Raw genomic sequence first — 141,134 nt, 5'->3', positions numbered from 1 at the left:
GCCTCTCTACTATAGCTGGGACTGGGAGCACTGAACAGCCTCTCTACTATAGCTGGGACTGGGAGCACTGAACAGCCTCTCTACTATAGCTGGGACTGGGAGCACTGAACAGCCCTCTCTACTATAGCTGGGACTGGGAGCACTGAACAGCCTCTCTATAGCTGGGACTGGGAGCACTGGGAGCTGGGACTGGGAGCACTGAACAGCCTCTCTACTATAGCTGGGACTGGGAGCACTGAACAGCCTCTCTACTATAGCTGGGACTGGGAGCACTGAACAGCCTCTCTACTATAGCTGGGACTGGGACTGGGAGCACTGAACAGCCTCTCTACTATAGCTGGGACTGGGAGCACTGAACAGCCTCTGGGAGCACTGAACACTATAGCTGGGACTGGGAGCACTGAACAGCCTCTCTACTATAGCTGGGACTGGGAGCACTGAACAGCCTCTCTACTATAGCTGGGACTGGGAGCACTGAACAGCCTCTCTACTATAGCTGGGACTGGGAGCACTGAACAGCTCTCTACTATAGCTGGGACTGGGAGCACTGAACAGCCCTCTACTATAGCTGGGACTGGGAGCACTGAACAGCCTCTCTACTATAGCTGGGACTGGGAGCACTGAACAGCCTCTCTACTATAGCTGGGACTGGGAGCACTGAACAGCCTCTCTACTATAGCTGGGACTGGGAGCACTGAACAGCCTCTCTACTATAGCTGGGACTGGGAGCACTGAACAGCCTCTCTACTATAGCTGGGACTGGGAGCACTGAACAGCCTCTCTACTATAGCTGGGACTGGGAGCACTGAACAGCCTCTACTATAGCTGGGACTGGGAGCACTGAACAGCCTCTACTATAGCTGGGACTGGGAGCACTGAACAGCCTCTCTACTATAGCTGGGACTGGGAGCACTGAACAGCCTCTCTACTATAGCTGGGACTGGGAGCACTGAACAGCCTCTCTACTATAGCTGGGACTGGGAGCACTGAACAGCCTCTCTACTATAGCTGGGACTGGGAGCACTGAACAGCCTCTCTACTATAGCTGGGACTGGGAGCACTGAACAGCCTCTCTACTATAGCTGGGACTGGGAGCACTGAACAGCCTCTCTACTATAGCTGGGACTGGGAGCACTGAACAGCCTCTCTACTATAGCTGGGACTGGGAGCACTGAACAGCCCTCTACTATAGCTGGGACTGGGAGCACTGAACAGCCTCTACTATAGCTGGGACTGGGAGCACTGAACAGCCTCTCTACTATAGCTGGGACTGGGAGCACTGAACAGCCTCTCTACTATAGCTGGGACTGGGAGCACTGAACAGCCTCTACTATAGCTGGGACTGGGAGCACTGAACAGCCTCTCTACTATAGCTGGGACTGGGAGCACTGAACAGCCTCTCTACTATAGCTGGGACTGGGAGCACTGAACAGCCTCTCTACTATAGCTGGGACTGGGAGCACTGAACAGCCTCTACTATAGCTGGGACTGGGAGCACTGAACAGCCTCTCTACTATAGCTGGGACTGGGAGCACTGAACAGCCTCTCTACTATAGCTGGGACTGGGAGCACTGAACAGCCCTCTGCTATAGCTGGGACTGGGAGCACTGAACAGCCTCTCTACTATAGCTGGGACTGGGAGCACTGAACAGCCTCTACTATAGCTGGGACTGGGAGCACTGAACAGCCTCTCTACTATAGCTGGGACTGGGAGCACTGAACAGCCTCTCTACTATAGCTGGGACTGGGAGCACTGAACAGCCTCTACTATAGCTGGGACTGGGAGCACTGAACAGCCTCTCTACTATAGCTGGGACTGGGAGCACTGAACAGCCTCTCTACTATAGCTGGGACTGGGAGCACTGAACAGCCTCTCTACTATAGCTGGGACTGGGAGCACTGAACAGCCTCTCTACTATAGCTGGGACTGGGAGCACTGAACAGCCCTCTACTATAGCTGGGACTGGGAGCACTGAACAGCCTCTCTACTATAGCTGGGACTGGGAGCACTGAACAGCCTCTCTACTATAGCTGGGACTGGGAGCACTGAACAGCCTCTCTACTATAGCTGGGACTGGGAGCACTGAACAGCCTCTCTACTATAGCTGGGACTGGGAGCACTGAACAGCCTCTCTACTATAGCTGGGACTGGGAGCACTGAACAGCCTCTCTACTATAGCTGGGACTGGGAGCACTGAACAGCCTCTCTACTATAGCTGGGACTGGGAGCACTGAACAGCCTCTCTACTATAGCTGGGACTGGGAGCACTGAACAGCCTCTCTACTATAGCTGGGACTGGGAGCACTGAACAGCCTCTCTACTATAGCTGGGACTGGGAGCACTGAACAGCCTCTCTACTATAGCTGGGACTGGGAGCACTGAACAGCCTCTCTACTATAGCTGGGACTGGGAGCACTGAACAGCCTCTCTACTATAGCTGGGACTGGGAGCACTGAACAGCCTCTGCTACTATAGCTGGGACTGGGAGCACTGAACAGCCTCTCTGCTATAGCTGGGACTGGGAGCACTGAACAGCCTCTCTACTATAGCTGGGACTGGGAGCACTGAACAGCCTCTCTACTATAGCTGGGACTGGGAGCACTGAACAGCCTCTACTATAGCTGGGACTGGGAGCACTGAACAGCCTCTCTACTATAGCTGGGACTGGGAGCACTGAACAGCCTCTCTACTATAGCTGGGACTGGGAGCACTGAACAGCCTCTACTATAGCTGGGACTGGGAGCACTGAACAGCCTCTCTACTATAGCTGGGACTGGGAGCACTGAACAGCCCTCTACTATAGCTGGGACTGGGAGCACTGAACAGCCTCTCTACTATAGCTGGGACTGGGAGCACTGAACAGCCTCTCTAGCTGGGACTGGGAGCAGCTGCTGGGACTGGGAGCACTGAACAGCCTCTCTACTATAGCTGGGACTGGGAGCACTGAACAGCCTCTCTACTATAGCTGGGACTGGGAGCACTGAACAGCCTCTCTACTATAGCTGGGACTGGGAGCACTGAACAGCCTCTACTATAGCTGGGACTGGGAGCACTGAACAGCCTCTCTGCTATAGCTGGGACTGGGAGCACTGAACAGCCTCTCTACTATAGCTGGGACTGGGAGCACTGAACAGCCTCTCTACTATAGCTGGGACTGGGAGCACTGAACAGCCTCTCTACTATAGCTGGGACTGGGAGCACTGAACAGCCTCTCTACTATAGCTGGGACTGGGAGCACTGAACAGCCTCTCTACTATAGCTGGGACTGGGAGCACTGAACAGCCTCTCTACTATAGCTGGGACTGGGAGCACTGAACAGCCTCTCTACTATAGCTGGGACTGGGAGCACTGAACAGCCTCTCTACTATAGCTGGGACTGGGAGCACTGAACAGCCTCTCTACTATAGCTGGGACTGGGAGCACTGAACAGCCTCTCTACTATAGCTGGGACTGGGAGCACTGAACAGCCTCTCTACTATAGCTGGGACTGGGAGCACTGAACAGCCTCTCTGCTATAGCTGGGACTGGGAGCACTGAACAGCTCTCTACTATAGCTGGGACTGGGAGCACTGAACAGCCTCTCTACTATAGCTGGGACTGGGAGCACTGAACAGCCCTCTACTATAGCTGGGACTGGGAGCACTGAACAGCCTCTCTACTATAGCTGGGACTGGGAGCACTGAACAGCCTCTCTACTATAGCTGGGACTGGGAGCACTGAACAGCCTCTCTACTATAGCTGGGACTGGGAGCACTGAACAGCCTCTCTACTATAGCTGGGACTGGGAGCACTGAACAGCTCTCTACTATAGCTGGGACTGGGAGCACTGAACAGCCTCTCTACTATAGCTGGGACTGGGAGCACTGAACAGCCTCTCTACTATAGCTGGGACTGGGAGCACTGAACAGCCTCTCTACTATAGCTGGGACTGGGAGCACTGAACAGCCTCTCTACTATAGCTGGGACTGGGAGCACTGAACAGCCTCTCTACTATAGATGGGACTGGGACTGGGAGCACTGAACAGCCTCTCTACTATAGCTGGGACTGGGAGCACTGAACAGCCTCTCTACTATAGCTGGGACTGGGAGCACTGAACAGCCTCTCTACTATAGCTGGGACTGGGAGCACTGAACAGCCTCTCTACTATAGCTGGGACTGGGAGCACTGAACAGCCTCTCTACTATAGCTGGGACTGGGAGCACTGAACAGCCTCTCTGCTATAGCTGGGACTGGGAGCACTGAACAGCCTCTCTACTATAGCTGGGACTGGGACTGGGAGCACTGAACAGCCTCTCTGCTATAGCTGGGACTGGGAGCACTGAACAGCCTCTCTACTATAGCTGGGACTGGGAGCACTGAACAGCCTCTCTGCTATAGCTGGGACTGGGAGCACTGAACAGCCTCTCTACTATAGCTGGGACTGGGAGCACTGAACAGCCTCTCTACTATAGCTGGGACTGGGAGCACTGAACAGCCTCTCTACTATAGCTGGGACTGGGAGCACTGAACAGCCTCTCTGCTATAGCTGGGACTGGGAGCACTGAACAGCTCTCTACTATAGCTGGGACTGGGAGCACTGAACAGCCTCTCTACTATAGCTGGGACTGGGAGCACTGAACAGCCTCTCTACTATAGCTGGGACTGGGAGCACTGAACAGCCTCTCTACTATAGCTGGGACTGGGAGCACTGAACAGCCTCTCTACTATAGCTGGGACTGGGAGCACTGAACAGCCTCTCTACTATAGCTGGGACTGGGAGCACTGAACAGCCTCTCTACTATAGCTGGGACTGGGAGCACTGAACAGCCTCTCTACTATAGCTGGGACTGGGAGCACTGAACAGCCTCTCTACTATGGGCTGGGAGCACTGAACAGCCTCTCTACTATAGCTGGGACTGGGAGCACTGAACAGCCTCTCTACTATAGCTGGGACTGGGAGCACTGAACAGCCTCTCTACTATAGCTGGGACTGGGAGCACTGAACAGCACTATAGCTGGGACTGGGAGCACTGAACAGCCTCTCTACTATAGCTGGGACTGGGAGCACTGAACAGCCTCTCTACTATAGCTGGGACTGGGAGCACTGAACAGCCTCTCTACTATAGCTGGGACTGGGAGCACTGAACAGCCTCTCTACTATAGCTGGGACTGGGAGCACTGAACAGCCTCTCTACTATAGCTGGGACTGGGAGCACTGAACAGCCTCTCTATAGCTGGGATAGCTGGGACTGGGAGCACTGAACAGCCTCTCTACTATAGCTGGGACTGGGAGCACTGAACAGCCTCTCTACTATAGCTGGGACTGGGAGCACTGAACAGCCTCTCTACTATAGCTGGGACTGGGAGCACTGAACAGCCTCTCTACTATAGCTGGGACTGGGAGCACTGAACAGCCTCTCTACTATAGCTGGGACTGGGAGCACTGAACAGCCTCTCTACTATAGCTGGGACTGGGAGCACTGAACAGCCTCTCTACTATAGCTGGGACTGGGAGCACTGAACAGCCTCTACTACTATAGCTGAACAGGAGCTGGGACTGGGAGCACTGAACAGCCTCTCTACTATAGCTGGGACTGGGAGCACTGAACAGCCTCTCTACTATAGCTGGGACTGGGAGCACTGAACAGCCTCTCTACTATAGCTGGGACTGGGAGCACTGAACAGCCTCTCTACTATAGCTGGGACTGGGAGCACTGAACAGCCTCTCTACTATAGCTGGGACTGGGAGCACTGAACAGCCTCTCTACTATAGCTGGGACTGGGAGCACTGAACAGCCTCTCTACTATAGCTGGGACTGGGAGCACTGAACAGCCTCTCTACTATAGCTGGGACTGGGAGCACTGAACAGCCTCTCTACTATAGCTGGGACTGGGACTGGGAGCACTGAACAGCCTCTCTACTATAGCTGGGACTGGGAGCACTGAACAGCCTCTCTACTATAGCTGGGACTGGGAGCACTGAACAGCCCTCTACTATAGCTGGGACTGGGAGCACTGAACAGCCTCTCTACTATAGCTGGGACTGGGAGCACTGAACAGCCTCTCTACTATAGCTGGGACTGGGAGCACTGAACAGCCTCTCTACTATAGCTGGGACTGGGAGCACTGAACAGCCTCTCTACTATAGCTGGGACTGGGAGCACTGAACAGCCTCTCTACTATAGCTGGGACTGGGAGCACTGAACAGCCTCTCTACTATAGCTGGGACTGGGAGCACTGAACAGCCTCTCTACTATAGCTGGGACTGGGAGCACTGGAACAGCCTCTCTACTATAGCTGGGACTGGGAGCACTGAACAGCCTCTCTAGCTGGGACTATAGCTGGGACTGGGAGCACTGAACAGCCTCTCTACTATAGCTGGGACTGGGAGCACTGAACAGCCTCTCTACTATAGCTGGGACTGGGAGCACTGAACAGCCTCTCTACTATAGCTGGGACTGGGAGCACTGAACAGCCTCTCTACTATAGCTGGGACTGGGAGCACTGAACAGCCTCTCTACTATAGCTGGGACTGGGAGCACTGAACAGCCCTCTACTATAGCTGGGACTGGGAGCACTGAACAGCCTCTCTACTATAGCTGGGACTGGGAGCACTGAACAGCCTCTCTACTATAGCTGGGACTGGGAGCACTGAACAGCCTCTCCTATAGCTGGGACTGGGAGCACTGAACAGCCTCTCTACTATAGCTGGGACTGGGAGCACTGAACAGCCTCTCTACTATAGCTGGGACTGGGAGCACTGAACAGCCTCTCTACTATAGCTGGGACTGGGAGCACTGAACAGCCTCTCTACTATAGCTGGGACTGGGAGCACTGAACAGCCTCTACTATAGCTGGGACTGGGAGCACTGAACAGCCTCTCTACTATAGCTGGGACTGGGAGCACTGAACAGCCTCTCTACTATAGCTGGGACTGGGAGCACTGAACAGCCTCTACTATAGCTGGGACTGGGAGCACTGAACAGCCTCTCTACTATAGCTGGGACTGGGAGCACTGAACAGCCTCTCTACTATAGCTGGGACTGGGAGCACTGAACAGCCTCTACTATAGCTGGGACTGGGAGCACTGAACAGCCTCTCTACTATAGCTGGGACTGGGAGCACTGAACAGCCTCTCTACTGGGATAGCTGGGACTGGGAGCACTGAACAGCCTCTCTACTATAGCTGGGACTGGGGGAACAGCCTCTCTACTATAGCTGGGACTGGGAGCACTGAACAGCCTCTCTACTATAGCTGGGACTGGGAGCACTGAACAGCCTCTCTACTATAGCTGGGACTGGGAGCACTGAACAGCCTCTCTACTATAGCTGGGACTGGGAGCACTGAACAGCCTCTCTACTATAGCTGGGACTGGGAGCACTGAACAGCCTCTCTACTATAGCTGGGACTGGGAGCACTGAACAGCCTCTCTACTATAGCTGGGACTGGGAGCACTGAACAGCCTCTCTACTATAGCTGGGACTGGGAGCACTGAACAGCCTCTCTACTATAGCTGGGACTGGGAGCACTGAACAGCCTCTCTACTATAGCTGGGACTGGGAGCACTGAACAGCCTCTCTACTATAGCTGGGACTGGGAGCACTGAACAGCCTCTCTACTATAGCTGGGACTGGGAGCACTGAACAGCCTCTCTAGCTGGGACTGGGACTGGGAGCACTGAACAGCCTCTCTACTATAGCTGGGACTGGGAGCACTGAACAGCCTCTCTACTATAGCTGGGACTGGGAGCACTGAACAGCCTCTCTGCTATAGCTGGGACTGGGAGCACTGAACAGCCTCTACTATAGCTGGGACTGGGAGCACTGAACAGCCTCTCTGCTATAGCTGGGACTGGGAGCACTGAACAGCCTCTCTACTATAGCTGGGACTGGGAGCACTGAACAGCCTCTCTACTATAGACTGGGAGCACTGAACAGCCTCTCTACTATAGCTGGGACTGGGAGCACTGAACACTACTATAGCTGGGACTGGGAGCACTGAACAGCCTCTCTACTATAGCTGGGACTGGGAGCACTGAACAGCCTCTCTACTATAGCTGGGACTGGGAGCACTGAACAGCCTCTCTACTATAGCTGGGACTGGGAGCACTGAACAGCCTCTCTACTATAGCTGGGACTGGGAGCACTGAACAGCCTCTCTACTATAGCTGGGACTGGGAGCACTGAACAGCCTCTCTACTATAGCTGGGACTGGGAGCACTGAACAGCCTCTCTACTATAGCTGGGACTGGGACTGGGAGCACTGAACAGCCTCTCTGCTATAGCTGGGACTGGGAGCACTGAACAGCCTCTCTACTATAGCTGGGACTGGGAGCACTGAACAGCCTCTCTACTATAGCTGGGACTGGGAGCACTGAACAGCCTCTCTACTATAGCTGGGACTGGGAGCACTGAACAGCCTCTCTACTATAGCTGGGACTGGGAGCACTGAACAGCCTCTCTACTATAGCTGGGACTGGGAGCACTGAACAGCCTTTCTACTATAGCTGGGACTGGGAGCACTGAACAGCCTCTCTACTATAGCTGGGACTGGGACTGGGAGCACTGAACAACCTCTCTGCTATAGCTGGGACTGGGAGCACTGAACAGCCTCTCTACTATAGCTGGGACTGGGAGCACTGAACAGCCTCTCTACTATAGCTGGGACTGGGAGCACTGAACAGCCTCTCTACTATAGCTGGGACTGGGAGCACTGAACAGCCTCTCTACTATAGCTGGGACTGGGAGCACTGAACAGCCTCTCTACTATAGCTGGGACTGGGAGCACTGAACAGCCTCTCTACTATAGCTGGGACTGGGAGCACTGAACAGCCTCTCTACTATAGCTGGGACTGGGAGCACTGAACAGCCTCTGCTATAGCTGGGACTGGGAGCACTGAACAGCCTCTCTACTATAGCTGGGACTGGGAGCACTGAACAGCCTCTCTACTATAGCTGGGACTGGGACTGGGAGCACTGAACAGCCTCTCTACTATAGCTGGGACTGGGAGCACTGAACAGCCTCTCTACTATAGCTGGGACTGGGAGCACTGAACAGCCTCTCTGCTATAGCTGGGACTGGGAGCACTGAACAGACTCTCTGCTATAGCTGGGACTGGGAGCACTGAACAGCCTCTCTACTATAGCTGGGACTGGGACTGGGAGCACTGAACAGCCTCTCTACTATAGCTGGGACTGGGAGCACTGAACAGCCTCTCTACTATAGCTGGGACTGGGAGCACTGAACAGCCTCTGCTATAGCTGGAACTGAGAGCACTGAACAGCCTCTCTACTATAGCTGGAACTGGGAGCACTGAACAGCCTCTGCTATAGCTGGGACTGGGAGCACTGAACAGCCTCTCTGCTATAGCTGGGACTGGGAGCACTGAACAGACTCTCTGCTATAGCTGGGACTGGGAGCACTGAACAGCCTCTCTGCTATAGCTGGGACTGGGAGCACTGAACAGACTCTCTGCTATAGCTGGGACTGGGAGCACTGAACAGCCTCTCTACTATAGCTGGGACTGGGACTGGGAGCACTGAACAGCCTCTCTACTATAGCTGGGACTGGGAGCACTGAACAGCCTCTCTACTATAGCTGGGACTGGGAGCACTGAACAGCCTCTCTGCTATAGCTGGGACTGGGAGCACTGAACAGCCTCTCTACTATAGCTGGGACTGGGAGCACTGAACAGCCTCTCTACTATAGCTGGGACTGGGAGCACTGAACAGCCTCTCTACTATAGCTGGGACTGGGAGCACTGAACAGCCTCTCTACTATAGCTGGGACTGGGAGCACTGAACAGCCTCTCTACTATAGCTGGGACTGGGAGCACTGAACAGCCTCTCTACTATAGCTGGGACTGGGCACTGAACAGCACTGCTATAGCTGGGACAGCCTCTCTACTATAGCTGGGACTGGGAGGGAGCTGGGACTGGGAGCACTGAACAGCCTCTCTACTATAGCTGGGACTGGGAGCACTGAACAGCCTCTCTACTATAGCTGGGACTGGGAGCACTGAACAGCCTCTCTACTATAGCTGGGACTGGGAGCACTGAACAGCCTCTCTACTATAGCTGGGACTGGGAGCACTGAACAGCCTCTCTACTATAGCTGGGACTGGGAGCACTGAACAGCCTCTCTACTATAGCTGGGACTGGGAGCACTGAACAGCCTCTCTACTATAGCTGGGACTGGGAGCACTGAACAGCCTCTCTACTATAGCTGGGACTGGGAGCACTGAACAGCCTCTCTACTATAGCTGGGACTGGGAGCACTGAACAGCCTCTCTACTATAGCTGGGACTGGGAGCACTGAACAGCCTCTCTACTATAGCTGGGACTGGGAGCACTGAACAGCCTCTCTACTATAGCTGGGACTGGGAGCACTGAACAGCCTCTCTACTATAGCTGGGACTGGGAGCACTGAACAGCCTCTCTACTATAGCTGGGACTGGGAGCACTGAACAGCCTCTCTACTATAGCTGGGACTGGGAGCACTGAACAGCCTCTCTACTATAGCTGGGACTGGGAGCACTGAACAGCCTCTCTACTATAGCTGGGACTGGGAGCACTGAACAGCCTCTCTGCTATAGCTGGGACTGGGAGCACTGAACAGCCTCTCTGCTATAGCTGGGACTGGGAGCACTGAACAGCCTCTCTACTATAGCTGGGACTGGGAGCACTGAACAGCCTCTCTACTATAGCTGGGACTGGGAGCACTGAACAGCCTCTCTACTATAGCTGGGACTGGGAGCACTGAACAGCCTCTCTACTATAGCTGGGACTGGGAGACTGGGAGCACTGAACAGCCTCTCTACTATAGCTGGGACTGGGAGCACTGAACAGCCTCTCTACTATAGCTATAGCTGGGACTGGGAGCACTGAACAGCCTCTCTATAGCTGGGACTGGGAGCACTGGGACTGGGAGCACTGAACAGCCTCTCTACTATAGCTGGGACTGGGAGCACTGAACAGCCTCTCTACTATAGCTGGGACTGGGAGCACTGAACAGCCTCTCTACTATAGCTGGGACTGGGAGCACTGAACAGCCTCTCTGCTATAGCTGGGACTGGGAGCACTGAACAGCCTCTCTACTATAGCTGGGACTGGGAGCACTGAACAGCCTCTCTACTATAGCTGGGACTGGGAGCACTGAACAGCCTCTCTACTATAGCTGGGACTGGGAGCACTGAACAGCCTCTCTACTATAGCTGGGACTGGGAGCACTGAACAGCCTCTCTACTATAGCTGGGAGCACTGAACAGCCTCTCTACTATAGCTGGGACTGGGAGCACTGAACAGCCTCTCTACTATAGCTGGGACTGGGAGCACTGAACAGCCTCTCTACTATAGCTGGGACTGGGAGCACTGAACAGCCTCTCTACTATAGCTGGGACTGGGAGCACTGAACAGCCTCTCTACTATAGCTGGGACTGGGAGCACTGAACAGCCTCTCTACTAGCTGGGACTGGGAGCACTGAACAGCCTCTCTACTATAGCTGGGACTGGGAGCACTGAACAGCCTCTCTACTATAGCTGGGACTGGGAGCACTGAACAGCCTCTCTACTATAGCTGGGACTGGGAGCACTGAACAGCCTCTCTACTATAGCTGGGACTGGGAGCACTGAACAGCCTCTCTACTATAGCTGGGACTGGGAGCACTGAACAGCCTCTCTACTATAGCTGGGACTGGGAGCACTGAACAGCCTCTCTACTATAGCTGGGACTGGGAGCACTGAACAGCCTCTCTACTATAGATGGGACTGGGACTGGGAGCACTGAACAGCCTCTCTGCTATAGCTGGGACTGGGAGCACTGAACAGCCTCTCTACTATAGCTGGGACTGGGAGCACTGAACAGCCTCTCTACTATAGCTGGGACTGGGAGCACTGAACAGCCTCTCTACTATAGCTGGGACTGGGAGCACTGAACAGCCTCTCTACTATAGCTGGGACTGGGAGCACTGAACAGCCTCTCTACTATAGCTGGGAGCACTGAACAGCCTCTCTACTATAGCTGGGACTGGGAGCACTGAACAGCCTCTCTACTATAGCTGGGACTGGGAGCACTGAACAGCCTCTCTACTATAGCTGGGACTGGGAGCACTGAACAGCCTCTCTACTATAGCTGGGACTGGGAGCACTGAACAGCCTCTCTACTATAGCTGGGACTGGGAGCACTGAACAGCCTCTCTACTATAGCTGGGTCTGGGAGCACTGAACAGCCTCTCTACTATAGATGGGACTGGGACTGGGAGCACTGAACAGCCTCTCTGCTATAGCTGGGACTGGGAGCACTGAACAGCCTCTCTACTATAGCTGGGACTGGGAGCACTGAACAGCCTCTCTACTATAGCTGGGACTGGGAGCACTGAACAGCCTCTCTACTATAGCTGGGACTGGGAGCACTGAACAGCCTCTCTACTATAGCTGGGACTGGGAGCACTGAACAGCCTCTCTACTATAGCTGGGACTGGGAGCACTGAACAGCCTCTCTACTATAGCTGGGACTGGGAGCACAGAACAGCCTCTCTACTATAGCTGGGACTGGGAGCACTGAACAGCCTCTCTACTATAGCTGGGACTGGGAGCACTGAACAGCCTCTCTACTATAGATGGGACTGGGACTGGGAGCACTGAACAGCCTCTCTGCTATAGCTGGGACTGGGAGCACTGAACAGCATCTCTACTATAGCTGGGACTGGGAGCACTGAACAGCCTCTCTACTATAGCTGGGACTGGGAGCACTGAACAGCCTCTCTACTATAGCTGGGACTGGGAGCACTGAACAGCCTCTCTGCTATAGCTGGGACTGGGAGCACTGAACAGCCTCTCTGCTATAGATGGGACTGGGAGCACTGAACAGCCTCTCTGCTATAGATGGGACTGGGAGCACTGAACAGCCTCTCTGCTATAGATGGGACTGGGAGCACTGAACAGCCTCTCTACTATAGCTGGGACTGGGAGCACTGAAAAGCCTCTCTACTATAGCTGGGACTGGGAGCACTGAACAGCCTCTCTACTATAGCTGGGACTGGGAGCACTGAACAGCCTCTCTACTATAGCTGGGACTGGGAGCACTGAACAGCCTCTCTACTATAGCTGGGACTGGGAGCACTGAACAGCCTCTCTACTATAGCTGGGACTGGGAGCACTGAACAGCCTCTCTACTATAGCTGGGACTGGGAGCACTGAACAGCCTCTCTGCTATAGCTGGGACTGGGAGCACTGAACAGCCTCTCTGCTATAGATGGGACTGGGAGCACTGAACAGCCTCTCTACTATAGCTGGGACTGGGAGCACTGAAAAGCCTCTCTACTATAGCTGGGACTGGGAGCACTGAACAGCCTCTCTACTATAGCTGGGACTGGGAGCACTGAACAGCCTCTCTACTATAGCTGGGACTGGGACTGGGAGCACTGAACAGCCTCTCTACTATAGCTGGGACTAGGAGCACTAAACAGCCTCTCTGCTATAGCTGGGACTGGGAGCACTGAACAGCCTCTCTACTATACCTGGGACTGGGAGCACTGAACATCCTCACTGCTATAGCTGGGACTGGGAGCACTGAAAAGCATCTCTGCTATAGCTGGGACTGGGAGCACTGAAAAGCCTCTCTACTATAGCTGGGACTGGGAGCACTGAACAGCCTCTCTACTATAGCTGGGACTGGGAGCACTGAACAGCCTCTCTACTGTAGCTGGGACTGGGAGCACTGAACAGCCTCTCTACTATAGCTGGGACTGGGAGCACTGAACAGCCTCTCTACTATAGCTGGGACTGGGAGCACTGAACAGCCTCTCTACTATAGCTGGGACTGGGAGCACTGAAAAGCCTCTCTACTATAGCTGGGACTGGGAGCAGTCTACTCTATGATGTAACAGTCTACTGTACTGTATGATGTAGCAGTCTACTGTACTGTATGATGTAACAGTCTACAGTATTATGTAGCAGTCTACTGTATGATCTATCAGTCTACTCTATGATGTAGCAGTCTACTGTATTATGTAGCAGTCTACTGTATGATCTATCAGTCTACTCTATGATGTAGCAGTCTACTGTATGATGTAGCAGTCTACTGTATGATGTAGCAGTCTACTGTACTGGATGATGTAACAGTCTACTGTACTGTATGATGTAACAGTCTACTGTACTATATGATGTAACAGTCTACTGTACTGTATGATGTAGCAGTCTACTGTAATGTATGATGTAGCAGTCTACTGTACTATATGATGTAACAGTCTACTGTATGATGTAGCAGTCTACTGTACTGTATGATGTAGCAGTCTACTGTACTGTATGATGTAGCAGTCTACTGTACTGTATGATGTAACAGTCTACTGTATGATGTAGCAGTCTACTGTACTGTATGATGTAGCAGTCTACTATATGATGTAACAGTCTACTGTACTATATGATGTAACAGTCTACTGTACTGTATGATGTAGCAGTCTACTGTAATGTATGATGTAGCAGTCTACTGTACTATATGATGTAACAGTCTACTGTATGATGTAGCAGTCTACTGTACTGTATGATGTAGCAGTCTACTGTACTGTATGATGTAGCAGTCTACTGTACTGTATGATGTAACAGTCTACTGTATGATGTAGCAGTCTACTGTACTGTATGATGTAGCAGTCTACTATATGATGTAGCAGTCTACTGTACTGTATGATGTAGCAGTCTACTGTACTGTATGATGTAGCAGTCTACTGTACTGTATGATGTAGCAGTCTACTGTACTGTATGATGTAGCAGTCTACTGTATGATGTACCAGTCTACTGTATGATGTATCAGTCTACTGTATGATGTAGCAGTCTACTGTATGATGTAGCAGTCTACTGTATGATGTAGCAGTCTACTGTACTGTATGATGTAACAGTCTACTGTACTGTATGATGTAGCAGTCTACTGTACTGTATGATGTAGCAGTCTACTGTACTGTATGATGTAGCAGTCTACTGTATGATGTAGCAGTCTACTGTATGATGTAACAGTCTACTGTATGATGTAGCAGTCTACTGTACTGTATGATGTAGCAGTCTACTGTACTGTATGATGTAGCAATCTACTGTACTGTATGATGTAGCAGTCTACTGTATGATGTAGCAGTCTACTGTATGATGTATCAGTCTACTGTATGATGTAACAGTCTACTGTATGATGTAACAGTCTACTGTATGATGTATCAGTCTACTGTATGATGTAACAGTCTACTCTATGATGTAACAGTCTACTGTATGATGTAGCAGTCTACTGTACTGTATGATGTAGCAGTCTACTGTATTTTTTTTTTATTTTTATTTCACCTTTATTTAACCAGGTAAGCAAGTTGAGAACAAGTTCTCATTTACAATTGCGACCTGGCCAAGATAAAGCAAAGCAGTTCGACACATACAACGACACAGAGTTACACATGGAGTAAAACAAACATACAGTCAATAATACAGTAAAAAAAAACAAGTCTATATACAATGTGAGCAAATTAGGTGAGAAGGGAGGTAAAGGCAAAAAAGGCCATGGTGGCAAAGTAAATACAATATAGCAAGTAAAACACTGGAATGGTAGTATTGCAATGGAAGAATGTGCAAAGTAGAAATAAAAATAATGGGGTGCAAAGGAGCAAAATAAATAAATAAATTAAATACAGTTAGGAAAGAGGTAGTTGTTTGGGCTAAATTATAGGTGGGCTATGTACAGGTGCAGTAATCTGTAAGATGCTCTGACAGTTGGTGTTTAAAGCTAGTGAGGGAGATAAGTGTTTCCAATTTAAGAGATTTTTGTAGTTCGTTCCAGTCATTGGCAGCAGAGAACTGGAAGGAGAGGCGGCCAAAGAAAGAATTGGTTTTGGGGGTGACTAGAGATATACCTGCTGGAGCGTGTGCTACAGGTGGGAGATGCTATGGTGACCAGCGAGCTGAGATAAGGGGGACTTTACCTAGCAGGGTCTTGTAGATGACATGGAGCCAGTGGGTTTGGCGACGAGTATGAAGCGAGGGCCAGCCAACGAGAGCGTACAGGTCGCAATGGTGGGTAGTATATGGGGCTTTGGTGACAAAACGGATAGCACTGTGATAGACTGCATCCAATTTGTTGAGTAGGGTATTGGAGGCTATTTTGTAAATGACATCGCCAAAGTCGAGGATTGGTAGGATGGTCAATTTTACAAGGGTATGTTTGGCAGCATGAGTGAAGGATGCTTTGTTGCGAAATAGGAAGCCAATTCTAGATTTAACTTTGGATTGGAGATGTTTGATATGGGTCTGGAAGGAGAGTTTACAGTCTAACCAGACACCTAAGTATTTGTAGTTGTCCACGTATTCTAAGTCAGAGCCGTCCAGAGTAGTGATGTTGGACAGGCGGGTAGGTGCAGGTAGCGATCGGTTGAAGAGCATGCATTTAGTTTTACTTGTATTTAAGAGCAATTGGAGGCCACGGAAGGAGAGTTGTATGGCATTGAAGCTTGCCTGGAGGGTTGTTAACACAGTGTCCAAAGAAGGGCCGGAAGTATACAGAATGGTGTCGTCTGCGTAGAGGTGGATCAGAGACTCACCAGCAGCAAGAGCAACATCATTGATGTATACAGAGAAGAGAGTCGGTCCAAGAATTGAACCCTGTGGCACCCCCATAGAGACTGCCAGAGGTCCGGACAGCAGACCCTCCGATTTGACACACTGAACTCTATCAGAGAAGTAGTTGGTGAACCAGGCGAGGCAATCATTTGAGAAACCAAGGCTGTCGAGTCTGCCGATAAGGATGTGGTGGTTGACAGAGTCGAAAGCCTTGGCCAGATCAATGAATACGGCTGCACAGTAATGTTTCTTATCGATGGCGGTTAAGATATCGTTTAGGACCTTGAGCGTGGCTGAGGTGCACCCATGACCAGCTCTGAAACCAGATTGCATAGCAGAGAAGGTATGGTGAGATTCGAAATGGTCGGTAATCTGTTTGTTGACTTGGCTTTCGAAGACCTTAGAAAGGCATGGTAGGATAGATATAGGTCTGTAGCAGTTTGGGTCAAGAGTGTCCCCCCTTTGAAGAGGGGGATGACCGCAGCTGCTTTCCAATCTTTGGGAATCTCAGATGACAAGAAAGAGAGGTTGAACAGGCTAGTAATAGGGGTGGCAACAATTTCGGCAGATAATTTTAGAAAGAAAGGGTCCAGATTGTCTAGCCCGGCTGATTTGTAGGGGTCCAGATTTTTCAGCTCTTTCAGAACTTCAGCTGAATGGATTTGGGAGAAGGAGAAATGGGGAAGGCTTGGGCGAGTTGCTGTTGGGGGTGCAGTGCTGTTGACCGGGGTAGGAGTTGCCAGGTGGAAAGCATGGCCAGCCGTAGAAAAATGCTTATTGAAATTCTCAATTATGGTGGATTTATCAGTGGTGACAGTGTTTCCTATCTTCAGTGCAGTGGGCAGCTGGGAGGAGGTGTTCTTATTCTCCATGGACTTTACAGTGTCCCAGAACTTTTTAGAGTTAGTGTTGCAGGAAGCAAATTTCTGCTTGAAAAAGCTAGCCTTGGCTTTTCTAACTGCCTGTGTATAACGGTTTCTAGCTTCCCTGAACAGCTGCATATCACGGGGGCTGTTCGATGCTAATGCAGAACGCCATAGGATGTTTTTGTGTTGGTTAAGGGCAGTCAGGTCTGGGGAGAACCAAGGGTATGATGTATCAGTCTACTGTATGATGTAACAGTCTACTGTATGATGTAGCAGTCTACTGTATGATGTAGCAGTCTACTGTACTGTATGATGTAACAGTCTACTGTATGATGTAGCAGTCTACTATATGATGTAACAGTCTACTGTATGATGTAACAGTCTACTCTACTGTATGATGTAGCAGTCTACTGTATGATGTAGAAGTCTACTGTACTGTATGATGTAACAGTCTACTGTACTGTATGATGTAGCAGTCTACTGTATGATGTAACAGTCTACTGTACTGTATGATGTAGCAGTCTACTGTATGATGTAGCAGTCTACTGTATGATGTAACAGTCTACTGTACTGTATGATGTAGCAGTCTACTGTATGATGTAGCAGTCTACTGTATGATGTAGCAGTCTACTGTACTGTATGATGTAGCAGTCTACTGTATGATGTAACAGTCTACTGTACTGTATGATGTAACAGTCTACTGTACTGTATGATGTAACAGTCTACTGTACTGTATGATGTAGCAGTCTACTGTACTGTATGATGTAGCAGTCTACTGTACTGTATGATGTAGCAGTCTACTGTACTGTATGATGTATCAGTCTACTGTATGATGTATCAGTCTACTGTATGATGTAGCAGTCTACTGTACTGTATGATGTAGCAGTCTACTGTATGATATAGCAGTCTACTGTATGATGTAGCAGTCTACTGTATGATGTAGCAGTCTACTGTACTGTATGATGTAGCAGTCTACTGTACTGTATGATGTAACAGTCTACTGTATGATGTAGCAGTCTACTGTACTGTATGATGTAACAGTCTACTGTATGATGTAGCAGTCTACTGTATGATGTAGCAGTCTACTGTATGATGTAGCAGTCTACTGTATGATGTAGCAGTCTACTGTATGATGTAACAGTCTACTGTATGATGTAGCAGTCTACTGTATGATGTAGCAGTCTACTGTACTGTATGATGTAGCAGTCTACTGTACTGTATGATGTAGCAGTCTACTGTACTGTATGATGTAGCAGTCTACTGTATGATGTAGCAGTCTACTGTATGATGTAACAGTCTACTGTATGATGTAGCAGTCTACTGTACTGTATGATGTAGCAGTCTACTGTACTGTATGATGTAGCAATCTACTGTACTGTATGATGTAGCAGTCTACTGTATGATGTAGCAGTCTACTGTATGATGTATCAGTCTACTGTACTGTATGATGTAACAGTCTACTGTATGATGTAGCAGTCTACTGTATGATGTAGCAGTCTACTGTACTGTATGATGTAGCTGTCTACTGTATGATGTAGCAGTCTACTGTACTGTATGATGTAGCAGTCTACTGTATGATGTAACAGTCTACTGTATGATGTAACAGTCTACTGTATGATGTAGCAGTCTACTGTACTGTATGATGTATCAGTCTACTGTACTGTATGATGTATCAGTCTACTGTACTGTATGATGTATCAGTCTACTGTACTGTATGATGTAGCAGTCTACTGTATGATGTAGCAGTCTACTGTACTGTATGATGTAACAGTCTACTGTATGATGTAGCAGTCTACTGTACTGTATGATGTAACAGTCTACTGTATGATGTAGCAGTCTACTGTACTGTATGATGTAGCAGTCTACTGTACTGTATGATGTAGCAGTCTACTGTATGATGTAACAGTCTACTGTACTGTATGATGTAGCAGTCTACTGTACTGTATGATGTAACAGTCTACTGTACTGTATGATGTAACAGTCTACTGTATGATGTAACAGTCTACTGTATGATGTAGCAGTCTACTGTACTGTATGATGTAGCAGTCTACTGTACTGTATGATGTATCAGTCTACTGTACTGTATGATGTAGCAGTCTACTGTATGATGTAGCAGTCTATTGTACTGTATGATGTAACAGTCTACTGTATGATGTAGCAGTCTACTGTACTGTATGATGTAACAGTCTACTGTATGATGTAGCAGTCTACTGTATGATGTAACAGTCTACTGTACTGTATGATGTAGCAGTCTACTGTACTGTATGATGTAACAGTCTACTGTACTGTATGATGTAACAGTCTACTGTATGATGTAGCAGTCTACTGTATGATGTAACAGTCTACTGTACTGTATGATGTAACAGTCTACTGTATGATGTAACAGTCTACTGTATGATGTAGCAGTCTACTGTATGATGTAGCAGTCTACTGTACTGTATGATGTAGCAGTCTACTGTACTGTATGATGTAGCAGTCTACTGTACTGTATGATGTAGCAGTCTACTGTACTGTATGATGTAGCAGTCTACTGTATGATGTAGCAGTCTACTGTACTGTATGATGTAGCAGTCTACTGTATGATGTAACAGTCTACTGTATGATGTAGCAGTCTACTGTATGATGTAGCAGTCTACTGTATGATGTAGCAGTCTACTGTACTGTATGATGTAGCAGTCTACTGTACTGTATGATGTAGCAGTCTACTGTACTGTATGATGTAGCAGTCTACTGTACTGTATGATGTAGCAGTCTAATGTATGATGTAGCAGTCTACTGTATGATGTAGCAGTCTACTGTATGCTGTATCAGTCTACTGTATGATGTAACAGTCTACTGTACTGTATGATGTAACAGTCTACTGTATGATGTAGCAGTCTACTGTATGATGTAGCAGTCTACTGTATGATGTAGCAGTCTACTGTATGATGTAACAGTCTAATGTATGATGTAGCAGTCTACTGTACTGTATGATGTAGCAGTCTACTGTATGATGTAACAGTCTACTCTACTGTATGATGTAGCAGTCTACTGTATGATGTAGCAGTCTACTGTATGATGTAGCAGTCTACTGTATGATGTATCAGTCTACTGTATGATGTAGCAGTCTACTGTACTGTATGATGTAACAGTCTACTGTACTGTATGATGTAGCAGTCTACTGTATGATGTAACAGTCTACTGTACTGTATGATGTAGCAGTCTACTGTATGATGTAGCAGTCTACTGTATGATGTAACAGTCTACTGTACTGTATGATGTAGCAGTCTACTGTATGATGTAACAGTCTACTGTATGATGTAGCAGTCTACTGTATGATGTAGCAGTCTACTGTATGATGTAGCAGTCTACTGTACTGTATGATGTAGCAGTCTACTGTATGATGTAGCAGTCTACTGTACTGTATGATGTAGCAGTCTACTGTACTGTATGATGTAGCAGTCTACTGTACTGTATGATGTAGCAGTCTACTGTACTGTATGATGTAGCAGTCTACTGTACTGTATGATGTAGCAGTCTACTGTACTGTATGATGTAGCAGTCTACTGTACTGTATGATGTAGCAGTCTACTGTACTGTATGATGTAGCAGTCTACTATATGATGTAGCAGTCTACTGTACTGTATGATGTAACAGTCTACTGTACTGTATGATGTAGCAGTCGACTGTACTGTATGATGTAGCAGTCTACTGTATGATGTAGCAGTCTACTGTATGATGTAGCAGTCTACTGTACTGTATGATGTAGCAGTCTACTGTATGATGTAGCAGTCTACTGTACTGTATGATGTAACAGTCTACTGTATGATGTAACAGTCTACTGTACTGTATGATGTAGCAGTCTACTGTACTGTATGATGTAACAGTCTACTGTACTGTATGATGTATCAGTCTACTGTATGATGTAGCAGTCTACTGTATGATGTAACAGTCTACTGTACTGTATGATGTAACAGTCTACTGTATGATGTAACAGTCTACTGTATGATGTAGCAGTCTACTGTATGATGTAGCAGTCTACTGTATGATGTAGCAGTCTACTGTACTGTATGATGTAGCAGTCTACTGTACTGTATGATGTAGCAGTCTACTGTACTGTATGATGTAGCAGTCTACTGTATGTAGCAGTCTACTGTACTGTATGATGTAGCAGTCTACTGTATGATGTAACAGTCTACTGTATGATGTAGCAGTCTACTGTATGATGTAGCAGTCTACTGTATGATGTAGCAGTCTACTGTACTGTATGATGTAGCAGTCTACTGTACTGTATGATGTAGCAGTCTACTGTACTGTATGATGTAGCAGTCTACTGTACTGTATGATGTAGCAGTCTACTGTACTGTATGATGTAGCAGTCTAATGTATGATGTAGCAGTCTACTGTATGATGTAGCAGTCTACTGTATGATGTATCAGTCTACTGTATGATGTAGCAGTCTACTGTATGATGTAACAGTCTACTGTACTGTATGATGTAACAGTCTACTGTATGATGTAGCAGTCTACTGTATGATGTAGCAGTCTACTGTATGATGTAGCAGTCTACTGTATGATGTAACAGTCTAATGTATGATGTAGCAGTCTACTGTACTGTATGATGTAGCAGTCTACTGTATGATGTAACAGTCTACTCTACTGTATGATGTAGCAGTCTACTGTATGATGTAGCAGTCTACTGTATGATGTAGCAGTCTACTGTATGATGTATCAGTCTACTGTATGATGTAGCAGTCTACTGTACTGTATGATGTAACAGTCTACTGTACTGTATGATGTAGCAGTCTACTGTATGATGTAACAGTCTACTGTACTGTATGATGTAGCAGTCTACTGTATGATGTAGCAGTCTACTGTACTGTATGATGTAGCAGTCTACTGTATGATGTAGCAGTCTACTGTACTGTATGATGTAGCAGTCTACTGTATGATGTAGCAGTCTACTGTATGATGTAGCAGTCTACTGTATGATGTATCAGTCTACTGTATGATGTAGCAGTCTACTGTACTGTATGATGTAACAGTCTACTGTACTGTATGATGTAGCAGTCTACTGTATGATGTAACAGTCTACTGTACTGTATGATGTAGCAGTCTACTGTATGATGTAGCAGTCTACTGTATGATGTAACAGTCTACTGTACTGTATGATGTAGCAGTCTACTGTATGATGTAACAGTCTACTGTATGATGTAGCAGTCTACTGTATGATGTAGCAGTCTACTGTATGATGTAGCAGTCTACTGTACTGTATGATGTAGCAGTCTACTGTATGATGTAGCAGTCTACTGTACTGTATGATGTAGCAGTCTACTGTACTGTATGATGTAGCAGTCTACTGTACTGTATGATGTAGCAGTCTACTGTACTGTATGATGTAGCAGTCTACTGTACTGTATGATGTAGCAGTCTACTGTACTGTATGATGTAGCAGTCTACTGTACTGTATGATGTAGCAGTCTACTGTACTGTATGATGTAGCAGTCTACTATATGATGTAGCAGTCTACTGTATGATGTAACAGTCTACTGTACTGTATGATGTAACAGTCTACTGTACTGTATGATGTAGCAGTCTACTGTATGATGTAGCAGTCTACTGTATGATGTAGCAGTCTACTGTACTGTATGATGTAGCAGTCTACTGTATGATGTAGCAGTCTACTGTACTGTATGATGTAACAGTCTACTGTATGATGTAGCAGTCTACTGTATGATGTAACAGTCTACTGTACTGTATGATGTAACAGTCTACTGTATGATGTAACAGTCTACTGTATGATGTAGCAGTCTACTGTATGATGTAGCAGTCTACTGTATGATGTAGCAGTCTACTGTACTGTATGATGTAGCAGTCTACTGTACTGTATGATGTAGCAGTCTACTGTACTGTATGATGTAGCAGTCTACTGTATGTAGCAGTCTACTGTACTGTATGATGTAGCAGTCTACTGTATGATGTAACAGTCTACTGTATGATGTAGCAGTCTACTGTATGATGTAGCAGTCTACTGTATGATGTAGCAGTCTACTGTACTGTATGATGTAGCAGTCTACTGTACTGTATGATGTAGCAGTCTACTGTACTGTATGATGTAGCAGTCTACTGTACTGTATGATGTAGCAGTCTACTGTACTGTATGATGTAGCAGTCTAATGTATGATGTAGCAGTACTGTATGATGTAGCAGATGTATGATGTCAGTCTACTGTATGATGTCTACTGTATGATGTAACAGTCTACTGTACTGTATGATGTAACAGTCTACTGTATGATGTAGCAGTCTACTGTATGATGTAGCAGTCTACTGTATGATGTAGCAGTCTACTGTATGATGTAACAGTCTAATGTATGATGTAGCAGTCTACTGTACTGTATGATGTAGCAGTCTACTGTATGATGTAACAGTCTACTCTACTGTATGATGTAGCAGTCTACTGTATGATGTAGCAGTCTACTGTATGATGTAGCAGTCTACTGTATGATGTATCAGTCTACTGTATGATGTAGCACTGTACTGTATGATGTAACAGTCTACTGTACTGTATGATGTAGCAGTCTACTGTATGATGTAACAGTCTACTGTACTGTATGATGTAGCAGTCTACTGTATGATGTAGCAGTCTACTGTACTGTATGATGTAGCAGTCTACTGTATGATGTAGCAGTCTACTGTATGATGTAGCAGTCTACTGTATGATGTAGCAGTCTACTGTACTGTATGATGTAGCAGTCTACTGTACTGTATGATGTAGCAGTCTACTGTACTGTATGATGTAGCAGTCTACTGTACTGTATGATGTAGCAGTCTACTGTACTGTATGATGTAGCAGTCTACTGTACTGTATGATGTAGCAGTCTACTGTACTGTATGATGTAGCAGTCTACTGTATGATGTAGCAGTCTACTGTACTGTATGATGTAGCAGTCTACTGTACTGTATGATGTAGCAGTCTACTGTATGATGTAGCAGTCTACTGTATGATGTAGCAGTCTACTGTACTGTATGATGTAGCAGTCTGATGTAGCAGTCTACTGTATGATGTAGCAGTCTACTGTACTGTATGATGTAGCAGTCTACTGTACTGTATGATGTAGCAGTCTACTGTATGATGTAACAGTCTACTCTACTGTATGATGTAGCAGTCTACTGTATGATGTAGCAGTCTACTGTATGATGTAGCAGTCTACTGTATGATGTATCAGTCTACTGTATGATGTAGCAGTCTACTGTACTGTATGATGTAACAGTCTACTGTACTGTATGATGTAGCAGTCTACTGTATGATGTAACAGTCTACTGTACTGTATGATGTAGCAGTCTACTGTATGATGTAGCAGTCTACTGTATGATGTAACAGTCTACTGTACTGTATGATGTAGCAGTCTACTGTATGATGTAACAGTCTACTGTATGATGTAGCAGTCTACTGTATGATGTAGCAGTCTACTGTATGATGTAGCAGTCTACTGTACTGTATGATGTAGCAGTCTACTGTATGATGTAGCAGTCTACTGTACTGTATGATGTAGCAGTCTACTGTACTGTATGATGTAGCAGTCTACTGTACTGTATGATGTAGCAGTCTACTGTACTGTATGATGTAGCAGTCTACTGTACTGTATGATGTAGCAGTCTACTGTATGATGTAGCAGTCTACTGTATGATGTAGCAGTCTACTGTACTGTATGATGTAGCAGTCGACTGTACTGTATGATGTAGCAGTCTACTGTATGATGTAGCAGTCTACTGTATGATGTAACAGTCTAATGTATGATGTAGCAGTCTACTGTACTGTATGATGTAGCAGTCTACTGTATGATGTAACAGTCTACTCTACTGTATGATGTAGCAGTCTACTGTATGATGTAGCAGTCTACTGTATGATGTAGCAGTCTACTGTATGATGTATCAGTCTACTGTATGATGTAGCAGTCTACTGTACTGTATGATGTAACAGTATACTGTACTGTATGATGTAGCAGTCTACTGTATGATGTAACAGTCTACTGTACTGTATGATGTAGCAGTCTACTGTATGATGTAGCAGTCTACTGTATGATGTAACAGTCTACTGTACTGTATGATGTAGCAGTCTACTGTATGATGTAACAGTCTACTGTATGATGTAGCAGTCTACTGTATGATGTAGCAGTCTACTGTATGATGTAGCAGTCTACTGTACTGTATGATGTAGCAGTCTACTGTACTGTATGATGTAGCAGTCTACTGTACTGTATGATGTAGCAGTCTACTGTACTGTATGATGTAGCAGTCTACTGTACTGTATGATGTAGCAGTCTACTGTACTGTATGATGTAGCAGTCTACTGTACTGTATGATGTAGCAGTCTACTGTACTGTATGATGTAGCAGTCTACTGTACTGTATGATGTAGCAGTCTACTGTACTGTATGATGTAGCAGTCTACTGTATGATGTAGCAGTCTACTGTACTGTATGATGTAACAGTCTACTGTACTGTATGATGTAGCAGTCGACTGTACTGTATGATGTAGCAGTCTACTAGCAGTCTACTGTATGATGTAGCAGTCTACTGTACTGTATGATGTAGCAGTCTACTGTATGATGTAGCAGTCTACTGTACTGTGATGTAACAGTCTACTGTATGATGTAACAGTCTACTGTACTGTATGATGTAGCAGTCTACTGTACTGTATGATGTAACAGTCTACTGTACTGTATGATGTAACAGTCTACTGTATGATGTAGCAGTCTACTGTATGATGTAACAGTCTACTGTACTGTATGATGTAACAGTCTACTGTATGATGTAACAGTCTACTGTATGATGTAGCAGTCTACTGTATGATGTAGCAGTCTACTGTATGATGTAGCAGTCTACTGTACTGTATGATGTAGCAGTCTACTGTACTGTATGATGTAGCAGTCTACTACTGTATGATGTAGCAGTCTACTGTATGTATGATGTAGCAGTCTAGTCTGTACTGTATGATGTAGCAGTCTACTGTATGATGTAACAGTCTACTGTATGATGTAGCAGTCTACTGTATGATGTAGCAGTCTACTGTATGATGTAGCAGTCTACTGTACTGTATGATGTAGCAGTCTACTGTACTGTATGATGTAGCAGTCTACTGTACTGTATGATGTAGCAGTCTACTGTACTGTATGATGTAGCAGTCTACTGTACTGTATGATGTAGCAGTCTAATGTATGATGTAGCAGTCTACTGTATGATGTAGCAGTCTACTCAGTCTACTGTATGATGTAGCAGTCTACTGTATGATGTAACAGTCTACTGTACTGTATGATGTAGCAGTCTACTGTATGATGTAGCAGTCTACTGTAGCAGTCTACTGTATGATGTAGCAGTCTACTGTATGATGTAACAGTCTAATGTATGATGTAGCAGTCTACTGTACTGTATGATGTAGCAGTCTACTGTATGATGTAACAGTGTACTGTATGATGTACTGTATGATCTACTGTACTGTATGATGTAGCAGTCTACTGATGTATCAGTCTACTGTATGATGTAGCAGTCTACTGTACTGTATGATGTAACAGTCTACTGTACTGTATGATGTAGCAGTCTACTGTATGATGTAACAGTCTACTGTACTGTATGATGTAGCAGTCTACTGTATGATGTAGCAGTCTACTGTATGATGTAACAGTCTACTGTACTGTATGATGTAGCAGTCTACTGTATGATGTATGATGTATGATAGCAGTCTACTGTACTGTATGATGTAGCAGTCTACTGTATGATGTAGCAGTCTACTGTACTGTATGATGTAGCAGTCTACTGTACTGTATGATGTAGCAGTCTACTGTACTGTATGATGTAGCAGTCTACTGTACTGTATGATGTAGCAGTCTACTGTACTGTATGATGTAGCAGTCTACTGTACTGTATGATGTAGCAGTCTACTGTATGATGTAGCAGTCTACTGTATGATGTAGCAGTCTACTGTACTGTATGATGTAGCAGTCTACTGTATGATATGCAGTCTACTGCATGATGTAGCAGTCTACTGTACTGTATGATGTAGCAGTCTACTGTATGATGTAGCAGTCTACTGTATGATGTAGCAGTCTACTGTGATGTATGATGTAGCAGTCTGTACTGTATGATGTAGCAGTCTACTGTATGATGTAACAGTCTACTCTACTGTATGATGTAGCAGTCTACTGTATGATGTAGCAGTCTACTGTATGATGTAGCAGTCTACTGTATGATGTATCAGTCTACTGTATGATGTAGCAGTCTACTGTACTGTATGATGTAACAGTCTACTGTACTGTATGATGTAGCAGTCTACTGTATGATGTAACAGTCTACTGTACTGTATGATGTAGCAGTCTACTGTATGATGTAGCAGTCTACTGTACTGTATGATGTAGCAGTCTACTGTACTGTATGATGTAGCAGTCTACTGTACTGTATGATGTAGCAGTCTACTGTACTGTATGATGTAGCAGTCTACTGTACTGTATGATGTAGCAGTCTACTGTATGATGTAGCAGTCTACTGTACTGTATGATGTAGCAGTCTACTGTACTGTATGATGTAGCAGTCGACTGTACTGTATGATGTAGCAGTCTACTGTACTGTATGATGTAGCAGTCTACTGTATGATGTAGCAGTCTACTGTACTGTATGATGTAGCAGTCTACTGTATGATGTAGCAGTCTACTGTATGATGTAGCAGTCTACTGTATGATGTAACAGTCTACTGTATGATGTAGCAGTCTACTGTACTGTATGATGTAGCAGTCTACTGTATGATGTAACAGTCTACTCTACTGTATGATGTAGCAGTCTACTGTATGATGTAGCAGTCTACTGTATGATGTAGCAGTCTACTGTATGATGTATCAGTCTACTGTATGATGTAGCAGTCTACTGTACTGTATGATGTAACAGTCTACTGTACTGTATGATGTAGTAACAGTCTACTGTACTGTATGATGTAGCAGTCTACTAGCAGTCTACTGTATGATGTAACAGTCTACTGTATATGATGTAGCAGTCTACTGTATGATGTAGCATGTCTACTAGCAGTACTGTATGATGTAGCAGTCTACTGTATGATGTAGCAGTCTACTGTACTGTATGATGTAGCAGTCTATGACTGTATGATGTAGCAGTCTACTGTACTGTATGATGTAGCAGTCTACTGTACTGTATGATGTAGCAGTCTCTACTGTATGATGTAGCAGTCTACTGTACTGTATGATGTAGCAGTCTACTGTACTGTATGATGTAGCAGTCTACTGTATGATGTAACAGTCACTCTACTGTGATGTAGCAGTCTACTGTATGATGTAGCAGTCTACTGATGTAACAGTCTACTGTATGATGTAACAGTCTACTGTACTGTATGATGTAGCAGTCTACTGTACTGTATGATGTAACAGTCTACTGTACTGTATGATGTAGCAGTCTACTGTATGATGTAGCAGTCTACTGTATGATGTAACAGTCTACTGTACTGTATGATGTAACAGTCTACTGTATGATGTAACAGTCTACTGTATGATGTAGCAGTCTACTGTATGATGTAGCAGTCTACTGTATGATGTAGCAGTCTACTGTACTGTATGATGTAGCAGTCTACTGTACTGTATGATGTAGCAGTCTACTGTACTGTATGATGTAGCAGTCTACTGTATGATGTAGCAGTCTACTGTACTGTATGATGTAGCAGTCTACTGTATGATGTAACAGTCTACTGTATGATGTAGCAGTCTACTGTATGATGTAGCAGTCTACTGTATGATGTAGCAGTCTACTGTACTGTATGATGTAGCAGTCTACTGTACTGTATGATGTAGCAGTCTACTGTACTGTATGATGTAGCAGTCTACTGTACTGTATGATGTAGCAGTCTACTGTACTGTATGATGTAGCAGTCTAATGTATGATGTAGCAGTCTACTGTATGATGTAGCAGTCTACTGTATGATGTATCAGTCTACTGTATGATGTAGCAGTCTACTGTATGATGTAACAGTCTACTGTACTGTATGATGTAACAGTCTACTGTATGATGTAGCAGTCTACTGTATGATGTAGCAGTCTACTGTATGATGTAACAGTCTAATGTATGATGTAGCAGTCTACTGTACTGTATGATGTAGCAGTCTACTGTATGATGTAACAGTCTACTCTACTGTATGATGTAGCAGTCTACTGTATGATGTAGCAGTCTACTGTATGATGTAGCAGTCTACTGTATGATGTATCAGTCTACTGTATGATGTAGCAGTCTACTGTACTGTATGATGTAACAGTCTACTGTACTGTATGATGTAGCAGTCTACTGTATGATGTAACAGTCTACTGTACTGTATGATGTAGCAGTCTACTGTATGATGTAGCAGTCTACTGTACTGTATGATGTAGCAGTCTACTGTATGATGTAGCAGTCTACTGTATGATGTAGCAGTCTACTGTATGATGTAGCAGTCTACTGTATGATGTAGCAGTCTACTGTATGATGTAGCAGTCTACTGTACTGTATGATGTAGCAGTCTACTGTACTGTATGATGTAGCAGTCTACTGTACTGTATGATGTAGCAGTCTACTGTACTGTATGATGTAGCAGTCTACTGTACTGTATGATGTAGCAGTCTACTGTACTGTATGATGTAGCAGTCTACTGTATGATGTAGCAGTCTACTGTACTGTATGATGTAGCAGTCTACTGTACTGTATGATGTAGCAGTCGACTGTACTGTATGATGTAGCAGTCTACTGTATGATGTAGCAGTCTACTGTATGATGTAGCAGTCTACTGTACTGTATGATGTAGCAGTCTACTGTATGATGTAGCAGTCTACTGTATGATGTAGCAGTCTACTGTATGATGTAACAGTCTAATGTATGATGTAGCAGTCTACTGTACTGTATGATGTAGCAGTCTACTGTATGATGTAACAGTCTACTCTACTGTATGATGTAGCAGTCTACTGTATGATGTAGCAGTCTACTGTATGATGTAGCAGTCTACTGTATGATGTATCAGTCTACTGTATGATGTAGCAGTCTACTGTACTGTATGATGTAACAGTCTACTGTACTGTATGATGTAGCAGTCTACTGTATGATGTAACAGTCTACTGTACTGTATGATGTAGCAGTCTACTGTATGATGTAGCAGTCTACTGTATGATGTAACAGTCTACTGTACTGTATGATGTAGCAGTCTACTGTATGATGTAACAGTCTACTGTATGATGTAGCAGTCTACTGTATGATGTAGCAGTCTACTGTATGATGTAGCAGTCTACTGTACTGTATGATGTAGCAGTCTACTGTATGATGTAGCAGTCTACTGTACTGTATGATGTAGCAGTCTACTGTACTGTATGATGTAGCAGTCTACTGTACTGTATGATGTAGCAGTCTACTGTACTGTATGATGTAGCAGTCTACTGTACTGTATGATGTAGCAGTCTACTGTACTGTATGATGTAGCAGTCTACTGTATGATGTAGCAGTCTACTGTACTGTATGATGTAGCAGTCTACTGTATGATGTAGCAGTCTACTGTATGATGTCTACTGTATGATGTAACAGTCTACTGTATGATGTAGCAGTCTACTGTACTGTATGATGTAGCAGTCTACTGTATGATGTAGCAGTCTACTGTATGATGTAGCAGTCTACTGTATGATGTAGCAGTCTACTGTATGATGTAGCAGTCTACTGTATGATGTATCAGTCTACTGTATGATGTAGCAGTCTACTGTACTGTATGATGTAACAGTCTACTGTACTCTACTGTATGATGTAACAGTCTACTGTACTGTATGATGTAGCAGTCTACTGTATGATGTAGCAGTCTACTGTATGATGTAACAGTCTACTGTACTGTATGATGTAGCAGTCTACTGTATGATGTAACAGTCTACTGTATGATGTAGCAGTCTACTGTATGATGTAGCAGTCTACTGTATGATGTAGCAGTCTACTGTACTGTATGATGTAGCAGTCTACTGTACTGTATGATGTAGCAGTCTACTGTACTGTATGATGTAGCAGTCTACTGTACTGTATGATGTAGCAGTCTACTGTACTGTATGATGTAGCAGTCTACTGTACTGTATGATGTAGCAGTCTACTGTACTGTATGATGTAGCAGTCTACTGTACTGTATGATGTAGCAGTCTACTGTACTGTATGATGTAGCAGTCTACTGTACTGTATGATGTAGCAGTCTACTGTATGATGTAGCAGTCTACTGTACTGTATGATGTAACAGTCTACTGTACTGTATGATGTAGCAGTCGACTGTACTGTATGATGTAGCAGTCTACTGTATGATGTAGCAGTCTACTGTATGATGTAGCAGTCTACTGTACTGTATGATGTAGCAGTCTACTGTATGATGTAGCAGTCTACTGTACTGTATGATGTAACAGTCTACTGTATGATGTAACAGTCTACTGTACTGTATGATGTAGCAGTCTACTGTACTGTATGATGTAACAGTCTACTGTACTGTATGATGTAACAGTCTACTGTATGATGTAGCAGTCTACTGTATGATGTAACAGTCTACTGTACTGTATGATGTAACAGTCTACTGTATGATGTAACAGTCTACTGTATGATGTAGCAGTCTACTGTATGATGTAGCAGTCTACTGTATGATGTAGCAGTCTACTGTACTGTATGATGTAGCAGTCTACTGTACTGTATGATGTAGCAGTCTACTGTACTGTATGATGTAGCAGTCTACTGTACTGTATGATGTAGCAGTCTACTGTATGTAGCAGTCTACTGTACTGTATGATGTAGCAGTCTACTGTATGATGTAACAGTCTACTGTATGATGTAGCAGTCTACTGTATGATGTAGCAGTCTACTGTATGATGTAGCAGTCTACTGTACTGTATGATGTAGCAGTCTACTGTACTGTATGATGTAGCAGTCTACTGTACTGTATGATGTAGCAGTCTACTGTACTGTATGATGTAGCAGTCTACTGTACTGTATGATGTAGCAGTCTGATGTACTGTATGATGTAGCAGTCTACTGTATGATGTATCAGTCTACTGTATGATGTAGCAGTCTACTGTATGATGTAACAGTCTACTGTACTGTATGATGTAACAGTCTACTGTATGATGTAGCAGTCTACTGTATGATGTAGCAGTCTACTGTATGATGTAGCAGTCTACTGTATGATGTAACAGTCTAATGTATGATGTAGCAGTCTACTGTACTGTATGATGTAGCAGTCTACTGTATGATGTAACAGTCTACTGTATGATGTAGCAGTCTACTGTATGATGTAGCAGTCTACTGTATGATGTAGCAGTCTACTGTATGATGTATCAGTCTACTGTATGATGTAGCAGTCTACTGTACTGTATGATGTAACAGTCTACTGTACTGTATGATGTAGCAGTCTACTGTATGATGTAACAGTCTACTGTACTGTATGATGTAGCAGTCTACTGTATGATGTAGCAGTCTACTGTATGATGTAACAGTCTACTGTACTGTATGATGTAGCAGTCTACTGTATGTCTACTGTATGATGTAGCAGTCTACTGTACTGTATGATGTAGCAGTCTACTGTATGATGTAGCAGTCTACTGTACTGTATGATGTAGCAGTCTACTGTACTGTATGATGTAGCAGTCTACTGTACTGTATGATGTAGCAGTCTACTCTACTGTACTGTATGATGTAGCAGTCTACTGTATGATGTAGCAGTCTACTGTACTGTATGATGTAGCAGTACTGTACTGTATGATGTAGCAGTCTACAGTCTACTGTACTGTATGATGTAGCAGTCTACTGCAGTCTACTGTATGATGTAGCAGTCTACTGTATGATGTAGCAGTCTACTGTACTGTATGATGTAGCAGTCTACTGTATGATGTAGCAGTCTACTGTACTGTATGATGTAGCAGTCTACTGTACTGTATGATGTAGCAGTCTGTACTGTATGATGTAGCAGTCTACTGTATGATGTAGCAGTCTAGTCTACTGTATGATGTAGCAGTCTACTGTACTGATGATGTAGCAGTCTACTGTATGATGTAGCAGTCTCTGTACTGTATGATGTAGCAGTCTACTGTATGATGTAGCAGTCAGTCTACTGTATGATGTAGCAGTCTACTGTACTGTATGATGTAGCAGTCTACTGTATGATGTAGCAGTCACTGTACTGTATGATGTAGCACTCTACTGTATGATGTAGCAGTCTACTGTATGATGTAGCAGTCTACTGTACTGTGATGATGTATGATGTAGCAGTCTACTGTACTGTATGATGTAGCAGTCTACTGTATGATGTAGCAGTCTACTGTATGATGTAGCAGTCTACTGTAACAGTCTGTATGATGTAGCAGTCTACTGTACTGTATGATGTAGCAGTCTACTGTATGATGTAACAGTCTACTGTACTGTATGATGTAGCAGTCTACTGTACTGTATGATGTAGCAGTCTACTGTACTGTATGATGTAGCAGTCTACTGTACTGTATGATGTAACAGTCTACTGTACTGTATGATGTAGCAGCAGTCTCTACTGTATGATGTAGCAGTCTACTGTATGATGTGCAGCAGTCTACTGTACTGTATGATGTAGCAGTCTACTGTATGATGTAACAGTCTACTGTATGATGTAGCAGTCTACTAGCAGTACTGTATGATGTAGCAGTCTACTGTATGATGTAGCAGTCTACTGTATGATGTAGCAGTCTACTGTATGATGTAGTCTACTGTACAGTCTACTGTACTGTATGATGTAGCAGTCTACTGTACTGTATGATGTAGCAGTCTACTGTATGATGTAGCAGTCTACTGTACTAGCAGTCTACTGTATGATGTAGCAGTCTACTGTATGATGTAGCAGTCTACTGTATGATGTAGCAGTCTACTGTATGATGTAGCAGTCTACTGTATGATGTAGCAGTCTACTGTATGATGTAGCAGTCTACTGTATGATGTAGCAGTCAGTCTATGATGTACTGTATGATGTAGCAGTCTACTGTATGATGTAACAGTCTACTGTACTGTATGATGTAGCAGTCTACTGTATGATGTAGCAGTCTACTGTATGATGTAACAGTCTACTGTACTGTATGATGTAGCAGTCTACTGTATGATGTAACAGTCTACTGTATGATGTAGCAGTCTACTGTATGATGTAGCAGTCTACTGTATGATGTAGCAGTCTACTGTACTGTATGATGTAGCAGTCTACTGTATGATGTAGCAGTCAGTCTAGTCTACTGTACTGTATGATGTAGCAGTCTACTGTACTGTATGATGTAGCTGTATGAGTAGCAGTCTACTGTACTGTATGATGTAGCAGTCTACTGTACATGATGTAGCAGTCTACTACTGTATGATGTAGCAGTCTACTGTATGATGTAGCAGTCTCTACTGTAGCAGTCTACTGTACTGTATGATGTAGCAGTCTACTGTATGATGTAGCAGTCTACTGTATGATGTAGCAGTACTGTATGATGTAGCAGTACTGTATGATGTAGCAGTCTACTGTATGATGTAGCAGTCTACTGTATGATGTAGCAGTCTACTGTACTGTATGATGTAACAGTCTACTGTATGATGTAGCAGTCTACTGTATGATGTAGCAGTCTCTGTACTGTATGATGATGTAGCAGTCTACTGTATGATGTAGCAGTCTACTGTATGATGTAACAGTCTACTGTACTGTATGATGTAACAGTCTACTGTATGATGTAACAGTCTACTGTATGATGATGTAGCAGTCTACTGTATGATGTAGCAGTCTACTGTACTGTATGATGTAGCAGTCTACTGTATGATGTAGCAGTCTACTGTACTGTATGATGTAGCAGTCTACTGTATGATGTAGCAGTCTACTGTATGATGTAGCAGTCTACTGTACTGTATGATGTAGCAGTCTACTGTATGATGTATGACTGTATGATGTAGCAGTCTACTGTATGATGTAGCAGTCTACTGTATGATGTAGCAGTCTCTGTACTGTATGATGTAGCAGTCTACTGTACTGTATGATGTAGCAGTCTACTGTACTGTATGATGTAGCAGTCTACTGTACTGTATGATGTAGCAGTCTACTGTACTGTATGATGTAGCAGTCTACTAGCAGTACTGTATGATGTAGCAGTCTACTAGCAGTACTGTATGATGTAGCAGTCTACTGTACTGTATGATGTAGCAGTCTACTGTATGATGTAGCAGTCTACTGTATGATGTAGCAGTCTACTAGCAGTACTGTATGATGTAACAGTCTACTGTATGATGTAGCAGTCAGTCTACTGTACTGTATGATGTAACAGTCTACTGTACTGTATGATGTAGCAGTCTACTGTATGATGTACTGTATGATGTAGCAGTCTACTGTACTGTATGATGTAGCAGTCTACTGTACTGTATGATGTAACAGTCTACTGTACTGTATGATGTAGCAGTCTACTGTATGATGTAGCAGTCTACTGTATGATGTAGCAGTCAGTCTACTGTATGATGTAGCAGTCTACTGTATGATGTAGCAGTCTACTGTATGATGTAGCAGTCTACTGTATGATGTAGCAGTCTACTGTATGATGTAGCAGTCTACTGTACTGTATGATGTAGCAGTCTACAGTCTACTGTATGATGTAGCAGTCTACTACTGTATGATGTAGCAGTCTACTGTACTGTATGATGTAGCAGTCTACTGTATGATGATGTAGCAGTCTGATGTAGCAGTCTACTGTATGATGTAGCAGTCTACTGTATGATGTAGCAGTACTGTATGATGTAGCAGTCTACTGTATGATGTAGCAGTCTACTGTATGATGTAGCAGTCTACTGTACTGTATGATGTAGCAGTCTACTGTACTGTATGATGTAGCAGTCTACTGTATGATGTAGCAGTCTACTAGCAGTCTACTGTACTGTATGATGTAACAGTCTACTGTACTGTATGATGATGTAGCAGTCTACTGTACTGTATGATGTAGCAGTCTACTGTATGATGTAGCAGTCTACTGTACTGTATGATGTAGCAGTCTACTGTACTGTATGATGTAGCAGTCTACTGTATGATGTAGCAGTCTACTGTACTGTATGATGTAGCAGTCTACTGTATGATGTAACAGTCTACTGTATGATGCAGTCTACTGTACTGTATGATGTAGCAGTCTACTGTACTGTATGATGTAGCAGTCTACTGTACTGTATGATGTAGCAGTCTACTGTACTGTATGATGTAGCAGTCTACTGTACTGTATGATGTAGCAGTCTACTGTACTGTATGATGTAGCAGTCTACTGTATGATGTAGCAGTCTACTGTATGATGTAGCAGTCTACTGTATGATGTAGCAGTCTACTGTATGATGTAGCAGTCTACTGTACTGTATGATGTAGCAGTCTACTCTACTGTATGATGTATACTGTATGATGTAGCAGTCTACTGTATGATGTAACACTGTATGATGTAGCAGTCTACTGTACTGTATGATGTAGCAGTCTACTGTATGATGTAACAGTCTACTCTACTGTATGATGTAGCAGTCTACTGTATGATGTAGCAGTCTACTGTATGATGTAGCAGTCTACTGTATGATGTATCAGTCTACTGTATGATGTAGCAGTCTACTGTACTGTATGATGTAACAGTCTACTGTACTGTATGATGTAGCAGTCTACTGTATGATGTAACAGTCTACTGTACTGTATGATGTAGCAGTCTACTGTATGATGTAGCAGTCTACTGTACTGTATGATGTAGCAGTCTACTGTATGATGTAGCAGTCTACTGTATGATGTAGCAGTCTACTGTATGATGTAGCAGTCTACTGTACTGTATGATGTAGCAGTCTACTGTATGATGTAGCAGTCTACTGTACTGTATGATGTAGCAGTCTACTGTACTGTATGATGTAGCAGTCTACTGTACTGTATGATGTAGCAGTCTACTGTACTGTATGATGTAGCAGTCTACTGTACTGTATGATGTAGCAGTCTACTGTACTGTATGATGTAGCAGTCTACTGTATGATGTAGCAGTCTACTGTACTGTATGATGTAGCAGTCTACTGTACTGTATGATGTAGCAGTCGACTGTACTGTATGATGTAGCAGTCTACTAGCAGTCTACTGTATGATGTAGCAGTCTACTGTACTGTATGATGTAGCAGTCTACTGTATGATGTAGCAGTCTACTGTATGATGTAGCAGTCTACTGTATGATGTAACAGTCTAATGTATGATGTAGCAGTCTACTGTACTGTATGATGTAGCAGTCTACTGTATGATGTAACAGTCTACTCTACTGTATGATGTAGCAGTCTACTGTATGATGTAGCAGTCTACTGTATGATGTATCAGTCTACTGTATGATGTAGCAGTCTACTGTACTGTATGATGTAACAGTCTACTGTACTGTATGATGTAGCAGTCTACTGTATGATGTAACAGTCTACTGTACTGTATGATGTAGCAGTCTACTGTATGATGTAGCAGTCTACTGTATGATGTAACAGTCTACTGTACTGTATGATGTAGCAGTCTACTGTACTGTATGATGTAACAGTCTACTGTATGATGTAGCAGTCTACTGTATGATGTAGCAGTCTACTGTATGATGTAGCAGTCTGTACTGTATGATGTAGCAGTCTACTGTATGATGTAGCAGTCTACTGTACTGTATGATGTAGCAGTCTACTGTACTGTATGATGTAGCAGTCTACTGTACTGTATGATGTAGCAGTCTACTGTACTGTATGATGTAGCAGTCTACTGTACTGTATGATGTAGCAGTCTACTGTACTGTATGATGTAGCAGTCTACTGTATGATGTAGCAGTCTACTGTACTGTATGATGTAGCAGTCTACTGTATGATGTAGCAGTCTACTACTGTATGATGTAGCAGTCTACTGTACTGTATGATGTAGCAGTCTACTGTATGATGTAACAGTCACTCTACTGTATGATGTAGCAGTCTACTGTATGATGTAGCAGTCTACTGTATGATGTAGCAGTCTACTGTATGATGTAGCAGTCTACTGTATGATGTAGCAGTCTACTGTACTGTATGATGTAGCAGTCTACTGTATGATGTAACAGTCTACTGTACTGTATGATGTAGCAGTCTACATGATGTACTGTATGATGTAGCAGTCTACTGTACTGTATGATGTAGCAGTCTACTGTATGATGTAGCAGTCTACTGTACTGTGTGATACTGTATGATGTAACAGTCTACTGTACTGTATGATGTAGCAGTCTACTGTATGATGTAGCAGTCTACTGTACTGTATGATGTAGCAGTCTACTGTATGATGTAGCAGTCTACTGTATGATGTAGCAGTCTACTGTACTGTATGATGTAGCAGTCTACTGTACTGTATGATGTAGCAGTCTACTGTATGATGTAGCAGTCTACTGTATGATGTAGCAGTCTACTGTATGATGTAGCAGTCTACTGTATGATGTAGCAGTCTACTGTCAGTCTACTGTATGATGTAGCAGTCTCTACTGTATGATGTAGCAGTCTACTGTACTGTATGATGTAGCAGTCTACTCTACTGTATGATGTAGCAGTCTCTGTACTGTATGATGTAGCAGTCTACTGTACTGTATGATGTAGCAGTCTACTGTACTGTATGATGTAGCAGTCTACTGTACTGTATGATGTACAGTACTGATGTAGCAGTGTACTGTACTGTATGATGTAGCAGTCTACTGTATGATGTAGCAGTCTACTGTACTGTATGATGTAGCAGTCTACTGTAGCAGTCTACTGTACTGTATGATGTAACAGTCTACTGTACTGTATGATGTAGCAGTCTACTGTATGATGTAGCAGTCTACTGTATGATGATGTAGCAGTCTACTGTATGATGTAGTCTACTGTACTGTATGATGTAGCAGTCTACTGTATGATGTAGCAGTCTACTGTACTGTATGATGTAACAGTCTACTGTATGATGTAACAGTCTACTGTACTGTATGATGTAGCAGTCTACTGTACTGTATGATGTAACAGTCTACTGTACTGTATGATGTAACAGTCTACTGATGTAACAGTCTACTGTATGATGTAAGCAGTCTACAGTCTACTGTATGATGTAGCAGTCTACTGTATGATGTAGCAGTCTACTGTATGATGTAGCAGTCTACTGTATGATGTAGCAGTCTACTGTACTGTATGATGTAGCAGTCTACTGTACTGTATGATGTAGCAGTCTACTGTACTGTATGATGTAGCAGTCTCTGTACTGTATGTAGCAGTCTACTGTACTGTATGATGTAGCAGTCTACTGTATGATGTAACAGTCTACTGTATGATGTAGCAGTCTACTGTATGATGTAGCAGTCTACTGTATGATGTAGCAGTCTACTGTACTGTATGATGTAGCAGTCTACTGTACTGTATGATGTAGCAGTCTACTGTACTGTATGATGTAGCAGTCTACTGTACTGTATGATGTAGCAGTCTACTGTATGATGTAGCAGTCTAATGTATGATGTAGCAGTCTACTGTATGATGTAGCAGTCTACTGTATGATGTAGCAGTCTACTGTATGTATGATGTAGCAGTCTACTGTACTGTATGATGTAGCAGTCTACTGTATGATGTAGCAGTCTCTGTACTGTATGATGTAGCAGTCTACTGTATGATGTAACAGTCTACTGTATGATGTAGCAGTCTACTGTACTGTATGATGTAGCAGTCTACTGTATGATGTCTACTCTACTGTATGATGTAGCAGTCTACTGTATGATGTAGCAGTCTACTGTATGATGTAGCAGTCTACTGTATGATGTATCAGTCTACTGTATGATGTAGCAGTCTACTGTACTGTATGATGTAACAGTCTACTGTATGATGTATCAGTCTACTGTATGATGTAGCAGTCTACTGTACTGTATGATGTAACAGTCTACTGTATGATGTGTACTGTATGATGTAGCAGTCTACTGTACTGTATGATGTAGCAGTCTACTGTATGATGTAACAGTCTACTGTATGATGTAGCAGTCTACTGTAGCAGTCTACTGTATGATGTAGCAGTCTACTGTACTGTATGATGTAGCAGTCTACTGTATGATGTAGCAGTCTACTGTACTGTATGATGTAGCAGTCTACTGTACTGTATGATGTAGCAGTCTACTGTACTGTATGATGTAGCAGTCTACTGTACTGTATGATGTAGCAGTCTACTGTACTGTATGATGTAGCAGTCTACTGTACTGTATGATGTAGCAGTCTACTAGCAGTCTACTGTATGATGTAGCAGTCTACTGTACTGTATGATGTAGCAGTCTACTGTATGATGTAGCAGTCTACTGTATGATGTAGCAGTCTACTGTATGATGTAGCAGTCTACTGTACTGTATGATGTAGCAGTCTACTGTACTGTATGATGTAGCAGTCTACTGTATGATGAACAGTCTACTCTACTGTATGATGTAGCAGTCTACTGTCTACTGTATGATGTAGCAGTCTACTGTATGATGTATCAGTCTGTATGATGTAGCAGTCTACTGTACTGTATGATGTAGCAGTCTACTGTACTGTATGATGTAGCAGTCTACTGTATGATGTAACAGTCTACTGTCTGATGTAGCAGTCTACTGTATGATGTAGCAGTCTACTGTATGATGTAGCAGTCTACTGTATGATGATGTAGCAGTCTACTGTATGATGTAGCAGTCTGTACTGTATGATGTAGCAGTCTACTATGATGTAGCAGTACTACTGTATGATGTAGCAGTCTACTGTACTGTATGATGTAGCAGTCTACTGTACTGTATGATGTAGCAGTCTACTGTGATGTGTACTGTATGATGTAGCAGTCTACTGTACTGTATGATGTAGCAGTCTACTGTATGATGTAGCAGTCTACTGTACTGTATGATGTAGCAGTCTACTGTATGATGTAGCAGTCTACTGTACTGTATGATGTACTCTACTGTATGAGCAGTCTACTGTATGATGATGTAGCAGTCTACTGTATGATGTAGCAGTCTACTGTACTGTATGATGTAGCAGTCTACTGTATGTAGCAGATGTACTGTATGATGTACAGTCTACTGTATGATGTAGCAGTCTACTGTACTGTATGATGTAGCAGTCTACTGTATGATGTAGCAGTCTACTGTATGATGTAGCAGTCTACTAACAGTCTACTGTATGATGTAGCAGTCTACTGTACTGTATGATGTAGCAGTCTACTGTATGATGTAATGATGTCTACTGTACTGTATGATGTAGCAGTCTACTACTGTATGATGTAGCAGTCTCTGTACTGTATGATGTAGCAGTCTACTGTATGATGTAGCAGTCTACTGTATGATGTAGCAGTCTACTGTACTGTATGATGTAGCAGTCTACTGTATGATGTAGCAGTCTACTGTACTGTATGATGTAGCAGTCTCTACTGTATGATGTAGCAGTCTCTGTACTGTATGATGTAGCAGTCTACTGTACTGTATGATGTAGCAGTCTACTGTACTGTATGATGTAGCAGTCTACTGTATGATGTAGCAGTCTACTGTACTGTGATGACTGTGATGCAGTCTACTAGCAGTCTACTGTATGATGTAGCAGTCTACTGTAGCAGTCTACTGTATGATGTAGCAGTCTACTGTATGATGTAGCAGTCTACTGTACTGTATGATGTAGCAGTCTACTGTATGATGTAGCAGTCTACTGTATGATGTAGCAGTCTACTGTACTGTATGATGTAGCAGTCTACTGTATGATGTAGCAGTCTACTGTATGATGTAGCAGTCTACTGTACTGTCTACTGTATGATGTAGCAGTCTACTGTACTGTATGATGTAGCAGTCTACTGTATGATGTAGCAGTCTACTGTACTGTATGATGTAGCAGTCTACTGTATGATGTAGCAGTCTACTGTATGATGTAGCAGTCTACTGTACTGTGATGATGATGTAGCAGTCTACTGTATGATGTAGCAGTCTACTCTACTGTATGATGTAGCAGTCTACTGTATGATGTAGCAGTCTACTGTACTGTATGATGTAGCAGTCTACTGTATGATGTAACAGTCTACTGTATGATGTAGCAGTCTACTGTATGATGTAGCAGTCTACTGTATGATGTAGCAGTCTACTGTATGATGTAGCAGTCTACTGTATGATGTAGCAGTCTACTGTACTGTATGATGTAACAGTCTACTGTATGATGTAGCAGTCTACTGTCTACTGTACTGTATGATGTAGCAGTCTACTGTATGATGTGTAACAGTCTACTGTATGATGTAGCAGTCTACTGTATGATGTAACAGTCTACTGTACTGTATGTAGCAGTCTACTGTATGATGTAGCAGTCTACTGTATGATGTAGCAGTCTACTGTATGATGTCAGTCTACTGTATGATGTAGCAGTCTACTGTACTGTATGATGTAGCAGTCTACTGTACTGTATGATGTAGCAGTCTACTGTATGATGTAACAGTCTACTGTACTGTATGATGTAGCAGTCTACTGTACTGTATGATGTAGCAGTCTACTGTACTGTATGATGTAGCAGTCTACTGTCTACTGTATGATGTAGCAGTCTACTGTATGATGTAGCAGTCTACTGTACTGTATGATGTAGCAGTCTACTGTACTGTATGATGTAGCAGTCTACTGTATGATGTAGCAGTCTACTGTACTGTATGATGTAGCAGTCTACTGTACTGATGATGTAGCAGTCTACTGTACTGTATGATGTAGCAGTCTACTGTACTGTATGATGTAGCAGTCTACTGTACTGTATGATGTAGCAGTCTACTGTACTGTATGATGTAGCAGTCTACTGTACTGTATGATGTAGCAGTCTACTGTATGATGTAGCAGTCTACTGTATGATGTAGCAGTCTACTGTATGATGTAGCAGTCTACTGTATGATGTAGCAGTCTACTGTATGATGTAGCAGTCTATGATGTAGCTGTATGATGTAGCAGTCTACTGTATGATGTAGCAGTCTACTGTATGATACTGTATGATGTAGCAGTCTACTGTATGATGTAACAGTCTACTGTATGATGTACTGTATGATGTAGCAGTCTACTGTATGATGTAGCAGTCTACTGTATGATGTGCAGTCTACTGTATGATGTAACAGTCTACTCTACTGTATGATGTAACAGTCTACTGTACTGTATGATGTAGCAGTCTACTGTATGATGTAACAGTCTACTGTACTGTATGATGTAGCAGTCTCTACTGTATGATGTAGCAGTCTACTGTACTGTATGATGTAGCAGTCTACTGTACTGTATGATGTAGCAGTCTACTGTATGATGTGATGCAGTCTACTGTACTGTATGATGTAGCAGTCTACTGTATGATGTAGCAGTCTACTGTACTGTATGATGTAGCAGTCTACTGTACTGTATGATGTAGCAGTCTACTGTATGATGTAGCAGTCTACTGTACTGTATGATGTAGCAGTCTACTGTACTGTATGATGTAGCAGTCTACTGTACTGTATGATGTAGCAGTCTACTGTACTGTATGATGTAGCAGTCTACTGTACTGTATGATGTAGCAGTCTACTGTATGATGTAGCAGTCTACTGTACTGTATGATGTAGCAGTCGACTGTACTGTATGATGTAGCAGTCTACTGTATGATGTAGCAGTCTACTGTATGATGTAGCAGTCTAATGTATGATGTAGCAGTCTACTGTACTGTATGATGTAGCAGTCTACTGTATGATGTAGTCTACAGTCTACTCTACTGATGATGTAACAGTCTAATGTATGATGTAGCAGTCTACTGTACTGTATGATGTAGCAGTCTACTGTATGATGTAACAGTCTACTCTACTGTATGATGTAGCAGTCTACTGTATGATGTAGCAGTCTACTGTATGATGTAGCAGTCTACTGTATGATGTATCAGTCTACTGTATGATGTAGCAGTCTACTGTACTGTATGATGTAACAGTCTACTGTACTGTATGATGTAGCAGTCTACTGTATGATGTAACAGTCTACTGTACTGTATGATGTAGCAGTCTACTGTATGATGTAGCAGTCTACTGTATGATGTAACAGTCTACTGTACTGTATGATGTAGCAGTCTACTGTATGATGTAACAGTCTACTGTATGATGTAGCAGTCTACTGTATGATGTAGCAGTCTACTGTATGATGTAGCAGTCTACTGTACTGTATGATGTAGCAGTCTACTGTACTGTATGATGTAGCAGTCTACTGTACTGTATGATGTAGCAGTCTACTGTACTGTATGATGTAGCAGTCTACTGTACTGTATGATGTAGCAGTCTACTGTATGATGTAGCAGTCTACTGTATGATGTAGCAGTCTACTGTACTGTATGATGTAGCAGTCTACTGTATGATGTAGCAGTCTACTGTACTGTATGATGTAGCAGTCTACTGTATGATGTAGCAGTCTACTGTACTGTATGATGTAGCAGTCTACTGTATGATGTAGCAGTCTACTGTACTGTATGATGTAGCAGTCTACTGTATGATGTAGCAGTCTACTGTATGATGTAGCAGTCTACTGTACTGTATGATGTAGCAGTCTACTGTACTGTATGATGTAGCAGTCTACTGTACTGTATGATGTAGCAGTCTACTGTATGATGTAGCAGTCTACTGTATGATGTAGCAGTCTACTGTACTGTATGATGTAGCAGTCTACTGTACTGTATGATGTAGCAGTCTACTGTATGATGTAACAGTCTACTGTATGATGTAGCAGTCTACTGTATGATGTAGCAGTCTACTGTACTGTATGATGTAACAGTCTAGTCTAGTCTACTGTATGATGTAGCAGTCTACTGTATGATGTAGCAGTCTACTGTATGATGTAGCAGTCTACTGTATGATGTAACAGTCTACTGTACTGTATGATGTAGCAGTCTACTGTATGATGTAGCAGTCTACTGTATGATGTAGCAGCAGTCTACTGTATGATGTAGCAGTCTACTGTATGATGTAAGCAGTCTACTGTACTGTATGATGTAGCAGTCTACTGTACTGTATGATGTAGCAGTCTACTGTACTGTATGATGTAGCAGTCTACTGTATGATGTAGCAGTCTACTGTACTGTATGATGTAGCAGTCTACTGTACTGTATGATGTCTACTGTACTGTATGATGTAGCAGTCTACTGTACTGTATGATGTAGCAGTCTACTGTACTGTATGATGTAGCAGTCTGTATGACTGTATGACTGTATGATGTAGCAGTCTACTGTACTGTATGATGTAGCAGTCTACTGTACTGTATGATGTAGCAGTCTACTGTATGATGTAGCAGTCTACTGTATGATGTAGCAGTCTACTGTACTGTATGATGTAGCAGTCTACTGTATGATGTAGCAGTCTACTGTACTGTATGATGTAACAGTCTACTGTATGATGTAACAGTCTACTGTACTGTATGATGTAGCAGTCTACTGTATGATGTAGCAGTCTACTGTATGTCTACAGTCTACTGTATGATGTAGCAGTCTACAGTCTACTGTATGATGTAGCAGTCTACTGTATGATGTAACAGTCTACTGTACTGTATGATGTAACAGTCTACTGTATGATGTAGCAGTCTACTGTATGATGTAGCAGTCTACTGTATGATGTAGCAGTCTACTGTATGATGTAGCAGTCTACTGTACTGTATGATGTAGCAGTCTACTGTACTGTATGATGTAGCAGTCTACTGTACTGTATGATGTAGCAGTCTACTCAGTCTACTGTATGATGTAGCAGTCTACTGTACTGTATGATGTAGCAGTCTACTGTACTGTAACAGATCTACTGTATGATGTAGCAGTACTGTATGATGTAGCAGTCTACTGTATGATGTAGCAGTCTACTGTCTACTGTATGATGTAGCAGTCTACTGTACTGTATGATGTAGCAGTCTACTGTATGATGTAGCAGTCTACTGTACTGTATGATGTAGCAGTCTACTGTACTGTATGATGTAGCAGTCTACTGTACTGTATGATGTAGCAGTCTACTGTACTGTATGATGTAGCAGTCTACTGTACTGTATGATGTAGCAGTCTACTGTACTGTATGATGTAGCAGTCTACTGTATGATGTAGCAGTCTACTGTATGATGTAGCAGTCTACTGTCTACTGTATGATGTAGCAGTACTGTCTACTGTATGATGTAGCAGTCTACTGTACTGTATGATGTAGCAGTCTACTGTATGATGTAGCAGTCTACTGTACTGTATGATGTAGCAGTCTACTGTATGATGTAGCAGTCTACTGTACTGTATGATGTACAGTCTACTGTATGATGTAGCAGTCTACTGTACTGTATGATGTAGCAGTCTACTGTATGATGTAGCAGTCTACTGTACTGTATGATGTAGCAGTCTACTGTACTGTATGATGTAGCAGTCTACTGTATGATGTAGCAGTCTACTGTATGATGTATGATGTAGCAGTCTCTGTACTGTATGATGTAGCAGTCTACTGTATGATGTAGCAGTCTACTGTACTGTATGATGTAGCAGTCTCTACTGTATGATGTAGCAGTCTACTGTATGATGTAGCAGTCTACTGTACTGTATGATGTAGCAGTCTACTGTACTGTATGATGTAGCAGTCTACTGTATGATGTAGCAGTACTGTATGATGTAGCAGTCTACTGTATGTATGATGTAACAGTCTACTGTACTGTATGATGTAGCAGTCTACTGTATGATGTAACAGTCTACTGTACTGTATGATGTAGCAGTCTACTGTATGATGTAGCAGTCTACTGTACAGTCTACTGTATGATGTAGCAGTCTACTGTACTGATGTAGCAGTCTACTGTACTGTATGATGTAGCAGTCTACTGTATGATGTAGCAGTCTCTACTGTATGATGTAGCAGTCTACTGTACTGTATGATGTAGCAGTCACTCTACTGTATGATGTAGCAGTCTACTGTACTGTATGATGTAGCAGTCTACTGTACTGTATGATGTAGCAGTACTGTACTGTATGATGTAGCAGTCTACTGTACTGATGATGTAGCAGTCTCTACTGTATGATGTAGCAGTCTACTGTATGATGTAGCAGTCTACTGTATGATGTAGCAGTCTACTGTATGATGTAGCAGTCTCTGTACTGTATGATGTAGCAGTCTACTGTGTATGATGTAACAGTCTACTCTACTGTATGATGTAGCAGTCTACTAGCAGTCTACTGTATGATGTAGCAGTCTACTGTATGATGTAGCAGTCTACTGTACTGTATGATGTAACAGTCTACTGTACTGTATGATGTAGCAGTCTACTGTATGATGTAACAGTCTACTGTACTGTATGATGTAGCAGTCTACTGTCTACTGTATGATGTAACAGTCTACTGTACTGTATGATGTAGCAGTCTACTGTCTACTGTATGATGTAGCAGTAGCAGTCTACTGTATGATGTAGCAGTCTACTGTACTGTATGATGTAGCAGTCTACTGTATGATGTAGCAGTCTACTGTACTGTATGATGTAGCAGTCTACTGTACTGTATGATGTAGCAGTCTACTGTACTGTATGATGTAGCAGTCTACTGTACTGTATGATGTAGCAGTCTACTGTCTACTGTATGATGTAGCAGTCTACTGTACTGTATGATGTAGCAGTCTACTGTATGATGTAGCAGTCTACTGTACTGTATGATGTAGCAGTCTACTGTATGATGTAGCAGTCTACTGTACTGTATGATGTAGCAGTCTACTGTACTGTCTATGTATGATGTAGCAGTCTACTGTATGATGTAGCAGTCTACTGTATGATGTAGCAGTCTACTGTATGATGTAGCAGTCTACTGTACTGTATGATGTAGCAGTCTAACAGTCTACTGTACTGTATGATGTAGCAGTCTACTGTATGATGTAGCAGTCTACTGTATGATGTAGCAGTCTACTGTATGATGTAGCAGTCTACTGTATGATGTAGCAGTCTACTGTACTGTATGATGTAGCAGTCTACTGTACTGTATGATGTAGCAGTCTACTGTATGATGTAGCAGTCTACTGTACTGTATGATGTAGCAGTCTACTGTATGATGTAGCAGTCTACTGTACTGATGATGTAGCAGTCTACTGTCTACTGTATGATGTAGCAGTCTACTGTACTGTATGATGTAGCAGTCTACTGTATGATGTGAAGCAGTCTCTACTGTATGATGTAGCAGTCTACAGTCTACTGTACTGTATGATGTAGCAGTCTACTGTACTGTATGATGTAGCAGTCTACTGTATGATGTAGCAGTCTACTGTACTGTATGATGTAGCAGTCTACTGTACTGTATGATGTAGCAGTCTACTGTATGATGTAACAGCAGTGTATGATGTACTGTATGATGTAGCAGTCTACTGTATGATGTAGCAGTCTACAGTCTACTGTATGATGTAGCAGTCTACTGTATGATGTAGCAGTCTACTGTATGATGTAGCAGTCTACTGTACTGTATGATGTAGCAGTCTACTGTATGATGTAGCAGTCTGTATGATGTATCAGTCTACTGTATGATGTAGCAGTCTACTGTATGATGTAGCAGTCTACTGTACTGTATGATGTAGCAGTCTACTGTATGATGTAGCAGTCTACTGTACTGTATGATGTCTACTGTATGATGTAGCAGTCTACTGTATGATGTAACAGTCTACTGTACTGTATGATGTAGCAGTCTACTGTATGATGTAACAGTCTACTGTACTGATGTAGCAGTCTACTGTATAGCAGTCTACTGTATGATGTAGCAGTCTACTGTACTGTATGATGTAGCAGTCTACTGTATGATGTAGCAGTCTACTGTACTGTATGATGTAGCAGTCTACTGTACTGTATGATGACTGTACTGTATGATGTAGCAGTCTACTGTACTGTATGATGTAGCAGTCTCTACTGTATGATGTAGCAGTCTACTGTACTGTATGATGTAGCAGTCTACTGTATGATGTAGCAGTCTACTGTACTGTATGATGTAGCAGTCTACTGTACTGTATGATGTAGCAGTCTACTGTATGATGTAGCAGTCTACTGTACTGTATGATGTAGCAGTCTACTGTACTGTATGATGTAGCAGTCTACTGTATGATGTAACAGTCTACTGTATGTATGATGTAGCAGTCTACTGTACTGTATGATGTAGCAGTCTACTGTACTGTATGATGTAGCAGTCTACTGTACTGTATGATGTAACAGTCTACTGTACTGTATGATGTAGCAGTCTCTACTGTATGATGTACAGTCTACTGTACTGTATGATGTAGCAGTCTACTGTATGATGTAGCAGTCTACTGTATGATGTAGCAGTCTACTGTACTGTATGATGTAGCAGTCTACTGTATGATGTAGCAGTCTACTGTATGATGTAGCAGTCTACTGTATGATGTAGCAGTCTACTGTATGATGTAGCAGTCTACTGTACTGTATGATGTAGCAGTCTACTGTGATGATGTATGTAGCAGTCTACTGTACTGTATGATGTAGCAGTCTACTGTATGATGTAACAGTCTACTGTACTGTATGATGTAGCAGTCTACTGTATGATGTAGCAGTCTACTGTATGATGTAGCAGTCTACTGTACTGTATGATGTAGCAGTCTACTGTACTGTATGATGTAGCAGTCTACTGTACTGTATGATGTAGCAGTCTACTGTACTGTATGATGTAGCAGTCTACTGTACTGTATGATGTAGCAGTCTACTGTACTGTATGATGTAGCAGTCTACTCTACTGTATGATGTAGCAGTCTACTGTATGATGTAGCAGTCTACTGTATGATGTAGCAGTCTACTGTATGATGATGTAGCAGTCTACTGTATGATGTAGCAGTCTACTGTACTGTATGATGTACAGTCTACTGTATGATGTAGCAGTCTGACTGTACTGTATGATGTAGCAGTCTACTGTATGATGTAGCAGTCTACTGTATGATGTAACAGTCTACTGTACTGTATGATGTAGCAGTCTCTGTACTGTATGATGTAGTCAGTCTACTGTATGATGTAACAGTACTGTATGATGTAGCAGTCTACTGTATGATGTGTCTACTGTATGATGTAGCAGTCTACTGTATGATGTATCAGTCTACTGTATGATGTAGCAGTCTACTGTACTGTATGATGTAACAGTCTACTGTACTGTATGATGTAGCAGTCTACTGTATGATGTACTGTATGATGTAGCAGTCTACTGTATGATGTAGCAGTCTACTGTATGATGTAACAGTCTACTGTACTAGCAGTCTACTGTATGATGTAACAGTCTACTGTATGATGTAGCAGTCTACTGTATGATGTAGCAGTCTACTGTATGATGTAGCAGTCTACTGTACTGTATGATGTAGCAGTCTACTGTATGATGTAGCAGTCTACTGTACTGTATGATGTAGCAGTCTACTGTACTGTATGATGTAGCAGTCTACTGTACTGTATGATGTAGCAGTCTACTGTACTGTATGATGTAGCAGTCTACTGTACTGTATGATGTAGCAGTCTACTGTACTGTATGATGTAGCAGTCTACTGTATGATGTAGCAGTCTACTGTACTGTATGATGTAGCAGTCTACTGTACTGTATGATGTAGCAGTCTACTGTATGATGATGTATGATGTAGCAGTCTACTGTACTGTATGATGTAGCAGTCTACTGTACTGTATGATGTAGCAGTCTACTGTATGATGTAGCAGTCTACTGTATGATGTGTCTACTGTATGATGTAGCAGTCTACTGTATGATGTAGCAGTCTACTGTATGATGTAACAGTCTACTGTACTGTATGATGTAGCAGTCTACTGTATGATGTAACAGTCTACTGTATGATGTAGCAGTCTACTGTATGATGTAGCAGTCTACTGTATGATGTAGCAGTCTACTGTACTGTATGATGTAGCAGTCTACTGTATGATGTAGCAGTCTACTGTACTGTATGATGTAGCAGTCTACTGTACTGTATGATGTAGCAGTCTACTGTATGATGTAGCAGTCTACTGTACTGTATGATGTAGCAGTCTACTACTGTATGATGTAGCAGTCTACTGTACTGTATGATGTAGCAGTCTACTGTACTGTATGATGTAGCAGTCTACTGTACTGTATGATGTAGCAGTCTACTGTACTGTATGATGTGTAGCAGTCTACTGTATGATGTACTCTACTGTATGATGTAGCAGTCTCTACTGTATGATGTAGCAGTCTACTGTGATGTAGCAGTCTACTGTACTGTATGATAGCAGTCTAGCAGTCTACTGTATGATGTAGTCTACTGTATGTAGCAGTCTACTGTATGATGTAGCAGTCTACTGTATGATGTAGCAGTCTACTGTATGATGTAGCAGTCTACTGTACTGTATGATGTAGCAGTCTACTGTATGATGTAGCAGTCTACTGTATGATGTAGCAGTCTGTATGATGTAGCAGTCTACTGTATGATGTAGCAGTCTACTGTACTGTATGATGTAGCAGTCTACTGTATGATGTAGCAGTCACTGTACTGTATGATGTAGCAGTCTACTGTATGATGTAGCAGTCTACTGTATGATGTAGCAGTACTGTATGATGTAGCAGTAGCAGTCTACTGTATGATGTAGCAGTCTACTGTACTGTATGATGTAGCAGTCTACTGTACTGTATGATGTAGCAGTCTACTGTATGATGTAACAGTCTACTGTACTGTATGATGTAGCAGTCTACTGTACTGTATGATGTAGCAGTCTACTGTATGATGTAGCAGTCTACTGTATGATGTAGCAGTCTCTGTATGATGTAGCAGTCTACTGTACTGTATGATGTAGCAGTCTACTCTACTGTATGTATGATGTAGCAGTCTACTGTACTGTATGATGTAGCAGTCTACTGTATGATGTAGCAGTCTACTGTACTGTATGATGTAGCAGTCTACTGTATGATGTAGCAGTCTACTGTATGATGTATCAGTCTACTGTATGATGTAGCAGTCTCTGTACTGTATGATGTAACAGTCTACTGTACTGTATGATGTGATGCAGTCTACTGTACTGTATGATGTAGCAGTCTACTGTATGATGTAGCAGTCTACTGTACTGTATGATGTAGCAGTCTACTGTATGATGATCTAGCAGTCTACTGTACTGATGTAGCAGTCTACTGTATGATGTAGCAGTCTACTGTATGATGTAGCAGTCTACTGTACTGTATGATGTAGCAGTCTACTGTACTGTATGATGTAGCAGTCTACTGTACTGTATGATGTAGCAGTCTACTGTACTGTATGATGTAGCAGTCTACTGTACTGTATGATGTAGCAGTCTACTGTACTGTATGATGTAGCAGTCTACTGTATGATACTGTATGATGTAGCAGTCTACTGTATGATGTAGCAGTCTACTGTATGATGTAGCAGTCTACTGTATGATGTAGCAGTCTACTGTATGATGTAGCAGTCTACTGTATGATGTAGCAGTCTACTGTACTGTATGATGTAGCAGTCTACTGTATGATGTAGCAGTCTACTGTATGATGTAGCAGTCTACTGTATGATGTAGCAGTCTACTGTACTGTATGATGTAGCAGTCTACTGTATGATGTAGCAGTCTACTGTATGATGTAACAGTCTACTGTACTGTATGATGTAGCAGTCTACTGTATGATGTAACAGTCTACGTGTATGATGTAGCAGTCTACTGTATGATGTAGCAGTCTACTGTATGATGTACTGTATGATGTAGCAGTCTCTACTGTATGATGTAGCAGCAGTCTCTACTGTATGATAGCAGTACTGTACTGTATGATGTAGCAGTCTACTGTACTGATGATGTAGCAGTCTACTGTATGATGTAGCAGTCTACTGTATGATGTAGCAGTCTACTGTATGATGTAGCAGTCTACTGTACTGCATGATGTAGCAGTCTACTGTATGATGATGTAGCAGTCTACTGTACTGTATGTATGATGTAGCAGTCTACTGTATGATGTAGCAGTCTACTGTACTGTATGATGTAGCAGTCTACTGTATGATGTAGCAGTCTACTGTACTGTATGATGTAGCAGTCTACTGTATGATGTAGCAGTCTACTGTATGATGTAGCAGTCTACTGTATGATGTAGCAGTCTACTGTATGATGTAGCAGTCTACTGTACTGTATGATGTACTGTATGATGTACTACTGTATGATGTAGCAGACTGTATGATGTAACAGTCTACTGTACTGTATGATGTAGCAGTCTACTGTATGATGTAGCAGTCTACTGTACTGTATGATGTAGCAGTCTACTGTACTGTATGATGTAGCAGTCTACTGTACTGTATGATGTAGCAGTCTACTGTACTGTATGATGTAGCAGTCTACTACTGTATGATGTAGCAGTCTACTGTACTGTATGATGTAGCAGTCTACTGTATGATGTAGCAGTCTACTGTACTGTATGATGTAGCAGTCTACTGTACTGTATGATGTAGCAGTCTACTGTACTGTATGATGTAGCAGTCTACTGTATGATGTAACACTGTATGATGTAGCAGTCTACTGTACTGTATGATGTAGCAGTCTACTGTATGATGTAGCAGTCTACTGTACTGTATGATGTAGCAGTCTACTGTATGATGTAGCACTGTATGTCTACTCTACTGTATGATGTAGCAGTCTACTGTACTGTATGATGTAACAGTCTACTGTATGATGTAGCAGTCTACTGTATGATGTAACAGTCTACTGTACTGTATGATGTAGCAGTCTACTGTATGATGTAGCAGTCTACTGTATGATGTACTGTACTGTATGATGTAGCAGTCTACTAGCAGTCTACTGTATGATGTAGCAGTCTACTGTATGATGTAGCAGTCTAGCAGTCTGTATGATGTAGCAGTCTACTGTACTGTATGATGTAGCAGTCTACTGTACTGTATGATGTAGCAGTCTACTGTACTGTATGATGTAGCAGTCTACTGTACTGTATGATGTAGCAGTCTACTGTACTGATGATCTACTGTACTGTATGATGTAGCACTGTACTGTATGATGTAGCAGTCTACTGTATGATGTAGCAGTCTACTGTACTGTATGATGTAGCAGTCTACTGTATGATGTAGCAGTCTACTGTACTGTATGATGTAGCAGTCTACTAGCAGTCTACTGTATGATGTAGCAGTCTACTGTACTGTATGATGTAGCAGTCTACTGTACTGTATGATGTATAGCAGTCTACTGTATGATGTAGCAGTCTACTGTACTGTATGATGTAGCAGTCTACTACTGTATGATGTAGCAGTCTACTGTATGATGTAACAGTCTACTGTATGATGTAGCAGTCTACTGTATGATGTAACAGTCTACTGTACTGTATGATGTAGCAGTCTACTGTACTGTATGATGTAGCAGTCTACTGTACTGTATGATGTAGCAGTCTACTGTATGATATGAGTCTACTGTACTGTATGATGTCTACTGTGACTGTATGATGTAGCAGTCTACTGTACTGTATGATGTAGCAGTCTACTGTATGATGTAGCAGCAGTCTACTGTATGATGTAGCAGTCTACTGTATGATGTAGCAGTCTACTGTATGATGTAGCAGTCTACTGTATGATGTAGCAGTCTACTGTACTGTATGATGTAGCAGTCTACTGTATGATGTAGCAGTCTACTGTACTGTATGATGTAGCAGTCTACTGTACTGTATGATGTAGCAGTCTACTGTACTGTATGATGTAGCAGTCTACTGTACTGTATGATGTAGCAGTCTAATGTATGATGTAGCAGTCTACTGTATGATGTAGCAGTCTACTGTATGATGTAGCAGTCTACTGTATGATGTAGCAGTCTAATGTATGATGTAGCAGTCTACTGTACTGTATGATGTAGCAGTCTACTGTATGATGTAACAGTCTACTCTACTGTATGATGTAGCAGTCTACTGTATGATGTAGCAGTCTACTGTATGATGTAGCAGTCTACTGTATGATGTATCAGTCTACTGTATGATGTAGCAGTCTACTGTACTGTATGATGTAACAGTCTACTGTACTGTATGATGTAGCAGTCTACTGTATGATGTAGCAGTCTACTGTACTGTATGATGTAGCAGTCTACTGTATGATGTAACAGTCTACTGTATGATGTAGCAGTCTACTGTATGATGTAGCAGTCTACTGTATGATGTAACAGTCTACTCTACTGTATGATGTAGCAGTCTACTGTATGATGTAGCAGTCTACTGTATGATGTAGCAGTCTACTGTATGATGTATCAGTCTACTGTATGATGTAGCAGTCTACTGTACTGTATGATGTAACAGTCTACTGTACTGTATGATGTAGCAGTCTACTGTATGATGTAACAGTCTACTGTACTGTATGATGTAGCAGTCTACTGTATGATGTAGCAGTCTACTGTATGATGTAACAGTCTACTGTACTGTATGATGTAGCAGTCTACTGTATGATGTAACAGTCTACTGTATGATGTAGCAGTCTACTGTATGATGTAGCAGTCTACTGTATGATGTAGCAGTCTACTGTACTGTATGATGTAGCAGTCTACTGTACTGTATGATGTAGCAGTCTACTGTACTGTATGATGTAGCAGTCTACTGTACTGTATGATGTAGCAGTCTACTGTACTGTATGATGTAGCAGTCTACTGTACTGTATGATGTAGCAGTCTACTGTACTGTATGATGTAGCAGTCTACTGTATGATGTAGCAGTCTACTGTACTGTATGATGTAGCAGTCTACTGTACTGTATGATGTAGCAGTCGACTGTACTGTATGATGTAGCAGTCTACTGTATGATGTAGCAGTCTACTGTATGATGTAGCAGTCTACTGTACTGTATGATGTAGCAGTCTACTGTATGATGTAGCAGTCTACTGTATGATGTAGCAGTCTACTGTATGATGTATCAGTCTACTGTATGATGTAGCAGTCTACTGTACTGTATGATGTAACAGTCTACTGTACTGTATGATGTAGCAGTCTACTGTATGATGTAACAGTCTACTGTACTGTATGATGTAGCAGTCTACTGTATGATGTAGCAGTCTACTGTATGATGTAACAGTCTACTGTACTGTATGATGTAGCAGTCTACTGTATGATGTAACAGTCTACTGTATGATGTAGCAGTCTACTGTATGATGTAGCAGTCTACTGTATGATGTAGCAGTCTACTGTATGATGTAGCAGTCTACTGTACTGTATGATGTAGCAGTCTACTGTACTGTATGATGTAGCAGTCTACTGTACTGTATGATGTAGCAGTCTACTGTACTGTATGATGTAGCAGTCTACTGTACTGTATGATGTAGCAGTCTACTGTACTGTATGATGTAGCAGTCTACTGTATGATGTAGCAGTCTACTGTACTGTATGATGTAGCAGTCGACTGTACTGTATGATGTAGCAGTCTACTGTATGATGTAGCAGTCTACTGTACTGTATGATGTAGCAGTCGACTGTACTGTATGATGTAGCAGTCTACTGTATGATGTAGCAGTCTACTGTATGATGTAGCAGTCTACTGTACTGTATGATGTAGCAGTCTACTGTATGATGTAGCAGTCCACTGTACTGTATGATGTAACAGTCTACTGTATGATGTAACAGTCTACTGTACTGTATGATGTAGCAGTCTACTGTACTGTATGATGTAGCAGTCTACTGTACTGTATGATGCAGCAGTCGACTGTACTGTTTGATTCTGTTTTTCAGACACAAAATATTTATGTACTCTGTAGAAAGACTATTATAACTGTAACTTAACTCATGTGGCCTTCTTGTTCAGTGACCCATACCTCCTCCTGGAGGACAGATGATGTCATTACTATTGTTGTTTAGTGACCCAATACCTCCTCCTGGAGGACAGATGATGTCATTACTATTGTTATTTAGTGATCCATACCTCCTGGAGGACAGATGATGTCATTACTATTGTTATTTAGTGACCATAACTCCTCCTGGAGGGCAGATGATGTCATTACTATTGTTGTTTAGTGACCCATACCTCCTCCTGGAGGACAGATGATGTCATTACTATTGTTATTTAGTGACCATACCTCCTCCTGGAGGACAGATGATGTCATTACTATTGTTGTTTAGTGACCCATACCTCCTCCTGGAGGACAGATGATGTCATTACTATTGTTGTTTAGTGACCATACCTCCTGGAGAACTGATGTCATTACTATTGTTGTTTAGTGACCCAATACCTCCTCCTGGAGGACAGATGATGTCATTACTATTGTTGTTTAGTGACCCATACCTCCTCCTGGAGGACAGATGATGTCATTACTATTGTTATTTAGTGACCCATACCTCCTCCTGGAGGACAGATGATGTCATTACTATTGTTGTTTAGTGACCCATACCTCCTGGAGGACAGATGATGTCATTACTATTGTTGTTTAGTGACCATACCTCCTCCTGGAGGACAGATGATGTCATTACTATTGTTATTGAGTGACCATACCTCCTCCTGGAGGGCAGATGATGTCATTACTATTGTTGTTTAGTGACCCATACCTCCTGGAGGACAGATGATGTCATTACTATTGTTGTTTAGTGACCATACCTCCTCCTGGAGGACAGATGATGTCATTACTATTGTTATTTAGTGACCATACCTCCTCCTGGAGGGCAGATGATGTCATTACTATTGTTGTTTAGTGACCCATACCTCCTGGAGGACAGATGATGTCATTACTATTGTTATTTAGTGACCATACCTCCTCCTGGAGGACAGATGATGTCATTACTATTGTTATTGAGTGACCATACCTCCTCCTGGAGGGCAGATGATGTCATTACTATTGTTGTTTAGTGACCATACCTCCTGGAGGACAGATGATGTCATTACTATTGTTGTTTAGTGACCATACCTCCTCCTGGAGGACAGATGATGTCATTACTATTGTTATTTAGTGACCATAACTCCTCCTGGAGGGCAGATGATGTCATTACTATTGTTGTTTAGTGACCCATACCTCCTCCTGGAGGACAGATGATGTCATTACTATTGTTATTTAGTGACCATACCTCCTCCTGGAGGACAGATGATGTCATTACTATTGTTGTTTAGTGACCCATACCTCCTCCTGGAGGACAGATGATGTCATTACTATTGTTGTTTAGTGACCATACCTCCTGGAGAACTGATGTCATTACTATTGTTGTTTAGTGACCCAATACCTCCTCCTGGAGGACAGATGATGTCATTACTATTGTTGCTTAGTGACCCATACCTCCTCCTGGAGGACAGATGATGTCATTACTATTGTTATTTAGTGACCCATACCTCCTCCTGGAGGACAGATGATGTCATTACTATTGTTGTTTAGTGACCCATACCTCCTGGAGGACAGATGATGTCATTACTATTGTTGTTTAGTGACCATACCTCCTCCTGGAGGACAGATGATGTCATTACTATTGTTATTGAGTGACCATACCTCCTCCTGGAGGGCAGATGATGTCATTACTATTGTTGTTTAGTGACCCATACCTCCTGGAGGACAGATGATGTCATTACTATTGTTGTTTAGTGACCATACCTCCTCCTGGAGGACAGATGATGTCATTACTATTGTTATTTAGTGACCATACCTCCTCCTGGAGGGCAGATGATGTCATTACTATTGTTGTTTAGTGACCCATACCTCCTGGAGGACAGATGATGTCATTACTATTGTTATTTAGTGACCATACCTCCTCCTGGAGGACAGATGATGTCATTACTATTGTTATTGAGTGACCATACCTCCTCCTGGAGGGCAGATGATGTCATTACTATTGTTGTTTAGTGACCCATACCTCCTGGAGGACAGATGATGTCATTACTATTGTTGTTTAGTGACCATACCTCCTCCTGGAGGACAGATGATGTCATTACTATTGTTATTTAGTGACCATAACTCCTCCTGGAGGGCAGATGATGTCATTACTATTGTTGTTTAGTGACCCATACCTCCTCCTGGGGGACAGATGATGTCATTACTATTGTTATTTAGTGACCATACCTCCTCCTGGAGGACAGATGATGTCATTACTATTGTTGTTTAGTGACCCATACCTCCTCCTGGAGGACAGATGATGTCATTACTATTGTTGTTTAGTGACCATACCTCCTGGAGAACTGATGTCATTACTATTGTTGTTTAGTGACCCAATACCTCCTCCTGGAGGACAGATGATGTCATTACTATTGTTGCTTAGTGACCCATACCTCCTCCTGGAGGACAGATGATGTCATTACTATTGTTATTTAGTGACCCATACCTCCTCCTGGAGGACAGATGATGTCATTACTATTGTTGTTTAGTGACCCATACCTCCTGGAGGACAGATGATGTCATTACTATTGTTGTTTAGTGACCCATACCTCCTCCTGGAGGACAGATGATGTCATTACTATTGTTATTTAGTGACCCATACCTCCTCCTGGAGGACAGATGATGTCATTACTATTGTTGTTTAGTGACCATACCTCCTCCTGGAGGACAGATGATGTCATTACTATTGTTGTTTAGTGACCATACCTCCTGGAGAACTGATGTCATTACTATTGTTGTTTAGTGACCCAATACCTCCTCCTGGAGGACAGATGATGTCATTACTATTGTTGCTTAGTGACCATACCTCCTCCTGGAGGACAGATGATGTCATTACTATTGATGTTTAGTGACCCATACCTCCTCCTGGAGGACAGATGATGTCATTACTATTGTTGTTTAGTGACCCATACCTCCTGGAGGACAGATGATGTCATTACTATTGTTATTTAGTGACCCATACCTCCTCCTGGAGGACAGATGATGTCATTACTATTGTTGTTTAGTGACCCATACCTCCTCCTGGAGGACAGATGATGTCATTACTATTGTTGTTTAGTGACCATACCTCCTGGAGAACTGATGTCATTACTATTGTTGTTTAGTGACCCAATACCTCCTCCTGGAGGACAGATGATGTCATTACTATTGTTGCTTAGTGACCCATACCTCCTCCTGGAGGACAGATGATGTCATTACTATTGTTATTTAGTGACCCATACCTCCTCCTGGAGGACAGATGATGTCATTACTATTGTTGTTTAGTGACCCATACCTCCTGGAGGACAGATGATGTCATTACTATTGTTGTTTAGTGACCCATACCTCCTCCTGGAGGACAGATGATGTCATTACTATTGTTATTTAGTGACCCATACCTCCTCCTGGAGGACAGATGATGTCATTACTATTGTTGTTTAGTGACCCATACCTCCTGGAGGACAGATGATGTCATTACTATTGTTGTTTAGTGACCATACCTCCTCCTGGAGGGCAGATGATGTCATTACTATTGTTGTTTAGTGACCATACCTCCTCCTGGAGGACAGATGATGTCATTACTATTGTTGTTTAGTGACCATACCTCCTCCTGGAGGACAGATGATGTCATTACTATTGTTGTTTAGTGACCATACCTCCTCCTGGAGGACAGATGATGTCATTACTATTGTTGTTTAGTGACCATACCTCCTCCTGGAGGACAGATGATGTCATTACTATTGTTGTTTAGTGACCCATACCTCCTCCTGGAGGACAGATGATGTCATTACTATTGTTGTTTAGTGACCATACCTCCTCCTGGAGGACAGATGATGTCATTACTATTGTTGTTTAGTGACCCATACCTCCTCCTGGAGGACAGATGATGTCATTACTATTGTTGTTTAGTGACCCATACCTCCTCCTGGAGGACAGTTGATATCGTTACTTTTCCTTAAACAGTATAATGATTCTGTCCTACATCTACACTGAGTGGACAAAACATTAGGAACCTTAGATTCCCAATATGGAATTGCACCCCGTTTTGCCCTCAGAACAGCCTCAAGTCATCATCGGGGCATGGACTCTAGAAGTTGTTAAAAGTGTTCCACACGGAGATGCTGGCCCATGTTGACTCCAATGCTTCCCACAGTTGTATCAAGTTGGCTGGATATATTTTGGGTGGTTGACCATTCTTGATCCACACAGAAAAGTGTTGAGTGTGAGAAAAAAAAAAACAGCAGCATTGCTGCTCTTGACTCAAACTGGTGCGTCTGGCACTTCTACCACATCCCGTTCAAAGGCACTTACATCTGTTATCTTGCCCATTCACCCTCTGTGGTATCCGTGTCTCAGTTGTCTCAAGGCTTAAAAATCCTTATTTAACCTGTCTCCTCCCTGATTGAAGTGGATTTAACATGTGACATCAATAAGGGATCCTAGCATTCACCTGGTCAGTCTGTCGTGGAAAGAGCAGGTGTTCCTAATGTTTTGGAGACTCAGTGTACACGAGAGATCAGAATGGAATTGTATTTCCGTTTGATATATGACCATCTTGATTTCCCAACAGACATTCTGATAAGCAGATTTGTCATGGAATTCACCAACGTTTTATTTACAGAAGAAAGGCTACATTAATGTCAGATTGCAGGTAACTATCAACTCCACATCAAATAAAAACCCATTTCACACAAACAGAACTTAATATAGGATTGTGTAGAATGACTTCAACCCAGCTAATTATTCAGGAAGTGAAGAGTAAACAACTTCAACTGAAGCCAATCAGCTGTTAACATCTTGTTATAAACAAGGCTTTGAAGTCTGGTGATTTGTTCAGTCCTACATTCCATTATAGCTCCCATAACAGACCAGAGTTACAGAGACATTATAGCTCCCATAACAGACCACAGAGTTACAGAGACATTATAGCTCCCATAACAGACCACAGAGTTACAGAGACATTATAGCTCCCATAACAGACCAGAGTTACAGAGACATTATAGCTCCCATAACAGACCAGAGTTACAGAGACATTATAGCTCCCATAACAGACCACAGAGTTACAGAGACATTATAGCTCCCATAACAGACCACAGAGTTACAGAGACATTATAGCTCCCATAACAGACCAGAGTTACAGAGACATTATAGCTCCCATAACAGACCAGAGTTAGAGAGACATTATAGCTCCCATAACAGACCAGAGTTACAGAGACATTATAGCTCCCATAACAGACCAGAGTTACAGAGACATTATAGCTCCCATAACAGACCACAGAGTTACAGAGACATTATAGCTCCCATAACAGACCAGAGTTACAGAGACATTATAGCTCCCATAACAGACCACAGAGTTACAGAGACATTATAGCTCCCATAACAGACCAGAGTTACAGAGACATTATAGCTCCCATAACAGACCACAGAGTTACAGAGACATTATAGCTCCCATAACAGACCAGAGTTACAGAGACATTATAGCTCCCATAACAGACCAGAGTTACAGAGACATTATAGCTCCCATAACAGACCAGAGTTACAGAGACATTATAGCTCCCATAACAGACCACAGAGTTACAGAGACATTATAGCTCCCATAACAGTCCACAGAGTTACAGAGACATTATAGCTCCCATAACAGACCAGAGTTACAGAGACATTATAGCTCCCATGACAGACCAGAGTTACAGAGACCTTATAGCTCCCATAACAGACTACAGAGTTACAGAGACATTATAGCTCCCATGACAGACCAGAGTTAGAGAGACATTATAGCTCCCATAACAGACTACAGAGTTACAGAGACATTATAGCTCCCATAACAGACCAGAGTTACAGAGACATTATAGCTCCCATAACAGACTACAGAGTTAGACATTATAGCTCCCATAACAGACCACAGAGTTACAGAGACATTATAGCTCCCATAACAGACCAGAGTTACAGAGACATTATAGCTCCCATAACAGACCACAGAGTTAGACATTATAGCTCCCATAACAGACCACAGAGTTACAGAGACATTATAGCTCCCATAACAGACCAGAGTTACAGAGACATTATAGCTCCCATAACAGACCACAGAGTTACAGAGACATTATAGCTCCCATAACAGACCACAGAGTTAGAGACATTATAGCTCCCATAACAGACTACAGAGTTACAGAGACATTATAGCTCCCATAACAGACCACAGAGTTACAGAGACATTATAGCTCCCATAACAGACTACAGAGTTACAGAGACATTATAGCTCCCATAACAGACCACAGAGTTACAGAGACATTATAGCTCCCATAACAGACCACAGAGTTAGAGACATTATAGCTCCCATAACAGACCACAGAGTTAGAGATATTATAGCTCCCATAACAGACCACAGAGTTAGACATTATAGCTCCCATAACAGACCACAGAGTTACAGAGACATTATAGCTCCCATAACAGACCACAGAGTTACAGAGACATTATAGCTCCCATAACTGACCACAGAGTTACAGAGACATTATAGCTCCCATAACAGACCAGAGTTACAGAGACATTATAGCTCCCATAACAGACCAGAGTTACAGAGATATTATAGCTCCCATAACAGACCACAGAGTTACAGAGACATTATAGCTCCCATAACAGACCACAGAGTTACAGAGACATTATAGCTCCCATAACAGACCACAGAGTTACAGAGACATTATAGCTCCCATAACAGACCACAGAGTTACAGAGACATTATAGCTCCCATAACAGACTACAGAGTTACAGAGACATTATAGCTCCCATAACAGACCACAGAGTTACAGAGTTAACAGACAGAGACATTATAGCTCCCATAACAGACCACAGAGTTACAGAGACATTATAGCTCCCATAACAGACCACAGAGTTACAGAGACATTATAGCTCCCATAACAGACCAGAGTTACAGAGACATTATAGCTCCCATAACAGACCACAGAGTTACAGAGACATTATAGCTCCCATAACAGACCACAGAGTTACAGAGACATTATAGCTCCCATAACAGACCACAGAGTTACAGAGACATTATAGCTCCCATAACTGACCACAGAGTTAGAGAGACATTATAGCTCCCATAACAGACCACAGAGTTAGAAAGACATTATAGCTCCCATAACAGACCAGAGTTACAGAGACATTATAGCTCCCATAACAGACCACAGAGTTAGAGAGACATTATAGCTCCCATAACAGACCACAGAGTTAGAGAGACATTATAGCTCCCATAACAGACCACAGAGTTAGACATTATAGCTCCCATAACTGAGGACAGAGTTAGAGACATTATAGCTCCCATAACAGACCACAGAGTTACAGAGACATTATAGCTCCCATAACAGACCACAGAGTTACAGAGACATTATAGCTCCCATAACAGACCAGAGTTACAGAGACATTATAGCTCCCATAACAGACCACAGAGTTACAGAGACATTATAGCTCCCATAACAGACCACAGAGTTAGAAAGACATTATAGCCCCCATAACAGACCACAGAGTTAGACATTATAGCTCCCATAACTGAGGACAGAGTTAGAGACATTATAGCTCCCATAACAGACCACAGAGTTACAGAGACATTATAGCTCCCATAACTGAGGACAGAGTTAGAGACATTATACAGTGCATTCCAAAAGTATTCAGACCCCCTAATACTGCAGAAATGTTTTGGTATCCCCTTCCCCAGATCTGTGCCTCGACACAATCCTTTCTCAGAGCTCTACGGACAATTCCTTCCACCTCATGGCTTGGTTTTTGCTCTGACATGCACTATCAACTGTGGGACCTTATATAGACAGGTGTGTGCCTTTCCAAATCATGTCCAATCAATTGAATTTACCACAGCTGGACTCCAATCAAGTTGTAGAAACATCTCAAGGATGATCAATGGAAACAGAATGCACCGGAGATCAATTTCAAGTCTCATAGCAAAGGGTCTGAATACTTTTCTAATTAAGGTATTTCTGTTTTTGCTTTGTCATTAGGGGGTATTGTGTGTAGATTGATGAGGAAAACAGGCTGTAACAAAAGGTGGAAGAAGTCAAGGGGTCTGAATATTTTCCAAATGCACTGTATATTCCAAAATGTTATAACCACCCATATATAATCACCCTTCAGATCCCCTCAACCCCTCCCATCTATCTCTGACCACCATCCAGTCCCCCCATTCAGCTCCCCTCAACCCCTCCCATCTATCTCTGACCACCATCCAGTCCCCCCATTCAGCTCCCCTCAACCCCTCCCATCTATCTCTGACCACCATCCAGTCCCCCCCTTCAGCTCTCCTCAACCCCTCCCATCTATCTCTGACCACCATCCAGTCCCCCTTCAGCTCTCCTCAACCCCTCCCATCTATCTCTGACCACCATCCAGTCCCCCCTTCAGCTCTCCTCAACCCCTCCCATCTATCTCTGACCACCATCCAGTCCCCCCTTCAGCTCCCCTCAACCCCTCCCATCTATCTCTGACCACCATCCAGTCCCCCCTTCAGCTCTCCTCAACCCCTCCCATCTATCTCTGACCACCATCCAGTCCCCCCTTCAGCTCCCCTCAACCCCTCCCATCTATCTCTGACCACCATCCAGTCCCACCATTTCAGCATATTTTTTTCCCCTCAACCCCTGTGATGTTTCCCATCTATCTCTGACCACCATCCAGTTTTAAATTCAGCTCCCTTGATTGAACCCCTCCCATCTATCTCTGAACAACATCCAACATCCATTTCTATTTGTCATATTTTTTTCTCAACTGTGCTGTGATGTTTCACACAAGTTCTGAAACGTTCGATTCTCATAGTTTCTACAGATTTTAAATGAAAGATAAAATATTTGTACAGTACTTGATTGAACTGCTAAGGTGAACGGTTGGCCATACATTCAACCGTTGAATAAAATAAAGATGCAGCATAATAAAACGACATGGAATTACATTCTTCTGTTATGAGCGTTGCTACTATCTAGCTATACTGACTACTGATTAAAACCATTCACTGACATTCCCCACACAGGCTGTACAAATCATTTGCTTACAACACCTCCAATAGATCCAAGGTAGATACAATCAACACTCCATCCCATCTGGACAAGAGGAACAACACCTCCACTCCACTGGTGAATGGTTCATCGACTATAGTCAGCATTTAACACACCTCCACTCCACTGGTGAAGGTAGGTAACAACACCTCCACTCCACTGGTGAAGGTAGGTAACAACACCTCCACTCCACTGGTGAAGGTAGGTAACAACACCTCCACTCCACTGGTGAAGGTTTAACAACACCTCCACTTCACTGGTGAAGGTAGGTAACAACACCTCCACTTCACTGGTGAAGGTAGGTAACAACACCTCCACTCCACTGGTGAAGGTAGGTAACAACACCTCCACTCCACTGGTGAAGGTAGGTAACAACACCTCCACTCCAGTGGTGAAGGTAGGTAACAACACCTCCACTTCAGTGGTGAAGGTAGGTAACAACACCTCCACTTCACTCCACTCCACTCCACTGGTGAAGGTAACAACACCTCCACTCCACTGGTGAAGGTAGGTAACAACACCTCCAACACTGGTGAAGGTAGGTAACAACACCTCCACTCCACTGGTGAAGGTAGGTAACAACAACTCACAACACTTCACTCCACTCACAGTGGTGAAGGTAGGAACCTCCACTCCAGTGGTGAAGGTAGGTAACAACACCTCCACAGTGGTGAAGGTAGGTAACAACACCTCCACTTCACTGGTGAAGGTAGGTAACAACACCCCACTGGTGAAGGTAGGTAACAACACCTCCACTCCACTGGGGGACGAGACATCCTACACTGGGGGAGGAGGACATCCTGAGGTGAGGGCTCTGGGAGTGTGGTGCCAGGAAAATAACCTTTCACTGAACCTCAACACTGGGGCCCCACAAGGGGACGAGACATCCTACAGGGAGGAGGTGAGGGCTCTGGGAGTGTGGTGCCAGGAAAATAACCTTTCACTGAACCTCAACACTGGGGCCCCACAAGGGGACGAGACATCCTACAGGGAGGAGGTGAGGGCTCTGGGAGTGTGGTGCCAGGAAAATAACCTTTCACTCAACGTCAACAAAACAAAGGAGATGATTGTGGAAACAGCAGGGAGCAACCCCCTATCCACATCTACAGGACCGCAGTGGAGAAGGTGGAAAGCTTCAAGTTCCTCAGTGTACACATCACTGACAAAATGAAATGTTCCACCCACCCAGTGTGGTGAAGGTGCAACAGCTTGGCACCTAAAACCCTCAGAAACTTTTATAGATGCACAGTTGCTTGGTACGGCAACTGCCTCTCCCACAACCGTAGGTCTCTCCAGAGGGTAGTGAGGTCTGCACAACGCATCACCGGGGACAAACTACCTGCCCTCCAGGACACCTACGCCATCCGATGTCACAGGAAGGACAAAAATATCAAGGACAACAACAACCCGAGCCACGGCCTGTTTATCCCGCTACCATCTGGGAGGCGAGGTCAGTACAGGTGCATCAAAGCAGGGACCAAGAGACTGAAAAACACCGATCTCAAGGCAATCAGACTGTTGAACAGCCATCACTAGCACAGAGAGGCTGCTGCCTACATAGACTCAAAATCATTGGCCAATTTAATAAATGGATCACTAGTCACTTTAATAATGTTTACATATCTTGCATCACTCATCTACACAGTATCTTAGTCTATGGCGCTCTGACATTACTCATCCATATATTTCTATATTCCAATCCTTTACTTAGATTTGTGTGTATATGTTGTGAAATTGTTAGATATTTGGGAGGGAATGAGTCCCATCTGGTCCATCAAGTCTACACCGATACAAGGGACTCGTGTAAAAGTCAGGATGGAAATACACTTTTCATTAACCCTTAAAACATTGGAAAGAACTTCAAAAACAACTATATTCTTTTGCGTGGGTTGTATTACCAACATCAATGATTACACACACATATAATAATATAACACAATGAGTTCTGGTTCCTCCAGAAATGTCCTGTACCTCGGGCCTAGAAAGAGTCCAGCCCAGTAAAGGAGTTCAGGGAACTCCAGTGACCTTTGTCACGCAATGTTTGTCCGTTCATTCAAGTGTAGCCAAAACCCAGTATTAATCATACAATCAATATAACCAATTATTTTACCACACAACCATGAAGCGTATCAACTCTTAATAAGTCCTCAACTACAACTAACTACATAAATCATCACAGTATACATCAAAACAAATGAAATACCATGTACAAAAAGGTTGTAGCCAGTCAGACAAGGCCACGAAGAACAACGGAGAGTTGTAGTCCAACGGACGCAAAGAGTGGATCCGATCCTGGGTAAACTTATTATTAGGCTACAAACACACTTTCAAATGCAACAAAATAAACGGAAGAGAGAAGCTTCAGCACTGGGGGTTGAACACATCCTGATTCACGTCTCCATCACAAGCCCACTTTTGCGCAGCTGATGCTGGAAATTTAATTGGGAATTAAAGGGGAAGCGCCCTATTGGAAGGAGAAACCCTATTTAATTGGGAATTAAAGGTGAAGCGCCCTATTGGAAGGAGAAGCACTATTTAATTGGGAATTAAAGGGGAAGCGCCCTATTGGAAGGAGAAGCATTATTTAATTGGGAATTAACCCAGAGATATTTATCAGTTCAGACAGACACCTCTGCTGTCAGCCCTCTACCAGCCTAACCCAGAGATATTTATCAGTTCAGACAGACACCTCTGCTGTCAGCCCTCTACCACCCTAACCCAGAGATATGTATCAGTTCAGACAGACACCTCTGCTGTCAGCCCTCTACCACCCTAACCCAGAGATATTTATCAGTTCAGACAGACACCTCTGCTGTCAGCCCTCTACCACCCTAACCCAGAGATATTTATCAGTTCAGACAGACACCTCTGCTGTCAGCCCTCTACCACCCTAACCCAGAGATATTTATCAGTTCGCAGGAGAGCAAAAACAGTGTTTCCAACGGCGCAGTTTATTCATAAAAAACAGCAGGAAAACAGAACAATCAATAAATGGTACAAAAACCCGTCGCACACCAGCATAACATGCACAAGCACAAGCAAACATAATTCCGGACAAGGACATGGGGGGAACAGAGGGTTAAATAAACAACATGTAATGAATGGAATTGGAACCAGGTGTGTGGAAAGACAAGACAAAACAAATGGAAAATTAAAGGTGGATCGGCGATGGCTAGAAGACCGGTGACGTCGACCGCCGAACGTCGCCCGAACAAGGAGAGGGACCGACTTCGGAGGAAGTCGTGACAATAACCTCAGATCAACCTGAAGCCTTGTAGTCGCAGTAGATGGCAAACAGACGGTAGAAGTTCAGAATGACCACCAGGAAGTTCTTGATGGCGAAGAAGATGAGCATCTGGTGTATGACGTGGAAGTAGAGGATGAGGGTGAGGCGGACCACCAGGAAGGGTCCGTCCTGGACGAAGAGGCTCTCCACCATGCTCCAGATATCTGTCCTTAGTCTGGCCAGCAGAGACACACCCTGGTCCCCCTCTGAATATTCATCAGGTCTGGAGGTAGACACTGGGGAGAGAAGAGACATTGGTCAGCTGGTGGGATACGTTAGTGACATTGAAATCCAGAATCTGTGTCTAAATATCGCCACATACTGACTGAGTAAAATAAATATAAATATATTTGCAGTCCCAAGAAATTCTGCTGGGAAAATATTGTCATTACCATAATTCCCTGTATAACAGTACAATAACATTATGGTTACCATAATTCCCTGTATAGCAGAGCAAGCAGAAATGTGTATTCTGTAGCACAAACTCAAAAAAGTTCTGGAGAATAAGAGCACCTCCTCCCAGCTGCCCACTGCACTGAGGCTAGGAAACACTGTCACCTCCTCCCAGCTGCCCACTGCACTGAGGCTAGGAAACACTGTCACCTCCTCCCAGCTGCCCACTGCACTGAGGCTAGGAAACACTGTCACCTCCTCCCAGCTGCCCACTGCACTGAGGCTAGGAAACACTGTCACCTCCTCCCAGCTGCCCATTGCACTGAGGATAGGAAACACTGTCACCTCCTCCCAGCTGCCCACTGCACTGAGGATAGGAAACACTGTCACCTCCTCCCAGCTGCCCACTGCACTGAGGCTAGGAAACACTGTCACCTCCTCCCAGCTGCCCACTGCACTGAGGCTAGGAAACACTGTCACCTCCTCCCAGCTGCCCACTGCACTGAGGCTAGGAAACACTGTCACCTCCTCCCAGCTGCCCACTGCACTGAGGCTAGGAAACACTGTTACCACCGATAAATCCACAATAATTGAGAATTTCAATAGGCATTTCTCTACGGCTGGCCATGCTTTCCACCTGGCTACCCCTACCCTGGTCAACTGCCCGGCACCCTCCACACACCCTATTTCTCCTTCACCCAAATCCAGATAGCTGATGTTCTGAAAGAGCTGCAAAATCTGGACCCCTACAAATCAGCCGGGCTAGACAATCTGGACCCCCTCTTTCTAAAATTATCTGCCGAAATTGTTGCAACCCCTATTACTAGCCTGTTCAACCTCTCTTTCGTATCGTCTGAGATTCCCAAAGATTGGAAAACTTCCGTGGTCATCCTCCTCTTCAAAAGGGGGAGACACTCTAGACACAAACTGCTACTGACCTATATCTATTCTACCCTGCCTTTCTAAGGTCTTTGAAAGCCAAGTTAACAAACAGATTACTGACCATTTCGAATCTCACTGTACCTTCTCCGCTATGCAATCTGGTTTCAGAGCTGGTCATGGGTGCACCTCAGCCACGCTCAAGGTACTAAACGATATCATAACCACCATCGATAAGAGACATTACTGTGCAGCCGTATTCATCGACCTGGCCAAGGCTTTCGACTCATTTACAAAATAGCCTCCAATACTCTACTCAACAAATTGGATGCAGTATATCACAGTGCCATCCGTTTTGTCACCAAAGCCCCATATACCACCCACCACTGCGACCTGTATGCTCTCATTGGCTGGCCCTTGCTTCATACTCGTCGCCAAACCCACTGGCTCCAGATCATCTACAAGTCTCTGCTAGCTAAAGCCCGGCCTTATCTCAGCTCACTGGTCACCATAGCAGCACCCACCCATAGCACGCGCTCCAGCAGGTGTATCTCACTGGTCACCCCCAAAGCCAATTCTTCCTTTGGCCGCCTCTCCTTCCAGTTCTCTGCTGCCAATGACTGGAACGAGCTGCAAAATCTGAAGCTGGAGACTCTTACCTCCCTCACTAACTTTAAGCGCCAGCTGTCAAAGCAGCTCACAGTTCCCTGCACCTGTACGTAGCTCATCTGTAAATAGCCCTTCCAATCTACCTCATCCCCATACTGTATTTATTTATTTATCTTGCTCCTTTGCACCCCATTATCTCACATTCATATTGTTATTTATCCAGTATCTCTACCTGCACATTCATCTTCTGCACATCTACCATTCCAGTGTTTAATTTCTATATTGTAATTCTTCTTCGCCGCCATGGCCTATTTATTGCCTTACCTCCCTAATCTTACCTCATTTGCACATGCTGTATATAGATTTTTGTACTGTATTATTGACTGTATGTTTGTTTACTCCATGTGTAACTCTGTGTTGCTGTATGTGTCAAACTGCTTTGCTTTATCTTGGCCAGGTTGCAGTTGCAAATGAGAACTTGTTCTCAACTGGCCTACCTGGTTAAATAAAGGTGTTCTCAACTAGCCTACCTGGTTAAATAAAGGTGTTCTCAACTAGCCTACCTGGTTAAATAAAGGTGTTCTCAACTAGCCTACCTGGTTAAATAAAGGTGTTCTCAACTAGCCTACCTGGTTAAATAAAGGTGAAATAAAAATGTTTAAAAAAATAACATCATGGTTACCGTAATCACCTGTATGACAGAGCAATAACATGATGGTTATTAATAATTCACCATAAACATGGTGAAGCCCCAAAATTGCCGTCGCTAGAAGCATGTGTTTCAGACATAAATAAGGAAGTGGATGGCTGCAAACTTTCTACTTTTAAACTCGGACAAAACAGAGATGCTTGTTCTAGGTCCCAAGAAACAAAGAGATCTTCTGTTGAATCTGACAATTAATCTTCATGGTTGTACAGTCGTCTCAAATAAAACTGTGAAGGACCTCGGCGTTACTCTGTACCCTGATCTCTCTTTTGAAGAACATATCAAGACCATTTCAAGGACAGCTTTTTTCCATCTACGTAACATTGCAAAAATCAGAAACTTTCTGTCCAAAAAGGATGCAGAAAAATTAATCCATGCTTTTGTCACTTCTAGGTTAGACTACTGCAATGCTCTACTTTCCGGCTACCCGGATAAAGCACTAAATAAACTTCAGTTAGTGCTAAATACGGCTGCTATAATCCTGACTAGAACCAACAAAAATGGATCATATTACTCCAGTGCTAGCCTCCCTACACTGGCTTCCTGTTAAGGCAAGGGCTGATTTCAAGATTTTACTGCTAACCTACAAAGCATTACATGGGCTTGCTCCTACCTATCTCTCTGATTTGGTCCTGCCGTACATACCAACACGTACGCTACGGTCACAAGACGCAGGCCTCCTAATTGTCCCTAGAATTTCTAAGCAAACAGCTGGAGGCAGGGCTTTCTCCTATAGAGCTCCATTTTTATGGAATGGTCTGCCTACCCATGTAAGAGACGCAAACTCGGTCTCAACCTTTAAGTCTTTACTGAAGACTCATCTCTTCAGTGGGTCATATGATTGAGTGTAGTCTGGCCCAGGAGTGGGAAGGTGAACGGAAAGGCTCTGGAACAACAAACCGCCCTTGCTGTCGTCTGCCTGGCCGAATCCCCTCTTTCCACTTTCTCACTAACCCTATTACAGGGGCTGAGTCACTGGCTTACTGGGGCTCTTTCATACCGTCCCTGGAAGGGGTGCGTCACCTGAGTGGGGTTGATTCACTGATGTGGTCATCCTGTCTGGGTTGGCGCCCCCCCTTGGGTTGTGCCGTGGCGGAGATCTTTGTGGGCTATACTCGGCCTTGTCTCAGGATAGTAAGTTGGTGGTTGAAGATATCCCTCTAGTGGTGTGGGGGCTGTGCTTTATATCCTTCCTGTTTGGCCCTGTCCTGGGGTGTCATCGGATGGGGCCACAGTGTCTCCTGACCCCTCCTGTCTCAACCTCCAGTATTTATGCTGCAGTAGTTTATGTGTCGGGGGGCTAGGGTCAGTTTGTTATTTCTGGAGTACTTCTCCTGTCTTATCCGGTGTCCTGTGTGAATTTAAGTATGCTCTCTCTAATTCTCTCTTTCTCTCTTTCTTTCTCTCTCTTGGAGGACCTGAGCCCTAGGACCATGCCTCAGGACTACCTGACATGATGACTCCTTGCTGTCCCCAGTCCACCTGGCCGTGCTACTGCTCCAGTTTCAACTGTTCTGCCTGTGATTATTATTATTTGACCATGCTGGTCATTTATGAACATTTGAACATCTTGGCCATGTTCTGTTATAATCTCCACCCGGCACAGCCAGAAGAGGACTGGCCACCCCACATAGCCTGGTTCCACTCTAGGTTTCTTCCTAGGTTTTGGCCTTTCTAGGGAGTTTTTCCTAGCCACCGTGCTTCTACACCTGCATTGCTTGCTATTTGGGGTTTTAGGCTGGGTTTCTGTACAGCACTTTGAGATATCAGCTGATGTACGAGGGGCTATATAAATAAATTTGATTTGATTTGATTTTGATAATTCCCTGTAGAACAGAGCAATAACATGATGGTTACCGTAACCATAAGAAGAGCCAGGATAGAAACACCCAGTACCTGACAGGTGGAGGGGAAACTGGAACATACTCCACGTCCAGACTCCGAGGATGACGTACACCATGCTGGGACTGCTGTCCCTGTGGGAGACATGGTTTAACATTGTTAGGGGTGTGAAGCTGCAGAAACATTCACTGTTTCTCTGCACTGGTACTGTAGCCTGGGTCCAGTCTGTTTCTGGTCATGGTACTATAGCCTGGGTCCAGTCTGTTTCTGGTCATGGTACTGTAGCCTGGGTCCAGTCTGTTTCTGGTCATGGTACTGTAGCCTGGGTCCAGTCTGTTTCTGGTCATGGTACTATAGCCTGGGTCCAGTCTGTTTCTGGTCATGGTACTGTAGCCTGGGTCCAGTCTGTTTCTGGTCATGGTACTGTAGCCTGGGTCCAGTCTGTTTCTGGTCATGGTACTGTAGCCTGGGTCCAGTCTGTTTCTGGTCATGGTACTGTAGCCTGGGTCCAGTCTGTTTCTGGTCATGGTACTGTAGCCTGGGTCCAGTCTGTTTCTGGTCATGGTACTGTAGCCTGGGTCCAGTCTGTTTCTCTGCACTGGTACTGTAGCCTGGGTCCAGTCTGTTTCTGGTCATGGTACTGTAGCCTGGGTCCAGTCTGTTTCTCTGCACTGGTACTGTAGCCTGGGTCCAGTCTGTTTCTGGTCATGGTACTGTAGCCTGGGTCCAGTCTGTTTCTGGTCATGGTACTGTAGCCTGGGTCCAGTCTGTTTCTGGTCATGGTACTGTAGCCTGGGTCCAGTCTGTTTCTGGTCATGGTACTATAGCCTGGGTCCAGTCTGTTTCTGGTCATGGTACTGTAGCCTGGGTCCAGTCTGTTTCTGGTCATGGTACTGTAGCCTGGGTCCAGTCTGTTTCTGGTCATGGTACTGTAGCCTGGGTCCAGTCTGTTTCTGGTCATGGTACTATAGCCTGGGTCCAGTCTGTTTCTGGTCATGGTACTGTAGCCTGGGTCCAGTCTGTTTCTGGTCATGGTACTGTAGCCTGGGTCCAGTCTGTTTCTGGTCATGGTACTGTAGCCTGGGTCCAGTCTGTTTCTGGTCATGGTACTATAGCCTGGGTCCAGTCTGTTTCTGGTCATGGTACTGTAGCCTGGGTCCAGTCTGTTTCTGGTCATGGTACTGTAGCCTGGGTCCAGTCTGTTTCTCTGCACTGGTACTATAGCCTGGCTCCAGTCTGTTTCTCTGCACTGGTACTATAGCCTGGGTCCAGTCTGTTTCTGGTCATGGAACTGTAGCCTGGGTCCAGTCTGTTTCTCTGCACTGGTACTGTAGCCTGGGTCCAGTCTGTTTCTGGTCATGGTACTGTAGCCTGGGTCCAGTCTGTTTCTGGTCATGGTACTGTAGCCTGGGTCCAGTCTGTTTCTGGTCATGGTACTATAGCCTGGGTCCAGTCTGTTTCTGGTCATGGTACTATAGCCTGGGTCCAGTCTGTTTCTCTGCACTGGTACTATAGCCTGGGTCCAGTCTGTTTCTCTGCACTGGTACTATAGCCTGGGTCCAGTCTGTTTCTCTGCACTGGTACTGTAGCCTGGGTCCAGTCTGTTTCTCTGCACTGGTACTGTAGCCTGGGTCCAGTCTGTTTCTGTTCATAATGGAATAGTCATGGTACTGTAGCCTGGGTCCAGTCTGTTTCTCTGCACTGGTACTGTAGCCTGGGTCCAGTCTGTTTCTGGTCATGGTACTGTAGCCTGGGTCCAGTCTGTTTCTGGTCATGGTACTATAGCCTGGGTCCAGTCTGTTTCTGGTCATGGTACTATAGCCTGGGTCCAGTCTGTTTCTGGTCATGGTACTATAGCCTGGGTCCAGTCTGTTTCTGCACTGTCATGGGTACTGCACTGGTAGCCTGGGTCCAGTCTGTTTCTGGTCATGGTACTGTAGCCTGGGTCCAGTCTGTTTCTGGTCATGGTACTATAGCCTGGGTCCAGTCTGTTTCTCTGCACTGGTACTATAGCCTGGGTCCAGTCTGTTTCTGGTCATGGTACTATAGCCTGGGTCCAGTCTGTTTCTGGTCATGGTACTATAGCCTGGGTCCAGTCTGTTTCTGGTCATGGTACTATAGCCTGGGTCCAGTCTGTTTCTGGTCATGGTACTATAGCCTGGGTCCAGTCTGTTTCTGGTCATGGTACTATAGCCTGGGTCCAGTCTGTTTCTGGTCATGGTACTGTAGCCTGGGTCCAGTCTGTTTCTGGTCATGGTACTGTAGCCTGGGTCCAGTCTGTTTCTGGTCATGGTACTATAGCCTAGGTCCAGTCTGTTTCTGGTCATGGTACTATAGCCTGGGTCCAGTCTGTTTCTGGTCATGGTACTATAGCCTGGGTCCAGTCTGTTTCTGGTCATGGTACTGTAGCCTGGGTCCAGTCTGTTTCTGGTCATGGTACTATAGCCTGGGTCCAGTCTGTTTCTGGTCATGGTACTATAGCCTGGGTCCAGTCTGTTTCTCTGCACTGGTACTATAGCCTGGGTCCAGTCTGTTTCTCTGCACTGGTACTATAGCCTGGGTCCAGTCTGTTTCTCTGCACTGGTACTGTAGCCTGGGTCCAGTCTGTTTCTGGTCATGGTACTATAGCCTGGGTCCAGTCTGTTTCTGGTCATGGTGGTAGCCTGGGTCCAGTCTGTTTCTGGTCATGGTACTATAGCCTGGGTCCAGTCTGTTTCTGGTCATGGTACTATAGCCTGGGTCCAGTCTGTTTCTGGTCATGGTACTATAGCCTGGGTCCAGTCTGTTTCTCTTTACTATAGCCTGGTCCAGTCATGGTACTATAGCCTGGGTCCAGTCTGTTTCTGTTCATTATGGAATTGTCATGGTACTGTAGCCTGGGTCCAGTTTCTGTTTACTGTAGCCTGGGTCCAGTCTGTTTCTGGTCACTATAGCCTGGGTCCAGTCTGTTTCTGGTCATGGTACTATAGCCTGGGTCCAGTCTGTTTCTGTTCATTATGGAATTGTCATGGTACTATAGCCTGGGTCCAGTCTGTTTCTGTTCATTATGGAATTGTCATGGTACTATAGCCTGGGTCCAGTCTGTTTCTGGTCATGGTACTATAGCCTGGGTCCAGTCTGTTTCTGTCATGGTACTATAGCCTGGGTCCAGTCTGTTTCTGGTCATGGTCCACTGGTCATGGTACTATAGCCTGGGTCCAGTCTGTTTCTGGTCATGGTACTGTAGCCTGGGTCCAGTCTGTTTCTGGTCATGGTACTGTAGCCTGGGTCCAGTCTGTTTCTGGTCATGGTACTATAGCCTAGGTCCAGTCTGTTTCTGGTCATGGTACTATAGCCTGGGTCCAGTCTGTTTCTGGTCATGGTACTATAGCCTGGGTCCAGTCTGTTTCTGGTCATGGTACTGTAGCCTGGGTCCAGTCTGTTTCTGGTCATGGTACTATAGCCTGGGTCCAGTCTGTTTCTCTGCACTGGTACTATAGCCTGGGTCCAGTCTGTTTCTCTGCACTGGTACTATAGCCTGGGTCCAGTCTGTTTCTCTGCACTGGTACTGTAGCCTGGGTCCAGTCTGTTTCTGTTCATAATGGAATTGTCATGGTACTGTAGCCTGGGTCCAGTCTGTTTCTGGTCATGGTACTATAGCCTGGGTCCAGTCTGTTTCTGGTCATGGTACTATAGCCTGGGTCCAGTCTGTTTCTGGTCATGGTACTATAGCCTGGGTCCAGTCTGTTTCTGGTCATGGTACTATAGCCTGGGTCCAGTCTGTTTCTGTTCATTATGGAATTGTCATGGTACTGTAGCCTGGGTCCAGTCTGTTTCTGGTCATGGTACTGTAGCCTGGGTCCAGTCTGTTTCTGTTCATTATGGAATTGTCATGGTACTGTAGCCTGGGTCCAGTCTGTTTCTGGTCATGGTACTGTAGCCTGGGTCCAGTCTGTTTCTGTTCATTATGGAATTGTCATGGTACTATAGCCTGGGTCCAGTCTGTTTCTGGTCATGGTACTGTAGCCTGGGTCCAGTCTGTTTCTGTTCATAATGGAATTGTCATGGTACTGTAGCCTGGGTCCAGTCTGTTTCTGGTCATGGTACTATAGCCTGGGTCCAGTCTGTTTCTGGTCATGGTACTATAGCCTGGGTCCAGTCTGTTTCTGTTCATTATGGAATTGTCATGGTACTGTAGCCTGGGTCCAGTCTGTTTCTGTTCATTATGGAATTGTCATGGTACTATAGCCTGGGTCCAGTCTGTTTACATTTCTGTTCATTATGGAATTGTCATGGTACTGTAGCCTGGGTCCAGTCTGTTTCTGGTCATGGTACTGTAGCCTGGGCCCAGTCTGTTTCTGGTCATGGTACTATAGCCTGGGTCCAGTCTGTTTCTGTTCATTATGGAATTGTCATGGTACTGTAGCCTGGGTCCAGTCTGATTCTGTTCCTTATGGAATTGTCATGGTACTATAGCCTGGGTCCAGTCTGTTTCTGGTCATGGTACTGTAGCCTGGGTCCAGTCTGTTTCTGGTCATGGTACTGTAGCCTGGGTCCAGTCTGTTTCTGTTCATTATGGAATTGTCATGGTACTGTAGCCTGGGTCCAGTCTGTTTCTGTTCATTATGGAATTGTCATGGTACTGTAGCCTGGGTCCAGTCTGTTTCTGTTCATTATGGAATTGTCATGGTACTGTAGCCTGGGTCCAGTCTGTTTCTGGTCATGGTACTGTAGCCTGGGTCCAGTCTGTTTCTGTTCATTATGGAATTGTCATGGTACTGTAGCCTGGGTCCAGTCTGTTTCTGTTCATTATGGAATTGTCATGGTACTATAGCCTGGGTCCAGTCTGTTTCTGGTCATGGTACTATAGCCTGGGTCCAGTCTGTTTCTGGTCATGGTACTATAGCCTGGGTCCAGTCTGTTTCTGGTCATGGTACTATAGCCTGGGTCCAGTCTGTTTCTGTTCATAATGGAATTGTCATGGTACTATAGCCTGGGTCCAATCTGTTTCTGGTCATGGTACTATAGCCTGGGTCCAGTCTGTTTCTCTGCACTGGTACTATAGCCCGGGTCCAGTCTGTTTCTCTGCACTGGTACTATAGCCTGGGTCCAGTCTGTTTCTCTGCACTGGTACTGTAGCCTGGGTCCAGTCTGTTTCTGTTCATAATGGAATTGTCATGGTACTGTAGCCTGGGTCCAGTCTGTTTCTGGTCATGGTACTATAGCCTGGGTCCAGTCTGTTTCTGGTCATGGTACTGTAGCCTGGGTCCAGTCTGTTTCTGTTCATTATGGAATTGTCATGGTACTATAGCCTGGGTCCAGTCTGTTTCTGGTCATGGTACTATAGCCTGGGTCCAGTCTGTTTACATTTCTGTTCATTATGGAATTGTCATGGTACTGTAGCCTGGGTCCAGTCTGTTTCTGGTCATGGTACTGTAGCCTGGGCCCAGTCTGTTTCTGGTCATGGTACTATAGCCTGGGTCCAGTCTGTTTCTGTTCATAATGGAATTGTCATGGTACTGTAGCCTGGGTCCAGTCTGATTCTGTTCCTTATGGAATTGTCATGGTACTATAGCCTGGGTCCAGTCTGTTTCTGGTCATGGTACTGTAGCCTGGGTCCAGTCTGTTTCTGTTCATTATGGAATTGTCATGGTACTGTAGCCTGGGTCCAGTCTGTTTCTGTTCATTATGGAATTGTCATGGTACTATAGCCTGGGTCCAGTCTGTTTCTGGTCATGGTACTATAGCCTGGGTCCAGTCTGTTTCTGGTCATGGTACTATAGCCTGGGTCCAGTCTGTTTCTGGTCATGGTACTATAGCCTGGGTCCAGTCTGTTTCTGTTCATAATGGAATTGTCATGGTACTATAGCCTGGGTCCAGTCTGTTTCTCTGCACTGGTACTATAGCCCGGGTCCAGTCTGTTTCTCTGCACTGGTACTATAGCCTGGGTCCAGTCTGTTTCTCTGCACTGGTACTGTAGCCTGGGTCCAGTCTGTTTCTGTTCATAATGGAATTGTCATGGTACTATAGCCTGGGTCCAGTCTGTTTCTCTGCACTGGTACTATAGCCTGGGTCCAGTCTGTTTCTGGTCATGGTACTATAGCCTGGGTCCAGTCTGTTTCTGGTCATGGTACTATAGCCTGGGTCCAGTCTGTTTCTGTTCATTATGGAATTGTCATGGTACTATAGCCTGGGTCCAATCTGTTTCTGTTCATTATGGAATTGTCATGGTACTATAGCCTGGGTCCAGTCTGTTTCTGGTCATGGTACTGTAGCCTGGGTCCAGTCTGTTTCTGGTCATGGTACTGTAGCCTGGGTCCAGTCTGTTTCTGTTCATTATGGAATTGTCATGGTACTATAGCCTGGGTCCAGTCTGTTTCTGTTCATAATGGAATTGTCATGGTACTGTAGCCTGGGTCCAGTCTGTTTCTGTTCATTATGGAATTGTCATGGTACTGTAGCCTGGGTCCAGTCTGTTTCTGGTCATGGTACTATAGCCTGGGTCCAGTCTGTTTCTGGTCATGGTACTGTAGCCTGGGTCCAGTCTGTTTCTGTTCATTATGGAATTGTCATGGTACTGTAGCCTGGGTCCAGTCTGTTTCTGGTCATGGTACTGTAGCCTGGGTCCAGTCTGTTTCTGTTCATTATGGAATTGTCATTATGGAATTGTCATGGTACTATAGCCTGGGTCCAGTCTGTTTCTGTTCATAATGGAATTGACATGGTACTGTAGCCTGGGTCCAGTCTGTTTCTGTTCATTATGGAATTGTCATGGTACTGTAGCCTGGGTCCAGTCTGTTTCTGGTCATGGTACTGTAGCCTGGGTCCAGTCTGTTTCTGTTCATTATGGAATTGTCATGGTACTATAGCCTGGGTCCAGTCTGTTTCTGTTCATAATGGAATTGACATGGTACTGTAGCCTGGGTCCAGTCTGTTTCTGTTCATTATGGAATTGTCATGGTACTGTAGCCTGGGTCCAGTCTGTTTCTGGTCATGGTACTATAGCCTGGGTCCAGTCTGTTTCTGGTCATGGTACTGTAGCCTGGGTCCAGTCTGTTTCTGGTCATGGTACTGTAGCCTGGGTCCAGTCTGTTTCTGTTCCAAATGGAAGTGTCATGGTACTGTAGCCTGGGTCCAGTCTGTTTCTGTTCATAATGGAATTGTCATGGTACTGTAGCCTGGGTCCAGTCTGTTTCTGGTCATGGTACTATAGCCTGGGTCCAGTCTGTTTCTGTTCATTATGGAATTGTCATGCTACTATAGCCTGGGTCCAGTCTGTTTCTGGTCATGGTACTATAGCCTGGGTCCAGTCTGTTTCTGGTCATGGTACTATAGCCTGGGTCCAGTCTGTTTCTGGTCATGGTACTATAGCCTGGGTCCAGTCTGTTTCTGGTCATGGTACTATAGCCTGGGTCCAGTCTGTTTCTGTTCATTATGGAATTGTCATGGTACTATAGCCTGGGTCCAGTCTGTTTCTGTTCATTATGGAATTGTCATGGTACTATAGCCTGGGTCCAGTCTGTTTCTGGTCATGGTACTGTAGCCTGGGTCCAGTCTGTTTCTGTTCATTATGGAATTGTCATGGTACTGTAGCCTGGGTCCAGTCTGTTTCTGGTCATGGTACTGTAGCCTGGGTCCAGTCTGTTTCTGTTCATTATGGAATTGTCATGGTACTATAGCCTGGGTCCAGTCTGTTTCTGGTCATGGTACTGTAGCCTGGGTCCAGTCTGTTTCTGTTCATAATGGAATTGTCATGGTACTGTAGCCTGGGTCCAGTCTGTTTCTGGTCATGGTACTATAGCCTGGGTCCAGTCTGTTTCTGGTCATGGTACTGTAGCCTGGGTCCAGTCTGCTTCTGTTCATTATGGAATTGTCATGGTACTGTAGCCTGGGTCCAGTCTGTTTCTGTTCATTATGGAATTGTCATGGTACTGTAGCCTGGGTCCAGTCTGTTTCTGGTCATGGTACTGTAGCCTGGGTCCAGTCTGTTTCTGTTCATTATGGAATTGTCATGGTACTATAGCCTGGGTCCAGTCTGTTTTTGGTCATGGTACTATAGCCTGGGTCCAGTCTGTTTCTGGTCATGGTACTATAGCCTGGGTCCAGTCTGTTTCTGGTCATGGTACTATAGCCTGGGTCCAGTCTGTTTCTGGTCATAATGGAATTGTCATGGTACTATAGCCTGGGTCCAGTCTGTTTCTCTGCACTGGTACTATAGCCCGGGTCCAGTCTGTTTCTCTGCACTGGTACTATAGCCTGGGTCCAGTCTGTTTCTCTGCACTGGTACTGTAGCCTGGGTCCAGTCTGTTTCTGTTCATAATGGAATTGTCATGGTACTATAGCCTGGGTCCAGTCTGTTTCTCTGCACTGGTACTATAGCCTGGGTCCAGTCTGTTTCTGGTCATGGTACTATAGCCTGGGTCCAGTCTGTTTCTGGTCATGGTACTATAGCCTGGGTCCAGTCTGTTTCTGTTCATTATGGAATTGTCATGGTACTATAGCCTGGGTCCAATCTGTTTCTGTTCATTATGGAATTGTCATGGTACTATAGCCTGGGTCCAGTCTGTTTCTGGTCATGGTACTGTAGCCTGGGTCCAGTCTGTTTCTGTTCATTATGGAATTGTCATGGTACTGTAGCCTGGGTCCAGTCTGTTTCTGGTCATGGTACTGTAGCCTGGGTCCAGTCTGTTTCTGTTCATTATGGAATTGTCATGGTACTATAGCCTGGGTCCAGTCTGTTTCTGTTCATAATGGAATTGTCATGGTACTGTAGCCTGGGTCCAGTCTGTTTCTGTTCATTATGGAATTGTCATGGTACTGTAGCCTGGGTCCAGTCTGTTTCTGGTCATGGTACTATAGCCTGGGTCCAGTCTGTTTCTGGTCATGGTACTGTAGCCTGGGTCCAGTCTGTTTCTGTTCATTATGGAATTGTCATGGTACTGTAGCCTGGGTCCAGTCTGTTTCTGGTCATGGTACTGTAGCCTGGGTCCAGTCTGTTTCTGTTCATTATGGAATTGTCATGGTACTATAGCCTGGGTCCAGTCTGTTTCTGTTCATAATGGAATTGACATGGTACTGTAGCCTGGGTCCAGTCTGTTTCTGTTCATTATGGAATTGTCATGGTACTGTAGCCTGGGTCCAGTCTGTTTCTGGTCATGGTACTGTAGCCTGGGTCCAGTCTGTTTCTGTTCATTATGGAATTGTCATGGTACTATAGCCTGGGTCCAATCTGTTTCTGTTCATTATGGAATTGTCATGGTACTATAGCCTGGGTCCAGTCTGTTTCTGGTCATGGTACTGTAGCCTGGGTCCAGTCTGTTTCTGTTCATTATGGAATTGTCATGGTACTGTAGCCTGGGTCCAGTCTGTTTCTGGTCATGGTACTGTAGCCTGGGTCCAGTCTGTTTCTGTTCATTATGGAATTGTCATGGTACTATAGCCTGGGTCCAGTCTGTTTCTGTTCATAATGGAATTGACATGGTACTGTAGCCTGGGTCCAGTCTGTTTCTGTTCATTATGGAATTGTCATGGTACTGTAGCCTGGGTCCAGTCTGTTTCTGGTCATGGTACTATAGCCTGGGTCCAGTCTGTTTCTGGTCATGGTACTGTAGCCTGGGTCCAGTCTGTTTCTGGTCATGGTACTGTAGCCTGGGTCCAGTCTGTTTCTGTTCCAAATGGAAGTGTCATGGTACTGTAGCCTGGGTCCAGTCTGTTTCTGTTCATAATGGAATTGTCATGGTACTGTAGCCTGGGTCCAGTCTGTTTCTGGTCATGGTACTATAGCCTGGGTCCAGTCTGTTTCTGTTCATTATGGAATTGTCATGCTACTATAGCCTGGGTCCAGTCTGTTTCTGGTCATGGTACTATAGCCTGGGTCCAGTCTGTTTCTGGTCATGGTACTATAGCCTGGGTCCAGTCTGTTTCTGGTCATGGTACTATAGCCTGGGTCCAGTCTGTTTCTGGTTTACTATAGCCTGGGTCCAGTCTGTTTCTGTTTATGGAATTGTCATGGTACTATAGCCTGGGTCCAGTCTGTTTCTGTTCATTATGGAATTGTCATGGTACTATAGCCTGGGTCCAGTCTGTTTCTGGTCATGGTACTGTAGCCTGGGTCCAGTCTGTTTCTGTTCATTATGGAATTGTCATGGTACTGTAGCCTGGGTCCAGTCTGTTTCTGGTCATGGTACTGTAGCCTGGGTCCAGTCTGTTTCTGTTCATTATGGAATTGTCATGGTACTATAGCCTGGGTCCAGTCTGTTTCTGGTCATGGTACTGTAGCCTGGGTCCAGTCTGTTTCTGTTCATAATGGAATTGTCATGGTACTGTAGCCTGGGTCCAGTCTGTTTCTGGTCATGGTACTATAGCCTGGGTCCAGTCTGTTTCTGGTCATGGTACTGTAGCCTGGGTCCAGTCTGCTTCTGTTCATTATGGAATTGTCATGGTACTATAGCCTGGGTCCAGTCTGTTTACATTTCTGTTCATTATGGAATTGTCATGGTACTGTAGCCTGGGTCCAGTCTGTTTCTGGTCATGGTACTGTAGCCTGGGCCCAGTCTGTTTCTGGTCATGGTACTATAGCCTGGGTCCAGTCTGTTTCTGTTCATTATGGAATTGTCATGGTACTGTAGCCTGGGTCCAGTCTGATTCTGTTCCTTATGGAATTGTCATGGTACTATAGCCTGGGTCCAGTCTGTTTCTGGTCATGGTACTGTAGCCTGGGTCCAGTCTGTTTCTGTTCCAAATGGAATTTTCATGGTACTGTAGCCTGGGTCCAGTCTGTTTCTGTTCATTATGGAATTGTCATGTTACTATAGCCTGGGTCCAGTCTGTTTCTGGTCATGGTACTATAGCCTGGGTCCAGTCTGTTTCTGGTCATGGTACTATAGCCTGGGTCCAGTCTGTTTCTGGTCATGGTACTATAGCCTGGGTCCAGTCTGTTTCTGGTCATGGTACTGTAGCCTGGGTCCAGTCTGTTTCTGTTCATTATGGAATTGTCATGGTACTGTAGCCTGGGTCCAGTCTGTTTCTGTTCATTATGGAATTGTCATGGTACTATAGCCTGGGTCCAGTCTGTTTCTGGTCATGGTACTATAGCCTGGGTCCAGTCTGTTTCTGTTCATTATGGAATTGTCATGGTACTGTAGCCTGGGTCCAGTCTGTTTCTGGTCATGGTACTGTAGCCTGGGTCCAGTCTGTTTCTGTTCATAATGGAATTGTCATGGTACTGTAGCCTGGGTCCAGTCTGTTTCTGGTCATGGTACTATAGCTGGGTCCAGTCTGTTTCTGGTCATGGTACTGTAGCCTGGGTCCAGTCTGTTTCTGTTCATTATGGAATTGTCATGGTACTATAGCCTGGGTCCAGTCTGTTTACATTTCTGTTCATTATGGAATTGTCATGGTACTGTAGCCTGGGTCCAGTCTGTTTCTGGTCATGGTACTGTAGCCTGGGCCCAGTCTGTTTCTGGTCATGGTACTATAGCCTGGGTCCAGTCTGTTTCTGTTCATTATGGAATTGTCATGGTACTGTAGCCTGGGTCCAGTCTGATTCTGTTCCTTATGGAATTGTCATGGTACTATAGCCTGGGTCCAGTCTGTTTCTGGTCATGGTACTGTAGCCTGGGTCAAGTATGTTTCTGGTCATGGTACTGTAGCCTGGGTCCAGTCTGTTTCTGTTCATTATGGAATTGTCATGGTACTGTAGCCTGGGTCCAGTCTGTTTCTGTTCATTATGGAATTGTCATGGTACTATAGCCTGGGTCCAGTCTGTTTCTGTTCATTATGGAATTGTCATGGTACTGTAGCCTGGGTCCAGTCTGTTTCTGGTCATGGTACTATAGCCTGGGTCCAGTCTGTTTCTGTTCATTATGGAATTGTCATGGTACTATAGCCTGGGTCCAGTCTGTTTCTGGTCATGGTACTGTAGCCTGGGTCCAGTCTGTTTCTGTTCCAAATGGAATTGTCATGGTACTGTAGCCTGGGTCCAGTCTGTTTCTGTTCATTATGGAATTGTCATGCTACTATAGCCTGGGTCCAGTCTGTTTCTGGTCATGGTACTATAGCCTGGGTCCAGTCTGTTTCTGGTCATGGTACTATAGCCTGGGTCCAGTCTGTTTCTGGTCATGGTACTATAGCCTGGGTCCAGTCTGTTTCTGGTCATGGTACTGTAGCCTGGGTCCAGTCTGTTTCTGTTCATTATGGAATTGTCATGGTACTGTAGCCTGGGTCCAGTCTGTTTCTGTTCCTTATGGAATTGTCATGGTACTATAGCCTGGGTCCAGTCTGTTTCTGGTCATGGTACTGTAGCCTGGGTCCAGTCTGTTTCTGGTCATGGTACTATAGCCTGGGTCCAGTCTGTTTCTGGTCATGGTACTATAGCCTGGTCCAGTCCAGTCTGTTTCCAGTCTGTTTCTGTTCCATTCATGGAATTGTCATGGTACTGTAGCCTGGGTCCAGTCTGTTTCTGTTCATTATGGAATTGTCATGGTACTATAGCCTGGGTCCAGTCTGTTTCTGGTCATGGTACTATAGCCTGGGTCCAGTCTGTTTCTGGTCATGGTACTATAGCCTGGGTCCAGTCTGTTTCTGGTCATGGTACTATAGCCTGGGTCCAGTCTGTTTCTGGTCATGGTAGCCTGGGTCCAGTCTGCCTTCCAGTCTGTTTCATAATGGAATTGTCATGGTACTATAGCCTGGGTCCAGTCTGTTTCTGTTCATTATGGAATTGTCATGGTACTATAGCCTGGGTCCAGTCTGTTTCTGGTCATGGTACTATAGCCTGGGTCCAGTCTGTTTCTGGTCATGGTACTATAGCCTGGGTCCAGTCTGTTTCTGGTCATGGTACTATAGCCTGGGTCCAGTCTGTTTCTGTCATGGTACTATAGCCTGGGTCCAGTCTGTTTCTGGTCATGGTACTGTAGCCTGGGTCCAGTCTGTTTCTGTTCATTATGGAATTGTCATGGTACTATAGCCTGGGTCCAGTCTGTTTCTGGTCATGGTACTATAGCCTGGGTCCAGTCTGTTTCTGTTCATGGGAACTATAGCCTGGGTCCAGTCTGTTTCTGTCATGGTACTATAGCCTGGGTCCAGTCTGTTTCTGTCATGGTACTGTAGCCTGGGTCCAGTCTGTTTCTGGTCATGGTACTATAGCCTGGGTCCAGTCTGTTTTGGTCATGGTACTATAGCCTGGGTCCAGTCTGTTTCTGTCATGGTACTGTAGCCTGGGTCCAGTCTGTTTCTGGTCATGGTACTGTAGCCTGGGCCCAGTCTGTTTCTGGTCATGGTACTATAGCCTGGGTCCAGTCTGTTTCTGGTCATGGTACTATAGCCTGGGTCCAGTCTGGAATTGTCATGGTACTGTAGCCTGGGTCCAGTCTGATTCTGTTCCTTATGGAATTGTCATGGTACTATAGCCTGGGTCCAGTCTGTTTCTGGTCATGGTACTGTAGCCTGGGTCCAGTCTGTTTCTGTTCATTGTGGAATTGTCATGGTACTGTAGCCTGGGTCCAGTCTGTTTCTGTTCATTATGGAATTGTCATGGTATTATAGCCTGGGTCCAGTCTGTTTCTGTTCATTATGGAATTGTCATGGTACTGTAGCCTGGGTCCAGTCTGTTTCTGGTCATGGTACTGTAGCCTGGGTCCAGTCTGATTCTGTTCCTTATGGAATTGTCATGGTACTATAGCCTGGGTCCAGTCTGTTTCTGGTCATGGTACTGTAGCCTGGGTCCAGTCTGTTTCTGTTCCAAATGGAATTTTCATGGTACTGTAGCCTGGGTCCAGTCTGTTTCTGTTCATTATGGAATTGTCATGCTACTATAGCCTGGGTCCAGTCTGTTTCTGGTCATGGTACTATAGCCTGGGTCCAGTCTGTTTCTGGTCATGGTACTATAGCCTGGGTCCAGTCTGTTTCTGGTCATGGTACTATAGCCTGGGTCCAGTCTGTTTCTGGTCATGGTACTGTAGCCTGGGTCCAGTCTGTTTCTGTTCATTATGGAATTGTCATGGTACTGTAGCCTGGGTCCAGTCTGTTTCTGTTCATTATGGAATTGTCATGGTACTATAGCCTGGGTCCAGTCTGTTTCTGGTCATGGTACTATAGCCTGGGTCCAGTCTGTTTCTGTTCATTATGGAATTGTCATGGTACTGTAGCCTGGGTCCAGTCTGTTTCTGGTCATGGTACTGTAGCCTGGGTCCAGTCTGTTTCTGTTCATTATGGAATTGTCATGGTACTGTAGCCTGGGTCCAGTCTGTTTCTGGTCATGGTACTATAGCCTGGGTCCAGTCTGTTTCTGGTCATGGTACTGTAGCCTGGGTCCAGTCTGTTTCTGTTCATTATGGAATTGTCATGGTACTATAGCCTGGGTCCAGTCTGTTTCTGTTCATTATGGAATTGTCATGGTACTGTAGCCTGGGTCCAGTCTGTTTCTGGTCATGGTACTGTAGCCTGGGTCCAGTCTGTTTCTGGTCATGGTACTGTAGCCTGGGTCCAGTCTGTTTCTGTTCATTATGGAATTGTCATGGTACTGTAGCCTGGGTCCAGTCTGTTTCTGGTCATGGTACTTAGCCTGGGTCCAGTCTGTTTCTGGTCATGGTACTGTAGCCTGGGTCCAGTCTGTTTCTGGTCATGGTACTGTAGCCTGGGTCCAGTCTGTTTCTGTTCATTATGAATTGTCATGGTACTGTAGCCTGGGTCCAGTCTGTTTCTGTTCATTATGGAATTGTCATGGTACTGTAGCCTGGGTCCAGTCTGTTTCTGTTCATTATGGAATTGTCATGGTACTGTAGCCTGGGTCCAGTCTGTTTCTGGTCATGGTACTATAGCCTGGGTCCAGTCTGTTTCTGGTCATTATGGAATTGTCATGGTACTATAGCCTGGGTCCAGTCTGTTTCTGTTCATTATGGAATTGTCATGGTACTATAGCCTGGGTCCAGTCTGTTTCTGGTCATGGTACTGTAGCCTGGGTCCAGTCTGTTTCTGTCATGGTACTTAGCCTGGGTCCAGTCTGTTTCTGGTCATGGTACTGTAGCCTGGGTCCAGTCTGTTTCTGGTCATGGTACTGTAGCCTGGGTCCAGTCTGTTTCTGTTCATTATGGAATTGTCATGGTACTATAGCCTGGGTCCAGTCTGTTTCTGTTCATTATGGAATTGTCATGGTACTGTAGCCTGGGTCCAGTCTGTTTCTGGTTGGTACTGTAGCCTGGGTCCAGTCTGTTTCTGTCATGGTACTGTAGCCTGGGTCCAGTCTGTTTCTGGTCATGGTACTATAGCCTGGGTCCAGTCTGTTTCTGGTCATGGTACTGTAGCCTGGGTCCAGTCTGTTTCTGGTCATGGTACTGTAGCCTGGGTCCAGTCTGTTTCTGTTCAAATGGTCCAGTCTGTTTCTGTCATGGTACTGTAGCCTGGGTCCAGTCTGTTTCTGTTCATTATGGAATTGTCATGGTACTATAGCCTGGGTCCAGTCTGTTTTCATGGAACTATAGCCTGGGTCCAGTCTGTTTCTGGTCATGGTACTATAGCCTGGGTCCAGTCTGTTTCTGGTCATGGTACTATAGCCTGGGTCCAGTCTGTTTCTGGTCATGGTACTATACCCTGGGTCCAGTCTGTTTCTGTTCATTATGGAATTGTCATGGTACTGTAGCCTGGGTCCAGTCTGTTTCTGTTCATTATGGAATTGTCATGGTACTATAGCCTGGGTCCAGTCTGTTTCTGGTCATGGTACTGTAGCCTGGGTCCAGTCTGTTTCTGGTCATGGTACTATAGCCTGGGTCCAGTCTGTTTCTGGTCATGGTACTATAGCCTGGGTCCAGTCTGTTTCTGGTCATGGTACTGTAGCCTGGGTCCAGTCTGTTTCTGGTCATGGTACTGTAGCCTGGGTCCAGTCTGTTTCTGGTCATGGTACTATAGCCTGGGTCCAGTCTGTTTCTGGTCATGGTACTGTAGCCTGGGTCCAGTCTGTTTCTGTTCATTATGGAATTGTCATGGTACTATAGCCTGGGTCCAGTCTGATTCTGGTCATGGTACTATAGCCTGGGTCCAGTCTGTTTCTGTTCATTATGGAATTGTCATGGTACTATAGCCTGGGTCCAGTCTGTTTCTGGTCATGGTACTATAGCCTGGGTCCAGTCTGTTTCTGGTCATGGTACTAGCCTGGGTCCAGTCTGTTTCTGTTCATTATGGAATTGTCATGGTACTATAGCCTGGGTCCAGTCTGTTTCTGGTCATGGTACTGTAGCCTGGGTCCAGTCTGTTTCTGGTCATGGTACTATAGCCTGGGTCCAGTCTGTTTCTGGTCATGGTACTGTAGCCTGGGTCCAGTCTGTTTCTGTTCATTATGGAATTGTTGGTACTATAGCCTGGGTCCAGTCTGTTTCTGGTCATGGTACTATAGCCTGGGTCCAGTCTGTTTCTGTTCATTATGGAATTGTCATGGTACTATAGCCTGGGTCCAGTCTGTTTCTGGTCATTATGGAATGGTCATGGTACTGTAGCCTGGGTCCAGTCTGTTTCTGGTCATGGTACTATAGCCTGGGTCCAGTCTGTTTCTGGTCATGGTACTATAGCCTGGGTCCAGTCTGTTTCTGGTCATTATGGAATTGTCATGGTACTGTAGCCTGGGTCCAGTCTGTTTCTGGTCATGGTACTATAGCCTGGGTCCAGTCTGTTTCTGGTCATGGTACTATAGCCTGGGTCCAGTCTGTTTCTCTCACTGGTACTATAGCCTGGGTCCAGTCTGTTTCTGCACTGGTACTATAGCCTGGGTCCAGTCTGTTTCTCTGCACTGGTACTGTAGCCTGGGTCCAGTCTGTTTCTGTTCATAATGGAATTGTCATGGTACTATAGCCTGGGTCCAGTCTGTTTCTGGTCATGGTACTATAGCCTGGGTCCAGTCTGTTTCTGGTCATGGTACTATAGCCTGGGTCCAGTCTGTTTCTGGTCATGGTACTATAGCCTGGGTCCAGTCTGTTTCTGGTCATGGTACTATAGCCTGGGTCCAGTCTGTTTCTGTTCATTATGGAATTGTCATGGTACTATAGCCTGGGTCCAGTCTGTTTCTGTTCATTATGGAATTGTCATGGTACTATAGCCTGGGTCCAGTCTGTTTCTGGTCAGTAGCCTCCAGTCTGTTTCTGTTCATTATGGAATTGTCATGGTACTGTAGCCTGGGTCCAGTCTGTTTCTGGTCATGGTACTGTAGCCTGGGTCCAGTCTGTTTCTGTTCATTATGGAATTGTCATGGTACTATAGCCTGGGTCCAGTCTGTTTCTGGTCATGGTACTGTAGCCTGGGTCCAGTCTGTGTTCATTATGGAATTGTCATGGTACTGTAGCCTGGGTCCAGTCTGTTTCTGGTCATGGTACTATAGCCTGGGTCCAGTCTGTTTCTGGTCATGGGTAGCCTGGGTCCAGTCTGTTTCTGTTCATTATGGAATTGTCATGGTACTATAGCCTGGGTCCAGTCTGTTGGAATTGTCATGGTACTGTAGCCTGGGTCCAGTCTGTTTCTGGTCATGGTACTGTAGCCTGGGTCCAGTCTGTTTCTGTTCATTATGGAATTGTCATGGTACTATAGCCTGGGTCCAGTCTGTTTCTGTTCATTATGGAATTGTCATGGTACTGTAGCCTGGGTCCAGTCTGTTTCTGTTCATTATGGAATTGTCATGGTACTGTAGCCTGGGTCCAGTCTGTTTCTGGGTCATGTTTCTGTTCATTATGGAATTGTCATGGTACTGTAGCCTGGGTCCAGTCTGTTTCTGTTCATTATGGAATTGTCATGGTACTATAGCCTGGGTTTCCAGTCTGTTTCTGGTCATGGTAGCCTGGGTCCAGTCTGTTTCTGTCATGGTACAGCCTGGGTCCAGTCTGTTTCTGGTCATTAGCCTGGGTCCAGTCTGTTTCTGTCATGGTACTATAGCCTGGGTCCAGTCTGTTTCTGGTCATGGTACTGTAGCCTGGGTCCAGTCTGTTTCTGTTCATTATGGAATTGTCATGGTACTGTAGCCTGGGTCCAGTCTGTTTCTGGTCATGGTACTGTAGCCTGGGTCCAGTCTGTTTCTGTTCATTATGGAATTGTCATGGTACTATAGCCTGGGTCCAGTCTGTTTCTGGTTCATTATGGAATTACTACTGTAGCCTGGGTCCAGTCTGTTTCTGGAATTGTCATGGTACTATAGCCTGGGTCCAGTCTGTTTCTGGTCATGGTACTATAGCCTGGGTCCAGTCTGTTTCTGGTCATGGTACTGTAGCCTGGGTCCAGTCTGTTTCTGTTCATTATGGAATTGTCATGGTACTGTAGCCTGGGTCCAGTCTGTTTCTGTTCATTATGGAATTGCATGGTACTAGCCTGGGTCCAGTCTGTTTCTGTTCATTATGGAATTGTCATGGTATAGCCTGGGTCCAGTCTGTTTCTGGTCATGGCTGTAGCCTGGGTCCAGTCTGTTTCTGTTCATTATGGAATTGTCATGGTACTATAGCCTGGGTCCAGTCTGTTTCTGTTCATTATGGGTACTATAGCCTGGGTCCAGTCTGTTTCTGGTCATGGTATGGTAGCCTGGGTCAGTCTGTTTCTGGTCATGGTACTATAGCCTGGGTCCAGTCTGTTTCTGGTCATGGTACTATAGCCTGGGTCCAGTCTGTTTCTGGTCATGGTACTATAGCCTGGGTCCAGTCTGTTTCTGTTCATTATGGAATTGTCATGGTACTATAGCCTGGGTCCAGTCTGTTTCTGTTCATTATGGAATTGTCTATAGCCTGGGTCCAGTCTGTTTCTGGTCATGGTATAGCCTGGGTGGGTCCAGTCTGTTTCTGGTCATGGTACTGTAGCCTGGGTCCAGTCTGTTTCTTTCATTATGGAATTGTCATGGTACTGTAGCCTGGGTCCAGTCTGTTTCTGTTCAAATGGAATTGTCATGGTACTGTAGCCTGGGTCCAGTCTGTTTCTGTTCATTATGGAATTGTCATGGTACTATAGCCTGGGTCCAGTCTGTTTCTGGTCATGGTACTATAGCCTGGGTCCAGTCTGTTTCTGGTCATGGTACTGTAGCCTGGGTCCAGTCTGTTTCTGGTCATGGTACTATAGCCTGGGTCCAGTCTGTTTCTGGTCATGGTACTATAGCCTGGGTCCAGTCTGTTTCTGTTCAAATGGAATTGTCATGGTACTGTAGCCTGGGTCCAGTCTGTTTCTGGTCATGGTGGTACTATAGCCTGGGTCCAGTCTGTTTCTGGTCATGGTACTGTAGCCTGGGTCCAGTCTGTTTCTTCATGGTCTATAGCCTGGGTCCAGTCTGTTTCTGGTCATGGTACTATAGCCTGGGTCCAGTCTGTTTCTGGTCATGGTACTATAGCCTGGGTCCAGTCTGTTTCTGGTCATGGTACTGTAGCCTGGGTCCAGTCTGTTTCTGGTCATGGTCTATAGCCTGGGTCCAGTCTGTTTCTGGTCATGGTACTGTAGCCTGGGTCCAGTCTGTTTCTGTTCATTATGGAATTGTCATGGTACTATAGCCTGGGTCATGGTACTATAGCCTGGGTCCAGTCTGTTTCTGTGTCATGGTACTATAGCCTGGTCCAGTCTGTTTCTGGTCATGGTACTATAGCCTGGGTCCAGTCTGTTTCTGGTCTGTTTAGCCTGGGTCAGTCTGTTTCTGGTCATGGTACTATAGCCTGGGTCCAGTCTGTTTCTGGTCATGGTACTATAGCCTGGGTCCAGTCTGTTTCTGGTCATGGTACTGTAGCCTGGGTCCAGTCTGTTTCTGGTCATGGTACTTAGCCTGGGTCCAGTCTGTTTCTGTCATGGTACTATAGCCTGGGTCCAGTCTGTTTCTGGTCATGGTACTGTAGCCTGGGTCCAGTCTGTTTCTGTTCATTATGGAATTGTCATGGTACTATAGCCTGGGTCCAGTCTGTTTCTGGTCATGGTACTGTAGCCTGGGTCCAGTCTGTTTCTGGTCATGGTAATAGCCTGGGTCCAGTCTGGTACTATAGCCTGGGTCCAGTCTGTTTCTGGTCATGGTACTATAGCCTGGGTCCAGTCTGTTTCTGGTCATGGTACTATAGCCTGGGTCCAGTCTGTTTCTGGTCATGGTACTATAGCCTGGGTCCAGTCTGTTTCTGGTCATGGTTAGCCTGGGTCCAGTCTGTTTTCTGGTCATGGTACTGTAGCCTGGGTCCAGTCTGTTTCTGGTCATGGTACTATAGCCTGGGTCCAGTCTGTTTCTGGTCATGGTACTATAGCCTGGGTCCAGTCTGTTTCTCTCATGGTACTATAGCCTGGGTCCAGTCTGTTTCTCTCATGGTACTATAGCCTGGGTCCAGTCTGTTTCTCTCACTGGTACATAGCCTGGGTCCAGTCTGTTTCTGTTCATAATGGAATTGTCATGGTACTGTAGCCTGGGTCCAGTCTGTTTCTGGTCATGGTACTATAGCCTGGGTCCAGTCTGTTTCTGGTCATGGTACTATAGCCTGGGTCCAGTCTGTTTCTGGTCATGGTACTATAGCCTGGGTCCAGTCTGTTTCTGTTCATTATGGAATTGTCATGGTACTGTAGCCTGGGTCCAGTCTGTTTCTGTTCATTATGGTCATGGTACTATAGCCTGGGTCCAGTCTGTTTCTGTTCATTATGGAATTGTCATGGTACTATAGCCTGGGTCCAGTCTGTTTCTGGTCATGGTACTGTAGCCTGGGTCCAGTCTGTTTCTGTTCATTATGGAATTGTCATGGTACTGTAGCCTGGGTCCAGTCTGTTTCTGGTCATGGTACTGTAGCCTGGGTCCAGTCTGTTTCTGTTCATTATGGAATTGTCATAGCCTGGGTACTATAGCCTGGGTCCAGTCTGTTTCTGTTCATTATGGAATTGTCATGGTACTGTAGCCTGGGTCCAGTCTGTTTCTGGTCATGGTACTATAGCCTGGGTCCAGTCTGTTTCTGGTCATGGTACTGTAGCCTGGGTCCAGTCTGTTTCTGTCATGGTACTGTAGCCTGGGTCCAGTCTGTTTCTGTTCATTATGGAATTGTCATGGTACTGTAGCCTGGGTCCAGTCTGTTTCTGGTCATGGTATGGCCTGGGCCCAGTCTGTTTCTGGTCATGGTACTATAGCCTGGGTCCAGTCTGTTTCTGTTCATTATGGAATTGTCATGGTACTATAGCCTGGGTCCAGTCTGTTTCTGTTCATTATGGAATTGTCATGGTACTGTAGCCTGGGTCCAGTCTGTTTCTTCATAGCCTGTCTGTCATGGTACTGTAGCCTGGGTCCAGTCTGTTTCTGTTCATTATGGAATTGTCATGGTACTGTAGCCTGGGTCCAGTCTGATTCTGTTCCTTATGGAATTGTCATGGTACTATAGCCTGGGTCCAGTCTGTTTCTGGTCATGGTACTGTAGCCTGGGTCCAGTCTGTTTCTGGTCATGGTACTATAGCCTGGGTCCAGTCTGTTTCTGGTCATGGTACTATAGCCTGGGTCCAGTCTGTTTCTGGTCATGGTACTGTAGCCTGGGTCCAGTCTGTTTCTGGTCATGGTACTAGCCTGGGTCCAGTCTGTTTCTGGTCATTTAGCCTGGGTCCAGTCTGGTATTGTCATGGTACTGTAGCCTGGGTCCAGTCTGTTTCTGTTCATTATGGAATTGTCATGGTACTATAGCCTGGGTCCAGTCTGTTTCTGGAATTGTCATGGTACTATAGCCTGGGTCCAGTCTGTTTCTGGTCATGGTACTATAGCCTGGGTCCAGTCTGTTTCTGGTCATGGTACTATAGCCTGGGTCCAGTCTGTTTCTGGTCATGGTACTATAGCCTGGGTCCAGTCTGTTTCTGTTCATTATGGAATTGTCATGGTACTGTAGCCTGGGTCCAGTCTGTTTCTGGTCATGGTACTATAGCCTGGGTCCAGTCTGTTTCTGGTCATGGTACTGTAGCCTGGGTCCAGTCAGTCATGGTACTATAGCCTGGGTCCAGTCTGTTTCTGGTCATGGTACTATAGCCTGGGTCCAGTCTGTTTCTGGTCATGGTACTATAGCCTGGGTCCAGTCTGTTTCTGGTCATGGTACTATAGCCTGGGTCCAGTCTGTTTCTGGTCATGGTACTATAGCCTGGGTCCAGTCTGTTTCTGGTCATGGTACTATAGCCTGGGTCCAGTCTGTTTCTGGTCATGGTACTATAGCCTGGGTCCAGTCTGTTTCTGGTCATGGTACTGTAGCCTGGGTCCAGTCTGTTTCTGTTCCAAATGGAATTGTCATGGTACTGTAGCCTGGGTCCAGTCTGTTTCTGTTCATTATGGAATTGTCATGGTACTATAGCCTGGGTCCAGTCTGTTTCTGGTCATGGTACTATAGCCTGGGTCCAGTCTGTTTCTGGTCATGGTACTATAGCCTGGGTCCAGTCTGTTTCTGGTCATGGTACTATAGCCTGGGTCCAGTCTGTTTCTGGTCATGGTACTGTAGCCTGGGTCCAGTCTGTTTCTGGTCATTATGGAATTGTCATGGTACTATAGCCTGGGTCCAGTCTGTTTCTGGTCATGGTACTATAGCCTGGGTCCAGTCTGTTTCTGGTCATGGTACTGTAGCCTGGGTCCAGTCTGTTTCTGGTCATGGTACTATATGGGTCCAGTCTGTTTTGTCATGGTACTATAGCCTGGGTCCAGTCTGTTTCTGGTCATGGTACTGTAGCCTGGGTCCAGTCTGTTTCTGGTCATGGTACTGTAGCCTGGGTCCAGTCTGTTTCTGGTCATGGTACTATAGCCTGGGTCCAGTCTGTTTCTGGTCATGGTACTGTAGCCTGGGTCCAGTCTGTTTCTGTGTCATGGTACTATAGCCTGGGTCCAGTCTGTTTCTGGTCATGGTACTATAGCCTGGGTCCAGTCTGTTTCTGTTCATTATGGAATTGTCATGGTACTATAGCCTGGGTCCAGTCTGTTTCTTCATGGTATGGAATTGTCATGGTACTATAGCCTGGGTCCAGTCTGTTTCTTTCTGGTCTGTCATGGTACTATAGCCTGGGTCCAGTCTGTTTCTGGTCATGGTGTCATGGTACTGTAGCCTGGGTCCAGTCTGTTTCTGGTCATTATGGAATTGTCATGGTACTGTAGCCTGGGTCCAGTCTGTTTCTGGTCATGGTACTATAGCCTGGGTCCAGTCTGTTTCTGTTTAGCCTGGGTCCAGTCTGTTTCTGTTCATTATGGAATTGTCATGGTACTATAGCCTGGGTCCAGTCTGTTTCTGGTCATGGTACTATAGCCTGGGTCCAGTCTGTTTCTGGTCATGGTACTGTAGCCTGGGTCCAGTCTGTTTCTGGTCATGGTACTATAGCCTGGGTCCAGTCTGTTTCTGGTCATGGTACTATAGCCTGGGTCCAGTCTGTTTCTGGTCATGGTACTATAGCCTGGGTCCAGTCTGTTTTTCTGGAATTGTCATGGTACTGTAGCCTGGGTCCAGTCTGTTTCTGGTCATGGTACTATAGCCTGGGTCCAGTCTGTTTCTGGTCATGGTACTATAGCCTGGGTCCAGTCTGTTTCTCTGCACTGGTACTATAGCCCGGGTCCAGTCTGTTTCTCTGCACTGGTACTATAGCCTGGGTCCAGTCTGTTTCTCTGCACTGGTACTGTAGCCTGGGTCCAGTCTGTTTCTGTTCATAATGGAATTGTCATGGTACTGTAGCCTGGGTCCAGTCTGTTTCTGGTCATGGTACTATAGCCTGGGTCCAGTCTGTTTCTGGTCATGGTACTATAGCCTGGGTCCAGTCTGTTTCTGGTCATGGTACTATAGCCTGGGTCCAGTCTGTTTCTGTTCATTATGGAATTGTCATGGTACTGTAGCCTGGGTCCAGTCTGTTTCTGTTCATTATGGAATTGTCATGGTACTATAGCCTGGGTCCAGTCTGTTTCTGTTCATTATGGAATTGTCATGGTACTATAGCCTGGGTCCAGTCTGTTTCTGGTCATGGTACTGTAGCCTGGGTCCAGTCTGTTTCTGTTCATTATGGAATTGTCATGGTACTGTAGCCTGGGTCCAGTCTGTTTCTGGTCATGGTACTGTAGCCTGGGTCCAGTCTGTTTCTGTTCATTATGGAATTGTCATGGTACTATAGCCTGGGTCCAGTCTGTTTCTGGTCATGGTACTGTAGCCTGGGTCCAGTCTGTTTCTGTTCATAATGGAATTGTCATGGTACTGTAGCCTGGGTCCAGTCTGTTTCTGGTCATGGTACTATAGCCTGGGTCCAGTCTGTTTCTGGTCATAGTACTGTAGCCTGGGTCCAGTCTGCTTCTGTTCATTATGGAATTGTCATGGTACTATAGCCTGGGTCCAGTCTGTTTACATTTCTGTTCATTATGGAATTGTCATGGTACTGTAGCCTGGGTCCAGTCTGTTTCTGGTCATGGTACTGTAGCCTGGGCCCAGTCTGTTTCTGGTCATGGTACTATAGCCTGGGTCCAGTCTGTTTCTGTTCATTATGGAATTGTCATGGTACTATAGCCTGGGTCCAGTCTGTTTCTGTTCATTATGGAATTGTCATGGTACTGTAGCCTGGGTCCAGTCTGTTTCTGGTCATGGTACTGTAGCCTGGGTCCAGTCTGTTTCTGGTCATGGTACTATAGCCTGGGTCCAGTCTGTTTCTGTTCATTATGGAATTGTCATGGTACTGTAGCCTGGGTCCAGTCTGATTCTGTTCCTTATGGAATTGTCATGGTACTATAGCCTGGGTCCAGTCTGTTTCTGATCATGGTACTGTAGCCTGGGTCCAGTCTGTTTCTGGTCATGGTACTATAGCCTGGGTCCAGTCTGTTTCTGGTCATGGTACTGTAGCCTGGGTCCAGTCTGTTTCTGGTCATGGTACTGTAGCCTGGGTCCAGTCTGTTTCTGGTCATGGTACTATCGCCTGGGTCCAGTCTGTTTCTGGTCATGGTACTGTAGCCTGGGTCCAGTCTGTTTCTGTTCATTATGGAATTGTCATGGTACTATAGCCTGGGTCCAGTCTGTTTCTGTTCATTATGGAATTGTCATGGTACTATAGCCTGGGTCCAGTCTGTTTCTGGTCATGGTACTATAGCCTGGGTCCAGTCTGTTTCTGGTCATGGTACTATAGCCTGGGTCCAGTCTGTTTCTGGTCATGGTACTATAGCCTGGGTCCAGTCTGTTTCTGGTCATGGTACTATAGCCTGGGTCCAGTCTGTTTCTGTTAATTATGGAATTGTCATGGTACTGTAGCCTGGGTCCAGTCTGTTTCTGGTCATGGTACTGTAGCCTGGGTCCAGTCTGTTTCTGGTCATGGTACTGTAGCCTGGGTCCAGTCTGTTTCTGGTCATGGTACTATAGCCTGGGTCCAGTCTGTTTCTGGTCATGGTACTATAGCCTGGGTCCAGTCTGTTTCTGGTCATGGTACTTAGCCTGGGTCCAGTCTGTTTCTCTGTCATGGTACTATAGCCTGGGTCCAGTCTGTTTCTGGTCATGGTACTTAGCCTGGGTCCAGTCTGTTTCTGGTCATGGTACTATAGCCTGGGTCCAGTCTGTTTCTGGTCATGGTACTATAGCCTGGGTCCAGTCTGTTTCTGGTCATGGTACTATAGCCTGGGTCCAGTCTGTTTCTTTCATAATGGAATTGTCATGGTACTATAGCCTGGGTCCAGTCTGTTTCTGTTCATTATGGAATTGTCATGGTACTGTAGCCTGGGTCCAGTCTGTTTCTGGTCATGGTACTATAGCCTGGGTCCAGTCTGTTTCTGGTCATGGTACTATAGCCTGGGTCCAGTCTGTTTCTGGTCATGGTACTATAGCCTGGGTCCAGTCTGTTTCTTCATTATGGAATTGTCATGGTACTGTAGCCTGGGTCCAGTCTGTTTCTGTTCATTATGGAATTGTCATGGTACTATAGCCTGGGTCCAGTCTGTTTCTGGTCATGGTACTGTAGCCTGGGTCCAGTCTGTTTCTGTTCATTATGGAATTGTCATGGTACTATAGCCTGGGTCCAGTCTGTTTCTGGTCATGGTACTGTAGCCTGGGTCCAGTCTGTTTCTGGTCATGGTACTATAGCCTGGGTCCAGTCTGTTTCTGGTCATGGTACTGTAGCCTGGGTCCAGTCTGTTTCTGGTCATGGTACTATAGCCTGGGTCCAGTCTGTTTCTGGTCATGGTACTGTAGCCTGGGTCCAGTCTGTTTCTGTTCATAATGGAATTGTCATGGTACTGTAGCCTGGGTCCAGTCTGTTTCTGGTCATGGTACTATAGCCTGGGTCCAGTCTGTTTCTGTTCATTATGGAATTGTCATGGTACTATAGCCTGGGTCCAGTCTGTTTCTGGTCATGGTACTATAGCCTGGGTCCAGTCTGTTTCTGGTCATGGTACTATAGCCTGGGTCCAGTCTGTTTCTGGTCATGGTACTATAGCCTGGGTCCAGTCTGTTTCTGGTCATGGTACTATAGCCTGGGTCCAGTCTGTTTCTGGTTGGTACTTAGCCTGGGTCCAATTGTCATGGTACTGTAGCCTGGGTCCAGTCTGTTTCTGTTCTTATGGAATTGGTCATGGTACTATAGCCTGGGTCCAGTCTGTTTCTGGTCATGGTACTGTAGCCTGGGTCCAGTCTGTTTCTTTCTGGTCATGGTACTATAGCCTGGGTCCAGTCTGTTTCTGGTCATGGTACTATAGCCTGGGTCCAGTCTGTTTCTGGTCATGGTACTGTAGCCTGGGTCCAGTCTGTTTCTGGTCATTATGGAATTGTCATGGTACTATAGCCTGGGTCCAGTCTGTTTCTGGTCATGGTAGCCTGGGTCCAGTCTGTTTCTGGTCATTATGGAATTGTCATGGTACTATAGCCTGGGTCCAGTCTGTTTCTGGTCATGGTACTATAGCCTGGGTCCAGTCTGTTTCTGGTCATGGTTAGCCTGGGTCCAGTCTGTTTCTGGTCATGGTACTATAGCCTGGGTCCAGTCTGTTTCTGGTCATGGTACTATAGCCTGGGTCCAGTCTGTTTCTGGTCATGGTACTATAGCCTGGGTCCAGTCTGTTTCTGGTCATGGTACTATAGCCTGGGTCCAGTCTGTTTCTGGTCATGGTACTATAGCCTGGGTCCAGTCTGTTTCTGGTCATGGTTAGCCTGGGTCCAGTCTGTTTCTGTCATGGTACTATAGCCTGGGTCCAGTCTGTTTCTGGTCATGGTACTATAGCCTGGGTCCAGTCTGTTTCTGGTCATGGTACTGTAGCCTGGGTCCAGTCTGTTTCTGGAATTGTCATGGTACTGTAGCCTGGGTCCAGTCTGTTTCTGGTCATTAGCCTGGGTCCAGTCTGTTTCTGGTCATGGTACTATAGCCTGGGTCCAGTCTGTTTCTGGTCATGGTACTGTAGCCTGGGTCCAGTCTGTTTCTGTTCATTATGGAATTGTCATGGTACTATAGCCTGGGTCCAGTCTGTTTCTGGAATTGTCATGGTACTATAGCCTGGGTCCAGTCTGTTTCTGGTCATGGTACTATAGCCTGGGTCCAGTCTGTTTCTGGTCATGGTACTATAGCCTGGGTCCAGTCTGTTTCTGGATGTCATGGTACTGTAGCCTGGGTCCAGTCTGTTTCTGGTCATGGTACTGTAGCCTGGGTCCAGTCTGTTTCTGGTCATGGTACTATAGCCTGGGTCCAGTCTGTTTCTGGTCATGGTACTGTAGCCTGGGTCCAGTCTGTTTCTGTCATGGTACTATAGCCTGGGTCCAGTCTGTTTCTGGTCATGGTACTATAGCCTGGGTCCAGTCTGTTTCTTTCATTATGGAATTGTCATGGTACTATAGCCTGGGTCCAGTCTGTTTCTGGTCATGGTACTATAGCCTGGGTCCAGTCTGTTTCTGGTCATGGTACTATAGCCTGGGTCCAGTCTGTTTCTGGTCATGGTACTGTAGCCTGGGTCCAGTCTGTTTCTGTTCATGGTACTATAGCCTGGGTCCAGTCTGTTTCTGGTCATGGTACTATAGCCTGGGTCCAGTCTGTTTCTGGTCATGGTACTATAGCCTGGGTCCAGTCTGTTTCTGGTCATGGTACTATAGCCTGGGTCCAGTCTGTTTCTGGTCATGGTACTGTAGCCTGGGTCCAGTCTGTTTCTGGTCATGGTACTGTAGCCTGGGTCCAGTCTGTTTCTGGTCATGGTACTGTAGCCTGGGTCCAGTCTGTTTCTGGTCATGGTACTATAGCCTGGGTCCAGTCTGTTTCTGTTCATTATGGAATTGTCATGGTACTGTAGCCTGGGTCCAGTCTGTTTCTGGTTCATATGGGTCCAATTGTTTCTGGTCATGGTACTATAGCCTGGGTCCAGTCTGTTTCTGTTATTAGCCTGGGTCCAGTCTGTTTCTCATGGTACTGTAGCCTGGGTCCAGTCTGTTTCTGGTCATGGTACTGTAGCCTGGGTCCAGTCTGTTTCTGTTCATTATGGAATTGTCATGGTACTATAGCCTGGGTCCAGTCTGTTTCTGGTCATGGTACTATAGCCTGGGTCCAGTCTGTTTCTGTCATGGTACTGTAGCCTGGGTCCAGTCTGTTTCTGTCATGGTACTATGCCTGGGTCCAGTCTGTTTCTGGTTACTATAGCCTGGGTCCAGTCTGTTTCTGGTCATGGTACTATAGCCTGGGTCCAGTCTGTTTCTGTTCATTATGGAATTGTCATGGTACTATAGCCTGGGTCCAGTCTGTTTCTGGTCATGGTACTATAGCCTGGGTCCAGTCTGTTTCTGTTCATGGTACTATAGCCTGGGTCCAGTCTGTTTCTGGTCATGGTACTATAGCCTGGGTCCAGTCTGTTTCTGTTCTGGAATTGTCATGGTACTATAGCCTGGGTCCAGTCTGTTTCTTCATGGTACTATAGCCTGGGTCCAGTCTGTTTCTGGTCATGGTACTATAGCCTGGGTCCAGTCTGTTTCTGGTCATGGTACTATAGCCTGGGTCCAGTCTGTTTCTGTTCATTATGGAATTGTCATGGTACTATAGCCTGGGTCCAGTCTGTTTCTTTCTGAATTGTCATGGTACTATAGCCTGGGTCCAGTCTGTTTCTGGTCATGGTACTATAGCCTGGGTCCAGTCTGTTTCTGGTCATGGTACTGTAGCCTGGGTCCAGTCTGTTTCTGTTCATTATGGAATTGGTACTATAGCCTGGGTCCAGTCTGTTTCTGGTCATGGTACTGTAGCCTGGGTCCAGTCTGTTTCATTATGGAATTGTCATGGTACTGTAGCCTGGGTCCAGTCTGTTTCTGGTCATGGTTAGCCTGGGTCCAGTCTGTTTCTGTCATGGTACTATAGCCTGGGTCCAGTCTGTTTCTGGTCATGGTACTGTAGCCTGGGTCCAGTCTGTTTCTGTTCATTATGGAATTGTCATGGTACTATAGCCTGGGTCCAGTCTGTTTCTGTTCATTATGGAATTGTCATGGTACTATAGCCTGGGTCCAGTCTGTTTCTGGTCATGGTACTATAGCCTGGGTCCAGTCTGTTTCTGGTCATGGTACTGTAGCCTGGGTCCAGTCTGTTTCTGGTCATGGTACTGTAGCCTGGGTCCAGTCTGTTTCTTTCTGGTCATGGTACTATAGCCTGGGTCCAGTCTGTTTCTGGTCATGGTACTGTAGCCTGGGTCCAGTCTGTTTCTGGTCATGGTACTATAGCCTGGGTCCAGTCTGTTTCATTATGGAATTGTCATGGTACTATAGCCTGGGTCCAGTCTGTTTCTGTTCATTATGGAATTGTCATGCTACTATAGCCTGGGTCCAGTCTGTTTCTGGTCATGGTACTATAGCCTGGGTCCAGTCTGTTTCTGGTCATGGTACTATAGCCTGGGTCCAGTCTGTTTCTGGTCATGGTACTATAGCCTGGGTCCAGTCTGTTTCTGGTCATGGTACTGTAGCCTGGGTCCAGTCTGTTTCTGGTCATGGTACTATAGCCTGGGTCCAGTCTGTTTCTGGTCATGGTACTGTAGCCTGGGTCCAGTCTGTTTCTGGTCATGGTACTATAGCCTGGGTCCAGTCTGTTTCTGTTCATTATGGAATTGTCATGGTACTATAGCCTGGGTCCAGTCTGTTTCTGTTCATTATGGAATTGTCATGGTACTATAGCCTGGGTCCAGTCTGTTTCTGGTCATGGTACTGTAGCCTGGGTCCAGTCTGTTTCTGGTCATGGTACTATAGCCTGGGTCCAGTCTGTTTCTGGTCATGGTACTATAGCCTGGGTCCAGTCTGTTTCTGTTCATTATGGAATTGTCATGGTACTGTAGCCTGGGTCCAGTCTGTTTCTGGTCTGTACTTAGCCTGGGTCCAGTCTGTTTCTGTCATGGTACTATAGCCTGGGTCCAGTCTGTTTCTGGTCATGGTACTATAGCCTGGGTCCAGTCTGTTTCTGGTCATACTATAGCCTGGGTCCAGTCTGTTTCTGGTACTATAGCCTGGGTCCAGTCTGTTTCTGTTCATGGAAGTCTGTTTTGTCATGGTACTGTAGTCCAGTCTGGGTCCAGTCTGTTTCTGGTCATGGTACTATAGCCTGGGTCCAGTCTGTTTCTGGTTCATGGTACTGTAGCCTGGGTCCAGTCTGTTTCTGGTCATGGTACTATAGCCTGGGTCCAGTCTGTTTTGTTCATAATGGAATTGTCATGGTACTGTAGCCTGGGTCCAGTCTGTTTCTGTTCATTATGGAATTGTCATGGTACTATAGCCTGGGTCCAGTCTGTTTCTGGTCATGGTACTATAGCCTGGGTCCAGTCTGTTTCTGTTCATTATGGAATTGTCATGGTACTATAGCCTGGGTCCAGTCTGTTTCTGTTCATTATGGAATTGTCATGGTACTATAGCCTGGGTCCAGTCTGTTTCTGGTCATGGTACTATAGCCTGGGTCCAGTCTGTTTCTGGTCATGGTACTATAGCCTGGGTCCAGTCTGTTTCTGGTCATGGTACTGTAGCCTGGGTCCAGTCTGTTTCTGGTCATGGTACTATAGCCTGGGTCCAGTCTGTTTCTGGTCATGGTACTGTAGCCTGGGTCCAGTCTGTTTCTGTTCATTATGGAATTGTCATGGTACTATAGCCTGGGTCCAGTCTGTTTCTGTTCATTATGGAATTGTCATGGTACTATAGCCTGGGTCCAGTCTGTTTCTGTTCATTATGGAATGGTACTGTAGCCTGGGTCCAGTCTGTTTCTGGTCATGGTACTATAGCCTGGGTCCAGTCTGTTTCTGGTCATGGTACTATAGCCTGGGTCCAGTCTGTTTCTGGTCATGGTACTGTAGCCTGGGTCCAGTCTGTTTCTGGTCATGGTACTATAGCCTGGGTCCAGTCTGTTTCTGGTCATGGTACTATAGCCTGGGTCCAGTCTGTTTCTGGTCATGGTACTGTAGCCTGGGTCCAGTCTGTTTCTGGTCATGGTACTGTAGCCTGGGTCCAGTCTGTTTCTGGTCATGGTACTTAGCCTGGTCCAGTCTGTTTCTGTCATGGTACTATAGCCTGGGTCCAGTCTGTTTCTGGTCATGGTAATAGCCTGGGTCCAGTCTGTTTCTGGTCATGGTACTATAGCCTGGGTCCAGTCTGTTTCTGGTCATGGTACTGTAGCCTGGGTCCAGTCTGTTTCTGGTCATGGTACTATAGCCTGGGTCCAGTCTGTTTCTTTCTGGAATTGTCATGGTACTATAGCCTGGGTCCAGTCTGTTTCTGTTCATTATGGAATTGTCATGGTACTATAGCCTGGGTCCAGTCTGTTTCTGGTCATCATTAGCCTGGAATTGTCATGGTACTGTAGCCTGGGTCCAGTCTGTTTCTGGTCATGGTACTATAGCCTGGGTCCAGTCTGTTTCTGTCAATTAGTCATGGTACTATAGCCTGGGTCCAGTCTGTTTCTGGTCATGGTACTATAGCCTGGGTCCAGTCTGTTTCTGGTCATAGCCTGGGTCCAGTCTGTTTTGTCATGGTACTGTAGCCTGGGTCCAGTCTGTTTCTGGTCATGGTACTATAGCCTGGGTCCAGTCTGTTTCTGGTCATGGTACTGTAGCCTGGGTCCAGTCTGTTTCTGGTCATGGTACTATAGCCTGGGTCCAGTCTGTTTCTGTTCATAATGGAATTGTCATGGTACTATAGCCTGGGTCCAGTCTGTTTCTGTTCATTATGGAATTGTCATGGTACTGTAGCCTGGGTCCAGTCTGTTTCTGGTCATGGTACTATAGCCTGGGTCCAGTCTGTTTCTGTTCCACATGGAATTGTCATGGTACTGTAGCCTGGGTCCAGTCTGTTTCTGTTCATTATGGAATTGTCATGGTACTATAGCCTGGGTCCAGTTTCTGTTTCTAGCCTTCCATGGTCATGGTACTATAGCCTGGGTCCAGTCTGTTTCTGGTCATGGTACTATAGCCTGGGTCCAGTCTGTTTCTGGTCATGGTACTATAGCCTGGGTCCAGTCTGTTTCTGGTCATGGTACTGTAGCCTGGGTCCAGTCTGTTTCTGTTCATTATGGAATTGTCATGGTACTGTAGCCTGGGTCCAGTCTGATTCTGTTCCTTATGGAATTGTCATGGTACTATAGCCTGGGTCCAGTCTGTTTCTGGTCATGGTACTGTAGCCTGGGTCCAGTCTGTTTCTGGAATTGTCATGGTCTATAGCCTGGGTCCAGTCTGTTTCTGGTCATGGTACTATAGCCTGGGTCCAGTCTGTTTCTGGTCATGGTACTATAGCCTGGGTCCAGTCTGTTTTGTCATGGTACTATAGCCTGGGTCCAGTCTGTTTCTGGTCATGGTACTGTAGCCTGGGTCCAGTCTGTTTCTGGTCATGGTACTATAGCCTGGGTCCAGTCTGTTTCTGGTCATGGTACTATAGCCTGGGTCCAGTCTGTTTCTGGTCATGGTACTGTAGCCTGGGTCCAGTCTGTTTCTGTTCATTATGGAATTGTCATGGTACTATAGCCTGGGTCCAGTCTGTTTCTGGTTGGTACTATAGCCTGGGTCCAGTCTGTTTCTGTCATGGTACTATAGCCTGGGTCCAGTCTGTTTCTGGTCATGGTACTATAGCCTGGGTCCAGTCTGTTTCTTCTGGTCATGGTACTGTAGCCTGGGTCCAGTCTGTTTCTGTTCATTATGGAATTGTCATGGTACTGTAGCCTGGGTCCAGTCTGTTTCTGGTCATGGTACTGTAGCCTGGGTCCAGTCTGTTTCTGTTCATTATGGAATTGTCATGGTACTATAGCCTGGGTCCAGTCTGTTTCTGTTCATTATGGAATTGTCATGGTACTATAGCCTGGGTCCAGTCTGTTTCTGGTCATGGTACTATAGCCTGGGTCCAGTCTGTTTCTGGTCATGGTACTATAGCCTGGGTCCAGTCTGTTTCTGGTCATGGTACTATAGCCTGGGTCCAGTCTGTTTCTGTTTCCAGTCTGTTTCTGGTCATGGTACTATAGCCTGGGTCCAGTCTGTTTCTGTTCATTATGGAATTGTCATGGTACTATAGCCTGGGTCCAGTCTGTTTCTGTTCTGGAATTGTCATGGTACTATAGCCTGGGTCCAGTCTGTTTCTGTTCATTATGGAATTGTCATGGTACTGTAGCCTGGGTCCAGTCTGTTTCTGTCATGGTCTATAGCCTGGGTCCAGTCTGTTTCTGGTCATGGTACTGTAGCCTGGGTCCAGTCTGTTTCTGTTCATGGTATGGTCCAATTGGTACTATAGCCTGGGTCCAGTCTGTTTCTGGTCATGGTACTGTAGCCTGGGTCCAGTCTGTTTCTTCATTACATGGGTCCAGTCTGTTTCTGGTCATGGTACTATAGCCTGGGTCCAGTCTGTTTCTGGTCATGGTACTATAGCCTGGGTCCAGTCTGTTTCTGGTCATGGTACTGTAGCCTGGGTCCAGTCTGTTTCTGGTCATGGTACTGTAGCCTGGGTCCAGTCTGTTTCTGGTCATGGTACTATCGCCTGGGTCCAGTCTGTTTCTGGTCATGGTACTGTAGCCTGGGTCCAGTCTGTTTCTGTTCATTATGGAATTGTCATGGTACTATAGCCTGGGTCCAGTCTGATTCTGGTCATGGTACTATAGCCTGGGTCCAGTCTGTTTCTGTTCATTATGGAATTGTCATGGTACTATAGCCTGGGTCCAGTCTGTTTCTAGCCTGGGTCCAGTCTGTTTCTGGTCATGGTACTATAGCCTGGGTCCAGTCTGTTTCTGGTCATGGTACTGTAGCCTGGGTCCAGTCTGTTTCTGGTCATGGTACTATAGCCTGGGTCCAGTCTGTTTCTGGTCATGGTACTATAGCCTGGGTCCAGTCTGTTTCTGGTCATGGTACTGTAGCCTGGGTCCAGTCTGTTTCTGTTCATGGTACTATAGCCTGGGTCCAGTCTGTTTCTGGTCATGGTACATGGTACTATAGCCTGGGTCCAGTCTGTTTCTCTGCACTGGTACTATAGCCTGGGTCCAGTCTGTTTTCTCTGGTACTATAGCCTGGGTCCAGTCTGTTTCTCTGCACTGGTACTGTAGCCTGGGTCCAGTCTGTTTCTGTTCATATGGAATTGTCATGGTACTATAGCCTGGGTCCAGTCTGTTTCTGGTTCTGGGGTCATGGTACTATAGCCTGGGTCCAGTCTGTTTCTGGTCATGGTACTATAGCCTGGGTCCAGTCTGTTTCTGTTCATTATGGAATTGTCATGGTACTGTAGCCTGGGTCCAGTCTGTTTCTGGTCATGGTACTATAGCCTGGGTCCAGTCTGTTTCTGTTCATTATGGAATTGTCATGGTACTATAGCCTGGGTCCAGTCTGTTTCTGGTCATGGTACTGTAGCCTGGGTCCAGTCTGTTTCTGGAATTGTCATGGGTAGCCTGGGTCCAGTCTGTTTCTGGTCATGGGTAGCCTGGGTCCAGTCTGTTTCTGTTCTGGAATTGTCATGGTACTATAGCCTGGGTCCAGTCTGTTTCTGGTCATGGTACTGTAGCCTGGGTCCAGTCGTCTGTTTCATAATGGAATTGTCATGGTACTGTAGCCTGGGTCCAGTCTGTTTCTGGTCATGGTACTATAGCCTGGGTCCAGTCTGTTTCTGGTCATGGTACTGTAGCCTGGGTCCAGTCTGTTTCTGTTCATTATGGAATTGTCATGGTACTATAGCCTGGGTCCAGTCTGTTTCTGTTCATGGAATTGTCATGGTACTGTAGCCTGGGTCCAGTCTGTTTCTGGTCATGGTACTGTAGCCTGGGTCCAGTCTGTTTCTGGTCATGGTACTATAGCCTGGGTCCAGTCTGTTTCTGTTCATTATGGAATTGTCATGGTACTATAGCCTGGGTCCAGTCTGTTTCATTATGGAATTGTCATGGTACTGTAGCCTGGGTCCAGTCTGTTTCTGGTCATGGTACTGTAGCCTGGGTCCAGTCTGTTTCTGGTCATGGTACTATAGCCTGGGTCCAGTCTGTTTCTGGAATTGTCATGGTACTGTAGCCTGGGTCCAGTCTGTTTCTGTTCATTATGGAATTGTCATGGTACTATAGCCTGGGTCCAGTCTGTTTCTGGTCATGGTACTGTAGCCTGGGTCCAGTCTGTTTCTGGTCATGGTACTATAGCCTGGGTCCAGTCTGTTTCTGGTCATGGTACTGTAGCCTGGGTCCAGTCTGTTTCTGGTCATGGTACTGTAGCCTGGGTCCAGTCTGTTTCTGGTCATGGTACTATAGCCTGGGTCCAGTCTGTTTCTGGTCATGGTACTGTAGCCTGGGTCCAGTCTGTTTCTGGTCATTATGAAATGGTACTATAGCCTGGGTCCAGTCTGTTTCTGTTCATTATGGAATTGTCATGGTACTATAGCCTGGGTCCAGTCTGTTTCTGGAATTGTCATGGTACTATAGCCTGGGTCCAGTCTGTTTCTGGTCATGGTACTATAGCCTGGGTCCAGTCTGTTTCTGGTCATGGTACTATAGGGTCCAGTCTGTTTCTGGTCATGGTACTATAGCCTGGGTCCAGTCTGTTTCTTTCATTATGGAATTGTCATGGTACTATAGCCTGGGTCCAGTCTGTTTCTGTTCATGGAATTACTGTAGCCTGGGTCCAGTCTGTTTCTGTTTCTGGGTCCAATTGTCATGGTACTGTAGCCTGGGTCCAGTCTGTTTCTGGTCATGGTACTATAGCCTGGGTCCAGTCTGTTTCTGGTCATGGTACTATAGCCTGGGTCCAGTCTGTTTCTGGTCATGGTACTATAGCCTGGGTCCAGTCTGTTTCTGGTCATGGTACTATAGCCTGGGTCCAGTCTGTTTCTGGTCATGGTACTGTAGCCTGGGTCCAGTCTGTTTCTGGTCATGGTACTGTAGCCTGGGTCCAGTCTGTTTTTCATGGTACTATAGCCTGGGTCCAGTCTGTTTCTGTCATGGTACTGTAGCCTGGGTCCAGTCTGTTTCTGGTCATGGTACTATAGCCTGGGTCCAGTCTGTTTCTGGTCATAATGGAATTGTCATGGTACTATAGCCTGGGTCCAGTCTGTTTCTGTTCATTATGGAATTGTCATGGTACTGTAGCCTGGGTCCAGTCTGTTTCTGGTCATGGTACTATAGCCTGGGTCCAGTCTGTTTCTGTTCATAATGGAATTGTCATGGTACTATAGCCTGGGTCCAGTCTGTTTCTGTTCATAATGGAATTGTCATGGTACTATAGCCTGGGTCCAGTCTGTTTCTGGTCATGGTACTATAGCCTGGGTCCAGTCTGTTTCTGGTCATGGTACTATAGCCTGGGTCCAGTCTGTTTCTGGTCATGGTACTGTAGCCTGGGTCCAGTCTGTTTCTGGTCATGGTACTATAGCCTGGGTCCAGTCTGTTTCTGGTCATGGTACTGTAGCCTGGGTCCAGTCTGTTTCTGTTCTGGTATGGAATTGTCATGGTACTATAGCCTGGGTCCAGTCTGTTTCTGTTCATTATGGAATGGTACTATAGCCTGGGTCCAGTCTGTTTCTGTTCATTATGGAATTGTCATGGTACTGTAGCCTGGGTCCAGTCTGTTTCTGGTCATGGTACTATAGCCTGGGTCCAGTCTGTTTCTGGTCATGGTACTATAGCCTGGGTCCAGTCTGTTTCTGGTCATGGTACTATAGCCTGGGTCCAGTCTGTTTCTGGTCATGGTACTATAGCCTGGGTCCAGTCTGTTTCTGGTCATGGTACTGTAGCCTGGGTCCAGTCTGTTTCTGGTCATGGTACTATAGCCTGGGTCCAGTCTGTTTCTGGTCATGGTACTATAGCCTGGGTCCAGTCTGTTTCTGTTCATGGTACTGTAGCCTGGGTCCAGTCTGTTTCTGGTCATGGTACTATAGCCTGGGTCCAGTCTGTTTCTGGTCATGGTACTGTAGCCTGGTCCAGTCTGTTTCTGGTCATGGTACTGTAGCCTGGGTCCAGTCTGTTTCTGGTCATGGTACTATAGCCTGGGTCCAGTCTGTTTCTGGTCATGGTACTGTAGCCTGGGTCCAGTCTGTTTCTGTTGAATTGTCATGGTACTATAGCCTGGGTCCAGTCTGTTTCTGTTCATTATGGAATTGTCATGGTACTATAGCCTGGGTCCAGTCTGTTTCTGTTCATTATGGAATTGTCATGGTACTATAGCCTGGGTCCAGTCTGTTTCTGGTCATGGTACTATAGCCTGGGTCCAGTCTGTTTCTGGTCATGGTACTGTAGCCTGGGTCCAGTCTGTTTCTGGTCATGGTACTATAGCCTGGGTCCAGTCTGTTTCTGGTCATGGTACTATAGCCTGGGTCCAGTCTGTTTCTGGTCATGGTACTATAGCCTGGGTCCAGTGTTTCTGGTCATGGTACTATAGCCTGGGTCCAGTCTGTTTCTGGTCATGGTACTGTAGCCTGGGTCCAGTCTGTTTCTGGTCATGGTACTATAGCCTGGGTCCAGTCTGTTTCTGGTCATGGTACTATAGCCTGGGTCCAGTCTGTTTCTGTTCATGGTACTGTAGCCTGGGTCCAGTCTGTTTCTGGTCATGGTACTATAGCCTGGGTCCAGTCTGTTTCTGGTCATAATGGAATTGTCATGGTACTATAGCCTGGGTCCAGTCTGTTTCTTTCTGGAATTGTCATGGTACTTAGCCTGGGTCCAGTCTGTTTCTGGTCATGGTACTATAGCCTGGGTCCAGTCTGTTTCTGGTCATGGTACTATAGCCTGGGTCCAGTCTGTTTCTGTTCATAATGGAATTGTCATGGTACTATAGCCTGGGTCCAGTCTGTTTCTGGTCATGGTACTATAGCCTGGGTCCAGTCTGTTTCTGGTCATGGTACTATAGCCTGGGTCCAGTCTGTTTCTGGTCATGGTACTATAGCCTGGGTCCAGTCTGTTTCTGGTGGTACTATAGCCTGGGTCCAGTCTGTGGTCATGGTACTGTAGCCTGGGTCCAGTCTGTTTCTGTTCATTATGGAATTGTCATGGTACTATAGCCTGGGTCCAGTCTGTTTCTGTTCATTATGGAATTGTCATGGTACTATAGCCTGGGTCCAGTCTGTTTCTGGAATTGTCATGGTACTGTAGCCTGGGTCCAGTCTGTTTCTGGTCATGGTACTATAGCCTGGGTCCAGTCTGTTTCTGGTCATGGTACTATAGCCTGGGTCCAGTCTGTTTCTGGTCATGGTACTATAGCCTGGGTCCAGTCTGTTTCTGGTCATGGTACTATAGCCTGGGTCCAGTCTGTTTCTGGTCATGGTACTGTAGCCTGGGTCCAGTCTGTTTCTGGTCATGGTACTGTAGCCTGGGTCCAGTCTGTTTCTGGTCATGGTACTATAGCCTGGGTCCAGTCTGTTTCTGGTCATGGTACTGTAGCCTGGGTCCAGTCTGTTTCTGGTCATGGTACTATAGCCTGGGTCCAGTCTGTTTCTGGTCATGGTACTGTAGCCTGGGTCCAGTCTGTTTCTGGTCATGGTACTATAGCCTGGGTCCAGTCTGTTTCTGGTCATGGTACTATAGCCTGGGTCCAGTCTGTTTCTGGTCATGGTACTGTAGCCTGGGTCCAGTCTGTTTCTTTCATTATGGTCATGGTACTATAGCCTGGGTCCAGTCTGTTTCTGTTCATGGAATTGTACTACTATAGCCTGGGTCCAGTCTGTTTCTGGTCATGGAATTGTCATGGTACTATAGCCTGGGTCCAGTCTGTTTCTGGTCATGGTACTATAGCCTGGGTCCAGTCTGTTTCTGGTCATGGTACTATAGCCTGGGTCCAGTCTGTTTCTGGTCATGGTACTATAGCCTGGGTCCAGTCTGTTTCTGTTCATTATGGAATTGTCATGGTACTGTAGCCTGGGTCCAGTCTGTTTCTGGTCATGGTACTGTAGCCTGGGTCCAGTCTGTTTCTGGTCATGGTACTGTAGCCTGGGTCCAGTCTGTTTCTGGTCATGGTACTATAGCCTGGGTCCAGTCTGTTTCTGGTCATGGTACTATAGCCTGGGTCCAGTCTGTTTCTGGTCATGGTACTATAGCCTGGGTCCAGTCTGTTTCTGGTCATGGTACTATAGCCTGGGTCCAGTCTGTTTCTGGTCATGGTACTGTAGCCTGGGTCCAGTCTGTTTCTGGTCATGGTACTGTAGCCTGGGTCCAGTCTGTTTCTGGTCATGGTACTATAGCCTGGGTCCAGTCTGTTTCTGTTCATGGTACTGTAGCCTGGGTCCAGTCTGTTTCTGGTCATGGTACTATAGCCTGGGTCCAGTCTGTTTATGGTCATAATGGAATTGTCATGGTACTATAGCCTGGGTCCAGTCTGTTTCTGTTCATTATGGAATTGTCATGGTACTGTAGCCTGGGTCCAGTCTGTTTCTGGTCATGGTACTATAGCCTGGGTCCAGTCTGTTTCTGTTCATAATGGAATTGTCATGGTACTATAGCCTGGGTCCAGTCTGTTTCTGGTCATGGAATTGTCATGGTACTATAGCCTGGGTCCAGTCTGTTTCTGGTCATGGTACTATAGCCTGGGTCCAGTCTGTTTCTGGTCATGGTACTATAGCCTGGGTCCAGTCTGTTTCTGGTCATGGTACTGTAGCCTGGGTCCAGTCTGTTTCTGGTCATGGTACTATAGCCTGGGTCCAGTCTGTTTCTGGTCATGGTACTGTAGCCTGGGTCCAGTCTGTTTCTGTTCATTATGAAATTGTCATGGTACTATAGCCTGGGTCCAGTCTGTTTCTGTTCATTATGGAATTGTCATGGTACTATAGCCTGGGTCCAGTCTGTTTCTGTTCATTATGGAATTGTCATGGTACTGTAGCCTGGGTCCAGTCTGTTTCTGGTCATGGTACTATAGCCTGGGTCCAGTCTGTTTCTGGTCATGGTACTATAGCCTGGGTCCAGTCTGTTTCTGGTCATGGTACTATAGCCTGGGTCCAGTCTGTTTCTGGTCATGGTACTATAGCCTGGGTCCAGTCTGTTTCTGGTCATGGTACTGTAGCCTGGGTCCAGTCTGTTTCTGGTCATGGTACTGTAGCCTGGGTCCAGTCTGTTTCTGGTCATGGTACTATAGCCTGGGTCCAGTCTGTTTCTGGTCATGGTACTATAGCCTGGGTCCAGTCTGTTTCTGGTCATGGTACTATAGCCTGGGTCCAGTCTGTTTCTGGTCATGGTACTATAGCCTGGGTCCAGTCTGTTTCTGGTCATGGTACTGTAGCCTGGGTCCAGTCTGTTTCTGGTCATGGTACTATAGCCTGGGTCCAGTCTGTTTCATAATGGAATTGTCATGGTACTATAGCCTGGGTCCAGTCTGTTTCTGGTCATGGTACTATAGCCTGGGTCCAGTCTGTTTCTGGTCATGGTACTGTAGCCTGGGTCCAGTCTGTTTCTGTTCATTATGGAATTGTCATGGTACTATAGCCTGGGTCCAGTCTGTTTCTGGTCATGGTACTATAGCCTGGGTCCAGTCTGTTTTGGTCATGGTACTATAGCCTGGGTCCAGTCTGATTCTTTCTTATGGAATTGTCATGGTACTATAGCCTGGGTCCAGTCTGTTTCTGGTCATGGTACTGTAGCCTGGGTCCAGTCTGTTTCTGGTCATGGTACTGTAGCCTGGGTCCAGTCTGTTTCTTTCATAATGGAATTGTCATGGTACTGTAGCCTGGGTCCAGTCTGTTTCTGTTCATTATGGAATTGTCATGGTACTATAGCCTGGGTCCAGTCTGTTTCTGGTCATGGTACTATAGCCTGGGTCCAGTCTGTTTCTGGTCATGGTACTGTAGCCTGGGTCCAGTCTGTTTCTGTTCATTATGGGTCATGGTACTATAGCCTGGGTCCAGTCTGTTTCTGTTCATTATGGTCATGGTACTGTAGCCTGGGTCCAGTCTGTTTCTGGTCATGGTACTGTAGCCTGGGTCCAGTCTGTTTCTGGTCATGGTACTATAGCCTGGGTCCAGTCTGTTTCTGGTCATGGTACTATAGCCTGGGTCCAGTCTGTTTCTGTTCATTATGGAATTGTCATGGTACTGTAGCCTGGGTCCAGTCTGTTTCTGGTCATGGTACTGTAGCCTGGGTCCAGTCTGTTTCTGGTCATGGTATAGCCTGGGTCCAGTCTGTTTCTGGTCATGGTACTATAGCCTGGGTCCAGTCTGTTTCTGGTCATGGTACTATAGCCTGGGTCCAGTCTGTTTCTGGTCATGGTACTATAGCCTGGGTCCAGTCTGTTTCTGGTCATGGTACTATAGCCTGGGTCCAGTCTGTTTCTGGTCATGGTACTGTAGCCTGGGTCCAGTCTGTTTCTGGTCATGGTACTGTAGCCTGGGTCCAGTCTGTTTCTGGTCATGGTACTGTAGAGCCTGGGTCCAGTCTGTTTCTGTTCATGGTACTGTAGCCTGGGTCCAGTCTGTTTCTGGTCATGGTACTATAGCCTGGGTCCAGTCTGTTTTTCTGGTCATGGTACTATAGCCTGGGTCCAGTCTGTTTCTGTTCATTATGGAATTGTCATGGTACTGTAGCCTGGGTCCAGTCTGTTTCTGGTCATGGTACTATAGCCTGGGTCCAGTCTGTTTCTGTTCATAATGGAATTGTCATGGTACTATAGCCTGGGTCCAGTCTGTTTCTGTTCATAATGGAATTGTCATGGTACTATAGCCTGGGTCCAGTCTGTTTCTGGTCATGGTACTATAGCCTGGGTCCAGTCTGTTTCTGGTCATGGTACTATAGCCTGGGTCCAGTCTGTTTCTGGTCATGGTACTATAGCCTGGGTCCAGTCTGTTTCTGGTCATGGTACTATAGCCTGGGTCCAGTCTGTTTCTGGTCATGGTACTGTAGCCTGGGTCCAGTCTGTTTCTGTTCATTATGGAATTGTCATGGTACTATAGCCTGGGTCCAGTCTGTTTCTGTTCATGGAATTGTCATGGTACTATAGCCTGGGTCCAGTCTGTTTCTGGAATTGTCATGGTACTGTAGCCTGGGTCCAGTCTGTTTCTGGTCATGGTACTATAGCCTGGGTCCAGTCTGTTTCTGGTCATGGTACTATAGCCTGGGTCCAGTCTGTTTCTGGTCATGGTACTATAGCCTGGGTCCAGTCTGTTTCTGGTCATGGTACTATAGCCTGGGTCCAGTCTGTTTCTGGTCATGGTACTATAGCCTGGGTCCAGTCTGTTTCTGGTCTGGTTTAGCCTGGGTCCAGTCTGTTTCTGGTCATGGTACTGTAGCCTGGGTCCAGTCTGTTTCTGTTCATTATGGAATTGTCATGGTACTATAGCCTGGGTCCAGTCTGTTTCTGTTCATTATGGAATTGTCATGGTACTATAGCCTGGGTCCAGTCTGTTTCTGTTTTCTGGTCATGGTACTGTAGCCTGGGTCCAGTCTGTTTCTGGTCATGGTACTATAGCCTGGGTCCAGTCTGTTTCTGGTCATGGTACTATAGCCTGGGTCCAGTCTGTTTCTGGTCATGGTACTATAGCCTGGGTCCAGTCTGTTTCTGGTCATGGTACTATAGCCTGGGTCCAGTCTGTTTCTGGTCATGGTACAGCCTGGGTCCAGTCTGTTTCTGGTCATGGTACTGTAGCCTGGGTCCAGTCTGTTTCTGGTCATGGTACTATAGCCTGGGTCCAGTCTGTTTCTGGTCATGGTACTGTAGCCTGGGTCCAGTCTGTTTCTGGTCATGGTACTATAGCCTGGGTCCAGTCTGTTTCTGGTCATAATGGAATTGTCATGGTACTATAGCCTGGGTCCAGTCTGTTTCTGGAATTGTCATGGTACTGTAGCCTGGGTCCAGTCTGTTTCTGGTCATGGTACTATAGCCTGGGTCCAGTCTGTTTCTGTTCATAATGGATTGTCATGGTACTATAGCCTGGGTCCAGTCTGTTTCATAATGGAATTGTCATGGTACTATAGCCTGGGTCCAGTCTGTTTCTGGTCATGGTACTGTAGCCTGGGTCCAGTCTGTTTCTGTTCATTATGGAATTGTCATGGTACTATAGCCTAGGTCCAGTCTGTTTCTGTTCATTATGGAATTGTCATGGTACTATAGCCTGGGTCCAGTCTGTTTCTGTTCATTATGGAATTGTCATGGTACTGTAGCCTGGGTCCAGTCTGATTCTGTTCCTTATGGAATTGTCATGGTACTATAGCCTGGGTCCAGTCTGTTTCTGGTCATGGTACTGTAGCCTGGGTCCAGTCTGTTTCTGTTCCAAATGGAATGTCATGGTACTGTAGCCTGGGTCCAGTCTGTTTCTGTTCATAATGGAATTGTCATGGTACTGTAGCCTGGGTCCAGTCTGTTTCTGTTCATTATGGAATTGTCATGGTACTGTAGCCTGGGTCCAGTCTGTTTCTGGTCATGGTACTATAGCCTGAGTCCAGTCTGTTTCTGGTCATGGTACTGTAGCCTGGGTCCAGTCTGTTTCTGTTCATTATGGAATTGTCATGGTACTATAGCCTGGGTCCAGTCTGTTTTTCATTATGGAATTGTCATGGTACTGTAGCCTGGGTCCAGTCTGTTTCTGGTCATGGTACTGTAGCCTGGGTCCAGTCTGTTTCTGGTCATGGTACTATAGCCTGGGTCCAGTCTGTTTCTGGTCATGGTACTATAGCCTGGGTCCAGTCTGTTTCTGTTAATTATGGAATTGTCATGGTACTGTAGCCTGGGTCCAGTCTGTTTCTGGTCATGGTACTGTAGCCTGGGTCCAGTCTGTTTCTGGTCATGGTACTGTAGCCTGGGTCCAGTCTGTTTCTGGTCATGGTACTATAGCCTGGGTCCAGTCTGTTTCTGGTCATGGTACTATAGCCTGGGTCCAGTCTGTTTCTGGTCATGGTACTATAGCCTGGGTCCAGTCTGTTTCTGGTCATGGTACTATAGCCTGGGTCCAGTCTGTTTCTGGTCATGGTACTGTAGCCTGGGTCCAGTCTGTTTCTGGTCATGGTACTGTAGCCTGGGTCCAGTCTGTTTCTGGTCATGGTACTATAGCCTGGGTCCAGTCTGTTTCTGTTCATGGTACTGTAGCCTGGGTCCAGTCTGTTTCTGGTCATGGTACTATAGCCTGGGTCCAGTCTGTTTTGGTCATAATGGAATTGTCATGGTACTATAGCCTGGGTCCAGTCTGTTTCTGTTCATTATGGAATTGTCATGGTACTGTAGCCTGGGTCCAGTCTGTTTCTGGTCATGGTACTATAGCCTGGGTCCAGTCTGTTTCTGTTCATAATGGAATTGTCATGGTACTATAGCCTGGGTCCAGTCTGTTTCTTTCATAATGGGTCATGGTACTATAGCCTGGGTCCAGTCTGTTTCTGGTCATGGTACTATAGCCTGGGTCCAGTCTGTTTCTGGTCATGGTACTATAGCCTGGGTCCAGTCTGTTTCTGGTCATGGTACTGTAGCCTGGGTCCAGTCTGTTTCTGGTCATGGTACTATAGCCTGGGTCCAGTCTGTTTCTGGTCATGGTACTGTAGCCTGGGTCCAGTCTGTTTCTGTTCATTATGGAATTGTCATGGTACTATAGCCTAGGTCCAGTCTGTTTCTGTTCATTATGGAATTGTCATGGTACTATAGCCTGGGTCCAGTCTGTTTCTGTTCATTATGGAATTGTCATGGTACTGTAGCCTGGGTCCAGTCTGTTTCTGGTCATGGTACTATAGCCTGGGTCCAGTCTGTTTCTGGTCATGGTACTATAGCCTGGGTCCAGTCTGTTTCTGGTCATGGTACTATAGCCTGGGTCCAGTCTGTTTCTGGTCATGGTACTATAGCCTGGGTCCAGTCTGTTTCTGGTCATGGTACTGTAGCCTGGGTCCAGTCTGTTTCTGTTCATTATGGAATTGTCATGGTACTGTAGCCTGGGTCCAGTCTGTTTCTGGTCATGGTACTATAGCCTGGGTCCAGTCTGTTTCTGTTCATGGTACTGTAGCCTGGGTCCAGTCTGTTTCTGGTCATGGTACTATAGCCTGGGTCCAGTCTGTTTATGGTCATAATGGAATTGTCATGGTACTATAGCCTGGGTCCAGTCTGTTTCTGTTCATTATGGAATTGTCATGGTACTGTAGCCTGGGTCCAGTCTGTTTCTGGTCATGGTACTATAGCCTGGGTCCAGTCTGTTTCATAATGGAATTGTCATGGTACTATAGCCTGGGTCCAGTCTGTTTCTGGGTCATGGTACTATAGCCTGGGTCCAGTCTGTTTCTGGTCATGGTACTGTAGCCTGGGTCCAGTCTGTTTCTGTTCATTATGGAATTGTCATGGTACTATAGCCTAGGTCCAGTCTGTTTCTGTTCATTATGGAATTGTCATGGTACTATAGCCTGGGTCCAGTCTGTTTATGTTCATTATGGAATTGTCATGGTACTGTAGCCTGGGTCCAGTCTGATTCTGTTCCTTATGGAATTGTCATGGTACTATAGCCTGGGTCCAGTCTGTTTCTGGTCATGGTACTGTAGCCTGGGTCCAGTCTGTTTCAAATGGTCATGGTACTGTAGCCTGGGTCCAGTCTGTTTCTGTTCATAATGGAATTGTCATGGTACTGTAGCCTGGGTCCAGTCTGTTTCTGTTCATTATGGAATTGTCATGGTACTGTAGCCTGGGTCCAGTCTGATTCTGTTCCTTATGGAATTGTCATGGTACTATAGCCTGGGTCCAGTCTGTTTCTGGTCATGGTACTGTAGCCTGGGTCCAGTCTGTTTCTGGTCATGGTACTATAGCCTGGGTCCAGTCTGTTTCTGGTCATGGTACTGTAGCCTGGGTCCAGTCTGTTTCTGTTCATTATGGAATTGTCATGGTACTATAGCCTGGGTCCAGTCTGTTTCTGGTCATGGTACTATAGCCTGGGTCCAGTCTGTTTCTGGTCATGGTACTATAGCCTGGGTCCAGTCTGTTTCTGGTCATGGTACTGTAGCCTGGGTCCAGTCTGTTTCTGGTCATGGTACTATAGCCTGGGTCCAGTCTGTTTCTGGTCATGGTACTGTAGCCTGGGTCCAGTCTGTTTCTGTTCATTATGGAATTGTCATGGTACTATAGCCTGGGTCCAGTCTGTTTCTGTTCATTATGGAATTGTCATGGTACTGTAGCCTGGGTCCAGTCTGTTTCTGTTCATTATGGAATTGTCATGGTACTATAGCCTGGGTCCAGTCTGTTTCTGGTCATGGTACTATAGCCTGGGTCCAGTCTGTTTCTGGTCATGGTACTATAGCCTGGGTCCAGTCTGTTTCTGGTCATGGTACTATAGCCTGGGTCCAGTCTGTTTCTGGTCATGGTACTATAGCCTGGGTCCAGTCTGTTTCTGGTCATGGAATTGTCATAGGTACTGTAGCCTGGGTCCAGTCTGTTTCTGTTCATTATGGAATTGTCATGGTACTGTAGCCTGGGTCCAGTCTGTTTCTGGTCATGGTACTATAGCCTGGGTCCAGTCTGTTTCTGGTCATGGTACTGTAGCCTGGGTCCAGTCTGTTTCTGTTCATTATGGAATTGTCATGGTACTATAGCCTGGGTCCAGTCTGTTTCTGTTCATTATGGAATTGTCATGGTACTGTAGCCTGGGTCCAGTCTGTTTCTGGTCATGGTACTGTAGCCTGGGTCCAGTCTGTTTCTGGTCATGGTACTATAGCCTGGGTCCAGTCTGTTTCTGGTCATGGTACTATAGCCTGGGTCCAGTCTGTTTCTGTTAATTATGGAATTGTCATGGTACTGTAGCCTGGGTCCAGTCTGTTTCTGGTCATGGTACTGTAGCCTGGGTCCAGTCTGTTTCTGGTCATGGTACTGTAGCCTGGGTCCAGTCTGTTTCTGGTCATGGTACTATAGCCTGGGTCCAGTCTGTTTCTGGTCATGGTACTATAGCCTGGGTCCAGTCTGTTTCTGGTCATGGTACTATAGCCTGGGTCCAGTCTGTTTCTGGTCATGGTACTATAGCCTGGGTCCAGTCTGTTTCTGGTCCTGGTACTGTAGCCTGGGTCCAGTCTGTTTCTGGTCATGGTACTGTAGCCTGGGTCCAGTCTGTTTCTGGTCATGGTACTGTAGCCTGGGTCCAGTCTGTTTCTGTTCATGGTACTGTAGCCTGGGTCCAGTCTGTTTCTGGTCATGGTACTATAGCCTGGGTCCAGTCTGTTTATGGTCATAATGGAATTGTCATGGTACTATAGCCTGGGTCCAGTCTGTTTCTGTTCATTATGGAATTGTCATGGTACTGTAGCCTGGGTCCAGTCTGTTTCTGGTCATGGTACTATAGCCTGGGTCCAGTCTGTTTCTGTTCATAATGGAATTGTCATGGTACTATAGCCTGGGTCCAGTCTGTTTCTGTTCATAATAATTGTCATGGTACTATAGCCTGGGTCCAGTCTGTTTCTGGTCATGGTACTATAGCCTGGGTCCAGTCTGTTTCTGGTCATGGTACTATAGCCTGGGTCCAGTCTGTTTCTGGTCATGGTACTGTAGCCTGGGTCCAGTCTGTTTCTGGTCATGGTACTATAGCCTGGGTCCAGTCTGTTTCTGGTCATGGTACTGTAGCCTGGGTCCAGTCTGTTTCTGTTCATTATGGAATTGTCATGGTACTATAGCCTAGGTCCAGTCTGTTTCTGTTCATTATGGAATTGTCATGGTACTATAGCCTGGGTCCAGTCTGTTTCTGTTCATTATGGAATTGTCATGGTACTGTAGCCTGGGTCCAGTCTGTTTCTGGTCATGGTACTATAGCCTGGGTCCAGTCTGTTTCTGGTCATGGTACTATAGCCTGGGTCCAGTCTGTTTCTGGTCATGGTACTATAGCCTGGGTCCAGTCTGTTTCTGGTCATGGTACTATAGCCTGGGTCCAGTCTGTTTCTGGTCATGGTACTGTAGCCTGGGTCCAGTCTGTTTCTGTTCATTATGGAATTGTCATGGTACTGTAGCCTGGGTCCAGTCTGTTTCTGGTCATTATGGAATTGTCTAGCCTAGCCTGGGTCCAGTCTGTTTCTGGTTCATGGTACTATAGCCTGGGTCCAGTCTGTTTCTGGTCATGGTACTATAGCCTGGGTCCAGTCTGTTTCTGTTCATAATGGAATTGTCATGGTACTGTAGCCTGGGTCCAGTCTGTTTCTGTTCATGGAATTGTCATGGTACTGTAGCCTGGGTCCAGTTTCTGTTTTGTCATGGTACTGTAGCCTGGGTCCAGTCTGTTTCTGTTCATAATGGAATTGTCATGGTACTATAGCCTGGGTCCAGTCTGTTTCTGTTCATAATGGAATTGTCATGGTACTATAGCCTGGGTCCAGTCTGTTTCTGGTCATGGTACTGTAGCCTGGGTCCAGTCTGTTTCTGTTCATTATGGAATTGTCATGGTACTATAGCCTAGGTCCAGTCTGTTTCTGTTCATTATGGAATTGTCATGGTACTATAGCCTGGGTCCAGTCTGTGTTCTGGAATTGTCATGGTACTATAGCCTGGGTCCAGTCTGTTTCTGGTCATGGTACTATAGCCTGGGTCCAGTCTGTTTCTGGTCATGGTACTGTAGCCTGGGTCCAGTCTGTTTCTGGAATGTCATGGTACTGTAGCCTGGGTCCAGTCTGTTTCTGTTCATAATGGAATTGTCATGGTACTGTAGCCTGGGTCCAGTCTGTTTCTGTTCATTATGGAATTGTCATGGTACTGTAGCCTGGGTCCAGTCTGTTTCTGTTCATTATGGAATTGTCATGGTACTATAGCCTGGGTCCAGTCTGTTTCTGGTCATGGTACTATAGCCTGGGTCCAGTCTGTTTCTGGTCATGGTACTATAGCCTGGGTCCAGTCTGTTTCTGGTCATGGTACTATAGCCTGGGTCCAGTCTGTTTCTGGTCATGGTACTATAGCCTGGGTCCAGTCTGTTTCTGGTCATGGTACTGTAGCCTGGGTCCAGTCTGTTTCTGGTCATGGTACTATAGCCTGGGTCCAGTCTGTTTCTGGTCATGGTACTATAGCCTGGGTCTAGTCTGTTTCTGTTCCTTATGGAATTGTCATGGTACTGTAGCCTGGGTCTAGTCTGTTTCTGTTCCTTATGGAATTGTCATGGTACTGTAGCCTGGGTCCAGTCTGTTTCTGTTCCTTATGGAATTGTCATGGTACTGTAGCCTGGGTCTAGTCTGTTTCTGTTCATTATGGAATTGTCATGGTACTATAGCCTGGGTCCAGTCTGTTTCTGGTCATGGTACTGTAGCCTGGGTCCAGTCTGTTTCTGGTCATGGTACTATAGCCTGGGTCCAGTCTGTTTCTGTTCCTAATGGAATTGTCATGGTACTATAGCCTGGGTCCAGTCTGTTTCTGTTCCTTATGGAATTGTCATGCCAAGAGTGCAGAAACAGACTGGCACCCAGGCTACATATAATGTCTACTGACTTAAAATATCTACATCAGACAGTATCTCTGAGGTTAGGGTTAGGGGTTAGAGGTCAGGGAGTGTCTCTGAGGTGAACTCCAGGATATCAGGTTATGGTTAGGGGTTAAGGGTTAGGGGTTAGGGGTTAGAGGTCAGGGACCTACTTGACATCCAACAGTGTCTCTGAGGTGAACTCCAGGATGTCAGGTTATGGTTAGGGGTTAAGGGTTAAGGGTTAGGGGTTAGAGGTCAGGGTTTAGGGACTCACTTGACATCCAACAGTGTCTCTGAGGTGAACTCCAGGATGTCAGGTTATGGTTAGGGGTTAGGGGTTAGGGGTTAAGGGTTAGGGGTTAGAGGTCAGGGACCTACTTGACATCCAACAGTGTCTCTGAGGTGAACTCCAGGATGTCAGGTTATGGTTAGGGGTTAAGGGTTAGGGGTTAGAGGTCAGGGACCTACTTGACATCCAACAGTGTCTCTGAGGTGAACTCCAGGATGTCAGGTTATGGTTAGGGGTTAAGGGTTAGGGGTTAGGGGTTAGAGGTCAGGGACCTACTTGACATCCAACAGTGTCTCTGAGGTGAACTCCAGGATGTCAGGTTATGGTTAGGGGTTAAGGGTTAGGGGTTAGAGGTCAGGGACCTACTTGACATCCAACAGTGTCTCTGAGGTGAACTCCAGGATGTCAGGTTATGGTTAGGGGTTAAGGGTTAGGGGTTAGGGGTTAGAGGTCAGAGACCTACTTGACATCCAACAGTGTCTCTGAGGTGAACTCCAGGATGTCAGGTTATGGTTAGGGGTTAAGGGTTAGGGGTTAGAGGTCAGGGACCTACTTGACATCCAACAGTGTCTCTGAGGTGAACTCCAGGATGTCAGGTTATGGTTAGGGGTTAGGGGTTAAGGGTTAGGGGTTAGGGGTTAGAGGTCAGGGACCTACTTGACATCCAACAGTGTCTCTGAGGTGAACTCCAGGATGTCAGGTTATGGTTAGGGGTTAGGGGTTAAGGGTTAGAGGTCAGGGACCTACTTGACATCCAACAGTGTCTCTGAGGTGAACTCCAGGATGTCAGGTTATGGTTAGGGGTTAGGGGTTAAGGGTTAGGGGTTAGGGGTTAGAGGTCAGGGACCTACTTGACATCCAACAATGTCTCTGAGGTGAACTCCAGGATGTCAGGTTATGGTTAGGGGTTAGGGGTTAAGGGTTAGGGCTTAGGGGTTAGAGGTCAGGGACCTACTTGACATCCAACAGTGTCTCTGAGGTGAACTCCAGGATGTCAGGTTATGGTTAGGGGTTAGGGGTTAAGGGTTAGGGGTTAGGGGTTAGAGGTCAGGGACCTACTTGACATCCAACAGTGTCTCTGAGGTGAACTCCAGGATGTCAGGTTATGGTTAGGGGTTAAGGGTTAGGGGTTAGGGGTTAGGGGTTAAGGGTTAGGGGTTAGGGGTTAGAGGTCAGGGACCTACTTGACATCCAACAGTGTCTCTGAGGTGAACTCCAGGATGTCAGGTTATGGTTAGGGGTTAGGGGTTAAGGGTTAGGGGTTAGGGGTTAGAGGTCAGGGACCTACTTGACATCCAACAGTGTCTCTGAGGTGAACTCCAGGATGTCAGAGGCAGTGCCTACGAAGATGAGGAGGAGCTGAGACAGTTCATCCCTGGTCACCCCTCCTGCAACAGGGAGCAGCCACTTCCCTATGACCAGCAGGATCAACAGGGTCTGGTGCAGGGCCAGGATCCAGTCGTTAGCGCACACTGACGACAACAGAGATACTGAACCCTGTAGGGCCAAGCAGAGAGACACATAATGGTTAGTATAACTGATTAGAGGTTATTAATGGCTAGGTAACTCCAACCAGAGAGGTTAGTATAACTGATTAGAGGTTATTAATGGCTAGGTAACTCCAACCAGAGAGACACATAGTGGTTAGTATAACTGATTAGAGGTTATTAATGACTAGGTAACTTCAACCAGAGAGGTTAGTATAACTGATTAGAGGTTATTAATGGCTAGGTAACTCCAACCAGAGAGGTTAGTATAACTGACTAGAGGTTATTAATGGATAGGTAACTCCAACCAGAGAGGTTAGTATAACTGACTAGAGGTTATTAATGGCTAGGTAACTCCAACCAGAGAGACACATAGTGGTTAGTATAACTGATTACAGGTTATTAATGGCTAGGTAACTCCAACCAGAGAGGTTAGTATAACTGATTAGAGGTTATTAATGGATAGGTAACTCCAACCAGAGAGGTTAGTATAACTGATTAGAGGTTATTAATGGATAGGTAACTCCAACCAGAGAGGTTAGTATAACTGACTAGAGGTTATTAATGGCTAGGTAACTCCAACCAGAGAGGTTAGTATAATTGATTAGAGGTTATTAATGGATAGGTAACTCCAACCAGAGAGGTTAGTATAACTGACTAGAGGTTATTAATGGCTAGGTAACTCCAACCAGAGAGACACATAGTGGTTAGTATAACTGACTAGAGGTTATTAATGACTAGGTAACTCCAACCAGAGAGGTTAGTATAACTGACTAGAGGTTATTAATGGCTAGGTAACTCCAACCAGAGAGGTTAGTATAACTGATTAGAGGTTATTAATGGATAGGTAACTCCAACCAGAGAGGTTAGTATAACTGATTAGAGGTTATTAATGGATAGGTAACTCCAACCAGAGAGGTTAGTATAACTGACTAGAGGTTATTAATGGCTAGGTAACTCCAACCAGAGAGGTTAGTATAATTGATTAGAGGTTATTAATGGATAGGTAACTCCAACCAGAGAGGTTAGTATAACTGACTAGAGGTTATTAATGGCTAGGTAACTCCAACCAGAGACACATAGTGGTTAGTATAACTGACTAGAGGTTATTAATGACTAGGTAACTCCAACCAGAGAGGTTAGTATAACTGATTAGAGGTTATTAATGGCTAGGTAACTCCAACCAGAGAGGTTAGTATAACTGATTAGAGGTTATTAATGGATAGGTAACTCCAACCAGAGAGGTTAGTATAACTGATTAGAGGTTATTAATGGCTAGGTAACTCCAACCAGAGAGGTTAGTATAAGATTAGAGGTTAGTATAACTGACTAGAGGTTATTAATGGCTAGGTAACTCCAACCAGAGAGGTTAGTATAACTGATTAGAGGTTATTAATGGCTAGGTAACTCCAACCAGAGAGGTTAGTATAACTGACTAGAGGTTATTAATGACTAGGTAACTCCAACCAGAGAGACACATAGTGGTTAGTATAACTGATTAGAGGTTATTAATGGATAGGTAACTCCAACCAGAGAGGTTAGTATAACTGATTAGAGGTTATTAATGGCTAGGTAACTCCAACCAGAGAGGTTAGTATAACTGACTAGAGGTTATTAATGGCTAGGTAACTCCAACCAGAGAGACACATAGTGGTTAGTATAACTGACTAGAGGTTATTAATGGCTAGGTAACTCCAACCAGAGAGGTTAGTATAACTGATTAGAGGTTATTAATGGCAAGGTAACTCCAACCAGAGAGGTTAGTATAACTGACTAGAGGTTATTAATGGCTAGGTAACTCCAACCAGAGAGACACATAGTGGTTAGTATAACTGACTAGAGGTTATTAATGGCTAGGTAACTCCAACCAGAGAGGTTAGTATAACTGATTAGAGGTTATTAATGGCTAGGTAACTCCAACCAGAGAGGTTAGTATAACTGACTAGAGGTTATTAATGTATAACTGACTAGAGGTTATTAGGTAGGTAACTCCAACCAGAGAGGTTAGTATAACTGACTAGAGGTTATTAATGGCTAGGTAACTCCAACCAGAGAGGTTAGTATAACTGATTAGAGGTTATTAATGGATAGGTAACTCCAACCAGAGAGGTTAGTATAACTGATTAGAGGTTATTAATGGCTAGGTAACTCCAACCAGAGAGGTTAGTATAACTGATTAGAGGTTATTAATGGCTAGGTAACTCCAACCAGAGAGGTTAGTATAACTGATTAGAGGTTATTAATGGAGGTTAGTTAAATGGTTATTAATGGCTAGGTAACTCCAACCAGAGACACATATTGGTTAGTATAACTGACTAGAGGTTATTAATGGCTAGGTAACTCCAACCAGAGAGGTTAGTATAACTGATTAGAGGTTATTAATGGCTAGGTAACTCCAACCAGAGAGGTTAGTATAACTGACTAGAGGTTATTAATGGCTAGGTAACTCCAACCAGAGAGGTTAGTATAACTGATTAGAGGTTATTAATGGCTAGGTAACTCCAACCAGAGAGGTTAGTATAACTGACTAGAGGTTATTAATGGATAGGTAACTCCAACCAGAGAGACACATAGTGGTTAGTATAACTGACTAGAGGTTATTAATGGATAGGTAACTCCAACCAGAGAGACACATAGTGGTTAGTATAACTGATTAGAGGTTATTAATGGATAGGTAACTCCAACCAGAGAGAAACATAGTGGTTAGTATAACTGACTAGAGGTTATTAACTCCAACCAGAGAGGTTAGTATAACTGATTAGAGGTTATTAATGGCTAGGTAACTCCAACCAGAGAGGTTAGTATAACTGACTAGAGGTTATTAATGGCTAGGTAACTCCAACCAGAGAGAAACATAGTGGTTAGTATAACTGACTAGAGGTTATTAATGGCTAGGTAACTCCAACCAGAGAGGTTAGTATAACTGATTAGAGGTTATTAATGGCTAGGTAACTCCAACCAGAGAGACACATAGTGGTTAGTATAACTGATTACAGGTTATTAATGGCTAGGTAACTCCAACCAGAGAGGTTAGTATAACTGACTAGAGGTTATTAATGACTAGGTAACTCCAACCAGAGAGGTTAGTATAACTGACTAGAGGTTATTAATGACTAGGTAACTCCAACCAGAGAGGTTAGTATAACTGACTAGAGGTTATTAATGGCTAGGTAACTCCAACCAGAGAGAAACATAGTGGTTAGTATAACTGATTAGAGGTTATTAATGACTAGGTAACTCCAACCAGAGAGGTTAGTATAACTGACTAGAGGTTATTAATGGCTAGGTAACTCCAACCAGAGAGGTTAGTATAACTGACTAGAGGTTATTAATGGATAGGTAACTCCAACCAGAGAGGTTAGTATAACTGACTAGAGGTTATTAACTCCAACCAGAGAGGTTAGTATAACTGACTAGAGGTTATTAACTCCAACCAGAGAGACACATAGTGGTTAGTATAACTGACTAGAGGTTATTAATGGCTAGGTAACTCCAATCAGAGAGGTTAGTATAACTGACTAGAGGTTATTAATGGCTAGGTAACTCCAACCAGAGAGGTTAGTATAACTGATTAGAGGTTATTAATGACTAGGTAACTCCAACCAGAGAGGTTAGTATAACTGATTAGAGGTTATTAATGGATAGGTAACTCCAACCAGAGAGGTTAGTATAACTGACTAGAGGTTATTAACTCCAACCAGAGAGGTTAGTATAACTGACTAGAGGTTATTAACTCCAACCAGAGAGGTTAGTATAACTGACTAGAGGTTATTAATGACTAGGTAACTCCAACCAGAGAGGTTAGTATAACTGATTAGAGGTTATTAATGGATAGGTAACTCCAACCAGAGAGGTTAGTATAACTGACTAGAGGTTATTAACTCCAACCAGAGAGGTTAGTATAACTGACTAGAGGTTATTAACTCCAACCAGAGAGGTTAGTATAACTGACTAGAGGTTATTAATGGCTAGGTAACTCCAACCAGAGAGGTTAGTATAACTGACTAGAGGTTATTAATGGATAGGTAACTCCAACCAGAGAGGTTAGTATAACTGACTAGAGGTTATTAATGGCTAGGTAACTCCAACCAGAGAGGTTAGTATAACTGACTAGAGGTTATTAATGGCTAGGTAACTCCAACCAGAGAGGTTAGTATAACTGACTAGAGGTTATTAATGGCTAGGTAACTCCAACCAGAGAGGTTAGTATAACTGACTAGAGGTTATTAATGGCTAGGTAACTCCAACCAGAGAGGTTAGTATAACTGACTAGAGGTTATTAATGGCTAGGTAACTCCAACCAGAGAGGTTAGTATAACTGATTAGAGGTTATTAATGGCTAGGTAACTCCAACCAGAGAGGTTAGTATAACTGACTAGAGGTTATTAACTCCAACCAGAGAGGTTAGTATAACTGACTAGAGGTTATTAACTCCAACCAGAGAGGTTAGTATAACTGACTAGAGGTTATTTAACCAGACTAGTTAGTAACTCCAACCAGAGAGGTTAGTATAACTGATTAGAGGTTATTAATGACCTAGGTAACTCCAACCAGAGAGGTTAGTATAACTTTTTAGAGGTTATTAATGGCTAGGTAACTCCAACCAGAGAGGTTAGTATAACTGACTAGAGGTTATTAGACCATAGGTAACTCCAACCAGAGAGGTTAGTATAACTGACTAGAGGTTATTTACCAGTACATGTTGGCTTAGGTAACTCCTTAAAAACCATGAAGAAGGTTAGTATAACTGAGCCTAGTTCAGGCCATTAACTACAGCCAACCAGAGTCTACATGAATTAAAGTCCTGTGTGACTCAAGGGAGAGCCCAGTTCAGGCCAGGGGAGGGAACAGCCAGCAGCAATGACATGTTTTCTAAGACTAAGGGAGAGCCCAGTTCAGGCCAGGGGAGGGACCTACAGCCAGCAGCAGAGTCTACATGAATAAAAGTCCTGTGTGACTAAGGGAGAGCCCAGTTCAGGCCAGGGGAGGGACCTACAGCCAGCAGCAGAGTCTACATGAATAAAAGTCCTGTGTGACTAAAGCTTGTAATAGTTTTTATTAAGGGTTGTTTACTTAAAAAAACAACTCCTGTAGATCTATTTTAGTTATAAAAAGTCTGAGCTCACAATAAAGTCTTTGAGGTGCACCAGCAGCATTAACAAACAAACTGGTGTTAAAGACAGCCTCTGTCTCGACAGGCCTGTAGGAAAAACCTGCAGGACACAGGAAACACTGTGGCTTCTGCCCACCTGGAGTAGCGTCTCGCTGCCATTGGTGGAATTCCCTCTCCACATGTTTAACAGGCTCTTTATGTTTTCAGATGAATCCAGTTTGTCACACTGAGGATGAACAGACATACAGTACATGAGTTCAATTCATACGATACTATGTGTTCTAGCCTACAGTATGGACAATAGAAAAGAAACAGCATCATTTACACACAGTACATGATTACATTCACCATCATTTACACAGAGTACATGATTACATTCACCATCATTTACACAGAGTACAGTACATGATTACATTCACCATCATTTACACAGAGTACAGTACATGATTACATTCACCATCATTTACACAGTACAGTACATGATTACATTCACCATCATTTACACAGAGTACATGATTACATTCACCATCATTTACACAGAGTACAGTATATGATTACATTCACCATCATTTACACAGAGTACAGTACATGATTACATTCACCATCATTTACACAGAGTACAGTACATGATTACATTCACCATCATTTACACAGAGTACAGTACATGATTACATTCACCATCATTTACACAGAGTACATGATTACATTCACCATCATTTACACAGAGTACAGTACATGATTACATTCACCATCATTTACACAGAGATTACATTCACCATCATTTACAGTACATGATTACATTCACCATCATTTACACAGAGTACAGTACATGATTACATTCACCATCATTTACACAGAGTACAGTACATGATTACATTCACCATCATTTACACAGAGTACAGTACATGATTACATTCACCATCATTTACACAGACCATCATTTACAGTACATGATTACATTCACCATCATTTACACAGAGTACAGTACATGATTACATTCACCATCATTTACACAGAGTACAGTACATGATTACATTCACCATCATTTACACAGAGTACAGTACATGATTACATTCACATCATCATTACATTCACCATCATTTACAGAGTACAGAGTACATGATTACATTCACCATCATTTACACAGAGTACAGTATATGATTACATTCACCATCATTTACACAGAGTACATGATTACATTCACCATCATTTACACAGAGTACAGTACATGATTACATTCACCATCATTTACACAGAGTACAGTACATGATTACATTCACCATCATTTACACAGAGTACAGTACATGATTACATTCACCATCATTTACACAGAGTACAGTACATGATTACATTCACCATCATTTACACAGAGTACATGATTACATTCACCATCATTTACACAGAGTACAGTACATGATTACATTCACCATCATTTACACAGAGTACAGTATATGATTACATTCACCATCATTTACACAGAGTACAGTACATGATTACATTCACCATCATTTACACAGAGTACAGTATATGATTACATTCACTATCATTTACACAGAGTACAGTACATGATTACATTCACCATCATTTACACAGAGTACATGATTTCCGCTCATTATGCAAGTTACAAATAAATGTACAACTAAAGTGAAGGAATAAATGATTAAAAATCCTAAATAAAACCGAAGATCAAAGTCCTTACCCTGGAATCAGTAGCTTTGTTCTGCTGATGATGTAACTCTAGAATCCATAGAGATGGAATGATACTGATGAGGAACAGGAAGATGGCAGGAGAAAACCTGGAGACACGGAAAGATAACATGAAAAGGTATTAAAAACAAACAGTCAAGGCTACTAAACTTTAAGAAAAAGTCATTTTACAGTTCTATGTTATTCAGATGTATAATCCTGTAATTTTACAGTTCTATGTTATTCAGATGTACCATTTATAATCCTGTAATTGTTTTCTCTTCAGGGTTAAAATCATCTCGACCACCAGAGGAAGATAAAGGATCGTCAAGAACCAATAAAGAGCATTATTCTTAACCCAGACCACCCTCCATACTCCTATCAGAGAGATGAGGAGGAATAGCGACCGGGTAACAACCGCACAGATAAACTTCACTATCATCTTTTTGTCTGGGTCGGAGAAATACTATACAACTCCAGCTGCCTCATTAACGGGGCTTCTAGTCTGCTCGCTGTCAGCCACTTCAACACACTGTTGAAAAAGTCACCGTTTAGGCACGCCTCTGTTATGGGTGTAAGATGGCACAGTGATGCCATCTGTTGGTAAATGTTCATTACTGCAACTCTTGTGTTTTACCGGGGTGTTTGTTATCGGTCATTGCAAACAGGAGGATGGGGAGTCCATTGACAGCTTTGTCACTAGGTTAAGGGAAAAGGCAGCTACATGTGACTATGGTGCTTGTAAGAGATGAACTGATCAGAGATAAGATTGTGCTTGGCATAACTGATGAGGGCACCCGCAGACGTTTGCTGAGAGAACGTGACCTGACGCTGGCCTTGGCAGTGGAGACATGCCGTGCAGCAGAGCTTACTGATATACGGATGAGGTCCATGGAGCTAGAAAGGCAACATACGGACAATGTCAATGGTACATTCAGGCAGCCAGTAAAGAAATTTCCCTTTGCCACAGCTAATGCTAATACTACAGCCAACTCTGTAGTAGACGACCCCAATACATGCCGATATTGTGGCATTTCTCACGGACGAGGAAAAGAACACTGCCCAGCCTATGGAAAAATATGCAACTCCTGTGGTACAGCTAATCACTTCGCAAGGGTCTGCATGAAAAGCAAGAGAAAGGAGGGTAAAGTGCACTCCATGGAAACAAACACAGATGAAGGGAACGACAGCACAGAGGATGTATATGCTAGCGAGTGCATAGGGGCATTGAGGGCAAAAGGACAAAAGTGGTTTGTCACTCTGCTACTTAATAATAAACCACAGCAATGCCAGCTAGATTCAGGAGCCACATGCAACGTTATGAGCCTTAAAGACAAAAAGAGGCTCGCGCCCAGAGACAAACTCACACAGAGTAGCACCAAGCTGAAACTGTATTCAGGGCAGTTCATGACCTCTTTAGGCCTGTTTGTGACAGAGTGTGTTTTACGTGGCCAGAAATACACCCTTGAGTTTGAAATAGTTGAGGCTAGTCAACAGCCATTACTGTCAGGTTCTACATGCGAGCGCCTTGGGCTTATTAACTTCACCATCCCAGCTGATCTTAACATTATAGACAAAGTCCAGGCTGGGCCCCTGAGCAAGGAGACACTCCTAAGCAAGTACCATGATGTCTTCAACGCACCGGTCGAGTCAGTTCCCGGGGAAGTCCACTTTGAGTTGGACGCAGCAATCCAGCCTGTCCAGTGTGCACCCCGCAATGTACCAGTGGCCTTGAAAGCAGCTACGAAGGCTCAGCTTGACAAATACGAAGCAGATGGCCACATCATATCCGTCACCGAGCCTACGGACTGGATAAGTAATATGGTTATCGTCGAGAAACCAGACAAGCTACAGATATACATTGATCCTAAACACCTCAACCGGGCTCTGCGACGTTCACATTACATTATGCCCACGTTGGAGGATGTTCTTTACAAGCTCCCAAAGGCCAGAGTCTTCACGCTCGTGGATGCCAGAGATGCCTTCCTGCAGTGCAAGCTCGACGAGCCCAGCAGCTACATGACCACCTTTTGGACATCCTGGGGCAGGAAGAGGTGGTTGAAGCATTCCGTTTGGTGTCTCCGTGGCTCCAGAGGTGTATCAGCGGAAACAGCATGAGCTGTTGATGGGACTCAGTGGCGTGGAACCCATAGCAGATGACATCCTCGTAGTGGGCTGTGGGGACAGTGATGAGGAGGCAGAATGTGACCATGACGCCAAGCTGCTGGCCCTGATGGTCAGATGCAGACAGGTCAAGCTAAGGCTAAGCATAAAAAAGCTTCAGTTTAAAGTGCCAGAGGTCCGCTTTCATGGGCACATCTTGTCCTCCACCGGATTGAAGGTGGATCCTGAAAAAGTGAAGGCTGTCTTGGAAATGCCCCACCCATCTGACGTGAAGGGAGTGCAGCGCTTCGTCGGATTCGTCACCTACCTGGCCAAATTCCTACCGCGGCTCTCTGAAGTGTGTGAGCCACTGAGGAGGCTCATGGACAAGGACACCATCTGGCATTGGCTCCCAAAACATTTTTATTTTTATTTTTATTTCACCTTTATTTAACCAGGTGGGCTAGTTGAGAACAAGTTCTCATTTGCAACTGCGACCTGGCCAAGATAAAGCATAGCAGTGTGAACAGACAACACAGAGTTACACATGGAGTAAACAATTAACAAGTCAATAACACAGTAGAAAAAAAGGGGCAGTCTATATACAATGTGTGCAAAAGGCATGAGGAGGTAGGTGAATAATTACAATTGTGCAGTTTAACACTGGAGTGATAAATGATCAGATGGTCATGTGCAGGTAGAGATATTGGTGTGCAAAAGAGCAGAAAAGTAAATAAATAAAAACAGTATGGGGATGAGGTAGGTAAAAATGGGTGGGCTATTTACCAATAGACTATGTACAGCTGCAGCGATCGGTTAGCTGCTCGGATAGCTGATGTTTGAAGTTGGTGAGGGAGATAAAAGTTTCCAACTTCAGCGATTTTTGCAATTCGTTCCAGTCACAGGCAGCTGAGTACTGGAACGAAAGGCGGCCAAATGAGTTTTTATTTATTTATTTATTTCACCTTTATTTAACCAGGTAGGCAAGTTGAGAACAAGTTCTCATTTACAATTGCGACCTGGCCAAGATAAAGCAAAGCAGTTCGACACATACAACGACACAGAGTTACACATGGAGTAAAACAAACATACAGTCAATAATACAGTAAAAAAATAAATAAAAAAAAAACAAGAAAAAACAAGAAAAAAAAACAAGTCTATATACAATGTGAGCAAATTAGGTGAGAAGGGATGTAAAGGCAAAAAAGGCCATGGTGGCAAAGTAAATACAATATAGCAAGTAAAACACTGGAATGGTAGTATTGCAATGGAAGAATGTGCAAAGTAGAAATAAAAATAATGGGGTGCAAAGGAGCAAAATAAATAAATAAATTAAATACAGTTGGGAAAGAGGTAGTTGTTTGGGCTAAATTATAGGTGGGCTATGTACAGGTGCAGTAATCTGTAAGATGCTCTGACAGTTGGTGCTTAAAGCTAGTGAGGGAGATAAGTGTTTCCAATTTAAGAGATTTTTGTAGTTCGTTCCAGTCATTGGCAGCAGAGAACTGGAAGGAGAGGCGGCCAAAGAAAGAATTGGTTTTGGGGGTGACTAGAGAGATATACCTGCTGGAGCGTGTGCTACAGGTGGGAGATGCTATGGTGACCAGCGAGCTGAGATAAGGGGGACTTTACCTAGCAGGGTCTTGTAGATGACATGGAGCCAGTGGGTTTGGCGACGAGTATGAAGCGAGGGCCAGCCAACGAGAGCGTACAGGTCGCAATGGTGGGTAGTATATGGGGCTTTGGTGACAAAACGGATAGCACTGTGATAGACTGCATCCAATTTGTTGAGTAGGGTATTGGAGGCTATTTTGTAAATGACATCGCCAAAGTCGAGGATTGGTAGGATGGTCAATTTTACAAGGGTATGTTTGGCAGCATGAGTGAAGGATGCTTTGTTGCGAAATAGGAAGCCAATTCTAGATTTAACTTTGGATTGGAGATGTTTGATATGGGTCTGGAAGGAGAGTTTACAGTCTAACCAGACACCTAAGTATTTGTAGTTGTCCACGTATTCTAAGTCAGAGCCGTCCAGAGTAGTGATGTTGGACAGGCGGGTAGGTGCAGGTAGCGATCGGTTGAAGAGCATGCATTTAGTTTTACTTGTATTTAAGAGCAATTGGAGGCCACGGAAGGAGAGTTGTATGGCATTGAAGCTTGCCTGGAGGGTTGTTAACACAGTGTCCAAAGAAGGGCCGGAAGTATACAGAATGGTGTCGTCTGCATAGAGGTGGATCAGAGACTCACCAGCAGCAAGAGCGACCTCATTGATGTATACAGAGAAGAGAGTCGGTCCAAGAATTGAACCCTGTGGCACCCCCATAGAGACTGCCAGAGGTCCGGACAGCAGACCCTCCGATTTGACACACTGAACTCTATCAGAGAAGTAGTTGGTGAACCAGGCGAGGCAATCATTTGAGAAACCAAGGCTGTCGAGTCTGCCGATGAGGATGTGGTGGTTGACAGAGTCGAAAGCCTTGGCCAGATCAATGAATACGGCTGCACAGTAATGTTTCTTATCGATGGCGGTTAAGATATCGTTTAGGACCTTGAGCGTGGCTGAGGTGCACCCATGACCAGCTCTGAAACCAGATTGCATAGCAGAGAAGGTATGGTGAGATTCGAAATGGTCGGTAATCTGTTTGTTGACTTGGCTTTCGAAGACCTTAGAAAGGCATGGTAGGATAGATATAGGTCTGTAGCAGTTTGGGTCAAGAGTGTCCCCCTTTGAAGAGGGGGATGACCGCAGCTGCTTTCCAATCTTTGGGAATCTCAGATGACACGAAAGAGAGGTTGAACAGGCTAGTAATAGGGGTGGCAACAATTTCGGCAGATAATTTTAGAAAGAAAGGGTCCAGATTGTCTAGCCCGGCTGATTTGTAGGGGTCCAGATTTTTCAGCTCTTTCAGAACTTCAGCTGAATGGATTTGGGAGAAGGAGAAATGGGGAAGGCTTGGGCGAGTTGCTGTTGGGGGTGCAGTGCTGTTGACCGGGGTAGGAGTTGCCAGGTGGAAAGCATGGCCAGCCGTAGAAAAATGCTTATTGAAATTCTCAATTATGGTGGATTTATCAGTGGTGACAGTGTTTCCTATCTTCAGTGCAGTGGGCAGCTGGGAGGAGGTGTTCTTATTCTCCATGGACTTTACAGTGTCCCAGAACTTTTTAGAGTTAGTGTTGCAGGAAGCAAATTTCTGCTTGAAAAAGCTAGCCTTGGCTTTTCTAACTGCCTGTGTATAACGGTTTCTAGCTTCCCTGAACAGCTGCATATCACGGGACTGTTCGATGCTAATGCAGAACACCATAGGATGTTTTTGTGTTGGTTAAGGGCAGTCAGGTCTGGGGAGAACCAAGGGCTATATCTGTTCCTGGTTCTAATTTTCTTGAATGGGGCATGTTTATTTAACATTGTTAGGAAGGCATTTTTAAAAAATATCCAGGCATCCTCTACTGACGGGATGAGATCAATATCCTTCCAGGACACCCGGCCAGGTCGATTAGAAAGGCCTGCTCGCTGAAGTGTTTCAGGGAGCGTTTTACAGTGATGAGTGGAGGTCGTTTGACCGCTGACCCATTACGGATGCAGGCAATGAGGCAGTGATCGCTGAGATCTTGGTTGAAGACAGCAGAGGTGTATTTAGAGGGGAAGTTGGTTAGGATGATATCTATGAGGGTGCCCGTGTTTAAGGCTTTGCGGGGGTACCTGGTAGGTTCATTGATAATTTGTGTGAGATTGAGGGCATCAAGTTTAGATTGTAGGATGGCTGGGGTGTTAAGCATGTTCCAGTTTAGGTCGCCTAGCAGCACGAGCTCTGAAGATAGATGGGGGGCAATCAGTTCACATATGGTGTCCAGAGCACAGCTGGGAGCAGAGGGTGGTCTATAGCAGGCGGCAACGGTGAGAGACTTGTTTTTAGAGAGGTGGATTTTTAAAAGTAGAAGTTCAAATTGTTTGGGTACAGACCTGGATAGTAGGACAGAACTCTGCAGGCTATCTTTGCAGTAGATTGCAACACCGCCCCCTTTGGCAGTTCTATCTTGTCTGAAAATGTTGTAGTTTGGAATTAAAATTTCTGAATTTTTGGTGGTCTTCCTAAGCCAGGATTCAGACACAGCTAGAACATCCGGGTTGGCAGAGTGTGCTAAAGCAGTGAAAAGAACAAACTTAGGGAGGAGGCTTCTAATGTTAACATGCATGAAACCAAGGCTATTACGGTTACAGAAGTCATCAAAAGAGAGCGCCTGGGGAATAGGAGTGGAGCTAGGCACTGCAGGGCCTGGATTCACCTCTACATCGCCAGAGGAACATAGGAGGAGAAGAATAAGGGTACGGCTAAAAGCAATAAGAATTGGTCGTCTAGAACGTCTGGAACAGAGAGTAAAAGGAGGTTTCTGGGGGCGATAAAATAGCATCAAGGTATAATGTACAGACAAAGGTATGGTAGGATGTGAGTACAGTGGAGGTAAACCTAGGTATTGAGTGATGAAGAGAGAGATATTGTCTCTAGAAACATCATTGAAACCAGGAGATGTCATTGCATGTGTGGGTGGTGGAACTAATAAGTTGGATAAGGTATAGTGAGCAGGACTAGAGGCTCTACAGTGAAATAAGCCAATAAACACTAACCAGAACAGCAATGGACAAGACATATTGACATTAAGGAGAGGCATCCTTAGTCGAGTGATCAAAAAGGGTCCAGGGAGTGGAGAGGTTGGTTTGGGGGTCACGGCGATTTAGACAGCTAGCCAGGACATCGGTAGCAAGCTAGCATAGGATGGAGGTCTGTTGTTAGCCACCTCTTGCGTTCCGTCAGTAGATTAGTGGAGTTCCGTGTTGTAGAGGGGATTAGTCCAAATCACACAACAACAAAAAATAAAAACAATAGATATAGTTATAGAGGCCCAAGAAGAAACATGTTAATAATAAAAATAAATAAATTGTCCGATTGTCTATTCTGAGAGCATCCGGTAAGACAGCTAACGGTTAGCAGGCCGCAGATGGGCATTCAGGTAACGTCGCGACGGAGGAGCCAGCCGGATCTCCTTCGGGTAGATAACGTCGGCAGTCCAGTTGTGAAGGCCCGGAGGGGCTCCCGTAGGCAGTAAAACGGGTCCGGATAGGTGACTGCAGCCCAGGAGTGATTGACGGAGCTCAGGAGTGGTTGACGGAGCTCGCTAGCTCCGGAGTAATTGATGTTTGCTCCGGAATCGACGAAAGCAGATAGACACACGGATAGCAGCCAGCTAGCTGTGAGATCCGGGAGTGAATGTCCAGAGAGCAGTTGAAATCCAGGGACATGGAGAGAAAAAATCGGTCCGGTATGTTCCGTTCCGAGCCGCACTGCGCCGTACAAAACTGGCGATAGATTTTCGAGTTAAAGGATAGCTAATGACCACAAACCGTGGTTAGCTGAATACGAACGAGTTGCCAGTAAAGAAGCTAACTAGCTTCTGATTAGCTTCTGGCTAGCTTCTTGGAGGATTGCAGATTTGATTGCAGATTTGAGGTAAATAATACGTATTTATACATATCAATTGGTGAGGCAGGTTGCAGGAGAGTGTATTGAAGATGAGTTGATGGAAAATAAAAATAAAATGTATGTGAAAAAAAAGTTGTAAATATATATATATACACGACACGACAAGACGAGGACAAAAGACGTCTGAACTGCTATGCCATCTTGGAATGCTATGTTGACTTTAGGTGTTGGCTTTAGGGATGATCAGTGAGATACACCTGCTGGAGCGCGTGCTACGGATGGGTGTTGCCATCGTGACCAGTGAACTGAGATAAGGCGGAGCTTTACCTAGCATGGACTTGTAGATGACCTGGAGCCAGTGGGTCTGGCGACGAATATGTAGCGAGGGCCAGCCGACTAGAGCATACAAGTCGCAGTGGTGGGTGGTATAAGGTGCTTTAGTGACAAAACGGATGGCACTGTGATAGACTGCATCCAGTTTGCTGAGTAGAGTGTTGGAAGCCATTTTGTAGATGACATTGCCGAAGTCGAGGATCGGTAGGATAGTCAGTTTTACTAGGGTAAGCTTGGCGGCGTGAGTGAAGGAGGCTTTGTTGCGGAATAGAAAGCCGACTCTTGATTTGATTTTCGATTGGAGATGTTTGATGTGAGTCTGGAAGGAGAGTTTGCAGTCTAGCCAGACACCTAGGTACTTATAGATGTCCACATATTCAAGGTCGGTGAGGGAAATAAAACAACTGGTCACCCAGACACCTGTACTGCGATACAACAATGTGTCGAAACCTGTCACGATTCAGAGTGACTCAAGCCACTATGGACTTGGCTGTTGCCTCATGCAGGAGGGCCAGCCTGTGGCATTCGCCTCTAGGGCACTCACCCCAACAGAGCAGAACTATGCCCAGATAGAGAAGGAGTGCCTCAGCATTGTGTTTGCATGCCAACGCTTCCACCACTACCTGTACGGGCGCGACAATATTACCGCAGAGACAGATCACAAGCCCCTTATTGCTATATTCAGCAAGCCTGAATGCCCCAAAACGACTGCAGAGCAGGCTACTGGCCCTACAAAACTACAACCTCAAGGTGGTGTATAAGCCAGGGCCAGAGATGTATGTGAGTGACACGCTCAGCAGGGCTACTGCATCAGGCACTCACACACGCTCCATGCATGAACAACACGCAGTGTGCAGCTTACAAACAGAGCAAGTGGATGTTGAACACATCAACCAGGCTGACTACCTTAATGTTACGGACCAGCACCTTATACAAATCAGAGAGCACACAGACAGGGACGGGCAATTCCAGGCATTGAGGTCTGTGATTCTGATGGGCTGGCCCGACTGCAAGGAAGAAACTGCTTTAGCCGTCAGAGGATATTGGCCAGTCAAAGAGGAGCTCAGTGTTCAAAACGGAGTAATATTCAAGAGTCAGAGAGT

General features: G+C 45.0%; 1 protein-coding gene across 1 annotated transcript; it reads right to left on the bottom strand.

The window, feature by feature from the left end:
• Positions 1-69,074: 69,074 nt before the first annotated feature.
• Positions 69,075-132,726, bottom strand: tmem26b (transmembrane protein 26b). The gene is made up of 6 exons (XM_065022806.1): positions 132,373-132,726; positions 132,132-132,228; positions 130,569-130,658; positions 125,121-125,329; positions 73,988-74,067; positions 69,075-69,740 (listed from the first exon to the last, which is right to left on the bottom strand). The coding sequence occupies exons 1-6, from the start codon at positions 132,558-132,560 to the stop codon at positions 69,478-69,480; spliced, it is 927 nt and encodes a 308-aa protein (XP_064878878.1). The 5' UTR covers positions 132,561-132,726; the 3' UTR covers positions 69,075-69,477.
• Between the last annotated feature and the right edge of the window lie 8,408 nt (positions 132,727-141,134).

This window comes from Oncorhynchus nerka, linkage group LG10 (assembly GCF_034236695.1).
Source record: "Oncorhynchus nerka isolate Pitt River linkage group LG10, Oner_Uvic_2.0, whole genome shotgun sequence".
Lineage (NCBI taxonomy): Eukaryota > Metazoa > Chordata > Actinopteri > Salmoniformes > Salmonidae > Oncorhynchus > Oncorhynchus nerka.
The sequence above is the reverse complement of the archived record's forward strand: the minus strand, read 5'-3'. Positions and strand labels throughout refer to the sequence as shown.

What these genes read in the sequence shown, in the direction of transcription:
- tmem26b (XM_065022806.1), bottom strand. Translation starts at nt 132,560, where the DNA reads ATGATAGTGAAGTTTATCTGTGCGGTTGTTACCCGGTCGCTATTCCTC. An exon ending in GCAGCGAGACGCTACTCCAG is followed by an intron (nt 125,330 to 130,568) that starts GTGGGCAGAAGC and finishes TTGGCCCTACAG; the next exon opens with GGTTCAGTATCTCTGTTGTC. An exon ending in GAGACACTGTTGGATGTCAA is followed by an intron (nt 74,068 to 125,120) that starts GTAGGTCCCTGA and finishes TGTCTCCCACAG; the next exon opens with GGACAGCAGTCCCAGCATGG.